The sequence below is a fragment of the Aythya fuligula genome, chromosome 5, assembly GCF_009819795.1.
Source record: "Aythya fuligula isolate bAytFul2 chromosome 5, bAytFul2.pri, whole genome shotgun sequence".
In the NCBI taxonomy this organism is placed as follows: Eukaryota; Metazoa; Chordata; class Aves; order Anseriformes; family Anatidae; genus Aythya; species Aythya fuligula.
In genome coordinates this window covers 26,786,001-26,907,255 of record NC_045563.1, presented here as the reverse complement: position 1 = coordinate 26,907,255, position 121,255 = coordinate 26,786,001, and the positions used below count along the sequence as shown (strand labels likewise).

Sequence of the window (121,255 nt, the reverse complement as noted above, 5' to 3'; positions counted from 1 at the left end):
GTTAAAATTGCTTAATCAGGGACCACATTACTGACTGAATTTACTCACAAACTCTTTGGAGGCCTGCAATATAGATTAATGTGAAAGATTACTGGTGTCAGGCATAGGCTAGTTGCAAACTAAGGTTTGAGACCCATTTAATAGTTACGTAAATTAATATTGCTAAAGAGCCGTTTACACAAACAGATAAGATGAAAATGTGTGCTTAAATCTAAGGAGAGAAAGAGCTTAGTTGACTGACTTACGGTGCTGAGATGAAAGTTGAGTTACTATGCAACTCGGTCTAAAAGGTAGCCATCCTCCTTTCTTTCTGGCTCCGTCCTGTGCACTTGTCTCCTTGTAACTGTGTGCACGTAACTGCGTACAGCCTGCAGTGGGGCCGGTTGTTGTGCTGCTGGACCTGGCGGGGTGGGCTAGCCATGACCCTTGTCACACGTCCAGCTGCTGAAAGAAGTACTCATTCTTGTGAGCTGAGAATTGGGGTAGAGAATGAATCCCTAAATGAGTGTTTTTTTTCTTTTAACTCCACTGCTTATACCCTTTCTCCTCGTCTCTACCCCAACTAAAGCCACTCTATAGAGGATTTATCACAAGGTGCCTTAGGAGCAGGGAGCATGTCTGAAATAAGAGCCATAGATGTCATTAAGCCAAGGGGTTTCTTCTCCCTGTTTCTCTGCCCGTTCCAGTAGAGGGGAAGCACTCCACACAAGTAGAGGTCAAGCAAGAGAGCCCCAGGAGGCCGTTCCTGGAGATTTAAGCTGTCTGTTAGACTGCCTTGTTGCTGTAAGATGATAGTAAAACTGTGTTTGAGTTTTTTGGCACCATAGGATCTTTGCCTTTGGAAATCATATGCTGCTGTCAGATATTGGAGAACACCAGAGGACTACTCATTTTGATATGCTGATGCTAAGCCTGAGGACCAGAAAAACACTAGATAGATAGACATAGATAGCATTCCTTGTGGCCATTCACCATTTTCCCTAAGAAGCATCTGAATTCAGTGCTGAGGGGTGTGTGCTTATGTGTATTGAGACCAGATGAGAGACCAAAGCAACACAGGTTTTTTGATCTCCAAGTGGGAGAGAAATTTCTCCAATTCTCGTATCTGGGAAAAATATCGTATGTGATGATTAATGTCATGTAGATGTAGCAGAACATCTGAATTAGTAGAAGGGAAAACTGTGAACTGATGTTGTTAAATATGTTAGCTAATTGGACTGTGAAAGAAGTCAGGAGTTAAGCAGGAGTCAACGTGCTAAGTCATCTAAATAAGTGCATTTGTAGTATATACAAACTAACTTTAGGGCTTTAGAGTGTACATCAAACTGCAGAGTTCAAACAGATGTTGCTAGGAGGAGAATTTTCTGTGGGAGTATTACACATTTGCCTCCAAAGAGTCTCTGGCATCTTATTCTGAAACACTTGTGCTGTTGCAGCTGAAGACAGATCATCAGCCTGAGTGAACCTGACTCCACGCAACATTTCTGTATTCTGTTCTGAATTTTACATGTTGCTTTCTCAGAAGCATCATCACAATAAATACGTACCCTTTCTCAGTTAGGGACAGGAAGACTTCTGTGATTTGTTGGTTAGGGTTATCTAGTTTAAGCCATTTGGACTGGTGAGTCAAGTCTCTTACATAAGAAGCTGGATGCCAAAGCACTAAGTTCAGAGCTAAAGAGGCTTTGCCAAGTAAAAACCTTGAAGTTTAGGAACTATTCTCAGAAACTAAACAGTTGGTGATGATCTCTGTGCAACCTCCATGATGCCCAAGTGACTAACTGCTCACCTCAGGGTGAAACAATCTGCTCTCAACTTGCTGCTCCAGGCTGCTAGCACAGTCTTTCAATGGAGAGTATCCTGTAGCTGGTTGTGCTTTTTTTTTTTTTTTTTTTCCCCCCCCCAGATGTATATTCTTGTGAATTGTAATGGTTGTCTGTAAGTCCTTATTTATGTGATATATTTATGATGTCCTGTAATCTCAAAACTGAGTTCTCTGCACCAACCTGTTGCTTTTCATCTCTTCCCCAGAGATGAGTTTTAAGTGGAGAACAGGATATTTTAATGAGAGGTGGCACTGACTCTCTCTTGCTGAAGGGCACATGTGAAGATATATTTATAGCGTGCTTGCATTCCTTCTAGGCTTGGTTTGTATTGTTTATATTTAATGTGTTGTGGCTGATTTGTAATAGTATATTGGAACTTATTCCCTTTAAATAAACTTTTCACTATGCAATCATTCCTCTTGTCTCCTGTTGAAAGCAAGTGAACGTCTTCATATGAGAAACCAAACTACAGAATTTCCAACAAAACATGAATGCAATAAAACTTCTATGAGCAAAGAAGCAGTAGGTATTAAAGATATACTTTGGAGTGTACCAAACGTTCTAGTTGCAAATGGATAGGAAAATGCTCTGTTGTCAGCTCGTGGTTATGGCTTTATCCAGGAATTTTTCTGTCTGTTAAAATGACTGTCAGGGATTTTTTATTCTTCATATTCTCTGCAGCACTTGTGATTATACTGAATATTTGAAGGACTCGAGAGGAACAAGCTAGTAGCCAAGCTCATGTAATTTTAACCAGGTAGAATTTGAATGGTCTTCCTCCCAGTGCTTAATACCGGTACTTTTCACCTCAATTTGCAGAGATCCCCTATGGCTAACTAATTAATCTGGTACTAAAGCTTTCAATTTGAAGGTTTAAAAGCATCCTTTCAGTTATCACATACTGATGAAATTATCTAAAGAAAAGTGCCCTTCACAATTTCCTCATAGCTGCTTGACCTTGGGCTTCATCTTGCTACGAAGACTGTATTTATATAGCCTGAAGAAAACATCTTCAGAGAACACCTCCTGGTCAAAATGAGAAATGAGCTTTAGCCATCTTTTCTCACTTGTCTTGTTTTAAAACCCCTTGGGAGAAGTACTGCAGAAGTTCAGATGTCTTTGTTCTCATCCTGTGTTTGCCTGGAACTTTTCTACAAAATAATTGATGGGCAGGCGCAATCATACAGAAAGATGATCAAAGGGATAGATGACTGCCAAGTTACACATTTCGTCTGTTCTATTTATTTATTTATTTTAAAGAGCACATAAAAGAAGCAGTACTGAAGCTATTTGATAACCATTAGCTCACTATGAATCTCTGTCCTGTCATGGCTCAGGCATTAGACCAAGAGGACAATGAAGCAACTTGGTAGGGATGCAGAGCAATGATGTGAAATTTCGCAAGGTTAGTCATTTCCTACCCTTTCCATGTTTGTTTGTTTTTTTTTGTTTGTTTGTTTTTTTGTGGTTGGACTGCAGCAGGAATGGTCTGATCCCATGCAGCTCAGCAAAGGTCTCACTTGGGTGGGCTGGGTTGCCCTGCCTGGAGGCCGCTCTTCTTTCCAGGTGTGTGTGGGCAGCGTTGTTCCTTTGTTCACGAAGTCCTGTCACTGATTTCAGTGTTGTCTCGTTATCAACAGCAGTTTTACACTTAGCAGTGCTATTCACTATTGTGGTGGGTTTGGATACGCAATGGAATACACACTCTGTAGTAAAGGATGTGCTGTTTTTTTATTATTATTATTTACTCCCATCCTGTCTTCTTTTGGTGGTAGACCTAACTGCTGAATACAAGCTCCTCTTTTTGCAAGCTACAAGAAACATTCGCTGATAACATTACTCAGGTATCACAGACAACTACTCCCCCAGACGGGGATGTGTGGCTGTATAATTCGCTACAGAGAAGGACGACGCCTGGTTTAGGATGTGAGAGCACTTTGCTGTCCCTCCTCATTGCCACCAGGGCACAGCCACAGAAGCACGAGCAGGGACAGACGGACACAGCAGTGCCCGGTCCCCCAGTTCTGCCTCGGGGCTTTCTCCCCCCGGCAGGGAGGAGGCGGCGGGGGCTGCTGATGGCCGCCCCACGCCCTCAGCTGCGCCGCCCCTCGGCGTCTTAATGGCAGCGGCCCGCAGCCCCTCACAGCTCTCCCCTTCCCGGCCGGCCGCCATGCTGCCCGCCTGCCGCCGCCCCGCCGCCTGGGGCGGGTTAGGGCCGGGGCCGGGCCCAGGGCTGGGGCCGGGTCCCTCAGCGGGCGGCGGTGCCCGTCAGGGCGGCCTCGCCTTCTACGCGTTGTGGGGGCTGCGGGAGCGGCCGCGGCGGCTGGGCAGGTGCGGCCGGGCCGGGCTCCCCTCGGGCTCGGAGGCTCTGAGCAGCCCCACTCCCTTCTCGGGCCGCCTGTTCGCTTTGTCCCGACCCCAAAGCAAACCCTCTCCTTCTCTCCTTCCCCCACTATAAAGATGTTTCCACACCTTTGCATGTCTTTTTGATCCTGCTGTGTACTTCTCTGTGATTTTTCTCTGTGTTTTCTCTCCCAGCCAGTCCAGCAAGATGGGCTACCAGGCTTGGCTGCCCCTGCCGCTGCCCAAGCAGCTGGTGGTGTTTGGGCTGGGGGACTGGAGCTCGTACTCCCCGGACACGAGCGTCGCCGTGGACGTGCTGGTGGCGCCCGGTGTCGGAGCGCAGCGGGTCGGCACGCTGGGGCCCACCCGCAGGTAGTGGCAGGGCTGGGTGCTGTTGGGTGTCACTGGGGTGCCCTAAAAACACGGGGTGCTGCTGGCACCTTCCCCAGGTCGCTCAGCCTGCCGGTCCTCCCAGCCTGCTGCGAGTCTTCTCTTTGCGGCTCAAAGGGAAAGTGGCTGGAGGGGCTTTGGTAAGGACTGAGGGTGGGTATGGGTCAGGAAGCAGCTGTCCTGTCCCACCAGGGGTGGTGAGAGCTTGACTTCAGTGCCATCAAGATGCTTTTTTTGGATGGAGACAGAATAGTCCTTGAGCAGTGAAAGTGTGATGGGTGTCTTCTGAGCAGTACCAGGGCCTAGGGGTAAGAGACAAGGACAGGAGGTGAGGTGCCATATCATGTTTCTTAGCATTCCCCTTGTCCTCAGAGACAGGTGATGGGGCTACAGGGAGCTCCTTGCAGCAAACACTCCTGTGTTAATGAAAGCAGGTGCAGCAACGTACAGCCTCTGTCTTTGGGAACCACTTGGATAATGGTAGGATTTTTGCAAGCAGAGCTGGTCCTAGACAAGGTGGACCTGAGAAACATGATTTCTGCCTTCCTTGTTTTTCTTTCCCTTGGTTTTGTATAGAGGAGACCACGGACTCCTGGGGTGATTCAGGAGAGGGTAAATGCAGCAGGACTGTGGGACACAACCAAATGCCACAGGTGCATTGTTTATATTAAAGATACCACAGATGGCTGTGAAACAATCTGTTTAAAATAGGAAGTCTTTTTTTAACTGTCTACCGTGAAGACTAGTTGGATAGCAGAGCGAGTACAGAACGTTTCCTCTTTAACTCTTATAGGCAGTATGAGTTCACAGACCAGCTTGTGTCTTGGTAATGGAGTGAAATAAAATCAGAGACAGCTCCTAGTTTGTTCTGTTTCATGAGATTATGTTTGTACATCTAAACATAAGCTAGTCTCTATAGCTTCTTGTGATATTTTCAACTTCCTTTCAGCTGCTTTGAGGGCTGGATCTTTTTTTTTTTGCCTTGGGGTGTTATTTGTGAGTACAGGAGCAAGAATTCTTCACTGGTTGGTGTTGGTTGTGGGCTGAAAACCCATGGTCCCCTGTGCAGGTCTCTGGTGTGGGAAGGTGACTGGAGGACGGATATTTTTATGGCCTCCTTGAAAGAGATGGACAAAGGCAACTGTGTGAAACTTGTCCTGACTGTTGACGGACAGGTAAAAGAAACAAGAACCTCTTCTCTCCCTGTACTGGGTCACAAACCACTTCAGCTTTGCCAGCTTGGAACTAAAAACTTCATTTCCTATCTACTTATTTTTCTTCTCTTTACTTCTTCAAGGCAGAGGCATGTCACACAGATCTGTTAATACATGTCTGTAGTGAACCTCAACTCTCTTGATATTCTAGCACTTTTCCCTAAACTCAGCTTTGCTAAAATGCTCCATGTATTGCAGCAGGCGTGCCACAGGGTATGGGGTCAGTTCCAATTCTCCTCTCTCTTGGATTTGTGGTACATAAACCATTGCTTTACCATGTGCTGAAGTCTTTGGATATAGTATCTTTCATTGTCTGGCTTTGATATTCTTTTTTCCCCAAAAAATATGGGCTATTCCATTGCAAGGAATCTGTCCCTTGCAATATTTATTTTTGCTCACCCTTTGTGGCTGACAGCTAGTAAACTAACTCACTTGTTCTTTTATTTTTACACTGCCCATCACTGGTCCTGTTGCAGCTGCTCCGAGGAATCTCCAGCAGCACACCTGCCCGCCCGTTTCTGGTTCCAGAGATGACCCCATCCCCAGTGCTCCCAGCTGACGATGTGCCCCTCAGTCAGGACCCAGAGGATCCTAGTGCTGTATGTGTACTCTGTATTCTTCCTCTCGTTATTTCACCCCTCCTTAGTATATGTTCTCTAACTTGAAGCTGCTCAAGCAGCAGCACTTGCTGTCATTCTCTTAGTGAAGGCCTGGTTAAGCAGGTTTTGGAGTCCAAGATTCACTTAGGCTACAGAAATTGGTTAATTGCACTCTCAGGTGAAATGACTTTGGATGGGTTGAATTTAACAGCCTTTGATGGGATCAGTCCACTTGGCTACTCCTAGCACAGATGGCCCTCCTGCCTTTCCTCTGTGCGAGCTGTGCCCAGGGCAGCCAGCAGTCCGAAAGCAGGCCTGGCTGGGCACCTGGCAGCAGGAGGCTGTGTGGTTTGGCATATGTTTGGCAGCTCGTGTTGTTGGCATGCTGGCCTGTAAGACTTACCAGGAAAGCAAGCCTGAAAATGTGAAACTAATCTCTGGCCCAGTACCAGACAAATCTGCAGTAGCCTCAGATCTTTCTCTTTGGAGCTGCTTTGACTAGCTAGGACTTTTTTTCCCAGGTCAAGAGTCAGAGCTCAGTGATAGCTGCTAGAGCTCCCAGGCCTGGGAAGAAGGATTTCCGCCCACCACTGAGGACCCTGGCGGTACCCCGTGCCCTGGAGCCACCATCTGGCAAGACAGAACCCAGTGAGGCCTGGAGGAAGAGCCCTGTCTGCCCTAAGAAGCCCAGGAAAGTTTTATTTGAACCCAGAGCATCTGAGAAGGATCTTGATGCAGAAGGTAACTGGCACCTTCCAGGTGTATTTTACAGGTCTTGTCTGCACTATCTCCTAGTACTGCTGGCAATAACTTCCAGTGCGTTTCTCAGTGCACCTCCAAGGCAAGGTGGGCTTGTCTGTGCCTTGTGAATTACTGAGAACTGCTCCTTAGTCCTGGTTAAATTGCCTGATAATTTTTTACCTGTTGGGAAAATGACAAATAGAACGTGGGGTACTCTTAGTGCCAGTACTCTGTACTATAACATAATATCTGTTACCTCTTCGTATGAGTAAAAGCTTTATAAATGATGGCAAGTATTGTTAGCCTTGTTTTACAAAAGAGGAAACTGAGGCACAAGAAAGTAATCTACCACAGTGTCCTGGGACCTATCCATTAGTCTTTTTGTTCCCCTGCTAACAGCATACCACCACTTGGTCTGTAGAAAACATTGGTTATTATTCAAGTTACAATGACTACAAGAAGAAATATATATATTCATATATATAAGTAGTATAATCGTACTGACTTTTCAGTTGTGGGAAGGTAGCTGCCAAGGGGTTTGGAAATGAAATCTTTAGGTTCTGAGTGTGAATTTCAAGTCAGCTACAAGGTGTGACCAAGTTTGTGTGTAACTACTTGACAATAGTTTAGTGCTTCCCATGTGAAATCCCTTAACTGGGACTTGACTTCTTACAAAGACAAACGTAACTTCATCATAAAGTTGCTTCTGCTATAGGCGGTGTGGGAAGAGGGGGGAAATGACCCTTCATCAGAGGGGTAAAATGCAACACTGACAGCATGATGGCAGTCAAAGGAAACGTGCCTTGCTTACCTGCGTTCTGCATTTCTTCTGATGAGACTTTCTTCAGGACTTTGGTCTTTCACCTTCTTTGTTGCTATGAGGTAGCTTTGCTGGGTGATGGAGGAAGGAAGGAAGGCCAAAGGGCTCTTAAACCAGAGAGCTGAGGACTTGTGGGCTATGGCTGCTGGCTGCTTTCCTTATGGGACATCTTTGTGTTTCCTTTGCAGATCTGGCAGTGGAGGAGCTGCAAGGTGAGGATCTGTCTCATGGACCCTGATTTGTCTTTCCAATTTTGGTGATGGCATTCCCTTTAGTGTCACAGGCCTCTCATGCTTGATTTTTTATCTCTCCAGTGATCAGGAATAGCAAACAGGTTGTGCGTATATGTTGTGTCCTCACTACGTTTGTGTAGGTGCTTCAGGCTCTCCAATATGCTTCCGTAGTCCCTTTGAACCTCAGGCACACCTCTGAGTGCATAGTCCTTTGAGACAGCGGGTAAGATGTGGAACAGGCTTTGATGAAAAGGATTTTTTTAGCTTGTTCAGCAAATGGCAGGGGTTGGCATGGGAAAGGAAGAGAAACAGGGCAATAGGAGGAATATCTCTGGAAGCAGATCTAGGCTTCTGGTTGCTATGTCTCAGGCACTGACAGGCTGTTCCTCAGTAGCCCTCCTACGTGCTCTCATGAACAGTAACGCAAGGGCACAGCACAGATGAGATATCCTTCTGGGGACAGGTTCTCAGTGGGATCTAAGTCTGCCTGTGCCTGCCCATCTCTGAAGTGGCAGCCCGTTTGTCCTATATTGAGCTAGACTTCTCTTTACTAGCTCCCTCTGCTACAGATGACTCTCCTAGTAGAGCAGACTTTCCCCAAAGCCAACAGAAAATCTTCCACAGGGAGCTGTGCCTCCTGCCACCCCAACAAGAAGAGACTTGAGGCCTTTGCTTTTTCATTTCCCCCCCCTCTGAGCCCTCAGCTGCCTTGTTCTCCCCAGCGAAGGGAGCTGGAGGCGCCTCTTCAGCCTGCTCCCAGCACGGTGCTCTCCCCTCCCCAGGCAGCCCCAGCCCGCGGTGGCGCCACGCCATGTGCCTCAGCGACCTGGCAATGGCTGTTCTGGTCGGCGGAGAAGGCGTGGATCAGCGGTCCTGCAAGGATGCACTCTGGAAACTGGAAGTTGGTAAGGAGTTTGGGGCTGTCAGAGGCAATGGGATGTTAATGGGTGGATGGGAATCCAGGAAGACTTGGGTGGGAGGGTGTCCTCTGGGGTCTGTGCTAAGGCAGGTGCTGGGTGGATTTGTCTTGCTTGTGAGTCACTCAGCAGGAGCATGCATCCCTTATCACCTTTCAGGTGCTGTTTCTCTTTGCCACACCCACCCTCTATGACTTTTCTACATCTCTGCTTTTATCCCATTCTTCACTGATGTCCCTTGTCCTTGGGCATCCAGTGGTGCTGCAGGAGGCTGAGCTGACAGCTCAGCGCCCTCAGAGGCTGTGGGGCTCTATGTGAGAGCCCTCCAGGAGCTTACATTTGAATTCTGAACACAGCTGGGTGATTTTTGAAGGGCAAAAGCAATAGCGCAGTTTGCAGTGTGTGATGACTGGTGGAGAAGTGTGAGAGACAATTGCAGTACCTTATAGCTTTCTGCACCTCATTGATCCTCTCAGCCACCTTTCTGCTTTCCACCTAGTTAGTATTCCCCTCCACTCCTTACACAGAAATATTGCTGTGTAAGTCTTCTCTAGCCCCGAGTCAAAGGAGAGGAGGAGATAAAAAGGAACACGACCTTGAGTAAAGATTTTATGACATCCTCTTTAAATCTGGAGAAACTGAGTGCATGTTCAAACTCTCATACCATCTGCCTGGCATTGCTTCCACAGACAGTGATTTCTGGTTACCAGTGAGTCTCCAGCAAGAAAATGCTATGCCATCCTGCCTGCATGGTCACACTGCTACGTATGACCCAGACACCAAGCGTATCTATGTCTTTGGGGGCATAAAGGAAGACAAAGACTACAGCAGCATCTACATTTTGGACACAGTCACCTGGAAATGGCTTCCTGTGGCTGTAAGTACTGCAGCTCTTCTAAGATAAAAGCACAGGAAGGGTGTCAGGTCCTGCCTGAATGTGGCATTTGGTGTGCCCGTATCTGTACTCCAGCAGAGTCATTCCGCTGTTGCTGCAGGCTGCCTGAGCTGCTTAGTCTTCTTGGATCTGTCAATCCCAGCTGTGCTGAAAGGCCACAGGCTTGGCAGAAACCAGGGGCTGTGCCTACAGTGAATGAAGCAAGGTGAAAAAATGGTTGCTGCAGAGTGCTGTGTCTGATGAAGGTGGTGTGTGGGAGGGACTGTGTGAGCAGCAGAGGGAAATGGCCTCTCGTTCTCTATGGTGCTATTCACAGCTGCGTTGGATACTGAGGAACTGGTCTTTCCAAATCAGAGAGCTGCCCTGAGCACAGCAGATTTCTGAGCAATTTAGATTCTGTCATGTCCTTGCAGAGGGCCATGTCAGCTAAGGACTGTCTCTTTCCTGGCACAAGATGGCTTTTTACAGAATAATCCTGGGATGAGGTCTTTCTGTTCCCTGTCTTGTTCTGGGGCAGCTGGGGTAGGAGGCCGATTTCCTGCTCTCATCAGAGCGTTCTGGTGATGCAGAGTATGCCTGTGTGGCAGAGATCTTACTGGGGAAACAATCAAGTGAAAATTGAGACTTGCTGAACTCATGGCACATCGTGGGCCCCTTTCCTATAGGCCACGCAGCAAATAATGCACTTCTCCTAACAAACCTGTGTTGGACTTTTCCCAGGCTAAAGGGAGAATGCCAATGCTGACTTACCACAGTGCAACCATCTACCGCAAGGAGCTCTTTGTTTTTGGAGGGACCTCCCATAAAACGGCATCACAGGCAGTTGGACCCTGCAGCAACGTGCTCTACGTCTTCAATCCAGAGCATGAAATTTGGTACCAGCCCATCTCAGAAGGGGAGAAGCCTCTGCCTAGGTTTGGGTGAGAGTGCTCTTCTTCCAGCCCTCCAGAACAGAGCAGGAAGCCTCTTCCCACCTAACCTCCCATCCCAGTGTAGTTTCCTTAAAACATACATGATTGTTCTTCACTGTTTGCTCCCTTAAAATGGCCCTGTGTTTTGAGTAATGTGCTGTCAGGAATCCTGATGGGGTTCTGTGGGTTGCAGTGGCTGAGGGTAGGGGCAGGTGCAGATGGAGGGAGCTATTGCAGCTCATTAGGGGAAGCCAAGGCAGTGTGAACTAAGACTAACACTTCTTGGAACTTGCAGAAGACACTTTGCTCGCTTGTTTCTTCTTTGATCAGGCATTCAGCTACTCTGCTGAAGAACAAGCTGCTGATTTTTGGCGGTCAGAGGACTTCTCTCTACTTCAGTGACATGCACATCCTGGATCTGGGTAAGAAAGTCTGTTCCAGGTAGCCACATCTGGAGGGTCTGTTCTAAGGCAAGGACTGGGAAATGAGGCAAGCAGGATGGGAAGGCAGCATTAACGTTGTAAAAATACTTCTTAATCAGTGGAGATAGAGAATTACAGGCTAAAGAAACCCTTTGTGGGATAAGAAGGGAGGGAATGGGGAAAACCAAGAAACTCCTTTTCTGGGGGACAGGTAACAGAAAAAGTAAGTTGCTGATGTGACAGACTTTTGAAGCTGTTGTCTAGTTGTGAGGCTGAGAAATGCTACTAAGAGTACTTATTGGACATTTTGTCTGCCTTTTCCCTGGCTTTCAGGTTTCATGGAGTACACACCAGTCCCTTTCATTGCAGGACAGCCTTCTGCACGTTGGTAAGATCCTGTTGCAGACCCAGGAGCTCTGTCCTTTCTCTGTGATGCCAGGCTTAAACGGCATCTGTGATCAGACCCAGTTACGTATCTGTACCCCACTAGTCAAAATACAGTGGGTGGTTCCTCTGCGGTGGGACCAGAAATTCCTACTAGCTTGTAAGCTTGTGCTTGGTGCTTGTAAGGTGTTGGGGTGCAGATCACTTAGGATCCCTGGGAGTCTGCCTTTCAGGCTAGGGGAAGTTTTCTTCAGTGTTCTAATGGGACTGTATTGCCTGCTGTTTGGTCTCCATGGTACCTGGAGTATAAGAGATCCCCAGAGAGGAAGAAACTCTTGTAGCAGAAATGTGCTGGTCCTAAAGAGACTCTATCACCCGCTAAAATACTGACTTAAATCAGACCGTCTAGCCTGTCATCTCATTTTGTAGAGCAAAACACAGAAGTTCTGATGGATCCTTCTGTCGTAATGAGGTGCTTTTCAGGCCTGATAGATTCCTTGACTGGTGGAGGGAAACAAACAGCTTTTTCAGGGTTACTCAGCAAGTCAGGGCAAAAGAGGACAAGAAGAAAACTTCCATTCTTTGGTTTAAGCCCCCAGCCTGCAGTTCAAGTCTACCCACCTCTGCCCGTTCCTGATTGAGGCAACCCCAGCAGGTTCTGTGATAGTCACCTTAAGGTTTTGCTCTGGTCCCAGTTTTCATGCAGCTCTGGCTGTGTCGGACTGCAAGGTTCTGATCAGTGGAGGCTGCAATGCCAGGGGAGCCCTGCAGGACGCCTTTGTTTTTCGCCTAGGTAAGTGAATCTCCCTCCCTATTTCCACAGTTGACAGTGACTGCAGGGCTGCAGTGCCATTTCTAAACACCTAGTCCAATCTGTTTGTTTCACCCAATGCATTAGGAATATATTTTTGTTTGCTTGTTTTTCCTGTATTGATAGACCCTTTCTACTTCAGATACTCTTTCATGGAGTACAGTGAGCCACCATGACCTCTGCTCTGTGCCCCGAGCTGGCCACACGCTGCTTCATCTGACTTCCCCACACCTGATGGATGTAGGCAAGGAGAACAAAGATGAGCATAACCTGCACACAGTGTTGGTCTTTGGGGGCTCCAACTGTGCCGGGACCTTTTACAATAGCACAATCAAGATCCAGCTGGACCTAGGATAATCAGAATGAGTCTGGAACTGCAAGGACTCCTCACCAGCATAAAGACAAAGGTGGCAATAAATGAGTCCAAGCAATGTGGCAGTCCAAGTTTCTATATGCAGGTGAATGCTGCCTCGGCACAGGATTATCACTGTTTCGTAAAGTCTTTCTGAATGCTGTGGGTATTGCCCTCTTAGGGCAGCTGATACACAGCATTAGATCGGCAGAAATGCCCTCCTGTATCACTGGCTTGGCACCTGGGCTTGTTTGCTGAAATTTCGGTGGGAGCTGAGCTAAGCCTGCACAGAAACACAATCACAGGTTTCTGGTTTTCCTTCTTGACTTACAGGTTTCTGGGCTTGAATTTCTGGGGTGCTCTGAGCTCTGAAGGTCACTCAGGTGTGTGGTTTCATTTGGGATGGGTGGAATGGGACTTACTGCTGCAGGCTGGAAATTCCTCACAGTCAGAGTACCAGCAAGTTTCTGGCTTGGTGGGAAAGAAAAAAGTTTGGATTCCCTTGGGAAACAGTTTGCAGATGAGGACTAGGAAAATGCCTAGAGCAGTGTCTAAGGATGGGAAAAGGAAAAGAATGCCATCATTTTCACCATCTGGGAGTGAGCTGTAGTCTTGCTGACTACAGCACACCTGCTTTGCTCTAGGCAGACCTTTACTTCTTGCAGATATATGGAAGAGGTACAAATCAGTTGTGCCAGGCAGTAATTCTCTTGCAGGGAGTGACAGAGCTGCTGACTGTTGGCTGTCACACCTAGAGGGACCCATCATGGGTTAGGAATAAACTCTCAGCTGTCAGGTATTAGCCCTTACTGCTCATATCCATGGCATTGAGGATTATGCCATAGCTCTAAGGCAGCTGCAAGGACAAGAGGTGTGCTGCATTAGCAGTGCACTGTGTATGCTGTTCCTTTATGTCCTTTCTAGAGACAGTGGAGAGAAGCCCCTGTGTGGAATCTGGAATTGGTTTAACGCCCCTTAGATGTCTATGGCTACATACCACAGTCCAAAGCTATACAAAGAGGGCTTCTGATAATTCCTTTCTGATGTTTCTGCTTTAATCTGTTTCACGGACATACAGAAGTTAGAAAAATATATTCAGAAGTAGCTGCAAGCTTCCTAGCACAGGCACAGCTTCTGTAATTCCTTGAGGCTACTTCTGCAGCAATAAGGCTTTCCTCTGTCCTTCCCATCAAAGTGACAGTGAGACATGAGTACAGGGCTTCTGGCTGGCACCAAGTCCTACTCGAGCTGTGGCTGTTGTCCCCTTTGCCATTCCAGCTTACTTGATTTAATGGGTAGAAGGGCTTCAAGCTCGCAACTCTGCAGGAGTGTCTGGTTGCCGGGATGGGTGGCTTACTTTGAATGCCTCTAGCTCCAGGAGGGCTTTGTTTATTCTAGTTATTGTGGGATATGGACCCAGATCCACACTGAATCTGCAAAAGGAAGAGGATTTGTGAGGTACAATCAGCCAGCCAGTGCAGCGCTGAGCAGGATAGAGCAGTGTGCTGTGCCTGCCCAGTGTGGGTGAATCTCATAGGCTGGGGTGCATTTGCCTTAAGAAAAAAGATTAATTCCTGTAGGTTTAAAAATAAATGGTTGAGGAAAGTTAGGCTACTTATTTCCTCCAAGTTCAGTAGGTTTTTACATAGTGTTCAGCTTATGGTAAGAGGGCACTATGGCTTGCCAGGAAATCTCGCAGTCACTACTTGCATAGGTTTAGGCTTTTCAACAAATATAGCCAGATTACTCTCCCCCACCCCCTACCCCACATGCAGAGTAAGCATAAGACAAAGAGGGAGAGAGGATGTGGGGTGCAAGCAGCCTTAGCTTTCCTAAGGACATAAATCAGGTTTCCTACAGGGACCCCTGAGAAGACAGCCCAGCTTCTTATTTCCAAGATTAGGTGCCCTTAAAGAGTACCTAAGGCTAACAGTTGAGCATTAATTACCTTTCAGCATTGGCAACTTGAGGCACCAAGCACAGATCAGCCATGGAAACCTGCAAATGGAGCACAGAGAAAAGGGGTCAGTAATTACGCTATCAGCCAGTAGCATCTGATAAGATTTCATAAGTTGTTTTGTTGTGTAGAGCTCATTATTTAAATGAGCTTAAATACCACAAGGTACAAGGACAGGAAACTTACAGAAATCACTAATACAAGAAGTGATCAGCCTTTAGGGATCTTGGTATTTACCAGCTGATCATGATGACCTCAAGCACACACTGCTTCTATAGCAACCACCACTGAGCAAACAAGTCTGCTGGCAAGCTGCAGAGGGAGCAGACTAGGCTGTGTGTGTTGCATAGCTGGGAAAAGATGTGTAAATTTCACTTGTTTGCATTGCAGGAGCATCAAAAAACTCCCAACAAGAATCAAGACCAGCTGAATTATAGGGCTTTTGCACACAAGCTCAGGGATGCATTCTGAAGAGACTCAGGGATACATTTAGCTGCCTATCTGCACAAAAGATGCCCACACCATTCTCCAGGTCATGGAACTCCGGGCACCGTTTTGGGAACATATTTTTCAGCATAAGATCTCATTAACTAGTCTTTGCCCATCAAGAGCTCCACAATGCTCCTGCTGTACAATCCTCTGCATCACAGGATATTGCAGGAGCCTTCCTTTTCTGCCAGCCTTTTATAGGAAACATCTGATTGCCCACTAAACAGGGCAGTTAAATGGAAAAGACCTAAATGACCCTTGCTTGGAAAGGGTCAGAACAGCTTGCATGCAATTTCTTTCTAAAATCTGCCCATGATAAAACTGAAGAGACAGAGCAGGAAAATTATACAACTTGGTTAAAGCTCACACAGGACCAAGTTACAAAATGAATCTGTTTCTTGAGCCAAGCTTTGTCCCTACAACAGGACACTTTGAACTCCAAATCTACTAAGGATGAAAGATATTTAAACTGTTCCCACATCATTTAGTGGCAGCCAGTTCCCAGATCCTAGATAGAGCTGCAAATCTGGCTATGAGTATGTTATAGGCAGGAACAAATAAACATCTTTGTAACTATTTGCAAGTCAGTAATGGCCAAAGTAGGCTCCATGCAGCTGTTTTTCCTGTGGTGTAGGCACAGTAACTTCAGATACGGGATGTGGTTGTGCTGTCTCTCCACAACTAATTCCCTCTTCTAGCTTATGTAATATGCTGGGGCTTCCAGTTCTCCAGTGATACACAACACTTTCTCAGGTATTTACCTCATCGCCCACACAGTAGCGTCCAGCAGTCTGTTGCAGAACCTGTTCCAGTGCTGTCAAGAGAGGGTGCATTGGAGTAAGGCATTGAAAACTCATTTGGAAGGAACCCCAGAGACCTTTTAGACTGGGAATTGTGAACAAGAGCATTTCAGCTCTGAGCTGAGGATGAAAAAGGAGCAATCTGGGGCAGAATCTAGGAAGTAGAAAGAACAGAAATCCTACAACAGCACAGTTATGGGAGTCTTTAGTGTCCTTCAGCATTTTAGTACCCAGGGTGATTTCAGCTGTTTTGGGCAATGCAGCTGAAATACTAAGAGCACAATGTGGAGATATGCGAGAGTGGGAAGGAGAAGAATTACAAAGATTCGGTCAGTTTGTATCTATCTAGAAGTGAAGATAGGCCTGTCATTCTAGCGTATGGGCAAAAGGGTTCTGAGGAAACAAAAAGCTCTGTGTTTCTCATTGGGAAGTACAGAAATACTTGCTGAATTCTACTTGCTGAATTCTGTGGGAGTTTGCCATCAGATGTCTTTTGTATACAGAAAAAAAATCATGCCAATATTGGTTGATAGAACTTCAAAGCGAAAGCCACTAGTTTGGGAGCAGCTGGGTGAGAAGCAGAAGTGCTGTCAGCCCTTGTGCTTCAGGGTGAATCAACTGCTGCAGTGTAGAGAACAGCCCGAGGCTTTCCCTCTTCTCTGTGTAGCAGTGGAAGTACACTATGGACAGTATTTTCCCTCCAAGACCCTGGAGAGCTAGCAGTCCTCGACATGGGATTCTGGGTAAGAAGAGCATTTTGTCTCCCAGCAGGGTAGAACCCAGCACAAGAGCCTAAGGCAATCTGTTGTTCTGGTTGAGGACAAAGTAGGGCCCCTGTGTGCTATACCACAGAGTTTTGAAGGGTACTCAAAGTGTGGATCATTTTGCAGACAGGATGTACCTTGGAAGCCAGACGCAATGCACTTCTGAGCCCATTCTGTTTTTCTCTCCCCCATTTGTTTCAGGACGCTCAAGTTCTGTGAAGGTAAGCGATCTCCAGGTTAGATTGACTGCAGTTGGCAGGGAGGAGGGATGAGGAGGTGCCAAATCTGAGTGCTCTGCCTGACCTCACCCTCAGTGAACGATGCACCCTGCTCACTCTCTCTCCTGGGTCTGTTTTGTAATAGCAGCTGTCAGGGTATCCTTTTTGCCTGTGCCCTTAGGGTCACTCCTTCTTCCTACAACATTGTAGACCCTGCAGTGAAACCGTATGAATCACAGATACGGGTTCAGTTGTTCCTGGAAAGAACCCTGGGGTGCTGTGGGATTTTCTTTGTATGAAATCCTGTTGCCATTCACAGATTAGGCAGAGGCTAAGTACAGATTTCATTTGCTAACACACAGACTTCAGGTCTGCCACTCTACTGGCCAGCAGCAGAGACTGAGCTTTGAACACACACAGACTCCTGGAAATCCATCCTGTTTTACTCATTTGTATGGATATGAAAAAGCAATACCTGGAGTGGCTGAATGCCAGAGGCAATGTGATCCGAGATCATTCTGACTTGGGCTCTCTTCTTTGGATCTTGGGGCAGGAGTCTGGGGTTAGGACGCGTGTCTTCTAAATAATGAATTATAGCTAGCTGTAATGAACAAAGAGATAAGGGGAGGTTACTGGGGAGCAGAGGAAACGTATGCATCCTGAACACCTAGGAAAGGAGAATTTCTGGCTGGTCCAGCAGAATAAGACAGCTTTTGAATGGAGTTTGTTACTAATCCAAGCAACTGCATATCCCCTTGGATGTTTGGTTGGGATCTTCTGATTTGTCCCTGCTGTAATTTCACGCAAACCCTGGCACAGCCTTCTAAACCAGACTACACACTGTTCAGTACAAGGTGGGATTTTGAACCAAAGCCAAATTGAGTTTAAATAGGAGTTTCCTAGTAGGGACTACATGCTTTTTCTACCCCCAAGTGGGATTCTTTTAGTTATCACAAATGCCGTAAGTTTTGTAATGCACAAAGGAAAGCTCTGGGGGAAGACACAAAGAAAAGCCTTCCCCTCCAGCCTGGGCAGCAGGCTAGGGGTGAATGACTAGCAAGAAAGTGGCTGTTAACTCACCGACTGAGAAAGGGTGATGCCATCAATTTTCAAGGCTGGGACTTGCTGCATTGGATTCACTGCTTTAAATTCAGCAGAAAGCTGTGGAAATGAACCTGAGATTACTGCAACCAGAAATTATTCTTCTTTTCTTCCCCTTGAACCCAGTTAGCAATTTTTTTTTCTTGTTTTAACCTGACTTTTCCCTCTACCTCAGTACTAATATTCATGGTACATTACACTATACTGTTAGCCTACAGCAAGTTCTTGCTGGGGCTCAGGGATCACTGCATCCATGGCCAGACTGCCTTACGTCTTTATAAACCATCAATACAAGCTCAGGATGGGTGGTACCACAGCAGTGTTACTATTACCATTCTAGCTCTCCAACTCCATCTCAGCCTATACTGGCACATCAAGCTTCCTCATCAAGATCCTCAGCCTTATGAAATTCAGTCACCGATGTTTAAGGCAGAGGAGAAAACCTGTGGTCTCCTACAGTCATCTTCTTCTGCCTTGCATGCCAGGGAACACTGTTTGAAAGCACCTATTACAGAGAAGCAGTGTGGAATGCAGTGACTTTCCCTGTGAACGTTCTAGTGCTGATCCCAATTCTCCTGATGATCCCCAAGTTCAGCACCCCTGGAGGGACCAACAGTAGCTGTATCCTTACCTGCTGCCCCCCATCCTTCAGGAGGTTCACTGGCACCTGGTCATAGGCAATCCCTTTCAGAGCCAGTGCTAGGGAGAACAGAGAACACAGCTTCAGACAGGCACGCTGAGGCAAGTTTCATTTCCTCAGGGAAATGTTACCATCTCCATTTGGGAAAAAAAGAGGGCTTTTAAAGTCGAAAAGACCCTATCCCTCAAAGAAAGACAGCCTGAATCCAATGAGAAGATAGTGATCTATGAGAAACCAAGTGCAAATGAAGGAACAAAGCACTAAAGATCAGTCTTGGCAAAACACTGCATTATGCAAAACAACTTTGTCACTCTTTGCAACATAGCCCTTCCTGATGGGGGGCTTAGGCAGGGCAGGGGATCCTATTTTCGCCTGCCAAATCATTTTCCAAGCTGTCTCAGTCTAAGCAGGGTCCATTCTCAGCCCTGCTTAGCTCTCAGGATCAAGGCAGATCACAGTCTGAGGCAGTACAGATGTACAACAGAGTGTAGGGTCCCACTAAATAATGCTGTAGAAACAGCCATCTGCATCATGTTAGCTTTACAAAAAGAGTAATTCTAACTAACTGCACAGACAAATCTCCAAAAAATACCAAGGGAAGGAAAAAACCTTCCAAAGCCCGTGAAATAGGGCTTGTCCACAAGCAAGGAACTGCTGCTGCTTCTGCCCTCTAGTTTGGAATCTGGGTAGAAGTTTTCAGAAACCATGTACTCCCCTCCCGCTTTCCACTGCCTCTTGAATGTCAGATGGCTACAGGAGATATTCTCAGATTCTGTGCTAAGTGGAAATCCTCCTGTCTGCTCCTACCCCTTCCCCCAGCTCGAGGTATGCTATGGTGTTCCCTCCCACTCTAGAGAAGGTGGAGAAAATGCAATGTCACTGTCCCAGGTTCATGTTTGCTGATCTCTCTCTTAATAAGTGACTGATTAATTCAGTTTGTGAAGGGGAGGATGCTGCTGTAAAACTGGAACTTACCAATTCTCACCCTCCATGAACAGGAGCTTCGGAAATAGCCATAAAGTATCGGCTGAGGAGAGAAAGATAAAGTAGTGATATGGTGGGAATAAAAGAATATTTTAAGGGGGCCAGTGCATTTCAGGAAGTTTAGGATAAAGCAGAGCAAGTTTTGCCAGAGGAGGGTGCCTTTCTGGAAGTGACTGTTCCTGTTCTGGGTGTACAGGTTGTGCCACTGCTTTTCATGCTGGCTCTCTAATTAGTTTCATCTGTTTCTAAACACACACAACCAATCTTAAAATTATCCCCTACAACGTTTCCCTCTTTGCTCCTACCAGATGCTGCTGACTGCTGTGCTGTCACGGATTCTCGAAGCAAATTCCCCACTGATTTTGCCAAGCACCTGCACTGGGCACTTGAGTGGCATCAAATCGCTCTTCCAGCCACGGAGGGCAGGGCCAGACCTCCTTCTAAGTGAGAGGAGCTCCTGCTGCTCAGGGTGAATGCTAAGATTGCAGGCAGCTCACCTGCACCCGGACTGCAGCACCGAGGCGGCTCTCCCAGGTGCTTTCACCCACCCAAGCGCTCACCTTTTCCGATGCCATGGTCACTGCGTGCAGTGTGCTCCAGGAAATACAAATCGCCCCTCGCCTCTCCCTGTTACCTCAGCTGGGGGGGGGAAGGCTTTATGCTAAAGCCAATGAGAAGAGGACCATGCCCCCACATCTGTGCCCAGGACACGCAAACACAGCCAGGCAGGTTGAAAACTTTGAACTGTAGCCAGCTGCACGGGCTGTGGGTGTCAGAGCTCACTGACGTGCTGAGAGGTCGGGAAGACATCTGGGGACCTGGCTGCTGCCTCGAGGCGTTTGCTCTGAATAAATAGGACAGCCACAGCGACTGGCAGGCTCTCAGCAGCTGCCAGTGCAATAATAACACACCCCTGGGAATCAAACTGAGGAAACTGAAGCCACGTGCGGAATTTCTGCAGAAAAGAAGAGAAAGAGACGAGAAACCCCAGCCGCCCCCCGTCTCCCACCGCGCTGGATCCGCTCCCCGCGGCCTCAGCCCCCGATACCTTGGCTGCGGCCGAGCTCATGGCGGCGGCCCCCAGGACTACAATTCCCGGCGTGCCCCGCGCCCCTCCCCCGCCTCCATTTGCCGTGCGGCCGCCGCGTCCCGCCGGGCCCCCGCCGAGCCCCCGCCATGCCGCCGCCGGGGGGCGGCCGCGCCGGGCCGGGCCCGCTGCGCTCCCGGGGCTCCCGCCGGCAGCCGGGGCCCCCCCCGCCCCCGCGGGCCGCCTCCCCCCGTCCCGCCTCGCTCGCGGCTCGGCCGCCGGCCGGCCCGGCGGGGTCGCGGTCGGCGCTGGCTCTCGTCACCCTGCTCAGCTTCGCCTCCCGCTTCCACCGCCTGCCGGAGCCGCCGCACGTCTGGTACGGGCACGGCGCGGGCTGCGGGCGCCCCGTCAGGTTGACGGGTTGTGCCGCGTGGGCTGCGTGGCACTGACCCCCTGTAAGATTAAAAAGTACGGGGAATAAAGGACCTCCCTGGGTGTTTTTGTCTTCAGGGTTGTGTGTTGTGTCTGTCTTTTCCAGTTGGGATGAAACCCACTTCGGGAAGATGGGGAGCTACTACATCAACCGGACCTTCTTCTTCGATGTCCACCCTCCGCTGGGGAAGGTAAACGGCCCCGCTGCGTTCAGGAGGCGGGGGGAGCCCACAGCACCCTTCCCTTCCCCTCCCCTTCCCCTCCCCTCCCCTCCCCTCCCCTCCCCTCCCCCCTGGCCAAATGGCAGCGGCCCCCAAGCTGCTGGTGTCATGGTATTAGCGTTTTGCATTCAGAGTTTCAGCTTGCAGCTTTTCTTCTCTGGGAAAATGCTTCGAGGATGGGAAAGCAAAACTGTGTTGCCTGTTGGGTGTTGGAAAGGCTCAGGCAGATGGAAGTTAAAAGATGAATGTGAGACCTGTGTGGTCTGGAGGGGTGTCTAATCAGGGCGTACAGATCAGAGGAGCCAGTTTCTGACAGCCTGTGTGCAAATCAGGTGCCTACCACAAAGGGCCTTGAGAGCCCTGAGCTGCTGTTCAGGAACAGAAGAACTTGTTCTAGCAGCAAAGGAAGTTTTGTGCAGTGTTGATGATGGTTCCTTCTACCTCAGGTTGTCTTTCTTTCAGTCTGAACCCCCTTAAACTGGGGAGCTAGGGGATAATCTGTGGAGACAGAATTCTCTCTGATAAATCCCACGTGGTTACTTCTCCTGAGCCTGCAGTTGTACTTAGAGTCAGCCAAAGTCCTTATGAGCCCTTCTGATGTTGCTTTTAGACAAGGGCAACATGGATGCTATGGATTCTGTACAGAAACTGTTGTTTGGAGATGTGTCTGAATTCAGTTGTTATCACATGAATCAGACTTGGCTTGTATGCAAATCTTAACAACTGCTGGTTTGGATTCTCCCTCCAGTGTGATTCCCTGAACGTTTTTTTCACTTTTTTATTTGTTTCTGCAGATGCTGATTGGACTTGCTGGCTACCTTAGTGGATATGATGGCACATTTCCATTCCAAAAGCCAGGAGACAGATACGAACAGCACAACTACATGGGAATGAGAGGGGTAAGGCGTTACAGGCTAGTATCAAGCTTTTTAGCTCTCCTGTGCTTTTCAGTAAGAGTATTACGTCTTCAGAGCAGCTTTAGTGGATTAGGTCAGAGGTCTCTTTAGCCTTGTGCCTTGTCTCTAAGCTCCTTAGAAAAGTGTTGGTGGCTGTATTGTGAATAAGTCCTGGCGTCTAGCTGTGACAGGCCGGGTGAAAAAGAGAGGTGATTCTCGAGGGAATCTCTTGCTACTAATTAGAGGGACTAGACTCCTGAGTAGGAGGGATATATTGCCTGTCCTACAAGGGGATTGTTGCTGAGCTTGGGCTTCTCCTCACCCTGTCGTGCCTGGCTATTCTGCTGGAGTCCCTGCTGGCTAAGATACCAGGGATTTCAGGAAAGCCAGGATCATTTGCTGCCACCTCCAGTGACGCTGAGCTGAATGAGCTGATGGCAGGAATTACTGTTCAGTGGTATTCTACCTGAAACTATGGCTCTGCTGTTACCCAGGACGACCTAGAGCCATAAACCTGGCAGCAGATAACACAGGTCAAAAGACGAAAGTTGCCAGTTGCTGGTGCCTAGAAAGAAGGATGAAAACAGGAAGGTCTGTTTTCTTGGTTTACTTTCCAAGCCTCCAGCAATTTGTAGCTCTGTTGCCCTGAGTCTGAAGTGGGAGAAGTGCTAAAGAGGGAGAATTTCATTGTGATGCTGCTTTCTTTTGTGTTGATCTGTTCTTCGTCCTCCAACTACTCTCGCTCTCATTTGAGAAGAGGAGGTGATACTGGTCTGCTAAAGATGTAAGATACAATATATTCTGTTCTTAGATTTCATATGCTAATATCTTGTTAAAATGAGTTGAGCCTGATGGATGTGTAATGTGTCTACTTGACATATGTTTTTATCGATACCTGGTGTAGTCTAGAAAGAGAATGACTAACTGTTGTTGCTGACACCTCTAGAGACAGAGCAGAGTAAGCAGCTGTTCTCTGCATGGTATCTTTGAGCATTCAGCTTTTTCTGATGACCTGAGTCAGTTCAGTAACTGCAGCACCCCCTGTAATTGGTGGGTATATAGCATGAAGGAAGGGAAAGGGGTTGTGTGTGTTTGTGTTCACCTTGGCGAGAGGTATAACTTCTCCCATAATCTTTTCCCGCAGTTCTGTGCGTTCCTTGGCTCCTGCCTGGTTCCCTTCGCCTACCTCACGGTGCTGGAACTGTCCAAGTCGCTGCCAGCAGCCTTACTCACAGCTTGCATCCTTATTTTTGGTAGGTGTTGCTGCTACAGCAAAATCGAACAGGCTAATTATTCAGAGGGCTTCATTTCTGGATCATCATGACTTACCTTGCAGGATACTGTGCTTAATGAGAGAGGCTTCCAAAGGCCAAGTTACTCTGTTTTATATGACGATTTTTAATTGGCAGTCCCATTTCTGACATCTGTGTCTCTCTGCAGATACGGGCTGTATTACTTTGTCCCAGTATATTCTGCTGGACCCCATTCTGATGTTCTTCCTGATGGGAGCTGTTCTGAGTATGGTGAAATGTAACGCCTGTGCAGATAGGTAAGATAAAGTGATTTTTTTGTTTGTTTTGTTTTTAAGCTATTGGTACTCAACTTTTACATGAATAAAGTCCTAGAATGTGTCTGACACTTGATAGTCTGGGTGAATGGCTGAGATCAGATTGTTTCAGGAAACTTGGAGGTGAAAATGGCTTGTGGTAGGGGAGATAAAACTGTGAAACAAGGGAGGAAAGTATCATGGCTACAGTAGGCAAGGACGGAAACTTAAATAGATCGTTTTTGCAGGGAAAGGAAACTTCAGCAGAAATAGTTCATGGAACTGCAAATCTTGAAAATGAATGCTAAAGCTTTTAAAAATCCTTGGCAGGAAAGAATGTGGTATAGGGCGTTGTAGGTTAGAAACATAGGAATGAAAGATGTTTATAGCCTGTTTAAAGCTTTGCTCCTTAATGGCAAAAATATTAATATGCCATTTTGACACAGTCGCTTTGTCTCCAGAACACAGAAACACAGCTTAACAGTGACTGTAATCCTGTGAGCATTTAGAAAATCCTGCTAGTCAAGGCAAAGACTGACATTTGTTGTGTTTAAGGAAATTGGTACCAAAAATTTAAGGGAAATAGAGCCAGGATGTTTCTGAATAAAGCAGTTAAATTGCTCGAGATGTTTGCTGTAGACTTGCTGAGAGGGGAGTGATGATTTATAGGAGTCTGGATATGTCAGAAAGCTTCTTTGTGCCTGTGTTGTAGAGAGAACTTACTGCATAATACATCCAGAATTCGAAGGCATAAAAGCTTAGAATATAGTGTTAGATATGAGCATTTTTTGTTTCATGCAATATTTAAGTACTGCTCATATAAGTCTTAGCATGATTGCAGCACACGTGGCTGAAACACAGCCTGCAGCACCAAGTAAGGCCATCTAGGGCTGTCCCCATCTACAACACATCCCCTAGGGAGTGCAGGCACTGAGGTGTAGGGCAGGGTTTGATCAGCTCGCGATGTAGCTCTGTGTGCCTTGACCCGAACTTGTCTCTCATGTCTTGGAAAACAGGATTAGCTCCAACTAGTTCATCTTATGTCAATTAAAAGCCAGCTCTATTGTGTTGTTTAGCAGGGCACAGGGATTTTTAGTCAAAATGCAACTATCAAGGCATCAGGAGTGAGCAGTGAAAAGCTTTTAAATTTCCTGTCATCTTCTCTCATCTTTTCTCTATGGTTCAGTTTTAGTTTAGTTTGTAATTTTATTGCTTTTTGCTGCAGCTTTTGTTTGTTTTTTTTTTTTGTTTTTTTTTTTTTTTTTGGATAGATGTTCTCCACTGTGGCCTTTCTGCTTTACCGAAAGTGGTAGCTCTATTTGTTCTGTCTTCCACTGTGTCCTTAGCGTTCTGAGTGATGTAAGCTTGCATCTTTATGCAGCAAAAGTCCTAATCTTCAGACTTTACACATGTGGGATTTTCTTTAAACTAGTATTTCAGCTTATACCTGTGTCTGTGTTCCCTCTCTGAAAGGGGAGATAGAGGGCTGCCTAGGCTTAAGTGATGGGCTTGTGTGAAAGGTGTAACAAGTATATCTTTCCATTGTTCTAAAATTAAAGAAAAACATTTCTTCCTATTCCTCATGGGCTCCTGGGAAGAAGATGGAATGTAACTTTGCAGGGTGGTGATCTGGTGTGTGTTTTCCTGATCACAGCTTTCCATTCCTGTAGCCATCATTTACTCTCTGACCTGCTCTGTCTGTCCCGCAGGCCGTTTTCTGCCTCCTGGTGGTTCTGGCTGAGCCTGACTGGGGTGAACCTTGCTGGAGCAATGGGGGTAAAGTTTGTTGGCCTCTTTGTAGTCCTCTTGGTTGGTCTGAACACAATCTATGATCTGTGGGACTTGCTGGGGAACCTCAGCCTGTCACTGGTGAGTGTCAAAAACTTCTCTTTATGCTAAGGGTTTCTTTTGTTTTACTTTCTTTTGCCTTTGTAAGTCTCCTAGTTTTTGACAACCATGGAAGCAAACAGCGATGCTCTGTCTGCAGCAAACAGGCACCTGAGGTAGATGATGAAGATTAAAGGTGAAAGTTACAATGGAAAAATTATTGCTGTACGTTTTTAGGAAACATACTACAACAGGATATGTATCTCATAGGAGCACAAAAAAAGGTTGTGGCTTTTTCCTGAGAGAAACTATTGCCTTTCCAGTTGGATGGATTTTATTTCAGTTTAGGCTGAAAATGCTCATTGGCAATGGCTGTACAACGGCCCAAAGCAAGATTTCCAGTGCTGTTATGTGACCTTCTGAGGAGTATGTGCTACCTGGCAGACAGGCATGTCGTGCAGTGCCTGGTTTACATAAGCAGAGCAAGCTCAGGCTTCATGGGAGTGCAGCAGCCTCGGCTGCATGGCAGTAGCATGCTGTAGTCCATCAGGAGCCATAGGCAAGCTCTGTAACATGCAGTCTCTGTAGCCCGTCCTGAGGATGGAGGGAGCTGTAGGCTGCTTGATTTCACACCACTTAGTTCCTGTGAGTTCTAAGAAATCCCTAGTGTATTTAGGTGCCCTGTTCTAATCTATTGCATTTTGTGTCTGTGGGCTGTGAAATCTGAGAACTATCTTGATATCCCATTTGCTATCTGGCAACCAGCAGGAAAAAAATAGTAATTCTTCAAGCACGCTTTTTAAGAGATGTGCAGTTCTCCTCTTGTCTCAGCCTCTTCTGAAACTTAAAAATCCTGTTTCTTTCACTTACTGCTTTTGCCCTTATCATAAACAGTGGGGGACTTGGGGGACTTTTTCTATTCCTGCTGTGTGATCTGTTTTCTCTGATTAATGTGGATCAACATGGGCTGCAAAGATGCAATGTTCCGGCTCCGGAGAAGCGCTTCTTGAGCAGAGTCAGTTAATTGCATTTGAAATGGAACAAATCCATCACGTCTAAGCTTTCTGCCAGCAGACGGCTGCACAGTGATTTCATTTCTGCTGCTGGCAGCAAAGGCAGCAAGCCCCTGAGTGTTAGAATATGTAAAGAAATTTACTCCAGAAGGTAGATGCTTTCTGAATAACAAAATATTTGGCAGTTGTAGTGCTTGTGAAGAGAGAGGGGGGGAAAAAAAGCGAGGATCAAACCCACAAAGCCTGAATAATTTCTCTCTGCATTTGTTAGGAAACTCTTCATGATTATTTACATGAAGGGTTTTGGAGGCTAATTTGATTGCTAGAATTCTCAGCTTAACTTGGACCGCTCTTCTGTTTTGCTTGGTGTTGTCCTTCATGTGCATTTTCTTTTTGGCCTTTGCATTGACGTCTGTAGTTGTACAAATCTTTTTCACACAGATCAAAGCATATTTCAGTCATTTTGACTGGGGAACTGGAGGTTAGCTCATATGGTGCTGTGCTACAGAAATGTGGTTATGTGCCATCAGTCGGCGTTTTTCCAAGTGTCCAGTGGTTATCAAATGTTCTGCTCAAGAACCTGGGCTGAGCAACTGCCTCTTTTGTTGACTTCAGTAGGTTCTTTGTTTTGTAAAATGCTCAGCTCATGGAATCATAGAATATCCTGAGTTGGAAGGGACCCATAAGGATCATCAAGTCCAACTCCTGGCACCGCACGGGTCTACCCAAAATTTTAGACCATTTCTCTTTCCCTGTTACTTCTGAAATCTTTGGCTCTGGTATTAACGGATGGAAAATGATTAGCTTAATGATTGTGTGATAGGAAGAAAAAGGAAGATAGTGTGTTTGCCCTTATCAGCTTTGTAGTTAGATGTGGACATTTAGCAACAATTTTTGCTGTTTAAGCTATTTTCTCCTCCCACAGCTATTTATTACCCATTGTGTGCTTTATATTATGTGCTCTGTTACCTGCAGTGTCAGGAAGATGTGAATGTGCAACCACATATTGGCCACCTGTGTACGAGCGACCTCTCCCAGTGTTTTAAATCAAGTGCTCTGCTTTTGTGTTGAGGCAGCTGAAACGCTCAGAGGATTTGCTGCTGACTTTTCTGTAACTGCTGTCTGAGGAGCATCAAAAGAAGTTGCAGTATTATACTATCTTTGCTAAGTGAGCTGGTTCCTGTGAATGAAGCATATCTAGCCCTCACTGCATCCACATCTGCACTTGTTGGGAGTGGTGTATCTAGAAGCTTGTGCAATCATGTTTTCATTTTCCCTTTTGCTTACCTTTAAGGATTGCTATTCTAAAAGCCATTTCCTTGCTGTGATTTTATGTCAAGTTGTGTACCACTGGTAAACAGGTTAAGGTCCTTGGTAAACAGGTTAAGGTTCTTGTTTTCAAAGTCTTGTCAATGGGAGCTGCCCAGCCTCCTTCCCTAAAGTTAGGGATATTCAGTAATTGGGGAAATTAAAATGTCCCATTGTCTTTTTTATCTTCCCTCCAAGAGCCTGAAATTTCAAGGTTACCCCAGTTCCTCATTTTTGAGATGCACAGCAAACTCTGCCCAAGCTTTTACCTTTCTCTAGGCCTCTTTGAGGTAATTCTGCAGCCTGCTGCGCATGTGTGCATGGCAGACTGCTACTCAGGGTCCTGCAGAGTATGTAGTGGAGTTGTCTGAAGCTACACTGTTTGATCCAGGTTGTATTTATTACAGGTCATGTTTGGGAAGCATTTACTGGCTCGTGTACTCTGCCTCATCCTGCTCCCGCTTGCCCTCTACACGGCCATGTTTGCTGTTCATTTTACAGTGTTAAATAAAAGGTATTTTATTTTTTTTTTCCAGTAAAAAAATAATTTGTCTGTGCTTTGATTTAAAGACCATTGATTATGGATTTCTCCATTTTCAGCGTCACAAGCACAGCCACAAGCTGTGTCTTTGTTTAATTCCCTTCCCAGACTCCTGCATTGTTCTTAGAGAAAGGCTCTGGCTGAGCTGGCAGGGAAACAGAGTGTGAGCTTGAGGCTTTGATGTGCCAAGGAAGGATCCTGACCAAACTCTCTATCTTTTTTTTCTTCCCTTTCTTTCCTGGACCTGAAAATGTCTCAACTCCATTCCTTTTTGTAACTATCAAAAAAAAAAAAAAGGCATCGCATTCCTGAAAAAAGCTTTGACTGTGATTAAAAATGTCTAGTAAGTGTGCCCAAAGACTACTCTGAATGCCTACAACTAAGGAATGCTTTTTATGTGGAAGGAGCACAACAGCAATAAAATATGTAATGCTTTCCCACATGCTAATGTTAAGAGATGAGATTATTAAAGCATTTCACCATTAAAGAGAATATAAAATTAAATTTATTATATTTTCAGTTAAGTCAGCTGATTTTACCTCTAACCTATTAGTGGATATGAGACTTCAGGAGCCACAGGGACAGACTTTGTTATATCTGAGCCGACAGTGAGTCAATTTATTTGTTAGAAGAACACCTCCAAAGATGGTTAATGGTGCCAGAAGGCATACATCTTTGTGTTCTCAAGTCCTTCTGACTCTGGGCAATTTCTTGCAAGAATGTGTGTATCGCCTATCTGTTGTGATTCACAGCATTAGAGGTGCATCTAAGGCAAATCCCGTCAGTCTTCTCCTGAGGCCATCTGGTTTTGTCTTTTTTCCTTTTTTTTTTTTTTTTTTTCATTTTCCTTCTGTAAAAACAAATTGGTAGTGCATGATAGTTTTGTATGCTTGTTTTGCCAGATTTCAAATTGACGTGTTCTTTGCTCTATTTTGTAGTGGTCCCGGGGACGGTTTCTTCAGTTCTGCCTTTCAGTCCCAGCTGATCGGGAACAATCTTCACAACGTCTCCGTTCCAGAGCGTGAGTGCCCCAGGGAGTAAACTGCTCTGAGTATTGTCAATATACTTGGGGGTTTAAGTAAAAATAACATCACTTGTGAATCCGTGCAGATCATTCCTTTGTGGTCATGGTCAGGTCCATGCTGTTCCTCAGTATGGTTTTATTTATCAGCAGAAAAGAAAAAGGCTGAAAATTAGATTGTGCTTGGTGCACGGTCACTAGCTGTGTCCTCATATTACTTCTTGAGGGAAAGGCACCATTTTGAGGGATTTGACAGTGTTGTATGCATGCAGCTGCTCCCTGTTCTTTTGTTGGCCTTCAGCGTTGCTTTAGACAACAAAAAAGATTTGTCCTTGCTCCAGAGCTGCTACTGGGAGAGCATCAGGTCCATTCTCCCAGGTGATCCACTTGTGTTGGAGGTTGTGAAGGAAGAAAGTTGTATTAAGGCAGAGTACCAGCTGATAGCTGCTTGAGCTTGCCTCCCTTTCTTCTTGTGTTGCTGTAGGGGTTGGAGGATGGAGTGCTTCAAACTAGTCACGTGCTTTTCAAAATTGTTTGTTTTAATTTGACCATCTATGCTTATGGAAAGGTTTCTCAATCCTTTCTCAATGGAAATTGCATACAGTTAACCTAGCACTTCTGTTTATGCTATAACTGGCTGGGAGAATTTTAAAAGGTTTAAATATTGTGTAACAGTTTTACTGAATAGTGGATAGTGATGGAAGATAAGCTTGCAATGAGCTGTTTGGACAGCTCAGGAAGCGAGCTTTCATCAAAACAAAGTAGGAACATACATGCCTAATCAGAGCACCACAGGCTGGCTCTGGGAGACATTTATAGGAGAGCTGCCTTATGCTTTTTTCTCTTGTTCCTTCCTGTTTAGATTTGGCATATGGATCTGTGGTCACGATGAAGAACCTTCGGATGGCAGGGGGATACCTTCACTCCCACTGGCACCTCTACCCAGAGGGCGTAGGGGCTCGCCAGCAGCAGGTCAGTGCCCTGCCTCTGTCTATAACCATCTACTCATTCCTGTTGCACTTAACATTATTTGTCACTGTGACAGGAGCTATGTATTTACTCAGCACCTGTTGTCCTCTCGGTGCCACAGCTGGGTACTTGGAATCTTGAGTAAAAAGGATGCTTGAGAGCCCACCAGCTTGCACCAAAGAGGTGACTTGCAGTAACAAAACTTTATTGCAGTAGCAAGACTCTGTAGACAGTGACCATGAGGATTTTAAAATAATGTTCTGTAATGAAAGTGCTGTTGTTACCTCAGGGAAGGCAGTAGAACTTAGTTTTAAAACAAATCTATTACTTTCCCATATAGGTTTTGTTGCTGTATGTTAAAATCAACAGGAGATAGGAGTGCTGGGTGTTGTTTTCATTCCTGCCATGGGCTCTGTGACCTTAATATGAATTACTTCCTCTTGTGCCTTGCTTTCCTCATCTGTCAGCAGGGAATTTGTAAGGCTTTGTTCATTAAATTGGTTATCTGTATATTTGTAAGCCATTCATTAGCCATAATGAAAAGTGCTTAGCTGAGCTCTCTAAGGGCTTATATTTAAGTGATAAACCAGTAAATTGAAGTATAAATCAGAAACCATATTACTATTGCTAATTAAGTTTTAGAGAAATTAAGTGCATTTCTTATTTTTGTTTATCATCATTAAGCTTCACAAATCTTTGCAGCTTCTGCAGCCTTCCCAAGATAATCTCTGCAGTTTGCTTGTTAGTGTCTAAAAATTGTTCTGAACTCCTTGAAAGTTTCCAAAGAAAAACAAGTGTTTGTTCTTAACTCCATGAATCCTCTGCTATGAGGAGGAGGTTTTCAAAAACATTTTTTTAATTAATCATCTTCTCCTGCTGTTCTTGTCAACTAAAAATTCTAATACTGTCATGCAACATTGATGTTTATTACTGAATGTGGAGATATAATACCAAAACTTGTTCAAGGATAGACCAAATTAAAGTGCAGAGCATGCTTCCTGAGAGTGAAAGCAAGCAAGGGGGGTTTGGAGGATCCTGATGAGAGTTTCCTTGAGAGTAAATGGGACAAGGTAGAGACTTCCCTGCCACCCTGTGACCCCTACCCAGAAGGTGGGACAAGTTAGGGGACTGGGTGGTTTTTGGAGTATGGAGAGGGGAAGGGAGTGTAGAGCTTGGAGGAGATTTGGGGGAAGAAAAGATGAAGATTATGATCTCTTTGCTTCCTCCATCACCTCCTCTGATGATGATATGACCTCAAAGTAAGAGATTTTATCTCCAACTCCCCATTTTTCCCCCACAAAAATACTCCTGTATGCTCTGCCTCAGTCACCCGTCTGCTGGGCTGTCTGCTTGCATCTGAGTGGGAGGCACAGGTGCAGGGTTGGGATTGGGTCCTGGAGAGTAGGGCTTGCTGCTTCTGCAGCTGGAAGGGGAGAGTGAGCAAAGAGGGCAGAGTTGTCCTGCTGGGAAGGTAACCTCCTGCAGCAGCACCCTTGGGCCCAATAATCTCCCCGGCTCTTGGTAGCAATAAGAGCAGTTACTGTGTGTGAGGCTGAGCAGGCTGGTGAAGATTAGCCGGGTAATAATACTGCTTCAACAGCTGATCCCTGAATCCTTCCGACTTCCGATCTTTTGGCAAAAGTATTATGGTTGTCATAAGCAGTCCATTGTCATAAATCTCTACCAGCAATACTAGTGCTGTTTCCTTCTCATACTGGTCAGTGGCTATTCAAAAAGTCCAGATTTCAATACCCTGTTGTTGTAGAAGGAACCTCTAAAGTCAAGCTGTGTGGCTGGAAGCAGTTACTCATGATGCATGTGCACTGCCATTAAGTGTAGTGCTCTAGTGCTCCAGGGTGGATGTGCTGGACCCTGAGTAAAGGGTGGGATCTTGGTTAAGCAGTGGTCAGTAAATAGCTTTCTAGAGTGAAACGCTGTAAAAGTCTTCCCAGGTCTTCCCAGGTTTTCTCTGTTAGTAGTGCATTAATTTGGGGCTTTGATTTGCTGGCAAATTCATCTTTGCTATCACCAGCTTTATTCTTGTTTGGTAGAATAATTTATCCTGTGCTTTTAGGTCACTGCCTACTTACATAAAGATTTGAATAACCTGTGGATTATAAAGAAACATGACTCAGATACAGGTAACAAATACCAGTAAAGAGCCTTTTATAATTGCTGCTTCAGTTGTTAACATAAATATGTTGAGTTCCCTCCAGGGCAAAGTGTCCTTCATAGATAAGAGGAGGGGAGGAGGTAGAACAAGGGGAATCTGACTCCATCTTCATCAACCCTATTTGTATCTACCATTTTTAAATTTTTTTTTTCTCCAGGATGTACAGTAAAAATAAATTAAGCTTTTTTTGGCTGAAGGTTGCACTGACAACTTTTCAGTCAGGTCGGGTTGCCAATAACGGAGAGGAAATTAATCTGAGCTCAGTTAATATTTTGTGGAGTCTGTTATTATGGCTGTGACTCCTGGAGAAGCTGGTTCCCGGTATGTTCTGATACATGGTGTTCAAGTGATTTGCATGGTTGCTTCCTTGGACAATGTAGATTATTGAAGGTGATATTCTCTTGATTTAGAATATCAATTAGTGTAGCTGAGGCATGTTTGGTCTAGGGTAGTTTCCTTTCTGCACCTGCAGCACATATATATATAAATTGACAAGGAATACTCTAAACAACAAAAAAATGCAAGTAACCTGTATATTACAAAACTATAAACAGTCTTACAAGTGTCATTTTATAGTCCATGAAATTAAAACGTAGATATCTAGTTAAGAAGTTCAGTTAGCCTAGCCAGGCATCCTCTTTATTTAAGGGTTCTATGTACTGCTTTGGGTCATGTTACTCTATAGAGTAACCCTCAGGGCTGTTCTTTAAACTAGAGTAGTGATTTACACCAAGCTTACACAAACTATTTTGCCTTGTATTGTCTGCTTGAGGCATGAATGTTCACAAAAAACCTTGAGACCCTGATTTGTTTGTCAGTGCTTTGGTGTGATTAGTTTTCTTCCTCCAGCAGATCTGTCAGACCCCTCCAGCCCTGTGGAGTTTGTGAGGCATGGAGATATTATTCGCCTGGAACATAAAGAGTAAGGATGATTTCTGGGATGTGAAGAGACTGAGTGATTGAGTAGAACTGGAGGGCAATTTGGCCTGCCAAAGACTACAATGTTAGGCCAGCACAAGCTGGTTCTGTGGCAGAGGTGTCTGTACATCTGCATTGCCAATGTGGGCTTTGTGAAGGTTTTCTTCTTTGGTTTGTTTTGAAGTGTGTCTGTAAAATGGGAAACCTTTAACAGAACCATACAGCTTCATTATCAGTACCTACCTAAGTGGCACAGGGATTTGTTCAACTATGTGAGGTGCAATAGCAAAGGCAACTCCTGCAAAGAAGCCATTCAAAACCCATGTTCTGTCATTTTGTGCACAAAAATGACATAAATCACAGCTCTGAGACATTTTCAATGAAAATGTTGGCTTTTGCCTTTGTGATGAATAAATGAGGGTGACGTAGGGGAGCCCTAGTGACTTGATATTTAATCTTCATCTCATCTAATGTCACAGTGCCATAATGCTCTGTGCTATCACGGCTTTTATTTTTTAACAGAAGTTCTATATTTGTGAGCCTGAAAATCATGTCTTATTGCGTTCAGTATTGCATATTCACAAGTCATTGTGTAAGTCTTCCAAAAAGATTTGAAGACCTTAAAAAATGATACTTTGAACTTTGGGGTTTACTGCTAAGTATACAAAAATGAAAGTGGTAAAATCTTGGTTTGGCAATACTGGGCTTGCTTAACTTACACGTTGGAAGGGAATTCTGCAGAATGGGAGGTAAAACTGCAGCATTAGGGAAAAGATCCAGCAGGTGGCTCTCCTCTCTTTGCAGACAGATTTCATCAAGTGTGGGCAGAGGCTTTGTGTGCAGATAAGGCAGAGAGGGGAAGATGCAGCTGTGTTGTTGGCGAGGGAGATTCATAATATGAGTAAGAACGGACCAGGGTATGGCCTTGCTTTTCTGGTTGCCTCATCTACCAGTCCCTGCTGGAGTGAGAGGCTCCATCTGTGGCTGGTGTAATGGGGGCCACGATCCCCTACCTCAGTAAATCTGACCAAAAGGTACAGTCATTTACCTTAGAAGTAAAAGTGATAATGTAGAGAGGTCAGGATCTTGTTTTGCTTCTTGCAAGAGCAGGACTGTCAGTCCCACCTTTCTCCTTTCATAAGAAGGAAAAAAGCGTGTGTGTGTGTGGACCTCAGGGCAGTTTCACCTACATGTAAATGTTTTTGATTTACGAGCTGTGGTAGATTACCACTTGGAGGTGGTGGTTTATGGCCTGAGGGCTGGATTTATTCATGGTGTCCTTCTTCACTAAAAGTGCCCAGTGTGGCGTAAACTCAGAGTTGCATGGTGGGAAGCAGCTCTTTTGCTCTGTGGCCCCACTGCTGTCGGAGCTGTATCTTGCTCTGCCATTCGGTGGTCAAAGTGCTGGTGGCTGTCTCTGAATGCCTTAACCCAAAGATCTTATCACAAATTGATTGAGACATTTTAAAAAACAAACAAGGTTTGACTTTTAATTTAATTCCAGAACTTCAAGAAATCTTCACAGTCACCAGCATGAGGCTCCCCTGACAAGGAAGCATTTTCAGGTCACTGGCTATGGAATAGTAAGTGAATAGCAAGATGAAGCAAAAGCTGTTTGGGTTGGGGGGAGTTCATACTGTGCCAGGGGGATTTATTTCTGCTCTTAGTTTGTTTGCCAGGGTGGTAGATGTAGCTGTAAATCTACAGGATTAGAGGAGAAGTTGGTCTAGTATAAAATAGCTTATCTTATTTAAGGTCTATTTAATATGAACACAGACAAGAACATAACGTAAGCTTTAATGTCAGTCTAGCTTTGGCAGCCTTCAACTCCATAAATGCCAAACTGAGCAACCCTGAAGTTGCTCTGACAAGTATTATTCCGTGTATTTGGCCTTGTCACATAGACAACTGGCTTTTGTTGACAGAATGATGACAGAATTTTGAATCACGAAAATGAAATCTGCTTTGAGGGCTGAATTTCCAAAGGCTGTTGCCTAAACCCCTTCTGTGAAGCAGCCAAGTTACCCCTGTTTTGAAATGTAACTCTGAGCCACAGTCAAGAATGAATTTGAAGGGAAAAAAAAAAAGGCTGGCAAGATAAAAATGTCTGTGGTAGTTGCTCATGTGTAGAATCCTCTGTTTCTAATGGGGAATCTCTTCTGTGAAGTCTGAGCAATGATAGTGTGGGCTCTTTTGTTTAGCTTTGTCATCACTGGAGTTTCAGAAGTTCGTATTTGCAGTGTTTCAGTTGCATATGTCTTTTGGTTAGGTTTGCTTCTTTCTCTCCTATGGTGTTTTTCCATGATAGAATGGAACAGGAGACTCCAATGACTTCTGGCGGATTGAAGTGGTGGGCAGAAAGCCCGGGAAGCTTATCAAAGTCCTGCGGAGTCAGGTCCGGCTAACCCATGTGGCCACAGGGTGTTTACTGGGCTCTTCTGGAAAGACTCTGCCAAAATGGTAAGTAGCTTGTATTCCTTCCCTGCCCCACCCCACATGGCCTGGAGTTACCATGTTTGTTTGCTTATTGGCTCTTTTAAATTTAAACTCAGCAGTAACCACGTTTCCTCCATTTCTTTATCCTTAAAAAAATAAAGAAGTATCTAGGAGGTACGACAAGTACAACCAGAAAATCAGAGTTAGGATTATGCAGTTTATTACAGTGAAAGTGCCTGCTGGGCAGTGGCTCTGAAAAATCATATCCCTAACCAAGAGATCCAAGATTAGCACAGGTATTGATTTTGTCATGCAGTAAGTCCAGGAGGGGATGATAGCTGTGTTCTTCAAGGCCTGTTCTAGCCTTAAGGTTCACCAAAATTGCTAGAAACTGGGGCAGTTCGTGCCATTCCGTACCATAATCCTCCAAACCTATTGTTACTGGTATTAACTTCTTTTGTTGTTGGAATTCCGTCCTGCTATTTTCACATGAGGTGTTTGTAGTGTGAGGGCAACAGTAACAATCTGATGTTAACAGGGGATGGGATTTAATATGTTTACGGATTATATATCTTTATCACAAAACGAGGTGCATGCAGAGACATCCAGACTAATGCCAAACAAGCTGCTCTATCTGCACAGCTCCACTGTGTGGGATGCTAACATGGATCCTGAAGCAGCAGGCTTCTGCTTCCAGAGCTGCTTCTGTCACTGCTCGCTTAGGTTTCCCTTCACTGTTTTATGGTTTTAAAAAAAAAAAACAAAACAAAAAACTACTAAGAAATCTGGTGAATGCTGAATCATGGTGAGTGCAGGCAGATACTTCTGCCTGGTCAGGAATGCAAATGGCATTTATATCTTTTTCAGTGAGGCTGGGTTCATGAGTAAATAATGTGTTTGGTTTAAAATAATAAATCACTGTCTCTGACAACAGCATTCAGGAAGGGAGGTATATATTTTTTTGTACTAACACAAACTTACCCCGTGAGTGAAAGTCACTGCTGCAAAATATTTATGACATTAAGAGCTGAGGGGGAAGAAAACCCAGGTAACTGCAAATAAAGATTTTTTTAAGACTTTGAAGGGGAATAATCACTGTCCTTCAGAAAGTTAAGTGATGGTTGATTAATGTAATTAATGAATTAGTGGAAGTAAGCTTGGTAAGTGGCAGTTGATAGAAAATTCCTTATTAATCTGTCAGACTACTGCAGGGTCTGATGCACTTTCTACACAAGTATTTGATGTGACTTGCTAGAGATAGGGTGACAGAGCAAGTGGTGGGATCCTCTGAAGTTGATCCTTTGTTTCTATAAGCATGGATTGACTTAATGATGGTGATTTCGTTTTTTTCTGGAGAGACTGTAAGGGTTGACTTGAAGTTGTCAACGTGCAGCTTCTTTGCGCTAAGTGTTTTGACGTTAGGCACCCAAATTTAGAAATGTGGCCCATATATTTAGTGGAATTTGTATGTAGGCTTTCTTTTAAATCTGTTTTGGTTTCTGCGTGGTGGGATAGTGTCTGACTGTTCTGTTGTTCCTCAGGGGTTGGGAACAAGTGGAAGTCACCTGCACACCATACCTGAAGGACACTCCCAACTCCCTCTGGAACTTTGAAGATCATATCAACCCCAAGTGTGAGTCATTTATTTTCCTTTACATTGAGGGTCCATTTTGGCTCCCTGTTAAGGGAAAGGATGAGCTATCAGATAGCAAGAACTGGCAGTCAGTGATTTGGATTTGTCTGTTGTTCCACAGCTCAGGTGCAAACTTGCTAAGCTTGGGCCAGTTGTTCAGAGATGTGTAGCCAAGGGGAGTTTCACATCGGATAGCAGGAAAAGGCTCTTCACTGAGAGGGTGGTCAGGCACTGGAACAGGCTTCCTAGGGAAGTGGTCACAGCACCAAGCCTGCTGGAGTTCCAGAAGCGTTTGGGCAAATGCTCTCAGACACGTGGTTTAATTTTTAGGTAGTGCTGTGTGGAGCTAGGACTTGGATGCGACAGTCCCTTCCAGCTCAGTTTATTTTACGATTCCATGACTTCACTGTTTGAACATTGAACTGGTGATATGCTTCAAGTGTAGTGGAAAATATAAAGACATTTTAAGGATTTTGAGATTGTCCTGGGTAACAAAAGTATGAAGTTTTATAGGTACTGCAGTGCAAGCTGTTATTTTTAACGTCATTGGTTCAATTGGGAATCGTTGCTCTTAATATGAGTATGTTGTGTATATTTGAATGATTTTTTTTAAGTTAAGATCTACCCTGCTCTGCTATATTTGCTTCCTTCTCTTACAGGTTATGCTAAGTAATGACTTTGCAGTGCCATCAAGTAATAGATAGTAGAAGTATGACAAAGACTGGGAAGAGAACAGTGTGCCAGTAATGACAGATGGGCCTTGCAGCCTCATCCAGGAGTTAGATATGTGTCACAGCCTCATTTGGCCTGAATTGTTTGGTGTGGTTTTCCTCCCATGAATTGCAGCTGACTTGGGCTGAGTTCTGAGTTACCAAAAACATGGTGTTCCTCACCTTTTCAGAGCAACTCTGCAGATTGGAGGAAAGCAATCCTGGGCTTGTTGACTTGGTAGAGTTTCCTCTTCTGTTGTACTGCATTTTGTATTCCCACACGCGTGGCTCATTTACAGATAAACAGAAGCATATGAGCAATATGTCTCTAATTTCATCTAGAAATAGAGATCTGTTTATTTCAGAGACACACATATTTCTCTTGCTCCTGGAAATAAAGGAGGAAATCTAGGAGTACATCAGATGTGAAATTCACTGGGGGTTACTTAGACTTCAAGCCTCTGCATTTAGAATATGAATGAATTGCATAGGGAATTAAAAGAGGTGCTAGAAGCAGATTTGTCACAGGAGGAGAGAGTTTAGTTTTATTATGCAACAGGCAAATAAAAGTAAAACATACAGATTTCTAATCTACTTTCCTCTCTTTCTGTAGTGCCCAATATCAGCCTGGATGTTTTGAAGCCTTCTTTTGCAGAAATTCTGTTAGAATCCCACATGGTTATGATCCGGGTAAGATACCATTAATTCCAGATGATCATTTTCTCTTCCTTTATCTTTCATTTAAAAAAGAAAAAAAAAAAAAGCATTTTCTGAGATATCTGGGTGATGGCTGTAAGCTAGGGCAGAATTTATGTGCCCCAGCAACCTACTTGCCTTTTTGCTTAGAAAAAGAGGTGCTCTTGAGGCTAATTTTTCCAAAAGTTTAGAAGCCTTGGGCTTGATGCCTAGCTCTACTGTTAAGGTGATTTAGCTACAGTCTAGTTCTGTAATCTCTTTGCTGCTGAAATCCTGTTCTGTAAAGGAGAGCTTAGGATTTTCTCCTAACTTAGCAGAAGGTTTTGAAGTTAAATTAGTATTTGTGGAGCAGGAGGATACTACTATGGTCACACTCAGGAAAATTAGGTAAACAGACACTTAAAAACACAATAAATGTTTGAACTGAAAATGGAAAACTCCTGTTACTTTTTTTTAAAGCTTATTGAGATGCTGCATTTTCAGTTTCATCTTTATGCCTGAAGATACATGCAAAAGAGATGGATTTAATATTTTCAGGGTGGATTGGTCTTGTGGTCTTTTCCTGTGTTTGTTCTTTGATCTTAGCCACAGCCCTTCTGCTTCTAGCTTCTCACTCCACCTGAAAATAATAGAAGGAGTTCAGTTGGAAGGGACCTTCAAAATCATCTAATCCAACTGCCTGACTGCTTCAGGGCTAACCAAAAGTTAAGCACATTAATGAGGGCATTATCCAAATGCCTCTTTAAGACTGACAGGCATGGGACATAAACCACTTCTCTAGGAAGTCTGTTACAGTGTTTAACCACACTCACAGTAAAGAAATTTTTCCTGATGTCCAGTCTGAATCTTCCCTAGCACAGCTTTGTGCTGTTTCAACGTGTCCTGACATCAGTTACCAGGGGATAGAGACCAGCATCTCCCTCTCCACTTCCCCTCCTCAGGAAATTGTAGAGAGCAATGAGCCTTTTATCCTGTCTAGACAACACAAGTACCCTCAGCCTCAGGGACGTGCCTTCCTAACCCTTTTACCAGCTCTGTTGCCCTGAAGAATGGGAATGTACCACTTTGATATGGGAGTCTAAGGTTTAATTTGTTTGTTTGCAAAGGTGTTCTCAAAGTTGCTAAAGAAGGTAGTCAAACAACTTGTTAGTAATGTTAAGTATTTCCATGGCAACCAGTGATAACGTTGTCTCAGGTAAGAAAGCACCTGCAGGAGTTTCCATGGAAATAATCTTTTCTGAGGTTTTTATTTCAGAGTGAAAGGAAGCCTGTTGAAGTAGTCTCTTACTGAACAGACATCTTACTTATGCAACGTGTATCCTTAGTGACAGAAAACCTGGAGAACAGAAATGAGAGAATACTGCCTTTAATCACACCCAAAGAATGTTTTCACTTGCTCAGTAGTATTAAAACATTCTTTGTCCTCATTGTAACTCTCTCCATAAGATGATGTGTGCATGTAGTCAGAAAACTGTCTTTATTCAGGAAGAGTGTTCATGTATGTTTGTAAACTCAGATGTTTATGAGCAGACTTTGCAGCACAACTGCCCGCTCATTTCATTTTTTTCTTATCTGTAGGGGAACAGTGGCCTGAAACCAAAGGACAATGAAGTTACATCCAAACCCTGGCACTGGCCTATCAACTACCAGGTGTGTTGATCGGTCCCCCTTCCTTTCTGCTCTCAGGTACTTCACAATGCTTCTGGAAGCACAGGACCTCTTAATCACATTGAAGCTGCCTTGAAGGGAAGTGGTCTCGCCTTTGACACTGTAGAAACTAAGAATAAGCTGCAAGGATTCAAACCCTTTTTGCTTACTTCTGGTTTGTTTCTTCAGGGTCTGCGTTTTTCTGGTGTCAACGAGACAGATTATCGGGTTTATTTGCTGGGAAACCCGGTAAGTTGGAACAGGAGGTTCCAAGATAATGTCTTTAGCAAATTTTAGCTTACTCATGCTTTTTCCAGTGACAATGTTTCTCTTACTCTTCTTTCTTTTGGACTGTCTCTCTCATTTTATTCTTAAATGTTTGCATGTAGCTTTTCATTCCCTTTCACATGTTCATTCCTGTTTACAGCCTTAAGTCCTAAAAGTCTTTCTCTTTTCCTACATAGGTGGTTTGGTGGCTAAATCTGTTCACTATTGGGTTGTATCTTCTGACAGCAATTTCCACTGCTGTGGCACTGAAGAGAGGTGTCCAACTGTCATCTGAACTCAAAGGTGAGGTCAGTTCTCCTATGCATCCTACATTATAGAATCTGTTACAACACCCTCGTTTCCTGGCACGGAAAAGCTGATGTTAGGATTTCTGTGTTAAAAACTTACTCATAAATCATATTAAAGCCTCTGGAAGTTGAACACGGTGCTGGGGGTGAGCATCAGAAAGGTAGAAGTGTGGAAATTCATGGGCTGAGATAAAGACAGCTTATTAGGTGAAGTAAAAGCTGCATGTGCAAGCGAAGCAAATCAAGGAATTCATTTGCTGCTTCTCATTGGCAGGCAATTTCAGGACAGCAGGGCTCATCACACATAATGGTTTCTTGGGAAGACAAATGCCATTGCTCTGAATGTCCCCTTCTCCTCCTTCTTTTCCCCCAGCCTTTGTTACTGACAATGACATCAATGGCATGGGATGTCCCTTTGGTCAATCTGGGTCAGCTGTCCTGGCTTTGTCCCTTCCTAGATCCTTGTGCCCCCCCCCAGCCTCCCCACTGGCAGGGCAGCAGCATGAGAAGCAGAAAAGTCCTTGTCTCTAAACACTGCTCAGCACAATCGGTGTGTTATCACCACTATTTTCATTAAAAATACGAAAAGCAGCATTGTAAAAGCCTCTATAAAGAAAATTAACGCTATCCCAGCCAAAACCATGGCATTACTGCTGCTTAGAAATGACCAGCTGCATATTTGTTGGAGCGGTTTTTGATCTGGACATACCACTATGAGAAGGTGATAAAATCTGATGTTTTTTCTAACAGAGCTACTGACCCCAGCCAGGGTAATACAGCTTTTTGCAAATCCTAAGAAGTCATACCTTGCAGTTTACATCGATGGCTACTTACTTTTGTAGATCTCTACATTGGAAGGGAAATAACAAACATGATGTGACACTATTAAGTCAAACAATAAGTGATTAGCTAATCTGCATGCAGACATCAGAGCTCTCGGTCCTTTCCCCATGCTGTGAAAGCTAAGCAACGTTTCTTTCCAGGAAAGGCTGGCAAAGTGATCATCTAGATGGCTTGTAGTCTCATTGCAGAGAACATAAAACATCGGAAACTGGAATGACCTAATTAGTCTAATGTGCATCCTGAGAAACTGCAAATTTGGTCTTAACATAGAGCCTCTAGGGCAACCTCCTGCCAATCCACTGAGACTTATCAAAAAAGATATATTAAGACATATTTCTTATGTAAAATGTAATAACATACAAAATGCTATATAATAATAAAATGCAATATTAAACATAAATGCAGTTATATAATACCTAATGCTCATTTTTCTCCTGGAAGGTGTTTGTGTATATATAAAAAGAATGTAGCTAGGATAGTGCAGAGGCTTGGACCAATTTCAGACCAATGCATGACTTACTCCAAAGATCATTCCTGTTTATTTTGCTGTGATTCACATGCTACTTACTGTGACGAGGCTTGTAAATAGGATCTGTTTTTGTTTGTTTGTTTGTTTTGTTTTGTTTGTTTGTTTGTGTGTTTTTTTTTTTCTGCTGAAGCCTGTTTGTTTGTGTTCCAGAACTGTCCCGGGTTGTGCTTCATGGTGGAGGACAGATTGCTCTGGGCTGGTTCCTTCATTACCTCCCCTTCTTTATGATGGGCCGAGTTCTCTACTTCCACCACTACTTTCCTGCCATGCTTTTTTCCAGCATGTTGACAGGTAAATACAGAAGACTGAGAGAAGATGAGGCAGGGAAACAGGTGAAATTCTGTTAAATGGAGATTTTTCAGACTAAACAGTATATTCTCATATTTTTTTCTGCCTGTGTAAAGTGCTTGAAAGCACTGAATAAATGAAAATGTTTTTCACAAAGCAGCTTGCAGTGCCTACCTGTCTCTTTTTCATTGCCACACTGAAGAGGCAGTCATGTCTAGTGGTTAGGGTATTTGAATTGAGATGTGATTCCTATCCTCTGCTGTATCATTGTTACTTTGTGCTTTTATATGTGTTACTTCCTTTTTTTTTTTTTTTTTTTTTGCTGTCCTTACGTTTCTGTCATGTCCAGTTGTAATTCAATCTTGGTAGTTTTTATTGTGATTTTTGTGCCACCTTAGTTAACAGGCTGAGGTCCAGATCTCAAGTGGGAAAGAAAGAAAAAATAACTCTGCTGATAGAAAACAATCTGTATAATTCTAGCAAGGTAAATAGATTTAAAAACTGACAAGGTTTTTTGGTGTTAATAGAGCTTGGTCAGCCCAGTCTGACTGAATGTAGCAACTCTTGTTTGGCTCCTGCATTGCTCCTGATTTCTGCCTGATCCTTCTAGGAATCACCTGGGACACACTACTGAAGTTCTTTGCTGGGTTCTTGTCCCCCAGCACTGCAGCTAGAAGAGTATATGGAGGAGGGATCCTGGCGCTGGTTCTACTCATCATGTACAGGTGAGTGCTGAAAGCTCAACTTCTGAATGTGTAACAACCACAGTCTCAGTGGAACCTTTGTGCCTGGTAACTACCCTTAGCATTTGTTTCTGCCTCTCATCTCTGCTGAACATCAAGCCCAAATCTAAACTCTCAAATTTGATTAGATTCAGCATCTGTGTCCCAGCAACATGTTTTAAAACATCTTTCCATTGCAGAGAATCTTTCTTTCATTCTACCACTCAGTATGAATGCTCCATTCTCTGCTGAACTCGGAGTTCAGTGATTTCTGATTCTAGTCCCCATGCCAGGTGGTGCCAGATCCCTCAAACACAGGCAAATTCTTCATTGCTGCAAGCTTTCTCAGTTGCTGTTCTTCAAAGCTATTGTTTCCTAAAAGAAAATGATACCTGTGAAGAAACTGTATTATGTGTATATTGTACTCAGCAGAGATTAGAATGTCACCAGCGAAGTTCAAGAGCATCCAAAAAACAAAGGTCCCATAGGATATCTGTATGGACTAACACGCTGCATTGTTGTTGAGACAAAAAACTGTGTGGTCTCTGATTTTGGGTTCTTTCCACAGCTTCTACCTCTTCCATCCTCTGTCCTACGGGATGATAGGACCCATGGCCTCCGACCCCAGCAGCCCCATGGCAGGGCTCCGATGGATGGACTCCTGGGAGTTCTAGAGCCAGCAAAGGGAGCCTGGGAACAGAGAGTAAGAAGCACAAGGACTGCTGCATGTCGAACCGATTCTGGCACTTTGGAGATGTGACTGTAAAATGCCCTCTCTCTGGCGTACTCTGGGTCTAGCAGCCCTGTTATTTTGGCATTTGTTTGCACTGCCTGCATTGGAGGATGCAAAAGCTGACCATGAGAAGATTCTCTTAGAAAGACTCATGTTGTGAATCCTTAAGTTATATTCCTGGACAGCGGGCTGCTTAACTCTCAGTTCTGAGCAGTGTATCAGAACTCTTGACAGGCAAACAGCAGTGGCATTGCAGCAGTCAGAGCAGGACAAGCTGGACTGTGTGCAGTTGCATGTTTACGTGTGTGTGTCTGTCTTCCTACATGCAATGTAAGTACCGTTGCAGTTTGAGAGCCAGATAGTGTCCAAGGCATTGGGATTTAAACCGTATTTAATGACCTTTCTGACAGCAAGGTTTTTCTCCCTAAAGCTTCAAATAAGCCTGTGGGGATCCCCATACTGCTCAGCCCTGGCTGTCGGAATTTTTTTGTTCTGACCCTGAATTTTTATAATGGGACTGAAAGGGGTCTGCTTGAAATCTCCTGAGCCACTGTGCCTTGTCTGTCTCCCAGGCCCTCTGCTGACAGGGGAGATGGAGATTGTTTATCCTTTTATACTGCCTTGCTTTCTGGTCACCTTTAATCATTTAGAGCAATCACCTAGCAGGCCTGCACTCAGAGCCAGACTGTTCCAGCTCAGCACTTTGTAGCTGCTTTGCAGTTCTTTCTGAAACTGCTAAGGAAATTATAGTGGAAACAGCAGGTGATTTATTTTCTGCCCCAGTACACTGTGAAGATGGGCCTTTTGGGTGTGTGATTGTGACTGAAATGATAGCTTGAAAATTTTAGACAGCTATCATTTGTCTTCTGATCCAAGCTATTCCAGTGCCAGTACCTATGGCATTTAGGAAAAAGGATTCATCTTAATGAATGTGGCAGCTACAGAACTGGCCATTGGTATCTGTACTCCATATTCCAATACTGAGCAAGTTCCCTCTCATAGATGGCTGTCCAGCTAATTAATTACTGCATTGAAGGAAATGTGAGGCCAGGCAAAAATTCTTTAAATGTCAACAGCTCTTGAATGTTGAATCCACCCCTTCCAAGAAAGTGGAATATGAGGTGCCTTTCTCCTCTATTAGGTCTGCTTTTGTGAATTATTCCTGTTAGTCCATCTATGCTTTGCTCAGTTTCAATTTCTTGTCACATTTCATGGTCGCTACTTAGACCCCAGCTGTGTTGGTGTCTCAAGAACTAATATTTGCAAAACTCTTTTGTGTTTGTTTCAAGGAACTCAAGCCTAACATTTCAGATTTCTTGCTCTGCTTTTCAGCCATGCATCAAAATTGTGGGTACTGGAAGAGCAGCGTGTGTGTGTCTGTGTTTAAATGTACATTCATTTCTCTTACCAAACCTTGAGTTCTGATCTAACTCCTACAGCACAGAAGGGCTGCATTAACATCCCCAAGGTAGTTGTTCTCCATGGGGGACTGTCTCCATCAGACTGGCTTTCATTCCTTTTTAATAGAGGAGTTGTAGGATTGTTCAGTAAGGCAGCTGCTCGCTATTGTAAGGTTCTGGTGTGGAGTGTCACTTCTCTCCCCAGAAGCTGACTCTTATAGAAACTAACTCCGATAGTAGAGGTCTGTGCTTTTGATTCTAAAGGTTTTGAGTTAATTACCTGCTGATAATTCTTAGTGGGAAGTCATTGCACTAATTAGCTACTGGGTTTGATGATTCTCTTCCACTTGGCTGTTGCAGGAAGTGCCCCCACCTGCATGAGCCAGGGGTTCACAAAGGTGATATCTACGAAAGAAGGATGGGGGAGAAGGCTGCAAAGTTCTTCAGATCCAGCTCTGTGACAGGAGCTGCGAATCGTTAACTGTTGGCAGCATGGCAGACAGACTGCAGTGCTGCCTCTGTGGCAATGTGATTCAGCATCTGCTTTGGTGAGATGATCAGCCCAATGCCTTGCTATCCTGATCCAGAGTTTTCTTACAATAGTCCCATTGCCATGGAGAGGAATTTCCACAAAAACTGACAAAAGCTGTGATTTGAAGTGTATTTTTTTTCTAGCCTTTAACTTGTCTTTAACACTAATGGCAAAAAAAATAAAAATAAAAAACAAGAAACTTGTGTTATGCAGTAACACAATGCTTCCGAGTCTGGGGGTTAGCTGGCTGAAGGCGGTAGTTATCTTACTCCCATCCCCCCTGCTTCTGTTTCCGTATAGACAAAGGTGTTTATTTTTTCCTCTAGGACTGCCAATTCAGAAATCCTCTGAGAGCATTTGATTGGCATTGAGACTACCCTATTTCTCAGGTCTTGTGTGCTGGTAATTGGATGGTGTCATACAGTGGAAAAAAATAATCCAAATATTCCACAAGAGGGAGCAACCTCCAGCTGAATCTTTTTTTTTAATCTGTACTTAATAGTATTAAAAGGTCTACATTTGAAGACTAGACATTAAAAAAATGCACGCATTTCATCTGCAACCACTGGACTCCAAGGATTGGGTTTTCAAGTCAGTGTAAGTGGATATTGCTGCTTGCTTACAGTAGAAGAGCAATGGAAAAAAATGGTATTTGATTCTCAATATTTGCTTCTCAAAAGCAAACATACAAACAAAACCAACTTGTCAGGCCGTATCTGGAACAGAATAGTAACCAGTATCTTGCTAGGTCATTAAAATAGAATGGGATTCCCTTCACTGACTCTGATATAGAAGGTCTCAGTGGTGGAGGCGTGAGGTAATGGGTACAGAGCACTCTTTGCATTCTGAATGGAAGTTGGGCTGCTTTAGTTCACCTTTTCCATGCGTGTTTGTGGGATGAGTTCAGGTTCATCCTGAGTCTTGCTTATTAGTCCTCTTCCCAAGCCACGTGGAAAATAGCTAGTGGTGCTTTTCAGAAGGTGCCAGAAGGTGCTGCTCCCTCGAGCATTTGCTTGCTTTGAAGTTTGTTTGACAGGGCTCCTTTTATCACTAGTGAAGTGTTTCATCAAACTGTGTGTATAGATTCAGAACACAAAAAGCTGCAGGCCTCCAGGTTCGCTGTTTGTTTTTTGGTTGGTTTTTTTTGGTCTGTGTGTGCAAATATTTTCTACTCTTCAGTCTTCGGAGGATGGATAGATGGTTTCTAGGCTCATCTGGCTTCTCCTAGACAAGCCATTCATCTTAAAAAGGTTGTGTTAACAGCTGCATCAGAACACCTCTGTGCACACGTATTCCAGCAGCAGGGACCGGTCTGCCTCCAGGAGGAGGACTACACACACTCAAGAGTTGTGACCGCAAGGAGGATTTGAGTGGAGATTCCTTTATCGGTATTACCCTTGGTCCAGGTGGAGGATTGTGTGCCATGCATGGCTTACCAGCCTCCTTCGCAGTCCTGCCAATAAGACAGCCAGCACCACTCCTCTGCAGAGTTTTCTTTTTGCATCTATTGGGTGGCCTCGGTGGTGCACAGAGAGCATCGATAGGTTCTACCTCTTCATATCTCTCTCCTCCCTTCTGCTTTTTCAAGTGCTTCCCACCATACAGGATGTGTCATTGGTTTTCCTCCAAGTTTTTAGGCTGTGTGCCCATTTCGTAGGGGAGTCAGAACAAGGGGTAGGACAGGACACCACACAGTATCCTGAGTGAACCTATCACTTGCAGTGAGAGTAAAACCAGAACCAAATTATGGAAAGGTAAAGAAATGTTTCATAGGGTAGGATTTTTCTGCCAACTGTCCCTCTGTATACATCTGAGAATCTTTATCAAGGGACTTGAGAGTGAACCAGCTGTCAACATGGAAACACAGGCATTTGCCTGAAATTCCCCATTGTTGCACTTAGACATTTCCCTTCCAGAGGCTGTGCCTCTGTGATTTAGTCTGAGTTGGCACTCTGCACAAGTGCCGCTGTAACACCCTTTCCTCCTCTCAAGATACTGCAGCAATGTGAAAATCTCCTTGGCTCTGGCCTTGCATCTCCACCAGCTGAGGAATGTAGGTAACATTTTTTTTCCCCTTTACAGCAAGTGACCGCTCCTTGGGTCACTTTCCCCCTCACCTAACTGCTGTGTGACTGCTATGAAGGCAGAAATGTGTGGACTGTTAGAATATCATAAGGCTCTTTCCATCTGGAAAAGGGAAGATGAGGATAAGACCACCTCCATCGCATGTTTGCTGTCTTCATGGTGCTGTGGGCTGCAAGCAGCCAGGACTGAAAATTGTCTGTTTTAAGGCACTAAGACCTGAGTTGCATGGTTGGTTGTGAGTTGCTTAACTTCTTTAATTCACTTGTGCTCTTTTCTTTGAATGTCAAGGGCTATGATTGTCACGGGTGACAGCTGTGGTAGGGGAGGTACTAGCTCAGAAACCACTCCCGCTGAATTTGTGTTTGGTCCTAAAACCTCAGTGAATGAGTTTATTGTTTTACAAGAGGAACTGTTTAGAGCCATCCTGGAGAACTTGCCCCTGACGGACCAAGAGCTTGGAGCAGCGGGGAGAGGGGCTCATTTGTAGTAGTCCTATAATCTGAGCCTTTCTTACTAATGCTGCTGGTGTGTGCATGTGCATGTGTCCATCTGTCCATGAACCATGTTGTAGAAGTGGGATTACTGCACTGTACTGTGTGGAAGGGAAAATGGTCCCTTGAGCTATAAATGTATTTTGTACAGGGAATCATGGAGAATGTGATAGAATTTTGAATTCAAATTTGTAATAAATACCTCTAAATACCTATTCTTTCTAGCATTCTCTTTGGGGCTATATCTTGTTCCAGCTCCCCCATCCCAGTCTTTTCCTCGCATGCACAACTGAAGTTCTCCAATGGTGAATCTGACTAAGGGCAGCAGTGATCTACAAACCAGAAGTCATTGCCAGCATCAGCTCTTAGCATGCAAATGTTGCTGGACTGCAGTTCCCGGAGGTCGGGCCTTGCTGCAGTCCAAGCGATGCGCTGATGAGCACAGCGGGAAGCGAAACTGGTACATTTGGCTGAGGATGAAGTGCTGTCTGTTGACGTGGATTTATTTCTCTATGGTAAAACTGTTAAATTGTAAGTATGTGTAATGCGTCCTGTTTAATGGGTGTATTCATCAGACTTCTGGTAGGTTGCCTTTAGACATTCAACTTGACAGATCGAGTAATTTTTTCAAGGAACCAACATTTTTCTATGAGTCATTCTTAGAGTGTGTAGTGTCCGTAACATCAGACTGATGACAGTTTTGTACAAATGAGGCCCTTGCTGTGAACTAAATGCAGAAATCTAATAAAACAATGTAAGAACATAATAAAACTGGAACGTTGTAAGTCTGAGCCAGGCTGTACGCCAGGCTGTAGTGACAGGGAAGTGTTTACTTTTAAGTACAGGATAGCAAGGGGTTGCCATTACTAACGTAAAAGCAGAAAGTAGAAAAAATACAGCCGCCTTATTTGTGGCTACACACTGATGCCTAAATCATTGCTGGAGGAGAGCCAGCCAGTCTGTTTAGACATGGTCCAAGGGCTGTTGAAGTAAAGTCAGGACAGCTGGAAACTGGAGTATGACCTGCACAAGGTGATAAAATAGGCTGACAGATGGCTACTGGAAAGCCCTTGGTTGTTTTGTACTGTTTCAGAAAGCGTAAGTTGGTCTCTGGGTATTGCCTGATTCGGGCTGTTATCCTGGAAGGAAGGACTGCTGGTGCAGAAGCTGTTCTAGAGTGTAGGGAGATGACTGGAAGGAAGAGGAATGAAATGCTGTTCAGAGTATGCTGATTACAGCTGAAATAAAACTTACCACTGCCCTCTAAAACAATGGTTTCTTTCTTCAGGTGACTGAGCTCATGGAGGTGATGATTGATGCCATTTGCATAATGCCCCATACGTGGTTCTCATTACATCTTGTTCTGAATCTGCCAGGTTTCTGTGTCTCTAAATTACAGCCATTTTCCATTTCACGTTACTCAACAGGAATGAGGGTTTTCTTATATAACTTGGTATTTTCTCTTCATACAGATTTTTGTGCTCTGTCTTCAAGCTGCTGCTTAATCTTTTTGCTAACCAAATATAGAAACTTTTACTGCAGATTTTGAACTTGCATTCTCTGTCCCTCTGATTTCTGTGCCTATTTTCTCATTTTCTTCAGTTTACCCCCATGGTTTCCCAAACAGCATGCTGTCTTCAAACATCAGTCTCCCCAGTTCCATATGCTGAAATGAATTTTCATTGCTCCTACCACTATTTCCCGGTTTACATGTGGTTGTCTTAGACTTCAGAGTTGTCTTCTAATCTACCATCTCCAAACTGTAGTTCTGTCCCATGTAATGCATGATCTGGAAACAGAAAGTTTGTGCTCTTACCTGAATGTGCATAGCCTACCAAGCATTACGATTACTGGAAAATGCTTTTTCCGTATTTACCATTCCTGCAGTCATTCTTTTATCTCCAGATTTCATCCAAAGCTTGTCATCCTGTTGTCTTGCAGCTGACGTCCTTGCAGCTGATAAAACTTGAGTTTCATTCATCCAACTCTTATTCACCATTGAGTTTTGGACGAGGTAATTCTGGAGTACCCTTATTTCTCCACTGACCAGAAAGGGAGATTGTTCCTTGCCTAGGTGAACATGTCTGTGTTGGGCCAGCTGAGTCCTACCCTGGCTGTGTGCTCATCCCTTAAAATACTTTAGGGACAATAATTGTTTGGTTACAAGGTAGAGAAGGACACTAGCTGACAAATGGGTAGGAGATGGTTGAGATAGAACATGAAGGTACATGAAATGGTCCCTTAGTAAAACTTGAACTATGTGGTAACAATCCAAAAAAGCCAGTGCAGCTGAAGAAAGTGAATTTAAACAATTTGATAACTTCCAGGCAAAATCCCATGGGAAGCAAGTCTGATGAGAGATTTAGAATAAGGATAACAAGAGCACAAGCACAGACTGTCCACTTGCAAAACAAGGTCAGGAAGAGCCAAAGAAGCCAAAGATCAAAAGTTAAGTAGCAAGTTCTTAATTGACTTCAAATGCAAGAGGGAAGCAGATGAAGTGAAAACTGTTGGGTTACTAAGGGCTGCTGTGAAAGAGCTCTGTGGAGGGGGAAATAAAATAGGCTGCTTCACAAAAGGAGGACACAGTGAGGAATATCAAAGACAGCAAAGAACTGTCAGGAGGACATCAGTGGTATGAGATGGATAAAGAATTAGACCACTACTTGGCAAAGAGGGAAAGGTACGGATTAACAGATCACTGAGAAGTTGCACACCCATCTTCAAATGCTTTTATTACAAACGTCCTCCCGGCTTTCTTATTATTTTGTCTGCGATGTTTTTTTGTCAGGCTTGTTGGTTTCTTCCTTACTTAATCATCCTGTTTGGCCTTTTTAAGCATGAGTGCATTTTTATACTCGGTCTCCTGAAGTTTCTGTTTATTCCAAGGATTATTAAAAACAAAACAAAACAAAAAAAAAAACACAACAACAATGTAAGTAGGTTGGAGATATCCTCAGGCAGCTCTTGTGGGACTCATGGGTGCAAGCTATCTGTGCCTGCTGATTTCAAGTCTTTGTTGCTAATGGTTGCTGTTTAATATCCTATTTAGTTACTAATGGATTGGAAAGTGCTTTATCATGTGGCATAAGTATGTCAATCTCTTCAAGACAGAGCCAAAATGTTTATTCAACACAACACATTCTGACTGGGGATCAGCAAAACTGTTCAGCAAAATTTCTTGGTGAACTGGGGGAATATTTTTGAGAGGGACACGAAACTGGGATGGCTCAGATAGGTGAAGGGAAGGCCTGAAGCCTCCTCAAGAAAAGGGACTGTACATGTAGCAGGAATAACACACGGAGTTTGCTTTGAAAGCAGATGGCAGAGTGCAGAGCTGAAAGGTGGTGATGCTAGCACAGCCTTGCTGTGAAAGAAGGGATGCAATTAAAGGCAAAATGTCTGTTTTAATAAATCACAGCAAAGGCACTGCTCTCAGAGAAAACTGCTGTAGGGCAAATGATTGAAGGAGAGACCCTGGTCAATAGTATCCATTTGGATTGCAAGAAGGAAGGAAAGAATGGAGTTGAGATCAGAGGAAAGGCAATCAATGAGCATTTCAGAGACTGGTACCAACAGCGCTTCTGATACGAGGCAAGACCAGTGGGGGAACTTCAGAGGAAGCCTCTTGGGAGGATAAAACATCCTCCCACCAGGCTTTTGCCATGACATGTCAGCAGCTGAAGATGATCCAAGCCAGTGTAAGGACAGCTTGGGGAAGCTCCAAGCCTGCGGGAGCCACGTAACCATGCTGACACTGCTTGCTAAGGGGCCGGGTGTGCTGGCAGAGGCTGCTTCTGGCCTGGTGGTGGGGGTAGCAACTGTGCTAAAGAGAGCACAAGGTGAGAATAACAACCAAGGTAAGGTCCATGCATCTGTAGCTGCCAGACCTGGTCTGGCATCCTCTCTCCTCTACAGGCAGGAATACTCAGGCTGGCAGCAATGTGTGGTCTCCTTTGGATTCTCTCCCAGCTTCTTGCCTTGTCAGCCCGTGGTTTGTTTTCACCTGTCTGCACAAAATTTTCCCCATCTGGGCCCTGGGAGGCCTAGGATGAACTTGTGGATGCTTACCACCAAAGGGACATCAAAAAAAAACACGTTTTCATTTTGTTCTGCTTTTGAATTCTCTCCCATACACTGTGCCTCCTCCCCCCTTAGCCCAAATCTTCAAGGTCGGTGGTGCTGCCCTGCTCTCCCTGCAGGCACCATGGCAGTCAGCGAGCTCTGCAGCTGTTGCCTTAATCATTTTATGGGTAAGATTATTCCCTCCTGCATCTCTTTTGCTTCTTGTTATGCAACAGCATTTTGTGATTTGCTTTGACACTGAGCTGTGCCGCGTTGTGGCCTGAGGGGGTAGCTTCAGAAGCCTGCTGGAAACGTGGCATGGCTCCTGAACCCACCTGAGGGTGGGGACGGGGGGCTGGGGCAAGGAAGAGACATCATGGCCTGTGCTTTTGTGGCGGAGGAGAAGGGTGGAAAGGGGGCATTAGTCAAGCCCAGGAATCTGGCTCCAAGGCGAGCAGGAAGCCCGAAGCAACTAGATCAGAGGGGCATTATTCATGAGGACTCACGGATGTAGAATTGGAAATGAGCAGGAGTCCAAAGGGGGGGATTTGGTTGTGTTCAAACAGCAGCTGAACAAAATCTGACCGTGTCACGGCAGCACACGCACAGCCATAACCCTAGGCCAGGCCTGGGTGGCCTCCCTGGGCAGGGAGATTTGTTCTCCAGGTGCCCTGGGCCCTGAGGGCAGGGCTGGGGGCTGGTGCTTGGAGCTTATTCCATGTCCTGTTGAACCATTTTATGAGACTTGGAAATTTCTTTCCCTATGGGTAAACTGAGGCACTGAACAAGTAAAGCACTTGGCAAGGGAAGTTGTGAGTGTTGGTACTGTAATTTGGAGGGGCTGTAGATTAGATTAATGAGATCCACCACAAATTTAAAATAGAAGTGTGTGGTTTCTGAAGCACACCAGGGCTTTATTGGAGGCCTGAGTATTTCACTGGAAATTTGCCTCCCCTTTCTTCAGTTGGCCTAGTGATGATTTTGGAGCAGCCTGTGCTGCTGACCTGGTGGCTCTTCACTCATGACAGCTTCGAGGAAAGTCTTGCAGAAATCCAAGGACATTTCAGAAAAGAGCTGAGCCGCCTGTCGAGGTGTATGGAGCCAAGGGAGCTGGGGACCAGCCATGGCAGGAAACCCACAGGCTGTGGAAATGTTTGCAGTGCTCAACCTCCTGATGCATCCCTGGGCTTCTGTATGCCTGAAGGCTCACTAAATACTTGAACTTGAGGGAAGTTTGTTGTTTGCTCTTCTTTGTACCTCAGGGTCTCCCTGGACTCCACTCGTCCTGTCAGCAGCTCAGTGCTGTGGCAGCAGAAGGAGCTCCCCCCACAGCCACACGGCTCCTCTGCACACAAGGAGAAGCACCGTGCCTCCCCAGTCCTGGGTCCTCGCTTTTAAGCCATGCAAATGGCTTCTGGGTGTCTCTCACCCTTGAATTCTTCCTGTCTCCCACCTCAGATCCCTCCTTACAGCTCCCTCCTCCTGTGCTGGAAGACATAGGCTGTTTTAGGGGGAAAAAATGCTCTTGAGAGCCCCCTTAGCAGTGGGATAGGCAGCAGGGGAATGGCTTCTCTGTGGCATTTCCCTGCCCCTGGACGTGCCCGCATCCCGCCCAGAAGGAGCTGGTGTGGTGGTGGAAAGGAAGGAATTCCTTTTGGTTCTCAGCCTCTGCTGGGTTTAGTACTGGAGTGTGCTTTGGGTGCCCACAGGCGGGCAGGGTATCACCACCTCCCTGCCTGTGCCCCACATCTTCCACAGGAGAAGACTCAGTGGGTGTTGCTGCTGCTGTGGTCCCGTCTGCGCCCACAGCGAGGGCTCAGCCTGCAGCCACCATCTGTGGCACGGAGGGGAAGCTGGAGGCGAGCCACCATTTTCTATTGCCATCGTGGCTTCAGTGCTGCTGCCTGAAATGTCCTTTCCACTAGGACGAGCAGCTCGGCCTGCATTTCCTTGTTACTTTTGGCATGGCAGCTGGTGTGGTGCCTGCACAGAGCCGAGGAAAGGTGTCCTGTATCCCAGCCAGACTGCAGGGAGCCTCACTGCACTGTCTCCTTGTACAGCCATCTTCCCCTCCTGCCCTTGCACCCTCTGTATCCATGCTGCTTGCATTCAGGAGCTGGTCACTCTTAACTACAACAGCCTGGTTTTTGGGTGCTTCTCTTCCTCTCTTGTCACCCAGCTCTGACTATACCCAAAATGGTGCTAGGCAGATACTCAGCCTAGGCTGTGCTCTGACTGCACACACATCCTTCCAGATGGGATGACGCTTCGTGCTTCTTGCTGGTGTGCTCCATCAGCAGCAAGATAGCTAAAGGTTCATGTTTGCATTGCCACTGCTGGGCTCGTGTTCGCTGCTCTGCTCAGATTAACCTGGTATTCCTGCTTCTGTCCTAGCTGCTCTTTCAGGATCCTTGCTGCTCCAGCAGTTGCAGTGATTTATTACTGGGCCGTGTTCCCTTTGCAACCAGATGGCCAAGACACGGCTCTAAACATTAACTTGGAGACCAGAAGATGGTGCCAGCAGTGGGAAGCACTGAGGGTTGTCGCTTTGTGTGCTCCAGAAGCCCAGCTGTGATAAGTTGTGGCTTTTCCTCAGTGTTGCATGGTCCTTATTTAGTCTTCATTTTACAGAAATTTAGAGGTGTAGAGATCATGTTTTTCAGGCATTTCTTAATGATTGTGAAAGATAAAATGCTGCAGTTTTAACAAAGAAAACGATGCTTGCACGTGTGTCTTACTGGGACCTGAGACTTTTGGCATCAATGAAGTCTTTTCTAGCAATGACATTCAAAGCACAGAAAACCTGGAACCACATTTTCCTCTGGCTCAGTATCCAGAGATCTGGAAGTATTTGTGGGACTCCATAGTTCCATCTCATGGCTCAATGTCTTTGAGTCTGTGGGACTCTTCAAGAGCCTGAATTTAGGTAGAGAGTTCTAGCTTCCTCTAACATACATGGACCTTTTCACATATAGCATCTTCTGGTCTACAGTGAGAACGTGGGGCCTGAGAAAACAGGTAATTCGTGCTGGCACTTCCAGAGATGCCTCCTGAGGCTTCTTGCTGCTGCTGCAGTCGGTGCTGTCAGGCTGGGTCTTTTGGAGAAAGACCCCTGGGAGGGGAGATGTGGCTGGGGCTGAGGATGTTGTATTGTGCCATTGAACCTGCCTCCTTCTGGGGCTGGATTTCAGTACTCTTGAGTGGAAGAGCCTCCTTTCTACACCCACTGAGCCAACGTGCTCCTGTTCTGGTCCCAGGCTGCAGTCTTTTCTCCTAATGACAAGAACTAAGCCTGACGGGTAGGAGCAGAACTTGTAATGCGATCAGCACCATCGTTACTCCAGAGCTGACTGCTGGTTTCGGTGCCATTTGCACTTTCATCTTGCTTCCATCCTTCTGCTACCCCCAGCTTGCGTGACTGCTCTGGCTGTCTGCTTTCTGCTGTGCCGCTTCAGCCCCTGTCTGCTTGCTCTTAAGTTTCCTTTGCGCTGCCTCCATCCCTGGGCCAAATTAAACGCCACATTTCCCTCTGAGCATCAGAGGGAAGAAGTTGGGTGTCCGGGAGCTGTGTGACAGAGCTGAGCTGCCTCCTCTCCTTAGCAGCATTGCCTGTCCCGCTGCCTCAGTCCCCCCTCTCCCAGAGGAGGCAGGGGGCGAGGGGGTCCCCGAGGGCGGGAGCAGCGCCCCCAGCCCCAATTCTCCTCAGGGAGGGCCGGGGTCGCTCCTTTTGTCCTCCCCTTGCCCTGCCCGTGAGGTGCGAGCCGGGGGGCTCCGTGGGGACGGTGCCGGGGCGGGGGGACCCGAGGTGAAGGGGGCGGTGGGGAGGTGGCGGCGGAGCGAGGGGCGGGCGGAAAGGGGCAGCCCCCCCCGGCGGGCCCTTCCCCGCCCCCGCCATGGCGAGCGGGATGCTGTCAGGAGCGCAGCGGGCGCTGATCCGGGAGAGCTGGCGGCGGCTGAGCGGCAGCCCGGTGCAGCACGGCCTCGTCCTCTTCTCCAGGTGAGCGATTAAGAGTGGGGGGCGGCCAAGAGACGGGACAGGGTCCCCCCGTCACCCCCGGGCAGGTGGCGGTGGTCGCCCCGGTGGCCCCCCGGTCCCGGAGCTGAGGATGCGCTGTGTGGGTGAGCCCCTCGCCCGAGGAGATCAGTGCCTCGGCTGTGGGGAAAGAAAAAGGGAAAAACCTGTAAGAAGTCGCCCCGAAAGCCCGGCGGAGAGTTGGTGGAAGGAAAGGGGAGCGGGGGCCAGGGCAAAACCTGGTGGACGGGGAGCCCCGCGCTGCGGTGTGCGGGGTCCCCTCGTGGAGACGGTCCCCCAGGCAGAGGGGAGGCTGCTGGAGTACCTGGGCTCCCCTCAGCACCGGGGCTTCCCCCGGTTTGGGCAGCTTTGGGGCTCAACGGGATCGTGGAGTGGGAAGGGGAAGGCACCGAGCAGGATTTGGGGGAGCGGTGCTGGGCTGGGACGGATCCACAGGTGCCAGAGCCACAGGTCTGAGAGCTGGGACCAAGGGAAAGGGAAAGGAGAACCTCTTTTGCCAGCAGCTAACCTGCATTTCCCCAGGCTAAATCTTTGGGACTTCCACGTCCTTCACAGGTGGGGAGGGAGCAGCAGGAGGAAAGGGGGTGTTGGGGTGCTGCTGGTGGGGCGAGCGGGGCTCTGCACCACGTTAAGGACGTGAGGAGATGGGGGCTTCTCTCTCGCTGTTGCAGGTTGTTTGATCTGGACCCTGACCTGTTGCCCCTTTTCCAGTACAACTGCAAGCAGTTTGCCAGCCCCCAGGAGTGCCTGTCTGCCCCCGAGTTCCTGGATCACGTTAGGAAGGTGAGAGCAGGGCAGGAGGAAGCCTCCGGGCAGGGTTTTGGGGTTTGGGATGGGCTGGGAGCACACAGCAGTCTCCTCTCCCCCCAGAACTGGGAGAGGAGCGATGCCGATGTCGCCTTGCGGGAGCTCATGCACAGAGGGAGCCAGACCCAGCACAGCAGGAGCCCTCCGAGCCCTGAGGAGCAGCCAGGCAGAGAAAGAGCGCAGCTGTGGCTTGCAGATGCCTTCGTAACCCCGTAACCTCCATCTTCAGGCTGGTTTTCATAGCCTCCATCTTTAAACCAGCGCAGTGCCTCGCGTGCCTGCCTTGCTCCTTGTGAGAGGCTGCTTCAGGACTGCTCTCCTCTGATAGCTGCAAGCTTTTTGCTATTTTCCAGCCCCTGCTTATTGGACAAGTTGTGTCCATTTTTACTTCTGCTATTACTGCCTTAAGCTGAAATAGCTCTTTGCTCTTGTTGGAGATAATTTCCCTGTTGAAATTGTGGAGCACAATTCTATCACTCCTTGGCTTTGCCAAGCCAACCGTGCCCTGGCTTTAATCTCTTCTTCCAATTTGGTCTGTCTGCTCCTTCATCCCTCATTAACCCTTCTCTGTCCTGTCTCCATTTGGCTCTTCTTGCACCTCACAGACCACCATGGTACGTGCTCTGCCAGACCAGGTCTCTTGGCTGTGCTAGCCATCCCCTCACCTCAAAATACCTTGGCTAACCTTAGATCTTGGTAACTTCTAGCCGGCAACTCTAGTCCTGGCAATTCCAGGGCTCCCCTGCAGCTGTTCTGGGCTCCTAAGACCACATCAGTGTTAGATCTTGGCCCATAACTGCTCTGCTGCGGGGCTCTCCTCCCTCCTCTGGAGCAGGGAGGCCAGCAGTGCTGCTTGCTGTAGCACCTCTGGCAGTGTCCTGCAGAAGGATGTGGGGCGTGCTGCCATCAGTGGTGGCACACAGGTTGCAGCAGAGCAAAGGAAAGCTCAGGGGGCACCTGCTGTGCTGGGAGGTGGTGGTGGCCGTCAGGCTGAGAAGGGTGAAGCCGAGGGGTTAGTCCCTTCCTCCAGAAGGGCAGCAGAGCCTTGTTAGTGCCCTTTTGCCTCTGTGCTCCTGTAGGTGATGCTGGTGATTGATGCGGCCGTGAGCCACCTGGAGAACTTGCCCTGCCTGGAGGAATATCTCTGCAACCTCGGCAAGAAGCACCAGGCAATCGGCGTGAAGGTCGAGTCTTTCTCGGTGAGGCATCCTCTTTCATCCCGCTGTGGCTGTGTTTGTGCAGCGCTGCCTGCAGCCCTCGGCTGTCCCCACCCTCCTGTGCCCACCTGCTGGGTTCAGCTGGCTGGAGAGAAAGCTGGAGGCTCAGTGCAGCCCCGAGCTGTGCGGTGATGTTGGCTTGGTCAGGAAAGCCCTCGAGCTCCCCTCGTTTCCTGCCCAGGGAGTGAGGACAGAGGGGAGCAAGGCATTTCCCCAGGGAAATGCTTAGGGAATGCTGAACCTCAGCCCCTCCATGTTTCCAGACATAAACCCACCTTGCTCCGGGTGGTGACGCCGGCCAGCCCAGGCAAGGCAGGACACCACGCAGCCCAGGATGAGGAGCAGGGAGGCCCCGAGCCTCCCGCTGGGGCTCCCACCCTGTCTCCTGGCATGGCTCAGCTCTGCTGGTCCACTGCTGTGCCAGGGGACTGGGCTGGCTGCTGGTGTTGGGAAGGCACGGAGGATGGTGTGCAGCTCTCCACTGGTGTCACCCACCCTGCGTCAGCCCTTGCTCCCCACTGAGCTGGTGGGGAGGTGAGAGCCAGCAAGGGGCAGGGCATGGGATGGTGTGGGTCAGCTCCTGAGCAGGATCCGGGCTGCCTCTGGGGCTCCTCTGAACAACCAGGGATGGGGCTGGCTGCCTCCGCAGGTACCCCGCAATGGGAGAAGCCCTAAGTGTGGTGGAGCAAGAGAAGGCGCTGCCTGTTATTCCCCCGCTGCTGAGCTTGATGCCTCACCGTTTGGTTTGCAGACCGTCGGCGAGTCCTTGCTGTACATGCTGGAGAAATGCCTCGGCGCTGCCTTCAGCCCAGACGTGCGGGAGGCTTGGACCAAACTCTACGGTGCTGTGGTGAAAGCCATGCGGCGCGGCTGGGAGCCCCTCGCGGAGGGGGACTAGCCCAGCCAGCCCTCCCCGCCACTGGCCTCGCAGCAGCCCTGCGCGGGGCAGGCACTCACCCTCTCTCTGCCTCTCTCCGTCTGTCTCTGTGCACCAGCCCGTCTCCATCTCCTCCAGCCACGCGTGCTTCAGGTCTCTCTCGGTAATCCTGCCTTGCTTTGACACGACCACATCTCTGCCTTTGCTGGCGGCCCGTGGGCTGTTTCTCCGCAGTGAAGCGGGGAAGCAGCACGGCACAGCTCCTCTGCCCTGCCCAGGCTCCTCGGGGCCAGCTGGAGCACCAGTGCTGGTGTCTGTGCTCTGGTCTTCAGCTGGCTCCCCTCCCTTCCTCTCCCCTCGCTGCCCACCCTAGTTAGATGACAGCGGGAGGTGTCCTCGGAGGCTCACTTGCCTGAAATCCTCTTTGCTGTGCTCGAGACCTGCTGAGGCTGTCACCGCTCACTTCTCGTGCACGGCTGTGCCCGGTTCAGCTCTGCAGGTAGCGGCTGGCTCAGCTCGCTCCAGGGGCAGGGGTGGCTGTGGCCGTGTTGGGCAGCAGAGGCAGGAGCTGGCCGTGCAGTGCTGCCATCCTCCCCAGTCCCTGCGGCGAGCTTTTACCCGCTCTCCTCACCCAGGTGTTGCTCCTGGGTCCATCCTGGTGCTCTCCCCCCTGCGTGCCACCCAGGGTCTTTCCCTGTGTAAGGTTGGTCACGGCTTACTGTGTGTCCTGGGGCTGTTTCGAGCAGTGGGGTCACGTTAATGCCAAGGTAGGGCTGCTCTTAGTGGCTGTGGGCTGCTGCCTGGAAGGATTTCTGTCTGCTTGGCTGGTTGGTTTTAACCTGAGAGCCTGCTGAATTGCAGCAGCAGTGGTGGCTATTTAATGCTTTGTATTGAGGAGAATAAAGTAAATACAAGAAACGATGCCTTAGAATAAAAATGAAGGTTGCAATCATGTCATGGCAACGGCTTCCAGAAATGATTCTGGCTCTCGGCCAGAGGAAGCATAGCTGGAATTTCTCTGCTGATGCTGTCGGGACCTGGAGTGCTTCCCAGCTGCACACAATGCCCATCCGCAGAGCTTCCTCGCCCTTCGGAAATAACTCCGCCGTACTTGAGACACGGCCACTTCGGGGTGGAGCAGGTGCCCCGTTAGCTGTGTGCGGCGGAGCTGCGTTAGGGCAGGAGCAGGAAGAAAGCACCTGCTGGAAGAAAGCCGAGGAAGCGGCTGAGAGGCAGCGCCTGACGGCTCTGCTGGGAGCTGAACGTGAGTGCTTGGAGAAGAGGCCACCTCTATGGGAAAGCTGCTGTGGGACTGGCCGAGCGCTGTTTCCAGCTGTCACTACCCCCAGGGCAAGGACCTGCTGGGGCCCCTGGCTTCCTACCCGCTCTGGTCCAGGAGCCAGGGATGGAGGAGCTGCGGGGGAAGCCCTGGTATGGGGCAGCAGGGACAGGGGATGGGGATGGGGATGTCCCCTGTGCAGCCCTCGGTATCGCAGGGAGGATCCTTCTGGCCCCCATTAGGCAGGCGGGTGAGGGATGGGGTGCGTGCCGCTGCACCCAGCCATCCCCTCCTCCTCTAGCTTTCCCAGCTCCTTGACTTCTCCTCCTCTGTACCACGTTTTGTGTAAGGCCTAGGGGAAATAAACTAGTCCGTGTGCCTCTTACACCCAGCTGTACTGTTTAATAAAGAACAACAGTGAGCCTCTGCCCTTTTGGCTGCCTGGTGTTTATTTTAATATAAGAGGCCTGAGCAAGCAAAAAAAAAAATAATAAAGGATGGGGGGAGCTTGCTGCTTTCTTGTCAGCAATAGCCTTGGCGATGCTGGAAGTGCCAGGAGCAGCCACCCAGCGTTGGAAGTCTTTTGGTGATTTTGTGCACGGTGGGTGGAGGGCTGAGCTGCACCATGACCCGCAGGACGGGCAGCAGAGGCGGCCTGCTGCTGCCCGCTGTCTGCCTGCCAGCCAGGTCTGACAGTCCCAGATGGAATTACACCTTTAGGCCACCAACCAGCCTCAGACACCTTCTGTGCTGTGCTGCTTTTGTTCTGGGGGGCGGCAGCTGCGCTCTGCCTCAGCCCCGAGGGTGATGGGCGGCCTGCAGGGCTGTGCAGGCCTGGGCACAAAGTCCTGTCCTGCACCCTCCTCCCATGGCTCACATCAAGTCTCCGGGGCCTGAGCAGTGAAGGCAGAGGATAACAGGGCTTGGAGGGCCTCGTTTGGCTGGGATGAGCTTCCCCAGCATGAGGGCCTTGCTCACAGCAAGGGCTCCTCCTGCCAGGTGCAGCCCAGTCTGCCGCTGATTCCAGGCTGACTGCCCTCTGGGTGGGTGTGTGGTGTGGGTGTTGCCTTGCTTTCCAGTTTTCACCCAAAAGGATGCCTCCCACCCCATGCTGTAAGCCAGGGCAGTGCTCTTCCCTCTGCTGCTGACACCAGAGGGGGATGGTTCCAGGGGGAATTTGGGTATGGAATGTTTTGGGAGGAAGGAGGGCAGCAGAAGAGCGCTGTCTGCTGAAACCTAGAGAAAAGCACCCAAAATGGCTTTTGTTGCTTCCCCAGGGCTTGCTGGCAGGTAGGGCATAGGATCATAGAAGCACAGAGTGGTTTGGGTTGGGAGGGACCTTAAAACCCACCCAGTTCCACTCCCCTGCCATGGGCAGGGACACCTCCCACCAGCCCAGGTTGCCCAAAGCCCCATCCAGCCTGGCCTTGAGCACCTGCAGGGATGGGGCAGCCACAGCTCCTCTGGGCAGCCTGTGCCAGGTCAGCTTTGGGGCTCTCTGTTGGTGCCCTGGGCTGCCCCTCACTGTGGGGGAATGGTGAAAGATGGGCAGGGGACCAGTGCCAAGGGCTGTGCCCTTCTGAGGTGACACCGCGGGGTGCTCCTCTGCTCCTGTGCCTTTACTGCTTCTGTGCCTTCCCCTTTACCTCCAAAAATCCCTCCCAGCCCATTCACCAGGCAGGACGCACGGGGTGACGACACCAGACAGCGGCTGGGTGAAGTCATTTTATTCAAGGCACGGTCATAGCAATAAATAACGAGAAGGTACAGACCTCTGGCACATTCCTACAGCGTGGCAGCCAAGGGCAGCCGGAGCCCGAGCTCCCCGGGACACGGTGCTGCTCACGGTACCTGCTGCCCCTCAGAGAGAGGCCACCGAGCCGCCAGACGGGGCCACCAGCATCTTGCCATCCGGGGCAGCCCCAGGACGAGCAGTGGCGAGGATGTCTGGGATCCAGGAGCCTGCCAGGTGGTTTTTTGGGTGCCACGGCCACTGCCTGAGCATGCAGGGGCAAGGGGTCGGTGGGGCTGCCAGTCCAGGGAGCTCAGACCCACGGCTCACTGCTGGGCTGCCTGTGACTCCCCCAAGGATTTGCACACCTTGCCCCCACACCCGACAGCCTCTGTAATGCTGGGCAGGGGAAGTGGCACGGGGTGTCCCCACAGTGCTGTCCCCTGCACACCTGTCCCCTGTGCCACCCCTGGGGATGGGCAGGGGTGGGGGACAGGGCACCCACCATGTTGCGATGCAAACATGAGTCCCCCTTGCAGGAGGAAGACCCAGATCAGCTCTCCCACATCCCAGGCGAGGTCCTGGGCATCACCCACAGGCACACACCAGCTTTTCTCCCCCACCTCTGCCCCATATCACAGCGGCAGAGTGGGGAGAAACTGCCCCTGGGTGCTGCCAGCACCCCTGTCTTTGTTGCAATGGGATGGAGCCGTGCAGATCCCCATGGCCTGTCCCAGGGGGAGCACGGGCAGCAGGAGCAGGAGGATGGGAGCCACCGTCAAAAGGCAGCTGCTGTCATGGCCACGAAACACACTCATCCCTGAAGACCCGAGGGCACAAGCACGTTGCAGCAGCAGAGGGAGGGCGTAGGGCAGGGCGAACCCCGCCAGGATGGGGGGCTCGGCGCCGCGGGAGAGCGGGGTGTGCGTTTGGAGGCTGCCCCCAGGAAGGGCAGCCGGTGCTCAGGCAGGCGTGGGAGCAGGAGGAGCTGCTCCAGCCCCGTGCACTCACGCAGGCCAAAGCACGAGCATCTCAGCAGCCCCCGCTTGGATCGGTGAAGCCCTGGGGGTGGTTTTGGGGGCTGGAGCCAGCACCCAGGGCCACGGGAAGGAGCAAAACAGCCGTCATGGGTAGCAGCAGCAGCGGGTGGGCAAGCAAAGGTTTGGCGTGGCCGAGAGGACATGCGGCTGCAGGCAGGGCCGCCCTCCTTTCCTTGCAGTAAGGTCTGTCGGGAGACCTCACCCCACGGGGCTGCACCTCCTCTCCCCCACCCAGGGCTGGCAGAGGCAGACAGGGCCAGGGGGGTACAGGGCGGCCGAGCTGCTCTGGGACTGCAGGGCCACGCCGCCTCGCAACGAACGGGCTGGGGACCCCCCTGCCATCAGTCCTGCTGCCCCCCTGTCCGGCATCACCCGTGCGTGGGGCCGTCAGCCAAGTGGGCACCCGTCGGTGCTGGCAGCAGGGGCGGTGCGAGGAGCTGGGGGCCGCGGGCGGGCTCCCTCCTGCCCCCTGCACGTCCTCTGCTCTCGGCTCTCAGCCCGGCAGCGGGGCTGCTCACTGGTAGCGGGGCTGGCTCTCCAGCACGGGGCCCGTCCTGTACTCGCCCTCCACCGTCTCCAGCTCCGTCTCGAAGCTCTGCAGGCCCCCGTCCTCTCCGTCCTCGGCCGGCTCCAGGTGGTTGCCCATGGTGCCATAGGACTGGTGTGCCGGGGAGGCCGCCGGCGTCAGGCTCAGCTCAGGCTCCTGCAGGACCGTGGCCACGAAGAGCTGCCCCGGGGGACAGCGGGGGGTCAGGGACCAGGGGCTGGGCCCAAGGGGGCGCATCCCCTGGGCTGGGAGTGAGCCAGGGGCTGCGTCGGGCTGGGTGGGGGTACTCACGTTGGAGTTGGGGGTGGAGGAGACGCTGCTGCGCTCGGCATCGTTGAAGGCGCCCTCGGACTGATCAGACATCTGGGGAGGGGAGGCAGGGAGGAAGCCGCAGCAAGGGGCCAGGGGAAAGCCAGGGGCAGCTCCAGCTTGGGGACACCGTGCAGGGGCCCCTCCGCAGCAGGACCAGGCTCAATCCCAGCCAAACCAGGATTTAACCAAGCGGGCCAGGAATGCTGCCTATGTCCCTAACCACGGCACCACCCAGCGCTGGTGCATCCAGGGACGGGGAGCTACCGTGTGGGTGCCTGAGCCCTTGGTCTGATCCAGGTGCAGCCAAACCCCCAGATCCCTCACTGCAAACACACCCCAGGGGACTGAGGGGGCATGGGGCGGGAGGAGGGAAGGGCTGCCCACGCTCACCTGGTAGCTGGATGGTTTCCGTGGCTGCAGCTTCTTCAGGCAGAGCCCAAAGAAGGAGAAGATGATGCAGGAGAGGAGGACCACAAAGGTGAAGAGGGTGACAGGGCGGGTGGGACCTAGGGCAGAGAGACACAGGGTGAGGACGTGAGCCTCCAAGGACATGCTGAGCCCCAGGCTGGAGCGTGCTGGGGGTGTTGTGAGCTCTGACAGCCCCAAACAATAGCTGATACCCCTGTGCTTAACTCAGGGGTGAAGCTCATCCCCCAGAGCTTCAGTCTGGTGACCCTGAGAAGTGGAAGGGAACAGCCCCGAGCTCTCCCTACCAAGGCGCAGGACAGAGAAGAAGAGCAGCCAGAACATGCAGAGGATGGGGGCCACCACGACCTGGCTGATGGCGGCGACGTGGAGGCGCTGGTTCAGCTTGGTGGGGATGTACACGTAGTAGATGTTGTACCGGTCAACCATGTGCTTGAGCAGCATGTAGAGCAAACCTGGCAGGAGGACAGGGGGTGTTTGGCGGCCGTGCCTCCCATGGGAAGCCCCCACATCGCTCCTGCAGGCTGGGACAAGCCATTCTCAGCACGGATGGGGACAGCAGGGCCATACTCACCAAAGGGGACGATGATGGGGCAGGTGATGCTGTAGGTCATGACGACGGAGAAGATGCAGCAGGTCCAGGCGTACTCCAACCCAAACTGGAACTGGTAGGCTTGGCTCTGAGGCACAACCAGCAGCGCCGTTACTGCCTTTGCCTCATCGGGAGCACAGGGTTGCCTCACCCCGCTTAGCCCCGCAGGGCCAGGGCCAGCAGCACACCTCGTGTGGTGGCTCACCACACAAACCTCCCACGGGACCGGGACAACCTGAGCTTCCCCAGAGCGTCCCTGCCGTGCCCGGGAGCTGTGTGTGCATGGAGGTGCCTGTGGCCACACACCCGCTTGATGTGGAGCCGCTCGGGCTCGGACTTGGCGAGGCAGAGGCGGGCGGTGTAGACAAGGAGGCCGGGGATGCGCAGAAGCTCCATGGCCGTCCCGATCAGGCTGGAGGTGACGACGTAGTTGACGAAGAAAGCACCGTTGTCTGGGAGGAAAACACACCTGCCCCGGGGACAAGGAGGGTGAGAGGACAGTGGGGATGGCGCCAGGCTCTGCCCCGTAGGACCCCGTGTCTTGGGGAGCAGCCCGGTACTCACTGGAACTTGATGTCGGCCTCGTCCAAAAAGTGCGTGTCGAAGAGCCAGCGGAAGAAGAGGTCCAAGCTAGGGGGAGCAGAGGAGAAGCTCAGAAAGAAGGGGGGGCGCAGAGCAATGTGGGGAGCATCCAGCCTCCATGTGTCATCAGTGGCTGAAACAGCTCCTGTCCCTCAACCAGAGGAGAGGAGCCCAGCGTGACCCCAGGCTGCCCGCTGGCCCTTACCTGGTCAGCCCCAGCGAGGGCAGGATGATGACCATGAACACCAGGAAGAAGAAACATTTGTGCATGGTGAGCTGGTTCTCACTTGACCTGGGGAAAGGGGGAAAAAGAGAACTTTGCACTCCTCAGTGGCAAGGCAGCAAGCAGGGTGAGAGGAGGCTGGGCTGGATCGAGGTCTTCAGCAGGGAGCTGAAACCAGCTCAAGGATGCCACGTGCCCTTGAGCTGTGCAGCTACTGGGGTGCTGCAGAACTTCTCCCAGACTGTGTGGAGTCAGGGGTGGACCTCCTGCCCCTCAGAGAAGGGTGGCAGGTGGTGGCAATGCTCCTGCAAGAGGTCAGCAGAGCAGGCACAGGGGTTTGGGCTGGCAGAGGGTCAAGACAGAGAGCAAACTGTAGGAACTGGGCAATGCTTCCTCTGCTATGAGACCCTGAGCATCCCAAACCTGCATGCCCACCATGGAGAGCTGGGATGTGCTTCCCAGGTCAGGACCAGGGCCCTGCTGCTGCCAGCCTACCATCACGTCATCCTTTCTGCAAACTTCTTCAGACCCAGCTTAAAGCCAGCTCCACCTGTACTCGTTTGAAAGTGTTCAGCAAGGAAGTGGCTCCTTTGAGTATGAACTGGATCTTTGTCCAGGGGAACGTCCATGGGGCTCTGTGGAGTCTCCCACACCACAGCCTGCCTCCCCGCAGGTTGGGTCTGATGGGTCCTACTGAAATTCCTCCCGTTCAACATGACCCTGAGCAGCCCTGGGCAGTGCAGGGCCCCGTTACCTTGTCCAGTGAGACTCGAAGAAGGCCGAGTAATAGACGAGGAACGGCAGGAAGACAGAGAAGGCCCAGAGCAGCAGCGTGGGGAAGAACTGGGTGATGATGGGGTTCTGCAGTAGGAAAGATGGGGAACACCCTCTTAGGACCCTGACAGCTCCAGGGAGCAACAAGCTGAGCCTGCCCATGCTGCCACTGCTTCACTGTGCTGGAGGCAGCTCCCTGGGCAGATGCACGTGGAGCATCCCCTCCCTGAGCAGGGACGCTGGTTCCAGGAGACAAGATCTCAAGAACAGCCAAGTGCACCATGGGCACGCACCAAGCCCCAGAGCCCTCCCAGCAGGAAGGGTCCGTGAGCAGGAAGGCAATGTGCTGCTGGCAGCATCTGACAGCTCCTGAGCTCTTCCCACCTCTCTCCTGCAGGAACACCAACCTGCCCTTCCCCATGGACACAGGCACCGATGCTCAGGTATGCCCAGGGGGCAGGACTCTGCCACTAGAACCACACACACGAACAGGACACCCAGGGGCGGGAGCTCTCCCTGCCCCTCATCAACGCCCATCCCACTGATGGCTCATCTACAGGGGCCAGCGCCGAGCTGGGGCTCTGTCCCTGCCATGGACAAGTGCTGAAATGCAGACCCTTCAGGAAGGCTGGTGCAGGGCCCCGGGAAGTACCTTGAGGCTCTCCACAGGCCGTGTGACATTGAACATGTCCATGGTATTGACGATGATGGCCGGTGTGGTGAGGAAGAAGAGGAGGATGAAGAGGCAGATATTAAGGAGGATGAATCGCAGCCACCAGGATGTGCCACGGACCGACAGGTTCTCCCTGGGAGAAGAAAGGATGACTTGGACGTGGTGTGGAGGAAAAAAACATGTGTCCAGGGTCTCCCAGCCCAGCCCTCCAGCTCTGTGTCCTGCTCCCCATGCTGACCACCCCGCAGCCCTTGCGCTGAGCCCACTCTCTCCCTTCTCCCTGCACTGCTGCATCACCACTGCAGAGCCCCCAGGGCTGGGTGTGACCACAATAGGGTCTGTGCCATCCTCTGAGGAGGCTTTGGAGTCAAGCCAGGAAAATCAAAGCCTGGCACTCACCCCGAACCTTGTCTGGCTGAGCCCTGCCACCCGTGGGGTGATCACCCCGGTCACAACTGGTGACTTCTGCCAGCTCTGGGCATGGGTGCAGTCCTATAGCTACCGGCGTGGGTTCCCCTTTCCAGCTGCTCGCCCTCCTTTCCTCCCTCTGTCCCTCCCACCACGGGGGTTCACCAGATGATATCGTTGGGTGCGGGGGCGTAGCGCACGCCCCAGTGGTGCGACTTGACCACGGTGGTGACGGAGGACTGCTGGGGGTGCTTGCGGCAGTGGATGTGGCTGTAGTCCTTCAAAATCCTGCAGGAGGGAGCCTGGGGTCAGGTCTGAACTGACAGCTCAGGACCCCCCTGCTTCTCACGAGCCCTGCAGCCCCTTGCAGGCAGCAGAGGCACAGCGGAGACAGACCCGTCAGCTGGATTTGGCCAGGGGAGCCAGCAAGGTGCCCCATGTCCCCTTCATTCCCCAGTGGTGATGACCCCATCCCACAGCACTGCCAGGCCGGGGACCGTGCTGGCAGCAGCAGGCCCGAGGGCACTCACACGGCCGTCATCCGCTCGTCCTGGAAGGTGACGAAGGCCATGTCGAGCCGCTTCAGCGTGATGCGGTTGCGCTCAGCGTTGAACTCGTCCGTGAGCTTCTCCTCCAGCTCCCCGTAGTACTGCTCGGCGTCCACCTGCAGGAGCAGCCAGGGCTGGGGCACGGGCCAGCCACCGCGCTGCCCGCAGCCCTGCCCGCGCTGGGGACACGCTGCCCGCAGCCCTGCCCACGCCACCCGACCTGCTCAAAGCCACAGAAGCGGCAGCAGAAGATGCGGGCGCAAGGGTGGGTTTTGATCATGATCTTCCCCTCTTTCTGTGCCTTGGTGGTGAAGTACAGCCTCCCCTTCATTGCCTTGCGCCTGCCGGGAAGCAGAATGAGAGGAGGGTTGTTCAGGGAGCTGCCTGCATCACGCAGACAGACTGACGGACAGCTGCGGGGTCCCCACGCGCTCACCTCTCCACATCCAGCTTCATCAGCTTGCGTACATCAAAGCAGAACTGGACGTTGGTGACGGTGCAGCTGGGATACGCCTCGCTGCGGGCACACAGACACAGTGGCACTGGGGGACAAGGCTGGGGACAGCCTCTCCTCCCGGGCCTGGGGCAGCTCGTGGCCAGCTCCAGGCAGCCCAAGTAGGACAGGGACGTCCTGCCGAGACACAGCTACTCACTGGAAATGCTTGATGATAAGGGACGGGTCTGTGATCTCCTTGGGGATGTGGGTAACCATCAATGTCCGGGCGACCTGGGAGAGGAGAAGGGGCAGAGGATGGGGCTGGGGCCCACAGGAATCTTGCAGTTGTCCTGCTCACACCAGATCATGCTTCATGGCCACATCTGCTGCGGTACAGATGGGGAAGGGATGTGCGCAGAGGGAACGGGCTCAGGAACCATCCTGCACTCAGGTGGGGGCAGAGGGAGGTGCAGGACCCACAGCCTTGGTCCCCTGGTGGATGTCCCACCCGCCAGGAGGCAGAGGAGAGCCTGAGGGCGCTGACTGCCAGCCCTGCAGCCTGGGTCACTGCAGAGCTCCTCAGCTGCGGGGACACAGCCGGACACAGCCACCCCACAGACAGCCAGATGCAGCCGAGCTTGCGTCTCGGTGACAAGGCAACAGTGGAAATTTGCCTGCAGGCTGCCAGGCTTTTTCCAGAAGCAGGAGAAAAACAACCTTGTCTTTCCCTGTCTGCCCAGGCCCCGGCTGTTTCTAAAGCTCTCCATACGTGCTTGGACCATCCTTTCCTCAAAGCACGCTCCAAGGTGTCCGTTTGAGCTGAGAAAGGCGGGGTGGTGGCTGTGGGGAGAATATCGCTCACCTTCTCGTTCTCTCTGTATTCCAGATGGATGGAGTGGTGAGCCATGCAGAGGATGGTGAGGATGAAATAGATGAGGGCAAAGATGCTGTGCAGCCACAGGAGACGGTCCCTGGAGGAGGAGAGGCCGAGATCAGCTCACGCTGCTGCGCAGGGACCAGCCTGGTACTCAGCACCTCACCCGTGGCCACCCCAGCCACCCAGCCAGGCCTCCCTGAGCCAGCTGCCAGGGCTGCAGACCAGGCAGCACACCCAGGCTGCGGGCAGTGCCCACAGACACACGGTCTCCCAGGCATGCCCTGCTGCTCACACAGCCCATTGCCCGTCACGGGTCGGTGCTCCCTGAGGCGGGAGCCACGTACTGTGTCGGGATGTTGGCGATGGTTGTCCGGCCGAAGTGTGTGGGGTTGTGTCCTGCAGGGGAAGAGGACATGCAGGTTATGGGAAGCCAGTGCACAACGCATCTCAGTGCTTGCAGGGCAAACAGTGCCTGTGGCCCCTCTTCGCTCCTCTCCTCCCACCTCCCAGGACCCCAGCAAGCCCTGCCACCCTACAGCTTGCTGCCTCTTTCTTTTCCTCCACCCTACCCCTGACAAAGGGGTCCCTCTGCTCCCTGTCCGCCCAGCACTGTCCTTGTGCTACACTCCCGAGCCACCCCAAGACTCGGGTGCACCTACCCAGGAGGTCCCCCGAGAAGTTGACGGGCAGGATGACGGCCACGGACAGCACGCAGACCAGCATCAGCAGGACCAGGAGGTGCCGCTGGAAGGAGAGGTAGGTGGTGGCGTCGATCCCACACTTGCTCTGAATCTCCTCATCCCTAGGGGAGAGGGGAGGGGGTGAGTGTTGGTGGTGCCTCCCCACCGCTGTCAGCACCACCTCCTCTCGCCCCCGGGACCCTGGGGCTCACTGTGGGGCTGCTCCAGCCCCACATCACCCACACAAACTCGTGGCATCCTGCCTGTGGTATGTGGGATTCAGGCACAGAGGGAATGGGGGAAGCAAACAGCCCTCAGGCTGCCATCTCTCCTATCAGGAGAGGCTGAAGCCCTTTCCTTTGGGGCAGGAGCCTGGGGTCAGCAGAGCCACGGGGGGCAGGCAGAGGGGAGCCCCTGCCCTCTTCCTCAGGGGATGTTTTAGCAGGGATGTTGGGCCACCACCCGCAGGCACCAGCTCCCTGGGCACAGCCCCAACACCGACGGCTCACACTTACTTCATCTGGTAGATGGAAATGAGCCAGGAGCAGAAGCCCTGGAAGGGAAGAGAGTCGGGATGAGCAGGACATGGAGACGGACCTCAGGTGTGGGTCTGAGGGGGCTCCACTCTGGGCTGAGCAGAGGCAGCACCCAGGGGCTGCCCAGCAGCCTGGCTGCAGCACTGGCCGGAGGCAGGTGCCCAGGGAGTACCCTGTGGGGTGCCCTCACCCTCCTGGGAGAGCTGACACCTCGTTCCTCCTCTTTCCCCAGCTTTACCCGGGGGTGAAGCTGCTCCTCACTGCATGCAGACACAGAGGCTTTATGCAGAGCTCCTGCCACACTCTGCTTCTCAAGCAATCCTTTTCTGTCTTCAACATCTGTTAGCCCCACAAGCCCTCTGGCATGTTTCCTGTTCCTGATGTGTCTGAAGAATTTAAGTACTTGTTTTTAAGCTTTCTACAAATGTCTCCTCAAACTCTTCTGCCGCTCCTCTGAGTGCATTTTACACCTAACTTGGCAGAGTTCAGATTTTTCTCATTTGGGAACAGCTTAACTTTTAAAAGGGTGCCTTCTTACATCTATTAATCTCTCTTAATCTGCTCTTTAGCCATGCTGGCTTTTTTGGTCTTTCTCAGTTATTTTTGATGAGCAATATACATTTGCCCAGAGCACCCAGTACCACGCCTTTAATTAGTCCTCTAGCCACCCGTAAGGATTTTGCTTCTTTGAATTTCCTGCTTTTTATTTTTTTAATAAATTCTGTCTTTTTTTTTTTTTTTCCACAGCCACAACAGTGACTGATTCCTGAACTTTTGTTGACAAAGAAAAAAAGAAAGAAACAAACAGCAGAATGCGTCGGTCCCTGCTTGTTTCTAGCAACACCTGTTTTATGCCTGATGCTGCAGAGAGGAAAAAGAGACACCAGCACAGTGATGCACTTGTGTGGAGAGAGGGGAGATGCAGGATGCAGGGGGCTCTTGGTGCTCGTGGCATTGGCAGGGAGGTGCTGGGGGGCAGCTTGGGGCTGCCTGTGTGGTGTCACCGGGAGCGAGTGCCCTGGGAACACCCCAGACTGTGATGAAGTGACCCAGGAAAGCCAAGAGCAGCTCTGGGCTGTCCCTGCCACGGCTGTGAGCTCACCACGTCCTTGTTGTCGGCATCCAGGGGGCTGCTCTCCGACGGGGACTTCTCCTTCTCGCTCTGCTCCCCGTAGAAAAGTGACGTCAAGCTTTGGAGGGAGGAAAGGAGAGGAGGGAGTGAGGCAGGGGAGAGGCAGCAGAAAGGAGAGGGAGGGCACCCACGGGAAGCCCCGCACTGAGCTTTTCCTCGGGGAGCAGCCTGGCCGCTGTGGGGCCGTGCAGACCCAAACGCAAGGTGAGTTTAGATAAAGTGAAAGAGGAGGGGAGGCAGGATGCTACAACAGCACCTGCACCCCAGGAAATGTCCCTCACCACGCATCCTGCACTGGGGCTGCAGATGTGATACCCCAGTGAACAGAAGCACCCCCGTTCACCTCCACGCTTGGCTCCAGAGCCCAAGCCCAGGAGAAGCTGGCAGGGGGAGACAGGAGTGGGGCTTTTGCCAGGCTTGCTCCCAGCCTCGCAGAGCCCCTGCGTGCACCCGCCTGCCAAAAGGAAGCTGTGCTGTTGCCTGGGGCGAGCCCTGCTCGAGCAGCACATCCTACTCAGAAACCTCGTCCAGGTGCTGCTTTCACCATGGCAACAGGATTTTTTTTTTTGTGGGATTCTGCACGTAGCCTGATGGATGGGCCAGGGGAGGGCCACCTCAGTGACATGAACACGTGTTACTGCTGCTGATCTCCCCTGTCCCCTCCTCTGGCCAGCTCTGCACATTCCTGAGGGGGCAAGGAGGGGGGGATGCATCTTGGTGCTATCCAAAAGCAGCTCTCAGGCCACTTTCTCTCCCAGGACAGGGCACTTGCTGGCACCAAGAGCCCCGTCACCAGACTCCCTGTGTCATTACTCACAGGAGCTCTGTGTGCTGGGAGTGATTTGGCTGCTGTGGACATGGGGGGAAAAGGAGAGGATTAGAGGTGCTGCTGGCCACCACTGCTGCCTGGATTAGGACAAACCACTGATGGGGTTAGGATGATGTCCAGGACCCAGGTCAGGACTTTTGATCAAAGAAGGATGCTCATATTGAGCAGCTGCTCCTGGAGAAGTAGACAGTGGGGCTGTGCAGCCACGGCTTTAATTCAGTCCTTGTCTGGCTGTACTGCTTAACTTGTTTGGGTAACAGTTCCTATTTCTTTTTCTCTTCCCTTAAAATTCTGTCCCTAAGCAAAGCCTCAGCTCTGAACCTGCAGGAGGGGTTCAAAGCTGGCCTGGGCATTCCCTCGCCTGCAGCACACAGTGCCCTTGCCCCCTGGCTGGGAAGGCTGGTCCCTCTGGGCACGGGTGGCCAGGCCATCGCCCCTAGCCCATGGGGACAGCAGCACCCTTGGGGCTCCTCCAGGGGCCGCCCCGTCACTTGGTCTCACCCACAGTGGCCTTGTGTCCTCCTCACCTATCGTTGTCCATCAGCAGCGCCAGGCGCCCATAGTCCCAAGCCGCTTTCCGAAGGCAGGAGAAGATCAGGAGGAGAAGCTGCAGGAGAAGGGAAGAAGGTGAAGGGTTTTGGGGTTTTGTCATGGGGTCTGGCCACCTCCCTCCTTCCCGTTTTCATGCTCGTACACAACTCTCGCCTCAGGACAAACTGCTCCTGCTCCACGATCTCACCACTGCTGCTGGGGGCTGACAGCACACACCACATGGCACAGGTGAACCCCCGTGGCCCCACACACTGCAGGTGTACCTCCACCACCTGCTATTCCTGGTCTCCCAGGGGTGCCTCCTCTGAGAGGCTGGGACATGGGGAACTGGGTTTACTGGCCAGGGAGGCCGTTCCAGCCCTGACCCCACGTTCTCCAGGAGGTCCATGGGCAGTGTTGCCCACAAACACAGCACCCTGTTCACGGCCTGCTCACCAGCCAGAGGATGAAGTTGATGGCGAGCACAGTGGGCACGCCACCGAAGGGCAGCCCTTGCAGGACGGTGCTGCGGGAGCGGGCGCTGAAGCATTGCTCCTCCGTGCTGTTCACCAGGGTGTCCAAGAAGCTGAGCACGTCCAGCGAGGTGGGGCCGGCACCGTCCGGCGCTGGGTCCACCGAGTACACGCTCTCCATTGGTGCCGTCACGGGGCCTCGGCCTGCAACACGGGGGCATGGGTGAGGATGGGGCAGCTTTTGCTTGAAAAGGGCTGGCAGGTGACCTTGGTGCTTCCCTAATCCCAGTCCCTCCCAGGGGAGGGCTGTGGGACAGAAGGCAGAGGGTGTCGCTGCACAAATCTCACAGCCGCCTCGTGTCATTTCCCCACGCTCATGAAACCCCGCGCTGTTTGGATGCCTCCATCATACCTGAGACAGGTCTCTCTCCACCTCTCCCCCTCACTCCTGGAGGCTGGGTTGAGCCATGGCTACCCTGGTGTGGTCAGCAGGCAGGAACGAGGAGCCAGAGCATTTGCTTGAGTTTCTGAGAATGAGAGAAACGACGACGTTAAGCAACAGGCAGCTGGGGCTGCACTTGCCTCGCTGCCCTCAGCCAGAGCTCCTCTTTGTGGGATGTCCTCCAGGCCTCAGCATCACGGTCTGTGTGATTCGAGAGTTGTGGGGCCTCCCTTCTCCCTTTCCACCAGAGCAGGATTGCTCCCTCCAAGATATCCTGAAGTCTTTAGACTTCCCCCCTTTCCTCTGGGAGCTGATAGCACAGGCTACAGCCATCGGCACTGGTAGGAAATGCTTGAAGTGGCTTGCTTCCAAAACATCTCCAACCACCATGTGGTGGGGGAAAGGATCCTCTCCAAACCGACAGTACCTGGGCCCCTGGGAACAGACACCCTACAGCAGCCAGTTAGGTCCCTAATGCCTCTTCCAAAAAGGATGCCTAGTGCTTTATAGGTAGATAAAGCCAGAGGGCTGAAGGCCCTGATTAGGGGAAGAACCGAATGTAATTTTGAAGTTGACCCTGTCCTGAGCAGGGGCTTTCAGAGGTGACCTCCAAGGGGTCCCTTCCAACCTCAGCTATTTTGTGTCTCTGTTCCTGAGGACCTGTGCTGCTGACAACACCTCCTGGCCTGTCTGGAGTGTGTGAGGAGTTATAGGGGTGCCCTGCCCTGTAGATGTGTTGAGCTGCAATGTTGTGACCCCAGCTTGTGCAAAGGCCACACGAAACCCCACTTGTGCCCATTAGCATGGACTCCTGTGAGCTTTGCATTTTTATCTAAATTCCAGACAACAGAGACTCTGCTGCAGGATGCTCATCGTCCACATGGACAGGACAGATGAAGCGCAAGAGGCACGGTCTGTTTAAGCAGTGACGGAGGATGCAAACACAGCCAGCCAGCACCTCAAGGGACCTGGATATGCGAAGTGTTTATGGTGTTTTTTCCCATCAAAACCGAACAGGATCAACTCTGCTTCAACACCAAAGGAAACCTGATTGAGCGGTCCTTGGGGAGCACAGAAAGAGCACGCACAGAGTGCCTCAGCCCAGAAAGGGGATATTCCTGAGCTCTACATGGCTTTGCTTTTGTTGGGAAACATTTGCTTCCGATGTGTCAGTGTGACAGATGGGAGACTACAATAGCACATGGCTTTATGTGCGCTGCTGTAGCCTCAGCCTCTCTCTCTTAGACCACGCAGCTTCCTAGCCGAGGAGATTACAGTACTTTCCTAAAGCTCTTGAGGGGACCAAAGACCCCATCCCACTGCTGAGCACAGCAGGTAGGAAGGGGTGCTGGGCAGGAGCTGATGGAGGTACAGGCCCAACACAGTGTCTCTGACCTTCTCATCCAGGGAAACGAAAGACTGAGGAAGAGAGGTTTTCAAACACAGTTGACAAAAAAAGGCTCTGACAGCCTGACAAATGCAAGCAGGTGGACACCAAGAATTCCCAAGGGATTCTCAACCCAAACTCTTGAGAGCTCAGGGTTCTCTTCATGAGCTTAAGAACCGGTCTCGGTGCTGGCAGTTTCTGAATTAAACAGAGACGTCAGCTGGCTCTGAAACCACGGGGGCCACTGGGGCCTGTGGCCAGGGTCGTCCCTTTCCTACAGGGTGCTCTCAATCTGTTCTGCCCATGTGCACATCTCCCTCCCTCCCCTCCTCGTGTAAACAGCAGAGCCATCACCATCTGGCATTTTCAGCTGCTAAATAATTCATTGCCTTTTTGTTAACACCAACAGCGTGTCTCTGACCGAGGGAGCTGCTGGACCTTCAGCAAATAATCAAGGAGACTCCTAGCAACCCCTGGGTCCCTCCTCTATCATCACCACTCCACGATGCAGCAGTAGGATCCTGCAGCTTGTTTCTTGGCACCGTGTTCCCTCTCCCAGGAGGAACATCCTGCCACAGGATGGCAGGTGAGGGGAATTGACGTGGAAATTGGCCCACGTTGGCTTTCCCTCTGAAGCTCTTGTTGCTGCCCTCTTTCCCCAGTAGCTGATTATATTTTGCTCCTGGTGGCCAAAAGCAATGGGTTTCTCCTGGAGATGCTGCTGGTCAATCCACTCCAAGCTCTCTTGTCCACAAGCCTGTTAAATGCAAACCTTCATCCACCCAGCCCAGCTGGTCCCTGTCTCCCCACCATTGTTTTTTCAATGCCAGAGTCTAACTGCAGAGAAATTTCAGGAGCAGGAGAGGCCTGAAGCCCCCAGGCTCCTCTCTTGGGCACATCCATCCGCACTGCCCAAAGGAGCCATCACATTGTGCTCAGTCCTGTAAAACTGCCCTTGTGGCAACTCACAGCTCCTCTGAAGCTGCTCTCAAGCTCATTTCCCTGCCTTTTCCCTGTTCCCTTCTCCCCCAGGTACCCAAACCGGTACCTTTCTGGACCATTTGTTCCAGCTAATCTCACCTTTTATGGTGCTGTTTGTCGACAAGCTTAGGCAAGTTTCATAGCTGCAGCACTACCATTAAAATAACCATTGGGAACAACCAGATAAATAAATCACTTAAATATCTTAGGAACAGCGCATGCAGCAAAAATGGCAAGAGGATATCGCTGCTCCTGTGCACCAGTGACAGCCTGAGCTCAGACCTGTAGGATGTGGTCAACCCCCCTCCAACTGAAGGTGACACCTTACAAAGCAGAGGTCCACACAGTGAGAGGTCACCTGGGTGCTGTAGGTCAGATTAAAGCTGCTGTTAACACACCCAAGCTAAATTTATGAGACAATTCAGCATTTTGCAGCACTCGGTAACAGCACGGAGAGGTCCAGCCAAGCCCTGAATCAGCAGAGCAGCCCCTAGTCCCAGCTACACCGCTGGCAGGGCACCTTCCTGCCATTGGGATTTTCCTGACCTTTACAGGGCAGTGAAGGAGATATGGTTGTGAATGACAGAACAGGGTGAGTGTATTCACATCTGGTGCTGTGAGGGGTCCCCGTTGGCTGTGCATGGGCCAGTGCCTCCGTGTGCCAGCTGTAGGCAGGCATCCCCCCGGGCAGGCACTGTGCCCAGGCAGTGACAGTGACAGCCACATGAGGAAACATAGGAGCAGGCAGGGCTGCAGCTGGAAAAATGAAGCAGTAACAGAGAGGCAGAAAGCAGAATATGTGGCCTAACCCATCAAGGTCTGAGTTAGAGGAGAAATAGGGTCAGGAAACATGCAGAATAACAGGAAAGGCAATCATTGCTTTTCCTCTTTGCGATGGCTGTGAATGGGCAGCGGATTTATCAGATTGGCCATTCAGAGTGATTTGCTGGATGATTTCTGGGAACCATTTGCAGCGCACAAGGTTTGCCTTGAATATTCGCTGCCCTGATTGCTTTGTTTACACACCAGCATCTGCTTCTCCTCTCCGGTTGGGTGGGCACTGATCCAGAGAATCAGATTTCCAATTAAATATAAAGGCTTTCTTTCATGTGGATGCAATTTTTTTTAAAATGTGTCTTTCCCTTTAAGCACCCTGCCAGCAAATTCATTTCCTAGGGTATTCATGGAAAGCTGGAGTCGCAAAACACCAAAACAAAGCCTTGGGATTGCCCAGCTGATTAAGCCAAGTTTCTCCGTATGCCTGTGCTCATTCAGCCTCTGTGTCCTGCCTGGGGAGGACGGGGACCACTCACATCTGCTGGTGGCAGGAAACCCAACTCAGCACGACTCGGGACCTCGGGCTGGGAAGTCTCATCCAGACCCTGTGCTGAGCTCAGCACAGCCTGGCAGAGGCAGCTTTGGCACCGAAGGGCACGGTGACCTCCCTGTCCCTGTAGCTCAGTGTACACGCTGTGGGCCACCTCCATGGCCCTTTCTCTAGGCCTCAGTGGGGCCTCGCTCTCCTGCCACCACTGCCACACACACTGAGGCTCCTCCAAGCCAAGGATGCTGCTGGCTTGGCACAGCTCACCCCGTCACATCTTGTCCCTTGCCTTTGGAAACCCACTGAGCATGGCTGCTGGGATGGTGTTGGCTGGCACCAGCCCTCTGGCAATGCTCCTGTCGAGGCAGGATCCTACACGGGTGCTGCTGCCTCTGCCACCAGCAGCATCCGTCTGCACTGCACTAGCCAGCACCCTGCGAGCTGTTCCTTTCCCTGGCCCCTCCATGTGTCTCTCTATCAGCCAGTCTCACACTGCCTGCTGTCCTTCCTGAAACCACTTTGGGAAGCCCCAAGAAAAGATCTTTTCACTTCCCTCCCAACGTTTGTAGCAGCCTCTAGCCCCTCCAGCCCCTGGGGAGGTTCAGGAAGGCCGCCCCTATGTCCTGTGTGGGGCAGGCGAAGCTCAGCCAGGTGACACGTCTCACCGCCTGGGGACAGAGAGCCCTCTGGCTCGGAGGACATCAACCATGTGAAAACGCGATGGGAAGAGCAACAAGGAGAGTCCTCAAACCCCTTGGAGAGAGCACAGAGAAATGGTAGATTGAGATCGTAGCTGGGCAAGCAGGAGAAGCTGGTGTGTGACACCACCACAGGGGCTTGGGGCCAGTGTTAAGGACATTGCCCCCAGGGCACTGCAATTTTACTTCTCAGATGTAAAATTGAGGGAGATTTCTTTATGCCAAGCCTCAAAGCACTGCCCTCTGCTGAGGCCACGGCACAGACGATCTTTCAGCAGAAGACTGTCCCTTCAGCAGCAGGATGGCCGCTGTGTCACAGAGAACAGGCACAGGCCCCATCCCAAGGATGTCCCTTGTCCCTGTATCTCCCCTGGGTGGTGGCCACCTCCTCACCCACTGCTCCCAAACTGTCCCACCAACACTCCCCATCTCAGCGCCGTGACCTGCCAGAGGGGGAGGATCGCTGCTCTGTTCTGGGGAGCCGGTTGAGGCCCTGCTCTCAGGAGCGGCGGGTTGCCACCACATTCAGGAACCCTGTGCAGGGACACATCACCCCAGGGGCAGAGCAGCTCTTCTCCCATTCCTCCTCCACGTGTGTGTGATCAGGAAGGAGACATAATCTGTGTGTGCTTTACACCCCAATGCCCTGCTGTGCACATTGGGTTTCCCCAGTAACGATGCTCAGCCCCACGCGCCATGCCTGGGATGTGCGAAGCACCGAGTGAACCTAAGGCCATGTTGACAGAGCTGCCACAGGAAAGGGTCCTCCTTGGGTCTTTATCACCTGTAAACCCAGTAACCAGTGGGTTTACACAACCACTTGTGTTTGGGCAGAGCCAAACCAGCATGTACTGCTCTTGTTTGGCATCAAAAGCCAAGGAAGACTTCTCAGGAAGGCTGCTGTGGGAGGTCGGGCACCGGGAGGCAGATTACCGCTTCCCCTGCCGAGGTAACCATGCTCAAAGAGATGAGGGTGTCAAGGCAGGCATGGAGGAAAGTGCTACCTCCTCTGGAAAAACACTCCCTCATGGAAATCCGTACGGAAAATGACAGTGGTTGTGTCCAGGCCCATTGCAGGTCACAGCTGCAGTTCTTAGACCAAAGGGTACCAGGAGCACTGCGGTCTCTGGAGATGCGGAAAAGGAAAAGGCAGGAGAGCAGCTCCTCCCTCCCCAGGTTCCTTTTGCTGCTTGGAGAGCGGTGGGAGGTGGCGAGGAGAGTGGGAGTTTCATGTGCTGCCTTCTATAAAGCCACCGGCTGCCCAGAGACTTCTCTCCATCTGGAGCCACCGGCACAGCCCCAGGCAGCACCGGGGAGGGCAGGGAGCCTGCCCGGGGCAGAGGCCAGGCGAGGACTGCGCCTGTGGCTGTGCAGCCCTCAACACCAGGAGGCTGGGGAGCCAAAGGAACCCCTGTCTGAATGCCCAAATCCCACCACGGCACACTCCAGCCACTGTTATGGGGCTTCACCCCCAGGACCACCAAGCGCAGCCATCACAGCTCCCCCAGCACTGCCTGGGCTCACCCTGCCCCTATCAGCCACAGCCAGCCCTGAGCATCCTCACCCCACATCCACATGGGGCCGGTCTCAGGTGGGCAGCATCGTACTGGTCCCGTTCATCCCTTCTCCCTGGCCACCTCCCTGCGTGTTGCCCTCCGGGGAGGCCTCCACCCCCGGCTGCTGCCAGCTGCCCCCTTGGGCTTTTCTCCTGAGGTTCAAGCATCTGCAATGTTCCCTGCAGCCGATTCTGCTCCCAGAGCAAAGAAACCCTCCTGCCCTGCTCAGCTCACCTCTTTGCAAGCACAAAAGCTTCTTCCCGAGAGCTGTGGATTACAGCACTACACACACACTCACATAAGATGCAATTTTAGAGCATTTGCAGAGCTAGAACACTTTCTATCGCCTGTGCTCGCTGCCAGGAACAAAGAGTGAGATTTGGGCTGCAGCGGGAGCCCACAGGCACACCGCTTGCCAAACCTGGCCCCGGCGAGGCTTTCCTCCCACCTCTGCCCAGCTCCCAAGCAGATTTGGGTAACACCAGCCACCGGGCTGAATCACACCGCCCCGAGCGCGTGGGAGCTGGCAGCTCAGCTGAGGCTGCGCCCCGGAGGGTTACACAACGGGGACGGCCCCGCGGTCGCTGCATCCAGCCTCGCCCGCGCTGCAGGGATTAGCTCTCAGCCTAGGGGTTTGGGTCAATAGGGCTGCAAAGGGAAGGGGAAGCCTTTGATGGTGAACACGGCAGCCTGGGAGGTGAGGGCAAGGAGAGAAAATGCCCCCCAAAGCCACCTCTGTCCCCTGGGGACCCATCCGTAGGGAAGGGAGCAGGACCCACCAAATGGACACCTTCCCCCAGTGCACGGATGAATTTGGTCCTTGAGCAGGGAGAAGGGAGGAGGCTGAGCCAGTCCCCCAGCCTCCTGCAGCCCCCGGGGGGAGATGAGATGAGCGGGAAGCGGCTGCTGCGGAGGGAGGTGGCTCTCCAGCAAGCTGCAGCCGTGGCTCCATAAGGCACGCACTGTTCTGGCCTCCTCCTGCTGCACCGGGTGCGCCGGCGAGACAGCTCGTCCCCATCACCGATGTGCCCCCTTCCCCAGGGGAATCCCCCAGCCACCCAGCATTGCCCCAGCCGCGTGCCCACCCTGCAACCAGAGGGGACACGGGGAGCCGGGCAGCCCTGGAGCACCAGAGATCAGAGGGGGATCCAGGGGCTGTTGGGATGGGAACGTCAGCGCATCCCCAGGCAGCAGGAAGGGGATGAGATGTCTGCTCCGGCCATGCCCGCTGCCCAGCTGCGGCACACAGCCAGCACAGGGGCCTCGGGAGTAACAGATGTGACAGAGGAAAACAGAAGAAATGGCTGATTTCCCGTTGGGTTGAGAAGGAAGTGTCTCATCTGGGCACGTACAGCGGCTGGGCTGGGAACGGGACGAGGTGTTGGGAGGAAGAGAAGCCGTGGGCCAGGAGGTGCAGCATCGCCCAGCAGTGGGGAGGCTCTGTGGACAAGTCACCCTTGGGCTGTCTGGGACCAGGGAGAAGGCCAAGATGGCCAGTTTTAGGGGAGGGAGGCACAACAACTGCCCGCAGTTTCTCCACACAAGGTTGCCTTTCCCCACAGGCAGAACTGCCTCACCAGGTGGGCGCTGGGGAAGGCTGGCAGCCCCTCGCCCTGCTCAGCAGCACCTGCACCAGGAATGCAGTTGGTCAAAGAGATTTGGGGGTCCAGGCAGGGAGCAGCGACCCAGACACAGTCACTGCAAGCTTCTGCACAGCTCAGATGCAACTGGAGGCCAAGCAGAGGCCAGACAGGCTCTGCATTTGTTTTGGGAGAGGCTCAGGGATGCAGCGCTGATACCAAGGGATGCTCGCAGCAGCTGGAGTGCTCTGGCCCAGCCCAAGCTCCAACTTTGGGGTGGAGGTACTGGGCAGTTTGTGCACACTGCTTCCATCCAGCTCTGGGAAGCATCTCCCCACCTACAAACACAAAGAGCCTGCAGCTGGCTTAGCAAACCTGAGCTGAGCGTGCAAGGTAGCTGGGTGAGGCAGCATGATAGCAGCCTGCTGACACAACTGATCTCTCCTCAAGATCTATCTGAGCCATGGGGATCAGAGAGCTTTCCTTGGTGCCTGGGCTCCTGTTCAGGGAGCGGGCACTGAGCAGTGAGAGCAGGATCAGACCCCAAGCCCAGCTCACAGCGCCCACCACCCTTTAAATGCTGCAGGCAATGGGCATATGGAACCTTCTTCTGCCCCCTACCATCAGGCTGTCCCCCAAAATACCAAGCCCCATCACGTGTACAATGAAATCCTCTCTCTGCTGAAACCAGCAGCAACACTTCTTTCACCAGGACCAGAAATTCATCTCATTTTGGATGGAAAGAAACCTCACAAATTTGGCTGCAGGGCCTGTCTGAATAAACTGGGAGGTATTCGGAGGAATTCCTCTCACGTGTAGCTGCTGGGATGAATTGATCCTGAACCCAATGATTACCCTGGAGCACAAGTACAGTTATAGTCGTGGCATAGCAATTATGGCATGGCAATATTCAGCATTATTTTTATTATAAGTCCCATTACCAGAGTTTTGTATAACTTGGCTTAACCATATCCGTGGAAGCATTCATCCCCTTGTGAGATATATGTTCATCTGATTCGTGTCAGTATGGAACAGTGCTAGGGCCGCATGGTATGATGAATGTGACCTTCTGTCTTACATACCCTTGTATAACCACAAGTCTAAGAAAAACAGAATGGTTAATGTGTATAGTTCTTGTACCTTGCAAAGGAATATTTTAACAATTCGTGTCAATAGAGAGCAGTTCTGTCTGTCTCTGGGTCCTGCACTGGCAATTTAATTCTCCCACAGATGTGGTTTCTTCCCTTTCCTCCCAGTGTCCCAGTCTCCCCCTCATCATAGTCAATTTATCAAATCTTCAGAAATATTCCTCAAATCCATGAGCCTATTTGCTTTTGTTATTCCGAACTCTTATTCCTAACAGTTACAGCCTTTTTGCCTTCTTTGTGGTTGATTTAGCACTGCTATAGGTGTGACTGCAGTGTCCCTGTGAATGGCCTGTGAGGAATGTTTTAACAACACGAAGTGTCAATAGAGAGCTATTTGTATTTGTATGTTCTTTCTTTGAAGCCTCTGATGTCTGGGGGTTTCAGAACAACTGCTAACAACTAGTGACTGTTATGGGACACTATGCAAACCCCTGATATCTGGCCAGGTGGCCAGGAGATTAAGGAGAAGAAAGAAAGAAGCTGAAGGACGGCTAGAAGACAAAACTTGCACGGGACGCTGTGTGAGCTTTTGACATGCTGCCAAGGAGTACAAAGGGGAAGGACAAGAAAAAAACCTGAGAGGAAGACTACGAGCCTTCAGCATGAAAGACCCCCAGAGACCCCCAGGGGGACCACCGGAGACTGATGCACATGCTCCAGTAGGAGGGTTTGGATCCCGGAAGCTAATTATAATAACCTGTTTATTTTAGAAGTAGTAATGAATACGTATCAGCCTAGGAGCATAAAAATCAGCTACTTGATGTAACTGGTGTGCGTCTAGGTGGAGCGGAGACTCCCGACGCATCCAGTGCTGTTTGCTTACCTCTATTCTTTTCATAAATTGTAAACTTTGATTATAATCCTATTTTGGGACTGAGCAATTTATAACACCCTGACTTCCCTGCAATGACTGAACTACTCTAAAAGTCTTTAAGATGTGACACTCTCAGGAGGCGGCACAAGCGCCGCAGCTGTTATTAGTATTATTCACTTTGTTGCTGTTTTTGTTCTGTTTCTGAACGAGGAAGAGTTTGATGAAATTTCATGGAAGGAAACACAAGAAATTAAAAACTTGGATGAAAGAAAATTAAACTCAATGGAAAGCTCCCCAAAGAAAAACCCAATGAAACTGCCTGATCAGAAGATTAGTAACAGTGTAATATGAAAGGAAAAAGCAATAAAGAGGACTTGGAACCAGAACAAATAAAAGAACCATGGCTCTCTGAAACATACCTGACATAAAAGTAATCACATTTTGTCTGAGCTAAAAACTTTTTAAATTAAAAGACAGACAATTCAAAACTTGAAATTATAACAAGCTGCATGCTAAGACTTCAGATCACTGTAATCTGTGAAAAATAAGTAGAAATTTGTGCATTATGTCCTTGTTGCCAGAGAGATGCTCACTGCCTAAGCACCAGGAATTAAAACCTGATGAACTCCAAAATCAGTTCTGACTGCAGCAACCTTTTTTAAAGAAAAAAAAAAAAAAAAAAAAAAGAAAGCTTAAATTAATTAATACAGTGATTAGTTTATTAAAAGTTCAGAAAATTACTGCAAATTAAAGCAGAAGAGCCTTGTTGCCTTTCCAATCCCAATAAAAACGAAGCACGAGAGGAGAACCTCTGCTAGTTCTGAATTCTTAAAAGCCAGAAATGATCTGATCATATCAGCAGTTCTATTTTATATCTCCTAAATTCTAATTAAATTCTGTTCCTATAATGGAGTCATTATTGTTAAATCATTACTTATACAAATAATGCTTTCATAAACTTTTTAAAAATGGACACATACATTTTAGGCTGTTTTATTTAACCAACTAGGAACCATTTTCCAATGCTTATTTTCTGCATTTTGAATACAATTTCATTTTCCACTGCAATATAGTGGGACCAATTTTATAATAAAGAATGAGGTGAAATCTAATAGCGATGTGTCACCATTTTCTAACACAAGAACCACAGCCATTAGGAATCCTTGGGGATCACACTGCGGTGACTGAATCACAGACATGTTGAGGCTGGGGGGCACCTCTGGAGACCTTCCAGTCCGACCCCCTCAGCTTGCCAGCCCTAGCACCACGTCTCCACACCTCAGCCTTTGCCACCTCCTATGGAGGATCACCTAGGACTGGCTAACACAGGGTCCCCAGGCCTCAGCTCAGGTACCAGCACCCAGATACCCTTCCAAAACTACGGTTCCCTCAACTGCATCACCTCTACCTTCTCTGAGTTTTGCTCTCCCCCACACCATCCAACGTGGCACACCCAGGGGCTTGTTGTCCCAAGCTGTCCCCAGCTGCCTCCCACCACCTCCCAGCTAACAATAAAATGAACCCTGCTGGAGCCCTTTCCACTCTCTCTTAGGAGGAACTCAGAAGTACATGAAGATGTATTTTCCCACCTCTCACACCCTGCCTTTTAGCACTCGGGGGTGCAGTGGAGCTTGGCTCACTCAGACCCTGCCCTCCTCTCAGCTCACCCACAAACTATCTACAAATAACGAGACATCGATGCTGAGCAATCATGAGGAAGCATGTAGGGGACTCAGGTCACACAAAGCTTTCACGTGCTCCCACTTTGCTCTGGTACTCCATTTTAAACACATCTTTACCTGAGATCAAACTACAACAGCTTTAGAAACTCCTCCTTGGCCTAAGTGGTACCCGCAGCCTCTCATGGAGGCGGTGCTGGGAGCTCCACAAATGACCCTGGTGCTGAAACGCTTCCTTACAGTGGCATTTAAGCTCCCCAGAGGCTGAGCAACATTACAGTAATTTCAATTAGGAATGCGATTTCTCAGCCAAAGAGGTTTGCTCTGCAGCCCTTAGCATGGATGAAGCTCCTCCACCCATACAGCCATCTGCTGAGAGGGCCGCACCGGGACAGGCAAAGCAGGACCAGGTGGGGGCTCAGGCTTAGGTGGACCACCAGGGGAACCAAACCCAGTGAGGAGGTGCAGGAACCACCACAGAGGGAAGAAGAAGCAGGGGTTGGGGCAGCAGGATGGGCAAGGGGAGCTCAGGGATCCCCAGCTTCTCCATCCCACCTCCTCCTGCCTCTGTAGAGGCCGTGCAGGATCCGCCCTGCCCCGTCGCACCCATTAGCCACCAACAATCGTGCCCTCAGCTGTGGGAATGGCAGTGCACAGCTACCTGGCCCTGGTCATTCACATTGTTATAATGGTGTGAGTAAACTCAGGCCATTGTTGCCACCTAATAACGGGTGATCGCAATCAAATTACCAGCCCGAGCAGCAGTAACTTCAAGGCAGTTTTTAAAAGGCACCTTAAAGTGTAGGTAGATGCCACGTGGGATCTTCAGAAGTGCTGAGACACCTTCTTGCTGGGGGTCTTACAGCTGTTTAGGGACTGAATGCAATAATGAAGAGCTGGAGCTAATTGAGGCTGGAGCTGAAACCAACCCAGAGAGCACAGATATGCTCCACTGCTTCTCCTGAAACCATCTCACAGCGAAACTGCTCCCGATCTGAGCACAGCAGATAAGCGATGCAATGTTTTCTTCAAACTTAGGCCTAAGTACGCTAAATATATTTACAGCAATTAAACTAGGTAAGGAGAGCTGTTTCACCAGACACAGAAGTGATGACTGCAGAAGGCTTTGGTGTTTATAGGACTCATCGAGGAGTCAGCATTTCCACGGCAAGCACAGTGATGTTTTCGTAAGAGTTTAGGTGATTGACTGATTAGTTTAATATCAATTGAATTCACTGGTGGGTGTTAGAAACATCTCTCCCTCTCATTGCCGCTTTGGTAAAGCTATCACAGTCTGTTAAGACGGGGGTATTTCCTACGAGGAACATTTCAAGGCAGCAACACTCCTCCCTCTACAACTCTTCAGATTTCGGCTCTGAATCCCGCTCCCTTTACCTCAGGCCACCAGTCCGCGTGGCAGAAGGACTGCGTCTGTTTGTGAGGGCCCAGGGACTGCAGGCAGCAGCGCTGTGTGCCCCCCGCAGCACCCGAACCGGGGACATACTGGTTAACCTGGCAGGGTGCCTTGGAGAGCAAATACAGAGGGATCCGAGTGTTATCATGCAAAAAAGGGGGCTGAAGGGTGTTCAGATGCGCTTGCAGGAAGACAGGAGCCGAGATGCTGCCGTGGCGAGCAGGCAGAGGTTGAAGCTTACAGGGAAGCCGGAAAAGCCCATATGTGCTATGGAGTCAGAGGCTGCAGGGGTCGGGCGGCCTCCACGCTTTTATTTATTACTCATTTGTTTGCAAAGGGCTGTTTGCCAGGCTGCTGGAGACAAATCCTTCCTGCAAGAGCTGCCCCTGCCTCCCTCTCCATCTGCCACCCAGCCCCGGGCACCACTTCCCAGGTGGCCAGGGGGAAACACCTGCCCCTCCGGCTGCCGGTCCGGCCTCAGGGCCTCTCCTCTGCCTCGTGCTTCTCCCACACCTTCCTCCATCTCTCCTCTGGACAAACACCATTTGCCAGTTTGGCAGCCAAAATGGCACAGGGTGCTTCCCCTCCACTGCTCAGACAGGCTGCCGGGCTCGTCACAGCATCGTAAAACCCCAGCGCGAGGCAGGGCAGGCTGCCACAGCGCGAGGTGCTTGCTCCTACCTCGCCTGCCCACCCTGTGTCCCCCTCACCTCCTGCCTCCGCGTCCTCTCCCCAGTGAACTCTCTGCAAGGGGAGAGGCAGGCACGCAGATCAGCCCTGGGGATGGCGGATAAACAGTTAAAAGCAAAAAGATGATCATGCAGAAAAAAAAAATCCTTCGGCCAGACAAAGGTCTCTCTTTCTCCTGGATAACACCCATTGTGTCTGGGAGGTTTCTGAATTACACCCTGGGGGGGGTGCAGCACCATGGCCGTGAGAGACAGGGGATGGCAAGGCCTCGATCTGTGGGCAAATCTGTCTGTGGTCGTGAACTGGGGGACAGCAGCTCGGCCAGAGAGCGACCCCACAGCCCTTCCAGCTGGGGCCAGATGCTGGGGGGTGCGATGGGGAGAGGAGGGGAAGCCAAGGCTCCCCTGCTAGCACGGAGCATCTCCGTCACCATCAGGTGTGGCGGCTGGCCTGGGTGCCCAGGATGACGCGGGGACGGAGCAGCAGCCGTGGCATGACACAGCGGCGGGTGGCATCTCACCACAGCGGGGGCCAGCAGCACGGGCGCTCGGAGGGGCTGCGGCTGGCTCCCTGCGGCTGCCCCCACCTTGCTCGGGAGGCTCGGGGAAGCCCCCGCAGGCGGCTGGGCCGCAGCCACCCATCGCCCAGGCGCTGCTTAGAGCCACCCGGGTGCGCTGCCCGTCTTGCAGCCCGCAGCTCAGCACCCCAGCTGCCCGCACACCTCCCGCAGGAGCAGCCCCGCAGGGTGCCTGGAGCGCCCCGAAGGGGGCCCAGGGGCTGCCCCCCAACAAGTCGCATCCCCCCCGGCCCCGAGCATCCTCCCCAGCCCCCCGGCGGCCGCCCCCCGCCCGGCACTGACCTGCCCGGGGCCCGGCCCCGCTCCCGCTGGCTCTGCGCAGCGCCGCCTTCCTCCCTTCCTTCCCTCCCTCCCTCCTCCCCTCCTTCCCTGCCCGGCCGTGGGGTGCCCGGCCCGGCACGGGCAGGGGAAGGGGAAAGGGAAGGGGAAGGGGCCGGGGCCGCCGCTCCGCTCCGCCCCGCCGCCCGCCCCGCTGCGGCGCCCGCTCCCCTCCGCCTCCTTCCCCGCCGCCTCCCCGGTGCTGCGGAGCCTCTGCCGGGGCCGTGGGGTGGCCCTAAAAGCTCCCCTTCCCTTAAAGCTCCTCAGGGCTGAGCCTCTGAGCTGGCATTCTGCTGAGCTGGGCGCTGCTGGAGCCGTGCGGAGCGCAGGCAGGCTTCAACGCAATGCCTTCGGGTAAAACTTGGCTGAAAATGAGACCTGTGTCCCCGAGCCGTGACTCCAAGGAGCTACCACAGCCCAAACAGCATGAGTAACGTGTCAGGGACTAGCCCAAAAAAACAAGGGCTGTCATCTCTCCGTCTCCTTCAGCTCCAGCAACACGCAGGGGGTGAAGTCACTCGGCTCGCCCGCTCACCCTGACACACCAGCGCCAGTCCTGCAGCATCAGCGGGGCTCCGGGTGAAATCTTGACCCCTGAGCAGAGCTGGCGGACCCGAGCAGAGATGGTAGGGTGCCCTGCTCCCAAGTGAATGAACACCAGCTCCCCTCCCTTGGTCCATCAGGGGGACCATGGGCAGAGGTGACCGTCACCCACGGGGCACCCCATGTGTGTGCATTACAGTGGGGTTTCTCACCACACCGTGGGTCGGGCAGAGGAGCCCTGCACACAGTGCTGGGTTAGCGCGCCCTCTGCACAGCCCTAGATCCACATCCACAAGGCTTCCTTGCCTGCAGACTGTTTTGAGGACAGAATTACCTGTTTCCTGGGAGATATATATTTTTTTCTCATTACATTATGTTCATGCTTTGGAAGCAGGAACGAGTTCATTCTCATCCCTGTGACCAGTGGGGGAAGCTCACACCTGAGGAGACTAAACCTGCGATGATGCAGGGATGTTGGGTGGTTCTCCTGCTGCTGGCACAGCACAGCAGCCCTTCTGCACTCACCTCCATCACAGCCATGAGCGCTCAGCATTTCTTCAAACTGGGCCCCAGACACCCAGAAAATGATGTCTGAGCAGTTCAGTGACCACACAAGGAAAGAGCGGGCAACCGCCCGCCTAGGGCAGCCCCTGGGATGGAGGCAGGAGGGAGGCTGCTCCCCAGCCTCTCCCCAGCCTTTTCCCTTCCTAGCTGCTTGCCACCTCCCGAAACACCTCCTGGCTGCGGTAGCTAAGGAAACAAGGCTCCTGCAGGCAGCAGCTCCTTTTATTGGGTACCAGCACTGCAGCCCTGGAGCACTCCCAGGGAGCTGTGACGGCCACCCCAGGGCTGTGGCAGTGCCACCCCCATTTTACAGCCTGGGTGGGGGCCTCCGGGCTGCCCCACGCTGCACCCAGAGCCTAAACACAGCTCAGCATCCCCCACCTGTACCCCCCGGCGGTCACAGCAGCCACCTCCGCCGCGTTAATTAAGAAAGTTAATTTCTTAATTTTCAAGTGCTCACCCTGGGCCTTGGCAGGGCTGTTTGAAGGCAGCTTTCTGTGGGTAATAGCAGAGAAACGGGGGCCACAGCTGCTAAGATGGGAAATCATCTCTCCCACCGCTGGCTCCCTCGCGGTTTGCTGTGTGCATGCTTGTAATTTCAAATCTGCCTCAAACATCACCCGCCACCCAGGCTGCGTGACCAGGCACTAATCAGTTACATTAAGATATGCTAATTGGCTCTTCACAATTGCTGGCCTGGCGGGACAGAGCAGCTCGATGCTCACAGACATGGCATTTCTCCACTGCTCCAGACCTTCTTTTTTTGGCTGGCTGGGGGACGTGAGGTGTTCCTGAGGTGCTGCCCACCACCCCAAGCCCCACGCCAACAGGCAGCGTGGCTCAGCATGGGCAGCTCAAATTGTCTAAGCCACTGCTGTGGTTTAAACACAACTGCTTGTCTTGACAAGTGTCACTCAGCCCCCTGCTCCCAGCCAGTGCTGCCTCCAGCGGTTCCTCTCAGGAGTCCCCACCTGCTCCCGTGTCCCCACAGGCAGCTGGTGCAGCTTCTTGCCCAGTGCCTTCCCCTCTCCACCCCAGCATCCTGACCCTTACCAAATGTTCCTCTTCTTTCTCCCCAGATCCTGCCAGAGTCAGCTCTGAAAGCTCAGGGTGTGTGTACTGCCTGCTTGTGGCTCTGTTGATATGTGCAGATGGGAAGCTGGGTCCATTCATTCTATGGAAAAAAAACAACTCGCTCTCTTATGCATGTGCGTGGAAGGGAGGAATAAAATGCATACTTAGCTATATGGAGCTTGCAGAGAGGTAAGCAGAATTTCCTGAAATGAAGGTCATAGATCAGAGTCAAATCTTTCCTGCAAATGTAAGGGAAACAACCCCCCTGCGTCAGGAGGTGCTGCTGGTAATTTCTGGTGGACTAGAAGAAGATCCACTCTGAGTACTTGACCTTCTTAATCAGGAAATGGCATTTGCGATGATGCTTCAAGCAATGAGAGATTGATTGCGAAGATACCAGGGAAAAGCGGTGGTAGTTTTAATGAGAATGTCAATGGATTAGGGGGGAAAGATGTGAGCTGACAGCCCGAGCTGGGAAAGCCAGCGAGGAAGATGCACATCACGTAATGAACCATATTAGCACTCGGGCTGAAGGCAGAGCTCTGCATGCAGGATGTGTCCCTGCGCACATGCCTGGCTTGCCCAGGAGCACGTGGCAGACACAGCACACTGATGTGCTCCCTGGCTACACCAAGCTGCCAGCCGCACAGCTAGCTACTGCACAGCAGCACGGTCCTTTCCAAGGGTCATTAACCCTAAACAGGCTGTCTCATACATGAAACACTCCACAAAACCATCTTTGCTAACTGTCTTGTGGGCCTTTTCCTCCATGGACAGAATAGAATCAGGATGAAAAAAGAGCACAAGAAAATACAAAGAGAGGGCTAGCCAAGGTCAGGAAGGGGATTGTGCGGACTGGTATTGTGGTTCTGGATGTAGCTGGCTGCAAATAGCTTGAGAAGAGCCTAAGAGAGCAGCAGTATGGCCCCCCTGAAGTGTCCTGTCCTGCTCAAGGCTTCCTGCACCAGCAAACACCCAGTTCTGGAAAGAGACAGGGAAGCTCTCTAAAATTTGGGCACCCACGGCCCCTTGCAGCTCCCCTGCATGCTGTGTGGGGGGCACCACATCTCCTCCCAGCCGTGCCAACCCAGACGCCAGCCACGTCCACCCTCTTCTCAGCCTGGAGCATGCAGCAAGTGCTTGAGCCCTGTTCATCAACTAGGAATTATTGGATAATTTCTCTGCTCATACTGGTTTTACTGTGTGTATAATTTATCATCAACTTCATTCCTAATGAGCCTTACACCTCCTTTCTCCCCCCGCTCCTTCCCATGGGCACTGAAATGAAGCCACCACCAGGAAGAGGAAATGTGGTGTCTGTCAGGCTGGAGTTACACCAGGAAAGCACGGGGATGTCTCTTCATAGCTGAAACTAGAAGGGAAGCGTGGGTGGGTGCCGTGCTATTAATGGCTAGCAATGCCACCCCGCGATAGAAACACTGCCACTGCTGGTGGACGCAGCCTGGTGATAAACCCACAGCCCTGCTTTGGGACTCTTGCAGGCCAAACAGGCTGGGAGATGTTCTGCTCCCAAAGCACTTCCTTGGAGAGGCTTAAAAATGCCAGGAGCTGACTGAACGGGCTCGAGGTCTTCACCTCTGCCTTGCCCAGGGAATCTCCCCCAGGCTCTCCAGCTTGGCGCACAGGCTCTGTAAGGGGCCAAGAAAAGCCGTGAAGCGAAGCAAAAGCTTGGGAAGCTCCTGGATGGAGCAGATTTAGCTGTGTTGTGGCAAAGGGCAAGTGCTGCAGCCAGTGCTGTGGGTAAAACTCGCATCTGGAGCACCTTCTGTCCTCCTGCGGGCAGGATGGCGAGGTCCTCACCACTGGCGACCTGGGGAGGCGTGTGGGGGGGGCTTGCTTATAGCCACTGACCGAATCTGCTGCCCAGCTGCCTTGTCCCCCTCCCAGCACCGTGCCCAGCCCGTGCCAGCCCCCGAGGAGGTGGCGTTTCGCTGCGAGCTGGCAGCGGGGGCTCGGCGGGCCCCCAGCACCACCTACCGGCCTCCCCGGGCCCCTGCGCGGAGCGGGGGGCTCCGTTTCGGACGCCTGGGTGCCGGCTGTGCGCGCCCCAAATCCGCCGGGCAGGAGCCTGGGAGAAGCAAAGGGGACACCTCCGAGTGTCACTGCCGTGGGGACCGCTTGGTCGTATTTCATTCGTTTTTCTTAGCGCCATCCTGCAGCTCCTCACCGCCTATTTGGACGTGAATCCTTCCCGTCCTTGCTGCTCCCCAGTGAGGAGGAGGAGGAGGCCGAAGGTGCCGTGCACAGAGCAGACACCATGGCACCTCTGCAGGCCCTGGGCTGCTGCTGGCCTTGGGAGATCCTCGGAAGCCTGGGATCAGGCAGGATGTCACCTGGCAGGAGTGTGCCCTCCCTTCAGGCAGCCTGAGGCGCAGTTGCCCTTGAAACGTGGCCGCCAGCCTGACCTTGAGCTTCGTCGAAGCAGCGCTAAGGGCTTCCTTTGATACCAGACACATGAGGTGGTTCCTGCCATCAAGGCAGATCTCCAGGACAAGATGCTGTTGATCACAGTTAGGGACAGAGAGGTGCCCAGAGGTGGGGATGGACAGAAGTCTGACACTTCAACCCACTCAGGGGTGCTGCAGGAACCCCTTCCAGTGGGCACTGGGCTGGGGGGGATAACAGCCCTTCCTCTGCACCACATTCAGTGCTTAAATGTGTGCTCAGAAAGCCAAGTGCTCCTCCTGCACCTGCCAGAGTTTGAGCCCAGAGCCTTTGATACAAAGCCATCAGTGGTCTGGGGCAGGAGCAGCCCCTTCACAGGACACACGGGGACAGGGCAGGGCAGTGGGCGGGATGGCGTTTGACTTGGTCAGCAGGTGGCTGCAGGTCTGGCTCAGCCCCCGGTGCTGTGAGTGCATTTTAGGCAGTGAATCCCAAATGGAAAAGGCACACCCTGGAGCGGGCAGAAATTAAGCAGGGAGAACCTGGCCCTCCATACAGCGAGTGTTCACTGAAAATCATCGCCACCTGCACGGTAGCTGGGGTAGTGGTTAGGAAGAAGACTGCAATTATATCCAGGGCATGCAGTGCACTAGGTGATAGCTAGCATTTTTGCAGAGCCAAAGTCATTTAGGGACTGCTCTCACAGACCTGCTGGAGGAGCATCTTCATGGCCAGGCAGCAGCCGTGCGGCAGCAGGGAGGGAGATCACTTCTCCCAGAACACCGCTGCGGCAGGCAGGAGGATTAATCCAAGTCTATTTTCTGGAATTGATTTAACACTGTGTTCATTTATCTGCAGCTCTTGCTGAAACATTTCATATTTCAGATCTGATTTCACTGTTTCCAGGGCTGAAAGGCTTGCTTCTCCAGGGAGCAGCAGTTCTGCAAGAGAACAACAAGTAGGAGCCCTGGGGAAGCAGCAACAGGGAAGGAATATTTTATCTTTAGTAACTGGTCATTTCCATTTTGGAGGCAGCGAAAGAAGAACCATCTGGTGGGTGCTGAATATTCACTATGTAAACAGTGACTTGGTTATGAATATGTGCATGTGTGATTGTTATTTATTATTTATAGGATTCCCTAGGTGTGCCTGACACTTCACAAGCAGGAATGAAGACGAGGGCTCCTGCACCTGGATGTGCACGATGCAGATGTGATTCAGTGCTCGGCAGCAGCAGACTGTGGCACAGGAGGGCCAGGCAGCTGGCTGCAGGGGGGGAGAAAGATGCCGCCCCTGCAAAGGGCAGAGCACAACTTCTGGAGCAGCAACTGCTCCTGCTGACAGCAGATTGCTCAAGATGGCCACCAAATTCACGCCAGTTAATTTGGGTTTGAATTCTCTCCTGCAATTAGCTGCATTTATGGGTGTATTTTTGTTTGTTTGCTTGCTTTTTGCTTTTAATTCACTATTTTTAGGAGCTGTTCTTCCAGGTCTGGGAGTGACCCAGCACAAAGGCAGCTTGGCCAGCCACCTCTTCGTGCTGCAGTATTCACCTGGATATGGGAACACCAACTAGGCTTGAGCTTTATTACTCAGGAGCTTCAAATCAGTCAGCTTAAACAAAAGGAGACATTTTATTGTGCGCTTTTCCTGCTATCCTGCTAGACAAAGTGTCTCGAAAGCAACAAAAAGATTCCTGTGGAGGCCCAGGGGGACACCTTGTTGTCAGGGTATAATGTCTGGTACTGAACAGTGCTGGGATGATGGGGATTCAAGAGCACCCGACACTTGCAGAGGATGCTCAGAGCTTTGCAGGAAGAAATTTCCACAGCACTGCCCCCTTCTCTTGTCCTTCCTTTTGCCTGCCCTTATTTTTTTTTTCACTGCCCAAGCAGTGAAACATTTTTTTTTCTACATTTTTTTTTTTCCTTTATTAAAGCATTCAGGCATTTACCTGGTGCTGAGCAGCATTGTGTGCAGGGTTTATGAAGGGGTTTTATGAAGGGGTCGGTTGCAGGCACCTGCAGGGAAGGATCTGGAGTCCCTTATGGGGCATTCCCTGGTCCATTATGGGGATAGGGCTTGGGGGCACCTGCAGGGCCAGTGGGATGGAGGAGTGGGTGCACTACCACCAGGCAAGTCAGTGCCTATTCCTTCCCCTGGGACATCAGCCCTGAGCTCATGTCTAAAAGCGTCCTCCCTCGTGTAGTGCTTGCTGCCCAAATATCATCAATATCTTCTCCTGCTGGCATACTGAACTTTACTGGAGTGCAAAAATTTGTTTCCCAACACCACCAGGGAGCAACAAATAAACCAAATGATGATTTTTGCAACAGCTTTCCTTACACATCGGGATGTATCATACATCGTGACAGTACCCTTGTTTCAAAGGGGCCAGGTACCATTGCCTGGGCCAGTTAGAGCAGCCAAGTGCCCAGATTATCATCAACAACAAAGTATTACAACCCACCAGAACCTCACTGGCTGTGCAGCCTTTCTCGTCTGCTCCCCTGGGAAAGATATTTAGATATTTATATGACTCTGGGAATGAGGGAGATAGTTCAGGAATAGCAGGGAGATGTGTAAGAACTTTCGCACGGGATGAGACAGTGTCAGTGAATGCTCTGATTTTTTGTGGCAAGAGCTTTGTATTCTTCAATGAGTGTGAGGTTGTCACTGCTAGCACCAGAGGAATGTGACCATTGTCACGTCATGCAGAGTACGAAGAAGCAAAGGAGCTAATGTTTTGAAGAATGGCTTGTCCTTGTACCTTCAGCACCAAGACCTGTTTAAACCCCGTGGGTTAGAAGACGGCAGCTGACACATCTCAGAAAGCAGTCTTTTTTTTTCCTTGCCTAAATATATCCTTGGTGCTCGCACTGCTCAGGCTGCCTGAGCTGTGGACTTTGTGGCACAAGTGACAAATGTGCTGTGTGTTGCCATTCGGAAGGTGGGGTTTGCTCAACAGACATAAAACTTCTATTACAGTCTATTCAACAGCACATTCTTCGTTTGGAGGCAATTGACCCTTTGTCAATAACCCTTTTACTCTGTCTTCTTAAGTGCTGGGAATCCATTTGCTGTAGGGTGTTGTCTCAGGAGGAGGTGGTGATCAAGCACTTTTGAAAGACTGGGGATCTAGATGCATTTTTTTCTTCCTTTCCCTTTCTCCTCTTCATTCACATGGATTATTGGCCTGAAAATGTCTCCTTCAAATACAAAGATACAGCAAGCCATGGATATGTCTTTAGGTGGCAGCTTATTTGCTCATTTACTTTAGAAATGTCTGGCTTAGTTTTCAATGTATGGCACTATCTGAATCATAAGATGTCTCTGCCTAAATGCCTTGCACAATCAGGCATTACCTCCCAGCTTACTTTTACACTGAATCATAAACTGGGAGGTTTGTAGTGAGAAAACAACAGCTGAATTAACCTGGGGAAAGCTTGGCACGCTGAGGCAGGAAGCATGGCTGTGTGAAAGCCCCTCTCTTTCTCAACGTCATCCTTGAAGAAAGGAGAAGGGGAGGGCAGGTGAAGATTACCCAGATGGGAGCTGAAAAAAAAGAGGTTCAGCAGAAGTGCTCAAGTCATAATTTCAGATACAGCATGCGCTTGACAGGGTGTTAAAGTCATGACCATCTGTCAGCTGCTTAGTTACCGTCTCTTCCCTTGTTAATAAGTGTCCTCGCTGAAATCCCCAGCACAACTGATGCAGCACAACTGGCAATCTAGATCAAAATGATTAAAACCTGGCTACGGAAACCTACACTGTCAAGCTGCCCGACTTCAGGGCTGGCTGCCCCCAGCTCTCAGACACGACACCCCAGGTCCTTCAGGCTCCTTCAGAGTTTTCCAAAACACAACCCAACAGGGAAGACTGAGGGAATAAGGTAGCTTCAGGGTAGCCATTTTCATGTAGGCATCACAGAGAGAAAATTAATTGTCTACCTTCTGTATCCACTGGGAATACAATAAGGACTACAGCCTTAAATTCACACAAGGGAGTTTCGAGTCAGGTAGGCAGAAAATCTGAAGGGATAACAATGAACTGGATGGATCGCCTGGGGGTGGTGGAGGATCCACATCACAGACATCTTCAGGGCCTGGTGAGACCCTCTTCCACAAGGGACGTGTATGCCTGGGGCGAGGAGACAGAGGCACTGGGACAGATGGTTGAGCTGGCTTCTGAAGGGCGTTTCTCACTGTGAGAAGGAGCTTGGTATTAGCTTCTTAATTCAGGGAGTTGAGGTCCATCCTGACACCCTCAGCAGTATAGCCAAGGGCTGAGCGAGGAAAGGACGGAGCCCCCTCTTTCTCTCAGTGTTCAAGTTGCCACCTAGACAGATCTGAAGCTGGTCAGCATAAAAGCATTCAGCTCTGCTGCCAACCATGCTGTATTTGTTTTATTGCTAGATTGAAGACATCAGGCTTCTCCTGCTACATTTCATGACCATTCAACTTTACCTAACCGAAGAGGAAACCTCTCCAGACATTGCAGGCATTCACATCTTGAAAGTTAACTAACTGGAAAAGGAGAAGAAAAAAAAAAAAAAGAAAAAAAAGAAAAAAAAAAGCCCACAAGAACTTGAAAAGGTTTATATTTAAATGATAATTTAAAGCAAGCACCATTGGGTTCACCACAGAGAGCATTCATTTCTTCCAAACTATCACAGCAAATAGCAGATATTAACTTGCTCATTTTAGAGAAAAATCACCATTAGGCTGCAACTTGAATGCTAAACTAATGGGGCTGTCTGAAGCGATGCACTTTTTGAGATGGAAGAAATGATACATAATTTGGGATGCAATTTAAAGCGAGACCTTGAAAGAAGTTAAGTAAGGTGTATCAGAGCACGGAACTGACTGGAACTGCATTTTATTTTGCTTAAAAAGGCTGAGCACAAGGAACCAGGGGACCCAGGGACCAAGCCACCAAGACATTCATCTGCCAGTCATCGTGACCAAGTGTAGCCCAAGTTATTGAGCTGGAAGACGAAAACACCAGCCAGCTGACAACTGCACAGATTCTGCTGGTGGCCTCCCACCCCACTTGCTCAAGGGGAATGTTGGGAAAAGGTCCATCCCAGAGAAACCCCCTCCAGACACATGGGCAGCAGGGGAGAGCAGAGAGCTGAGACTCAGCAGCATTAGGGCTGGGGCTGCAGTGTGCTGTGCTGGTTTCTGGAGAACATCTGCACAGCTGGTAATAACAACACTTTGTTCTTACAGGTGTTCCTCATGCTCGCTTGTCAAGGTTTTCCAGAGACAGGCATGTAGCTTGATCCCTACGCTACTGGAAATACAGGAAAGTCCTAACACAGGGCTGGCATGATTTATCTGCAGCTGAAAGCAGGATGGGGAAGTACTCCATCTCCTGGGTCTGTCTCCCCAGAGAAGGAATAAGGAGCTAACATTTCTGAGTGTCACACATCCCAGCTCTCTCATGACGCTGATTTCACAGCAGAAAAAAAAATCAAATTCCTGCAGCAAATGTTGCTACTTTTTAATGCTTGCTCCAGATTAACTACTGTTCTCATTATTCACTTACTCCTTGTGCTAATCTCCTTATTTACTGATCTCTCTCTTATGCATACACATCCACGTGAATAGGCAAATTCATTCCCAGACAACTGCTCCCCCATCCTGCCAACATCTCATCATATCAACACAACAGCACTGAATGAGGATTTTTTTTTTTTTACTATATTCTAAAATATGAAGCCAGTATTTTGACAGTGACAAATCATAAGCAGCAATTTGCAGGAGCATTTTAATGAGAATGTGGGGGATAAACTGCTTCACCATTTTTCTATTCCAGTGGAAGGCAGGTTTCTTTTTCTTTTCTTTTCTTTTCTTTTCTTTTCTTTTCTTTTCTTTTCTTTTCTTTTCTTTTCTTTTCTTTTCTTTTCTTTTCTTTTCTTTTCTTTTCTCTTCTCTTCTCTTCTCTTCTCTTCTCTCTTCTCTTCTTTCTCTTCTCTTCTCTTCTCTTCTCTTCTCTTCTCTTCTCTTCTCTTCTCTTCTCTTCTCTTCTCTTCTCTTCTCTTCTCTTCTCTTCTCTTCTCTTCTCTTCTCTTCTCTTCTCTTCTCTTCTCTTCTCTTCTCTTCTCTTCTCTTCTCTTCTCTTCTCTTCTCTTCTCTTCTCTTCTCTTCTCTTCTCTTCTCTTCTCTTCTCTTCACCACCCTTTCCTTCCTTCCTTCCTTCCTTCCTTCCTTCCTTCCTTCCTTCCTTCCTTCCTTCCTTCCTTCCTTCCTTCCTTCCTTCCTTCCTTCCTTCCTTCCTTCCTTCCTTCCTTCCTTCCTTCCTTCCTTCCTTCCTTCCTTGTCTGCAGCTTGTTATGCTCCCTATACAGGGAAGATTAATTGCTTTCATGAGATGCAGTCCCTTCAGTCTAAGAGCTTTTCATTACATGAAAAGATTTCTGTGGTGGTTTTATTATTTTATTATTATTATTATTTTGATGTAAGCTGTTAAAATATGGAGAAAACACTGCCTAATTATCGAAAGATAAAATCCTGGCTGGGTCACGTATCTTTATTGCAAGGCTCACTCTACTTTAAATTGATGAGCTGAGGGAATATTGGAGGATTTTTATTCTCAGTAGTCGTGACAGGAGAATGAGGGAGGTGGGAGTGAGAGCTAGATCACTTCGGAGCAGCTTTACCTCCAGTTCTGCCGAAGGTGTCTCTTAGCTGCTTGTCACTGCAGAGCCGGTGCCTACAGGCTTGGTTTGTGCTTGCTTTTCTTATTGCCACTGTTTTTCTCAGAAATGTTGATTCGTGAAAGTTATCTGGTGGAAAAAAATATTTCTGATAAAGGCCCCTTGAACTTGGTTGCTGCCACCGACCTGATGCTGTTGCACGTGCAGGAGACAAACACAGCCCCTCTCTCCTCCAGGTCTTAGACAATGCAACACGAAGCACGTTTTAATTTTGCTCTCTATATTCAGGCAAAGGGGGAGTCTCTCCTGGGGAAGCAGAGCCTGTTACTGGGTGTGCTGAGGGGTCGGACAGTAAGCCTAGGACCTACGATTTGTCTAAAGCCACCTTTTTTTTTGACTTTTGACCAGTGCAGAGCCTGACTGTCTCCAGAAATGTTGTCTGCAGCCTCCCTGCCCTCTTCGCTCCCCTTCCCCTGCCTCGGGCGGCTCTTCTGAGCAGGGAGCCGGGGATGCTCCCCCCCGGAGCTGCTGGCTGCAGCGTGTGGGTGTGCGGGAGAGCGAGGGGCTGTGCACAGCGCCCGTGGAGACGGCACCGGGGCTGCGTGGGTGGGCACAGGGGGCCGAGGGCATGCAGCTGCCGGAGGGAAATACGTGCCTGCACTGCTGCCACCAGCACCGTGCCACCCCAAGCCTTGCCTGGCAGCCACCCTGCTCGGTGCGGGGGGGTCCCGCAAACCCAGGCAGGCCTCGGACCCGCGGGGACACCCCCCTGCCCCCCGAATTTCCCCTTGTTTCAGGTGCTGGCTCCAGCTGGGGGGCACCGGGGGAGGGAGCCCGGAGCCGGTGGGGCTGGCCGGGGGGCGGCGGGGACACGGGGGGGACACGGAGGGGGGACATGGGGCAGGGGCGGCTGCCGCGGGGGGCTCGGCGTGGCCGGAGGCGGTGGCGGCGGCTCCGGGGGTGCCAGACAGCCTCGCCGGGGACAAGGGGACCGCAAGGTGGCGGCGTGCGGCGGATGCCAGCCCCCCCCCCGGGCCGCCGGGGCTCTGCAGACCCCTGGGGCAGCCGGCGGGGGGTGCCGGGGGTGCCGGGCTGGCTCCGCGCTGCCCCCGGTCCCCGGCCTTTCCTGCCTCCGCGGGGTGCCGGCTGAGCCCCGGGGGACCGGGGGAGCGACGGGGGAGTCCCGGGGAGCCCCGGGGAGCCCGGGATGCCGCCGGAGATGCTCCGTGCCCGGCCGGAGCCGAGGCTGCGGCTGCGGGGCCGCCCCGGCTCGGTAGCCCGGCGCCGCAGGTTGCAGCCGGGCGGCACTTGCCCAGCTGTTCGGAGCGTTTTCTAATTTCGTGCAGAGCAGGGCAGCGGTCAGAGAGGTAATCTGTAGATCCGTGGCTTTAAAGGATAAATTAGAGCATCGGATTTGATCCGTATTGCAGTGGATTAGAGCAACCTCTCCCCCCTCCCCTACTCCTCCTCCTCCCCCCCATCCCCAACCCTCCCCTCCCGGCTCACTCCCCCCTCCTCCAGCACCACCTTTTTTCCTCTCATGCAATACCAAAACTGACCCTGCCTGGCAGAGGGACTCTGCTCGGCGAGCAGGCACACGGAGCCGCCGGCTCTGCCCCTCCGGCCCCCGCAGCCCACCGGGGCCGGGGAGCGGCCGCCGCCCGGGGGCTGCCCGGGGGTGCCCGGGGGCTGCCCGCTGGTCCCGGGGCCGCGGGGAGGCGGCGAGGGAGAGCTGCCCCCCCCCCGGGGCATTTCCCGGAGCCGAGCGGGGCCGGGGAGCCGGCTGGAAATGGAAGGATGAAGTGTGCGGCCGGAGCGGTGATGTTCGTCCTCTCCTCGCTCTCCCCTGCAGGAACGTAATCCGCAATGCTAGTTCTCAGGTTGCTCAATGTTGTTGCTCCAGCCTACTTCTTGTGCATCTCCCTAGTGACCTTCGTCCTCCAGATCTTTCTCTTCATCCCCAGCATGTTCAGAGACCCTTCCACCACCCCACTTTTCTCTCCTGCTCTGCTGCATGGGGCCCTCTTCCTCTTCCTCTCAGCTAATGCCCTGGGCAACTACGTCCTCGTGATCCAGAGCTCCCCCGAGGACTCGGGCAAGGGCTTAAACTTGGGCGAAGGAGCCGAAGTGGTGGCGGACTGGCTGGCTGGAAGCAGGTCCCCTGGCTCAGCCCTGCCCAGCACTCACTTCTGTAGACTGTGTGCCAGAGTCACCCAGAGGCATGACCACCACTGTTTCTTCACAGGGAACTGCATCGGGAGCAGGAACATGCGGAACTTCATCATGTTCTGCCTCTACACCTCCCTGGCTTGCCTCGACTCCCTGGTGGCAGGCATGGCTTACATTTCTGCGGCACTCTCCATGTCCTTCGCAAGCCCGCTGGCCTTCCTCACCCTCCTGCCTCACTCCATCAGCCAGTTCTTCTCAGGTAAGGAGGTGGGAGCAGGGCCCTGGGGCAGGGGGACGTGCTCTTTCCCTGGTGGCTGTGTGTGGGGCTGCTAAAGGGGGGAATGGGCGCATGGGAGAACTGCCTGTGTTCAGCAAACCCCTCTTAGCGGCTAGGGACACTTTGCACAGGACTGTGCTTTGAAATAGAGGCTGGGACCCACTCTAGGGTACAGCTGAAGCCCTGTTTGTAATGGGTTAGACGCTGGAAAACACCCCATAACCAGCTGGCCGGTGATGGAATAGGGCTGTCTGTTGTCCAGGGAGCGTTGCATTGAGACAGAGGAGGGAGATTTCACTCATTGCAGGTACTGTAGGTGAGGGGAACCTTCTGCCTGTCCTACGGGCAGGGGTGGCGGGTCTGTGGGTTTTCACAGCCTGCAAGTCTGCAGATCCCCCATATCCCAGCAGAGATATTCCCATTCTCTCCATTCAGGTTCACACCCTCACTCCATTCACCCATCTCCTGTCTCCCTTCAGCACAAACTTACTGAGACCTTGCCGTCTTCCCAGTGCGGAGAATTTGGGTTCAGGCAACAGAGACCAAGTGGGGAGTTTATAAATGTGATGTGATCAGCTATCTCTTTCTTGAGCTTAGACTGTGACACAGCTCCACAGAGAACCAGGAGAAATCCTCTCTGCCTGTTCTCTGGAAGAGCTCTGCAGCCAAAGCAAAACTCTCTTCCTCTCACCATCCCTTACCCCCCTTCTCCTCCTGATTTCCCCTCTCTTCCTGCCCTCCTGTGAATTTCCTGAAGTCTCCCTCTTCCTCCTCCTGATTCTGCTCCCATAACTCTTCCCGTGCTCTCCCAGCCTCATCTCTCTACCTGTCAATGTGCCCCCAAACTCTCCAACCTCCTCCCTTTCTCTGTCCAAACCTAAGAACTAGATAAAACCCGAGCTGGGAGAAGCGACTCCGCAGACAGCGTAGACTGTTATTCTGTCCCAAAAGTGACAGCAGAAAAATGTCATTTTCCCCCACACGCAGCTCATGCCTAGCACACTCAGATCAGCTTTCGTTAGCCTAAAATAGGTACTCCATATATTTTAGCCTTGCAGATTCAGCCGAGCTCAGTAAGAAGGGCCCCGAGTCTGTTTTGGCTCATGCACCACCACCAGAAGTGTTGATTATGATCTGAGTGTGGGATCTCCATTGCTGGTGGTACAAGAGCCAGAGAAGCCCCAGCTTGCTTTTTGGATTCCAGGCTGGGTTTGCAGGGTTGCCGTCTGAAAACAAACAAATATCTCTCTACTTGGCAAATGAGCAGATTTGTCATGGTAATCACCGAGAGACAATAAACACGAAATCCTGCCATGACATTTTTATGGAGTCATTTTTCCAAGTAGAAGAATTTTTGTGAATAATGTTAGCTTCGGTAACATTAAAAACACTGGGCATGATTTTCCCCAGTGCCTAAGCTCTGCTCGGCACATCAGCCTGGAAAGGGGAGCAGGGATGTGGGAGGAGATTATCAAGGAATTAGTTCTCTCTCCCTGATTCTCTGGGCTCATCTGCACCGAGCTGGGTCCTGGTGTGTGCCTGAAGAGCCACTGAAGTGCCCCAGCCCTGGTGTCAGCAATTGCAGTGCCAACAACAGCACGTTGGCAGTGTTTGAGTGGGACACGACAGGGCAGGGAGCTTGGATGCCCTCAAGAGGCACCAGCACCCAGATCCCACCCAATTTCTGCCTTGGCCAGGGTGAGAGCATGCAGCAATACACAGGCAAGTGGTGTCTTGGCTCCTGGGGAGGAAGGGCCCTCTGGGCTCCCCCCAGCACATTCAACATCCAGTTCAGGAAAAAGAAACACAGCCAGGGAGGATTGTCCATGTAGTCTTTCTCTTATGCAGCTAACATAACTTATGGGTTGTGGTAGGATCCAAACAGAGCATTGCTATAACAAAGAAAAAAATTTACCTTTCCTCTTCTCCAGCGTGCCCTTGACACTGGGGAAGAGTGAAAGAGGACAAAAGGTGAGTCTGCTGGTCTTGTGTCAACTGAGTGATCCCTGCTTCCATGCTGGGAAAATTTTCACTTGGCTTGTTCTGCCCAGACTGTGCTCAGGCATGAAATTCGGAGTCTGACCCAGAGTCTATAATTTCAGCTTGTGATTCAGCTTTTCTGCCAAAGATAATGTATGGCAATAAGCTCGAGATCACATCAGGTCAGTTAGAGCAAAAGTGAATCCAAGACTAAAATGGACCATGGTGAGGAGGGACAAACGGGGAGTACTTTTGTAAATACAGGTCAGATTGGAGCCACAAAGAAATGCTTTCTGTGGGCAACCTGAAAACCAGGTTAAAAAATTCACATATCTGAAAATATGTCTGAGATATGCTTAATATTTGCAAGGAGAAAAACAAGGGTAATTACTTACTTGATGTTGAATTTCAGCAGCTCATAGAAATAAAGCTTAAGGCTGTCTTCCAAAGGCTCTAAAGAAAATAGCTGTCTCTCTCTACATCCCATCTGAATGTCAGCTGCAGAAGGGAACACATGCCTGTCACGCTCAGGTCCAGCAAAAGAAGGGCAGAGAAACCCAAATTTGGCTCTGGACTTCCCATCTGATGCCCTAAGTTATTCCGACAGAATTGGTCTGAGGATTTGTCATCATCCTAGGGGGGTTGTTCTCCCCGTGCCATATTGCACACGAAGCCCACTGAGCTGAATGGGATCTAATGAGAAGGGAAAGATGACTCTGCATTTAGAATGAAAATTGAATGACTCCGGTGCCTTTTTCAAGTGAGAACAGTCTCTGACAGCTCAAGGCTGTAGTCAGTGTCCTTACGAATCATCCTCAGAGGGGCCTGCTGGCCGAGCCCAAAGTGTGAGGGCCCATCACGGGTCAGCCCCAGCCACTCACTGCCCACACTGCCAGCTGGAGAGGCTGGGATTCACGGACCACAGAGCCAGGTGACGCTGCCTACCATGGCCTTCTGTGTAAGAGGAGCAAGAGGTACCTATCCAGGCCCCTGTTACTGATTTAAAACCCAAAGCAGCCATGCACACCTCCCCTGGCACGCAGTCCCTTTTCCAGCAGCACGTCTCTCCTGGGAACACAGGGGGACTCACGCCGGCGTGGGGTGACCAGAGCTCACACCAGCCCCACGCTCCTCCAGAGGGAAGGCAGCAGGCAGCAGCTTTTTCATTTTTAACCTCAAGGGAACCAGAGAGATAATACCAGCTATTTGTTCACGTAGTGACACATATTTCGTTTTCTTTGTGTGCCTGTGTGCAAATACGGGTGTTTAATAATATATAAATATACACAAAATATGTGTGTACTCAGTCATACGCACACAGAGAGGATATTATTTCAATGGGTTTAGATCTGCCTACACACCAAAAGGTCACTCGGTGATAACTGCTATTATACTTATTTTCCAGAAGGAGCTCTAAAATCATTGCCGAGGAAAGGGCCCACAGAATATTTTTATATAAATACATTCAGCATAAACACACACAACAAAAACTGTTGAATTAAGAGTTTTAGGTCTACAAAATATTTGGAGCATTCTGGCAGCAGCTTTAAAAAAAAGGAATTTGGATAGCATTTTGAAGTTTTCTGTTCAGTTTCTTGTGTTCATATGCAAATTGCATTTGCACGATGGTAGGAAAGTCATTACTGATTTTTTTTTAATCATCTTATGTATTATGTATATATATATTATATGTAGAATAGGTAGGTAGATAGATAGATTGTACGTAGGTATGGTGATGAACTCCAATTCATTCTGTCTAGTATTGACGCACACAGTAAGGCTTCTGGAAGCATCTACTTGCTGTAGGACCCACGTCTCCCTTCAAAAGGAATCTAGGCTTTCCAGATTCCCTCTGATCAGCAGGCAGACCCCTAAATAATTTAATCATTCTTCAAAATAGAGCTGAATTCTTATAAAATGCTTTTCACTTCTGGCTGAGTTTGCCCCTGCAATCCAGATCCTCACATTAACAGCAAAGGGAGAAGTCTACAGAGACCGTCACTATTTTAGTACTTCCCCGGTGGGGTTCATTGAATAAAGGCACTACAAAGAAAACAATTTTGTGTAGTTAGAGTAACCACCCTGCCTTTCTCCTAACTCGCCACCGGTACGGCTGCTAAATAGGGCCAGCCAGCTTCTCGGGGCTGCGTGTGACGCTGACACATGAGGGGTGCCTAAAGCCTTTCTTTGACTCTCTCTCTGCCTCTTGGTCCGCAGGAGCTCTCCTCAGCTCTGAGATGTTTGTCATCCTCATGCTCTACCTCTGGCTTGGGATCGGACTGGCCTGCGCCGGCTTCTGCTGCCACCAGATGCTGCTGATCTTACGGGGGCAGACGCGGTACCAGGTGCGGAAAGGGGTGGTGGTGAGAGCCCGGCCCTGGAGGGAGAACCTGCGGGAGGTCTTCGGCAAGAGGTGGCTGCTAGGACTTCTCATCCCCGTGCTGAATGTGGGAAGCGACTACCGTAGGCAGAAAGGGAAATAACCCTGCATGCACGCACCCCATGCGGGCAACACCTCCCCTGCTCTCCCCCTGCCTGCGGGATCGCCGAGGAGCTGGGCCACCCCTTCCCTCGGCACCGCGGCCTCCGTGGGAGGAAGGGGCTGGCAATCGGGCAGAATCAGCTCAGCGTATTAACACGGAGATCACAAACCACGTAGATGAAGAGATACTGCAGCTTAGTAGCCCCATCACTGCACCTGCGAACGCGGCAACAGGCTTTGAACTCGCAGAGAAGCCGGCCAGGCCCCCCCGCGGCTCCCCAGCCCCCTCAGCCGCCATGTGTGCCCCTGGACAGGCCGTAAGGGAGCTTTCAGAGGGCCTGGGCTGCTGTGGGAGCTGCACAAACAGCCTCTGCTCCTCGGGACGGGCTTGCAGGGTGCCTTCGGCTCTGCCAAACTTGAGGTAGCTTTCCAGCACTGAGAAGACTTTCCTGACAGAGCTGCGGTGCGGTCGAGCCACCACAGGAGCAGGTGAGGCACCAGGCTATGGCAGCACGAAAACCTTCTCTCTACAGGCTAGGAAAGCAGGAGGAAAATAGAGAGAAATCCAGCATTTCTCCATTTCTGCCTCGACCTGCTCCCTGCACAGCCCGCGCCAGGACTGCAGCTCTGCTGCCTGCTGTCAGCACTCCTGTGCCTGGGGACACGGCCCAGGCCAGGCTGCCCTCCTGGCAGGGAGCAGCGAGCAGATAAATCAGCCTCAGGCAGAGAGGTGCAGGGAGAGGAAATCGCCAAGGTGAAAAGAAAGGCGGTGTCTGAGAAGCTGTATGTATCATCAGGCTGTGTGTGTGAGGGAGAGAGGGAACCGCACGCCTGGTGAGGTGCTGGGGTGCCAGGAGCCCTTCAGGTGTGCCTGAGCCCCCTGAACCATTAATGCTGTGAGGAGCTCAACATCCCAGAGGACAGGGAGGTTTTCCAGTTGATCAGCATGCTTCACCTTGCACTAAAACAAAAAAAAAAGAAAAAAAGAAAAAATTTACCTCAGACATCCCTGCCACACCGTATTTACCGGCTCTCCAGGGCAATTCTCTCGCATTGCTGCAGAGGGGTAAATTCATCCATGTTATAACTCCATTAAGGAGGTTAATGGAATTACTACAGGGATTAATCAGCCTAATGTGTCAGTTGTTTTCCAGCTGCAGCAACAGCCCCCGAGATCAGTGCTGAGATCCTATGCTAATAGGTGCCTTAAGAAAGGATGCCATGACTTCTCCACCAGGATCGTAGTGCTGGACTGACTGCCCAGCAGCTGCAACAAGAAGCCACTGTTTTGGTAAAACCCATCAAGTTATGTGGGCTGGGTAGGAATATGTTGCTTCTCTTTAATAAGCTGGGGAGTATGCTGATAAGCCGTGAAAAATGTGTTTTCCTTCCTCCAAAATGCTCTCAATGCATCCCAGATAGAGGAGCGTACCTGCTCGTGTTCCTGCATTTCTCACGAGCCACAGCAGAGGCACGCAGTCCTATAGGCTTTGTAACCTTCCTTCACTGCTTCGTACTTGCATACACGTCCGGATCAATAACAAACAAAGTCTGTTGTGATGAGCAGAATAACCATGAAAATATACTGAAAAACAAACAAACCCTAGCTGGGTAATTAAAACTTGTAGTATATAAGCCCTTCCACACTGTGTGTTCGCATGAATGCACCATTGTTTCCATGTGTAATATGCTGTATTTTCACTAACAGTGAACAATAAAAAGCGTTTTGACTTTTTATGGTAGCTGTATCGTGCTTTTTAACAGTTCATTAGATGTCTTTGTACATGGCAGTAGCTACGTTTGTCACCACATACACAAACGCTTTGAAGGAAAAAAGTCAGGATTTTCTTATTGGTTTGCCAATAATTCATCATATGATTTTAGACAAGTCCTTTCATCCTTTCTACTTTAATGTAATGACCCAATCATGACCCAATCTAAAAATGCATCTAACAAGCAACTTGGAGACCCATTCTAATTGCTATTTATAAATTACACTACAAACCTCAATGGAAAGCTACAGGAAAATTAAGGTATTATTGTTGCCCACAAACAGCATCTCTAAGTAAATTATTCCTTATTGGTAAGGTGGCATCAAGGTGAGCAGACAGTCACCTTGTCGCTAGAAGCTGAGCCAGCACTTGGTGCCACGCACCTCGCCTTGGACAGCCTCCAGGATTATTCTCGTTCCCCAGACCGGTTGATGCAACTTCTTTTTCAGATATTTCTCAAGGCAACAGGCTCCCAAGATTTCAGCCAGCAGCTTCCTCCCATCAGCACAAATTATGTTTTGACATCCTTGCCCTCTGCTGTTGGCACTTGATTGATGCTGCAGTTTGGGCAGCTTGTGGCACTCAGAGCTGCTGCCTCGGGGGGGGAGGGGGGGGGTGATGGTGAGCTATTTGGGGGCTGCACGCTAAGACCAGCTCACAGTTTTGGTGGCCACCTGCAAGGACAGCCCCCATGCAGGCAACAGTGTTAGCTGTCTGTAAAGCCTGCTGCCTCTTCACACCAGTACTGGGTTAGAGCTGTCTGCCCTCACCGCAAAGTCTCGCTCCTTGCTGAAGCCCAGAGGGATCCCAATTCAGCAGCCACAGCACGGTGCTCCGAAATTATTCTTCACCCAATTATGCTTCCCCAGGAATATTCAGACACCTGTGCTCCTGACTGCAAATCAGTGTCGCCATTTCATGCAGCTGAACACTTCCTCTGCAGCAGGCAGCTGGGTTTCAGCAGCAGCGGTGGGACTTGCCAGTGTATGCAACCTTTACAGTTATGATCCTCTGGGATGAAATAGCTATAAAAATATAACCTTACGGTGACCCTGCATATTGGCTTATTTGTCTGTTCATTCCTAGCTGTGTGCACTGCCCTGTTTGGGGCAGAGCAGTAGTTATGCAGGAACAGCTGAAAGAAAGCAGCTCTTTATCTATCCAGCTGCCCTGACATCCCTTCCCACTCATACATGTGCATTCTCTTGTAGAAATCCTTGGGAAGAAAATGTAACAGCTCAACAGCTCCAAACAGAACCTTTGCTCTTAGCTATGAATTAGTAAATTAAGGTTTAGCTTGATGGCAATGTCACAAATTCTTGGCTAAATATGCTTGATGGCTCTAAAGTTTTGCAAGGGAAAAAAAATAAGTTTCCCATTTTCTGTGCTTAGAGACACGTTACTTATCATTTGCATTTTATTAAATAGCAGCTGCAATAGCAAAAATATTTCAGAACGTGATTTCTTGTGACAATGCCTAAATACTTCTAACATTTTTAAAAATAAAACATTTCGTGATTTTCTGGGCTTTGGAAAATCAGATGAACATCAGTTCTTCTCTGGTAATGCTAATTGTTGAAGGAAAAGCTCCCTGTTGCCTAAGTCCTTGCCCCAGAAACTTATGCTGAAAGGCTTGTCTATTTTAAGTGTGGCTATCTGAGAAAAGAAGTGCCACCTCTAAGGCCTCAGGATCCTTTGCAATGACAATGTAAAGCAAACCGAGGAATGAAAATGTGAAGTTAACCAGTAAAAGGCTGTTCTTACATACAGTGAGAATCTCATACAAAATGAGACGTAGGCAGCGCTCCTTTTCATACCACAGTACTGGGCAGTCCTCAAGGCCTGCATGCAAAAAGGCTATGTTGGATATATTCAGAGAGTACAGAGTTAAAATATGAAGAGTCCCAAGTAATAAGGCACAGGAAAGATATGAGAAAAGGTGGTGTGAAACAGCATTTATCATCTTTAAGAAATAGCTAACTCAAGGGAGATGATCACAGTCTAAAAATACTTGCAAGGAGACAGAATAAATGAATGAAGAGACTCATTAGCTGTAAGAAGATAGCTGGAGGAGGACGGACAGTCCTGGCGTGAGGGAAAGAAAAGCCAAGGTCAGAGATTAGGGCAGCTATCTTTGTAACAGTCGGTGGAGAGCAATCAGAGAAAGTGGCCCCAGTGAGAGCAGAAGTGATTTTGTGTTGGTAGGGAAGATGCACTGACGTCCAGGAGGTGGTAGGAGGTATGGCGACACAATTCAAGTTATCTTCATTGACTGTTGACTGAAAGGACGCAGAGAAAGCCCAGCCTGAGAAATCTAATTTTTAATCACTTTTATGAAATGAACAAACAAACAAACAACAACAAAACAAAACTCAAAGCCCTAGCAGAGCTGAAAGAGCTTTTCTCAGTTGAATGACAAATGATGCTACAAGCATGTGCCCAATGGGTAGAAGTCATAAGTAGCAAGGGGAGAATCTATACACTAGCAGTTCTCTTCAAGTTATTTAGAGACCAGTTGGAGTAGAGCAATGACCTACTTGTTCAATATAAATAAAGGGAGAAGAAAACATAACACATACATGGAATAAAGGAAAACAATGATACAAGAATATCCAAAGCAAGTGATTCACAATGCAATTAGTCACCACATGCTGACCAATGCCCAGCCAAACCCCAATCAGCAACACACACAACAACCCCACCACCAACCTGCCTCCCACAACTTTATTGTTCAGCATGACGCCTTATGGTGTAGGACATCCTCGTGGTCAGTCTGAGCCTCCTGTCCTGTTTGTGTCCCCTCCACCTCCTTGTGCACCCCCAGCCTCCCCACTGGCAGGGTGGTGTGAGAAGCCAAGAAGCCCTTGGCTCTGTGTGAGCACTGCTCTGCAAGAACTAAAACATCGGCGTGTTATCAGCATTATTCTCATCCTAAATCCAAAACACAGCACCATGCCAGCTACTAGGAATAAAATTAACTCTAGCTGAGCCAAAACCAGGACAGGTGCCCTTTGGGATCTAACTGCAAGCAACACTGGCACTTGTGCAGTCCGGTCCCATGTCCTTTAAGACCTTTGGAGTCAGCATCTCGTAGTCTCCCCACACATTTATAAATAAAAAATACAAGTTCTCAAGTACCAGTGTCAAGCACTTTGCACAGGGCCTCATTTAACATGTTGGCAGGCACCTTAACAGTAGTTCCAGAGCCGATATAAATTAAAACCACAAGGAGCAGACTGCATCCGCTTACTTTAAAAGGGGCAAAGAGGTGGATGGCAGCAGTCAGCTCAGCGTGTACAAGAAAAGACTCACCTTCTGATCAACGAGGATGGGAAAGTTTCATTCGTCTGCTACTGATTTTCTTGACACTGCTGTTGATCTACCTTAATCTTGAATAGTTATCAACCTGAATTTCCCATGACTGGTGTGTATTCAGAGGCTATTGGGAAAGCATAGCTTCTGACATATTATTCAGTTGTTTTGCTCAGCCTCTCTCTGCCACCAGTCATTCCCAGATCCAGGTTATTATCATGCCTGCCTGGAAGGTTTCCATTAGATGTCAGGCCAGTCTTTCAGCTGCTTATGTTAGATAAGTGGTGAAGACTTGAACCTACCTATTATCAGACTGCTGAAAATGCATCGATTGATTTGCCATCACGGTGCCATTAAAAATCTGATATCTGCACGGGGGTTAACACAGTGGACCCCAAGTGAGTGTCCTGTGAGTTAATCAAATGCTGAATGCAGCCCTGTGATGGAGGCTGTTATCAAGGAATGATGTTATTTGTCATCCAAAACTGCTGGAGACCACAGAGGAGCCTTAGAATCTGTGACAGAAAAACAAGGGACAAACCCAGCATCATCATACAGGACTCCTGATGGTTTATGATTGCTGGGAGGAAACTGTTGGCCAGTACAACACGATCAATCTTTGTAGGTCTAAACATGATCTGCCAAAGTCAAGCAGGTCCAGAAGGTCCAGATGCTAAGAAAGGTGCTTTGAGAAAAAACTTTAAAGGAGCACTACCTAAAGGAGAAAGTGTTTTACTAGGCAAAGACTACTGAGCACTTGTTGCTAAGATTGATGTTTTGAGCAATGGAAGTCCCTTCAAGACTTGGAAAACTGTGGCTACCAGCTATATAGTTCATGGAGATCTAGCATCTCTTGTAAAACCTCTGGAAACAAAGCTCCATTAACTTCTGGATAAAAACAACAAAAAAGCTCTTACATTTCTAATGCCATAAGGAGAGGTGAAATTTCAAATCAAACTATAAGATCCAGTTTCTGGTTCCCAGAACTGGAGCATATTCCAGTTGCATGGTTTCAGCCTAACACCACCTCAGAGCACCCCATTACTTCAGGTAAGTCGCGCAATCTGTAGAGATTTCAGAAATTTGTCAGTGCAAACAATGCAGCTGGCAGGCACAGTCAGCCTGGGCAAGCCACTGTCCTGCAAGAGATGCCATCAGCTTAGGAGTTTCACTGTCTGGGCTGTCAGCTGTACACTGAAAGCCTCTTAGCTCAAGCAAGGATCTTCCATGCATCACAGAAGCTTTCTGACAGATCCAGCTTTGGCATAGAAGAACTTCTGTGGTCAGTTCGGAGGCAAACAGCTCTCCCCTTGACAATCTCGCTTTGGCTCTGTGTACTGACTACTCGCTTTGAACTAATTTGGTGAAAACTGGTCCAGCATTTCAGAAAACATATGAAGATGATCTTAAAACAAACAAAAAAATACAATAAACCTTTTTCATGGTGCTCTGATGCAATGAAGACATGGAATACTATATTCAGCTCTGCCCTCACTAGTCAAACCAGATGGCGTTCACAGAAAAGCCATAAATGATTGAGAAGCTGAGAAATAGATTTGCAAGAGGAAAACAGGGGTTATATTTGCCTAGCTTTGGGTAACTATGGCCAAAGTGGATGTGAGGAAAATGTGGCAACCATCCATCCATACTGGAGGGTTGGAGAAATGGTTCTTGTGGGATAAACAGACACTACCTAGAAACAGAGTTCAACTCAGTAAAAGGAAATGACTTTAACATTTCAGGAAATATTTCCAAACAGCAGTTCTTCCACTGTTAACCTTTAGAAAAAGCTTATGTTGGAGAAGATGGACTCTGTGTCTAGGGAGCTACAGAATTGAACAGGATTAAAAAAGGCACAATGAAAAGAGAAAAACCTGCTGCTGCAAAATAGTGATGAAAAAAGAGAAAGAAACTCCCACTTTTTATCCAGACAGTAGCTCAAGCTTAAGTCAAGAGGGGCTTGGTACTGATCATAGTCACCTGGGATTCATTTATATTATTATGATCCTTTTCTGTTCTGGGTAGTCCTTCTTGCCATTTCAGCTGGGTTCCAAATATTTATTAGTACCAGAGTGCTTTACTCAATTGAAGTAACATGAAATACAAATAGTTGTGCAAATAATTGTATATAAGTGGGATGTGTTGAAAGAAGCACAAAACAGGATTTTGGTCTTTTCGTAAACATGGGATTAAAGCACGTGATTCCCATATGGCTTCTGTTTGTAAATGCTACGACTGACAGGCAGCAGCGAACTTCACCATTTTATAACCCTAACGTTGTTATCTGTACAGTGATGATCTTTCTCAGGACTAAAAGAACTGCTTGTTTTTAGCCTCTCATACTCATCATTTTAGGATATTCTTTCCTCCTTTTTATCCTTGCTCCATCTCCTTCTCCCCTAATATAGGGAAATATTTTTCATAAAGCAGGTCACCTGAAAAAGATTTATGTGGAAGAACTGGGAGACCATCACAGTGTCTGGGAAATATCAAAGAGGTGAAAGTAGATAATTCATTATCTGAGCTATTATTATTTGTGAAGCTGCTGGAATGACCTTTTATACTCATTTGATAAAATTTACTCACTGAAAGCTCAGTGGAAATGTAGCCAATACATAATTTAAATTTACAACAACAACAACAACTAAATTAAGGTTTATGCTGAAGTCAAAGCATTAAGAGGCTCCACACGTTTTCACTCCCCATAGAAAATCCCTGAGGCACCAGAAGCACTACTCTGGTGGTCAGAAATCTCCAGTGCTACATCAGAAGAGGCTATCCTTTTGCAGTTAACTTTCCAAATGTTAGGTCTTGTAACAGATGTGAATTTTGGAAGAAACTCCATCGCTTGGGTAACGTAGTTGCAGAAATAGCAAGTCTGTGTCCCAAAAGTTCCCTCAAGGCATACAAAACTTCCCCTCATTACTACAAATTACAACACCATCTGAGAGAATTATAAATATTTAAGCTGTCTCAAAAGTCAAACCCTTATAAAAATAAATCCTGTGCCCTGATCTTTATAACCTTGGACTTTGATAAATCCCGACGCCTCTGGAAGAAAATTGTACAAACTATACAAATAGGCATAAAGAAGCAGGAAAGAACATCAATGGATGAAAAGACAATGAAAATACTCAGTCCTGCCAGTTGCAGAGCAGCTCAGTTCAGGAAAAAAGATTTAAGCATATGTTTAGCTTCTAACATAGACACAGTCCTGTAACTACAGCTGAACTGCTCACATCCTTCATTTCAGTCCCTTGCTTCTAAGTTCTGTTGGTTAGGCTGCCGTACTCAATGTACTGAGTTTCAACATATTTTTCTGATTTCAAATATTGTAACTTTTTAGATAAGAAAATGTAACATCTGATAAGCCTCCAGGCTTTTGACCCCAGTTTCACATGTTGCATTGCTACAGTTTATTGAACAGGTTTACATGCTGTGGAGGAAAATGACATGCGTGGGCACAAATTAATACACGTGTGGGCAAGAGATGTCTGCTTAAACCACAGAAGTTCTTTTTTTTCCTGTTTCTGCAACACAGCAAGCTAGCTCTCTCACCATTCCCCTAGCTTTGTCAACCTGGAGATATTAACAACAATTTTCCTGGGTAGACACAGAATCAGAGATTTCAGTGCCCTGTATTCCTTCCATTCAGTTTCCCAAACCAAAAAGAACAAGTCTCTACATTCACTTGTTGGAGTTGCACTAGGGGTAATGAACCCAGAAACCATATAGTTTAAATAAAATTAAAATTAAACAAAATGTAAGTTAGTATAACCATATAGATGTTGATCCTTTGGAAAATCCAGCACCAAAACCATGGCAGTCCACAGCCGTGACTTGCAATAAATACAAATACTGAAGTTCTTATATGAGAAGTTTAAAGTGATTTATAATAAGGGACAACCATTGATTTTCCTTGTTTTATGGCTGAGAATATTCAAGTGCCTCGTCTGAGGTAAAACAAGGAACAACCTCAGACCACCTCAGTTTAAAAAATAAAAATGGTTGGAATTATTTTGTGCAGCAGTAGCAGTGGTAATGCCAGGTGCTTTTGAGCTGGGTGTGATTTGCAGGATTAAGCCATGAACCTAAGCCTACAGCATACTTCGAGCTAGAGAGAAGAGGAGGGGAGAACTGCAAGCACTCAGTGATAGCAGTGAGTTCATCTCCACCATCAAAATACATTTCAGCTTATACATCTAGATCAAATGGGAAAAGTAATCTTTGTGGTTAAAAATACAGAGCTCAGATTGTTAATAAGAAATGTGAAAACCAGTTTTAGGACAGTGCGTGTGGACGTTTACCTTAAAATCTCTTTTCAGGCACCCTCATAACGTTGCTGTTTAGTATTCTTTTCCTTTCTGGTTTTGTTCTTCATCTTCACTAACAGCTGCCACCTACTTATGGTATAAATTTTGTGGAATTTACTTCATCTTTTTCCACTTTCCTCCCCTCAAACTGCTGAGATTTTAGGCGTCAGCCATATGGCGACCAGTTCCTCACTCAAAGTCCTCTTATTTTATCTTCTACCTGATGTGATTTCTTTGACTATGGAAAAGGAATGGAAAATTACAGTGCATTGAGAGCAGCGTTTGATTCAAAACAAACATTTTGTCACGCTAAGAAAATACGGCACATCAATACCGATCACCAAAATGAGATTGAGCGCTGATATCACACATCATAAACATCTACACCAAGATCTTCTTTGTGATAGAGACCAGGGCAAATTAAAAAAAAAAGAAATAGAAAAAGGAAAAGGGAAAAGTCCCAAAGCATATGTTAGATATGTTGGTGCTAATGGTACTGCCTGTTGGCCATTAAGTGCAAAGATAATTGCCAATATCAATTTCACGTTGTTATGAGTGCTCAGGTTAAAGCAGCTCTGACTTGCAGCCTGGGTGCCATGGAAATGCACAAGAAGAGTTCAAAATGAATTGAGTGCAGCTATATTTGGTTTCATTCCAAACAGAAACAATTCCAGGCAAATACAGACCTATTTTCAGTCATATTTATATTTTAAAAGCAGTCATCTATTTACTGAAAACGGATGTGCTAAGGACTGGTCTTGCATCAGAACAGGGTACAATAAGGGAATTATGGAAGCACACCCAAAGTTAAATTAAGCTTTGGGGAACACCAGAGTGTTTTCCTCCCTTCCCTGTACTAATAATGACATGCAGACAGTGGCCTGTTACTGTCATTATTTTTGAAGAGGTAATAGAGATACTTTGCAGGATTACTGAGTGCTTGAACCAACTGCCACTACAGCTAAATAATCTTGCAGGTGCTCCTCTGAGGTGTTCATCCATGCATAAACAGATGTTATAATGACACAGAAAAGGAAAAGTTATACCGGGGAGCAACCTCACCCCCAGGAATGCAGGGTCTTTATTGGCATTCATCTGCTTCACTCACCCACCCGAGCACATCGATAAACCGACTGCTTTTACAGGGGCTGGCTGCAGTCTCTCTGGTTGATATGTGTTAAGGTGCTGGAGAAGCAGTGGGATTTGAAATAAAGAAAACCCTAGAAGCTGCAGTGATGTTTCCCATAAGTTTGCTGGCTCCAGGATCAGGCAGAGGCAGTGCATCATTCTGCTTTGCCTAACATCACTGCCTTAAGTTTGGCAGTAGAAAAACATGAGCAGGGTAACATTTTTAACGTGCAAGCAATGGTTATCTTTGAATCTCAGCCTTTCAAAGAAATCAACCACTTGGCTTTGGCTGTGAGGAGTATCTCCTGAATGCTCAGCTTCATTCTGAACTGCTAGAAACTCACCAGGGCCACTGGTGCACCTGTGCACCAACGCACCACTCCGAACAGCATCACCTCTTTAACTACGACAGTCTCTACAGTTGCACTGCCACTACAGACCTCGAACACAACAGCCACAGACCCTCACCTGCAGGTCACTGCTCTGCTCCTGTTCCAGTTTGGACTGGCTGCAGCTCCTATTACACATTTGGAGGCTTTTCAGTATTCAGATGACTGTCATCGAGCTCAGGCTTGCCTTACTTGTGCAATTAGTGCTGAAAGACATTTGGGAGCTCTTTTTGGCCCTCTCTCATGTAACTTAGGTCAGCCACCCACCTTCAGAGCGTTGTCAGACAGCATTACTGCGCAGATATGCTGCATGGTCAGCCGTAGGCTGTTACGTAGTGAGATGGGGAGCCAAGTTCTGTGTGGTGAAGACTGCTTTCCTGAATTCCAACTGTGTTTGGGCATGCTGCATAGGACTGTCATTTGCATGGGAGACAACTCTCAGCAAAAATACAAGTTTCAAAAGATCAAGCACTTCTAAGGACTGGGGTGCTAGTGGGCACCTTGGATAAGACTGAGACTTTAAAACTTTGCAGTATTTAATGTGGTGATATATATATGTCCAGCAGATAGTGCTGACAGCATACTGGTATCAGACTGCTGCCTTCTCACCTGGAACATCATGGCTCCAGTCATGACCATCTTCTCCATGGCAAGAAACCTTCTAATCCTTGTAGGCTGTTCTGGTGCGTCATGACCACGACACCCTCCCTTTCAAGTGAGATGCTGCTGTCGTGACAACATTGCAGAAAAAATGGTATTTGTATTCACCGAGCTACGAATTTTCTCAAGAAGAGCTGTTTTATTTTCACTTAATCAGGAGATGCCTATTACCGTCCTCCTGTACCTCAGATGATTGGACAAGTTTGGCTGTCTCTACAAGATTTTGCTTCTTCAGCATGAGGTGACGGAGACACCCTTTAGAGCTTGGATCCCGTTTCCTGTACAGGCAACCCAGGAGAAGAGGATGAAGGTTAAGAGAAATAACATCTGCCCCCACCCACACTGCCCAGAGCATTTCCACACTGCTTGAAATTCACCAAAAAGTGAGTGCTGTGACTAATGCTGCAAAACACCAAGCTTCCAGACAAAATACATTTTCATTTCCAATAAAAACATGGGAGTTTTCCATTGAAAGCACATTAATTTTTCAAGCGGTCCTATCTATTAAAAAACAATAAGCATTGGTTTTCTGTCTGTTACTGGATTTCTTAGCCCTCGTAAATTTAAGTGGTCTAAATATCCCCTACTACTGCTATGGGAAAAAAGTGAAATTGCCTAAGTGGGCATGGTAAGAGGCATTCCAGTTCCATTAAACTAACTCAATTAATTTAATCACCAGAAGAACAAGAAGAAAACGATGAAGAAGTTGATGAAACTCCCCTTTTGGCCCTGAAAAGCCCCACACTTCCTCTATTTCTTAAAATGTATGAGATGCAGAAGAAATCTTTATGCTGGCGCTGCTCCATTGCAAGATGGAAATTATATTGCTGCAGTGCAGAATGGCAGAAGCTTTTCAGAAGAATTTCTGTTGAGCGCTTAGAAAAAAGCCAGATGTATTCCTCCCATATCATAACAGCTTGATTTCCATTTTCAAAAAGTAATTCAGGACATTTTAAAAAATGTTTAATAGCCGTTGTTTAAGTCAGCAAGTCTGAATAAGTTGTGATTGAAAATTTAACAGGAGATATGCAAGAAGATCTCCGGACCATCAGTACTACTTCAGTGAATTTCAGACCACTAGGCAAGATTTCAGTGGTCTAAGGAGAGGGAAAAAACTAACAGAGCATCAGCTTTTCAGAGGGTAAGTAGACTGATCTGAATGAACATAAGCTGGGCAATGGGGAGAAAACAATGGAATAACCTCTAGTTTTGTATTAATCGAGTATATAAACAGAAAGTAAAACTAATTGAAATTCATGACTCAAAAGAAACAGAGTTGGTCAAAAAATCGCTGTCTTGTTTTGATGAACTGCAATTAAAAATTGACTGAGGCCAAAACAAGAACATACTCATACTTCTGGTGGATATTTAACAGTTTCTCATATGACACACTGAAACCAGAATTACATGAAACTAGCTGGATGTTGTGAAATTTATTACAAGTGTAATTTCCTATTTGTATAGAGAGATCTGTCAAACATCTGTTAAAATGAAAACAATATGAAATTTGTTCTTGACTGACGGTAGTTAATATTGTCTTCAGTAATTCGACTACAAATTAGAGGTAACAATGAAGGTGGAAGAGTTTGGAAGTAGAGGTAAATAATCTGTGAGACTGTTTGCTCTGCTTTCTGGCTGCTTGGAGTATGGAAGGAGCACGGAAACATAAGCGAGGGACAGGAATTCACTAACCTTAGGAGCAACAGGTCCAGAGATGATTTAGACTTCGAGCCTGATGCCATGGCTGCTATAAAGATGAGACAGTAGCAGTATGGAAGGTTGACATGGTAGAACGCATCTTACAATCCTGTTTTGCTTTCAGTGCTTCATTTAAAAATGTATTTAAATAAATTTAAGGGATCCGAAGAAGATGGACACAGGTGAACAACAGACTGAAAAGATTTGAGAGCGTAATCATTTACTTTAGCAAAGAAAGCTGAGAAAAAGCTAAGGAATGACTTGTTCAGTTCATAAATGCCTACAGAGAACACAGCAATGTCACAGCATGTACTTCAGCTTAGCAGACAAAAGGTAGAAGATCTGACAGCTGGATACCGAAAGACAACACATTCAAATTCAATATAAAAGGCACATTTTTAACAGTAAGTAATTACCTTCTGAACAATTTGGGTGGATCTTCACTGCTAGGCACTTTCAAATCAAGGCTGGATGCTTCTTCTAAAAACACACGTTAACTCAAATGAGAATTTGAAGAAGTCTTGGAAACTGTGCTCCAACAGAAAGGAGGCCAGAACTCCTGGTGTT

The 121,255-nt window shown here is 49.4% G+C and overlaps 5 protein-coding genes across 7 annotated transcripts; 3 read left to right on the top strand and 2 right to left on the bottom strand.

Annotated features, from left to right (window-relative positions):
• Positions 1–13,891: 13,891 nt before the first annotated feature.
• Positions 13,892–21,249, bottom strand: GSTZ1 (glutathione S-transferase zeta 1). Of its 3 annotated transcripts, none has more exons than XM_032188371.1 (9): positions 21,161–21,249; positions 19,803–19,854; positions 18,819–18,886; positions 18,167–18,247; positions 17,562–17,687; positions 17,006–17,081; positions 16,066–16,118; positions 14,807–14,856; positions 13,892–14,291 (listed from the first exon to the last, which is right to left on the bottom strand). In XM_032188371.1, exons 4-9 carry the CDS (start codon positions 18,215–18,217, stop codon positions 14,165–14,167), a joined length of 483 nt encoding a protein of 160 aa, XP_032044262.1. In that variant the 5' UTR covers positions 18,218–18,247; positions 18,819–18,886; positions 19,803–19,854; positions 21,161–21,249; the 3' UTR covers positions 13,892–14,164. The 3 variants fall into 3 exon arrangements, with proteins under 3 accessions (XP_032044262.1, XP_032044260.1, XP_032044261.1); XM_032188369.1 differs by lacking the exon at positions 21,161–21,249 and adding an exon at positions 20,860–20,897; XM_032188370.1 differs by lacking the exon at positions 21,161–21,249 and adding an exon at positions 20,372–20,519.
• Positions 20,988–49,236, top strand: POMT2 (protein O-mannosyltransferase 2). The gene is made up of 21 exons (XM_032188367.1): positions 20,988–21,214; positions 21,377–21,461; positions 22,286–22,390; positions 23,532–23,640; positions 23,828–23,936; positions 25,643–25,802; positions 28,489–28,595; positions 29,561–29,643; positions 30,506–30,615; positions 32,687–32,753; positions 33,635–33,707; positions 35,208–35,286; positions 36,012–36,163; positions 37,681–37,772; positions 39,096–39,172; positions 40,757–40,828; positions 41,015–41,074; positions 41,290–41,395; positions 42,923–43,063; positions 43,671–43,785; positions 44,351–49,236. Exons 1-21 carry the CDS (start codon positions 20,988–20,990, stop codon positions 44,454–44,456), a joined length of 2,235 nt encoding a protein of 744 aa, XP_032044258.1. The 3' UTR covers positions 44,457–49,236.
• A 7,745-nt stretch (positions 49,237–56,981) lies between these two features.
• On the top strand, positions 56,982–61,730 carry NGB (neuroglobin). The gene is made up of 4 exons (XM_032188760.1): positions 56,982–57,085; positions 57,793–57,904; positions 59,008–59,127; positions 59,897–61,730. The coding sequence occupies exons 1-4, from the start codon at positions 56,982–56,984 to the stop codon at positions 60,041–60,043; spliced, it is 483 nt and encodes a 160-aa protein (XP_032044651.1). The 3' UTR covers positions 60,044–61,730.
• Positions 61,731–63,013: 1,283 nt separating this feature from the next.
• Positions 63,014–89,257, bottom strand: TMEM63C (transmembrane protein 63C). Its single transcript, XM_032188623.1, has 24 exons — positions 89,225–89,257; positions 75,065–75,179; positions 74,636–74,856; positions 74,176–74,255; positions 72,790–72,877; positions 71,667–71,704; positions 71,131–71,273; positions 70,816–70,867; positions 70,457–70,565; positions 69,812–69,885; positions 69,595–69,675; positions 69,379–69,499; positions 69,141–69,274; positions 68,776–68,898; positions 68,182–68,335; positions 67,510–67,616; positions 66,738–66,824; positions 66,515–66,580; positions 66,257–66,419; positions 65,933–66,038; positions 65,646–65,813; positions 65,323–65,438; positions 64,912–64,983; positions 63,014–64,800 (listed from the first exon to the last, which is right to left on the bottom strand). Exons 3-24 carry the CDS (start codon positions 74,831–74,833, stop codon positions 64,588–64,590), a joined length of 2,493 nt encoding a protein of 830 aa, XP_032044514.1. The 5' UTR covers positions 74,834–74,856; positions 75,065–75,179; positions 89,225–89,257; the 3' UTR covers positions 63,014–64,587.
• Positions 89,258–102,187: 12,930 nt separating this feature from the next.
• On the top strand, positions 102,188–108,007 carry ZDHHC22 (zinc finger DHHC-type palmitoyltransferase 22). Its single transcript, XM_032189244.1, has 2 exons — positions 102,188–102,936; positions 107,152–108,007. Exons 1-2 carry the CDS (start codon positions 102,375–102,377, stop codon positions 107,415–107,417), a joined length of 828 nt encoding a protein of 275 aa, XP_032045135.1. The 5' UTR covers positions 102,188–102,374; the 3' UTR covers positions 107,418–108,007.
• Positions 108,008–121,255: the final 13,248 nt, after the last annotated feature.

What these genes read in the sequence shown, in the direction of transcription:
- TMEM63C (XM_032188623.1), bottom strand. Translation starts at nt 74,833, where the DNA reads ATGGAGAGCGTGTACTCGGTGGACCCAGCGCCGGACGGTGCCGGCCCC. An exon ending in CTTCTCGGGGGACCTCCTGG is followed by an intron (nt 70,868 to 71,130) that starts GTAGGTGCACCC and finishes CTTCCCCTGCAG; the next exon opens with GACACAACCCCACACACTTC. An exon ending in ATGAAGCTGGATGTGGAGAG is followed by an intron (nt 69,500 to 69,594) that starts GTGAGCGCGTGG and finishes GCTTCCCGGCAG; the next exon opens with GCGCAAGGCAATGAAGGGGA.
- GSTZ1 (XM_032188369.1), bottom strand. Translation starts at nt 20,880, where the DNA reads ATGAGCTCGGCCGCAGCCAAG. An exon ending in TGAAGGATGGGGGGCAGCAG is followed by an intron (nt 18,248 to 18,818) that starts GTAAGGATACAG and finishes TCATTTCCACAG; the next exon opens with CTTTCTGCTGAATTTAAAGC. An exon ending in CATTGCGTCTGGCTTCCAAG is followed by an intron (nt 16,119 to 17,005) that starts GTACATCCTGTC and finishes CTCTCTTGACAG; the next exon opens with CACTGGAACAGGTTCTGCAA.
- NGB (XM_032188760.1), top strand. Translation starts at nt 56,982, where the DNA reads ATGGCGAGCGGGATGCTGTCAGGAGCGCAGCGGGCGCTGATCCGGGAG. An exon ending in GGCCTCGTCCTCTTCTCCAG is followed by an intron (nt 57,086 to 57,792) that starts GTGAGCGATTAA and finishes TCGCTGTTGCAG; the next exon opens with GTTGTTTGATCTGGACCCTG. An exon ending in TGAAGGTCGAGTCTTTCTCG is followed by an intron (nt 59,128 to 59,896) that starts GTGAGGCATCCT and finishes TTTGGTTTGCAG; the next exon opens with ACCGTCGGCGAGTCCTTGCT.
- ZDHHC22 (XM_032189244.1), top strand. Translation starts at nt 102,375, where the DNA reads ATGCTAGTTCTCAGGTTGCTCAATGTTGTTGCTCCAGCCTACTTCTTG. An exon ending in CATCAGCCAGTTCTTCTCAG is followed by an intron (nt 102,937 to 107,151) that starts GTAAGGAGGTGG and finishes CTTGGTCCGCAG; the next exon opens with GAGCTCTCCTCAGCTCTGAG.
- POMT2 (XM_032188367.1), top strand. Translation starts at nt 20,988, where the DNA reads ATGCCGCCGCCGGGGGGCGGCCGCGCCGGGCCGGGCCCGCTGCGCTCC. An exon ending in AGCTTGCATCCTTATTTTTG is followed by an intron (nt 23,641 to 23,827) that starts GTAGGTGTTGCT and finishes GTCTCTCTGCAG; the next exon opens with ATACGGGCTGTATTACTTTG. An exon ending in ACTGGCCTATCAACTACCAG is followed by an intron (nt 40,829 to 41,014) that starts GTGTGTTGATCG and finishes TTGTTTCTTCAG; the next exon opens with GGTCTGCGTTTTTCTGGTGT.